The sequence below is a fragment of the Tamandua tetradactyla genome, chromosome 4, assembly GCF_023851605.1.
Source record: "Tamandua tetradactyla isolate mTamTet1 chromosome 4, mTamTet1.pri, whole genome shotgun sequence".
Lineage (NCBI taxonomy): Eukaryota > Metazoa > Chordata > Mammalia > Pilosa > Myrmecophagidae > Tamandua > Tamandua tetradactyla.
The window spans coordinates 146,168,912-146,313,090 of NC_135330.1; the positions used below are offsets into that span (position 1 = coordinate 146,168,912).

The 144,179-nt window shown below is 36.3% G+C and overlaps 1 long non-coding RNA gene across 9 annotated transcripts; it reads right to left on the bottom strand.

Moving 5' to 3' along the window:
- Positions 1–2,408: 2,408 nt before the first annotated feature.
- Positions 2,409–96,866, bottom strand: LOC143679412 (uncharacterized). 9 transcript variants are annotated; one of them, XR_013173724.1, is made up of 7 exons: positions 96,591–96,866; positions 83,643–83,729; positions 79,675–79,777; positions 77,767–77,842; positions 64,199–64,393; positions 59,637–59,739; positions 2,409–3,146 (listed from the first exon to the last, which is right to left on the bottom strand). It is a non-coding gene; the product is annotated as an uncharacterized LOC143679412 (long non-coding RNA). The 9 variants fall into 9 exon arrangements; XR_013173725.1 differs by lacking the exon at positions 59,637–59,739; XR_013173727.1 differs by lacking the exon at positions 2,409–3,146 and having other exon boundaries at positions 59,417–59,739; positions 64,223–64,393.
- Between the last annotated feature and the right edge of the window lie 47,313 nt (positions 96,867–144,179).

A 144,179-nucleotide genomic window follows, 5' to 3' on the forward strand; every position in this document is an offset into this window, starting at 1 on the left:
TTTAACCATTTATTTATATTTATAGAAATTGAAACTGCTCGGGTTCCCCTGTTTCATCTACTGACAGGATTAAATTACACAAGTCATTAAGCCAAAGGTTTAAAATATGCTCAATTAATATTTTTTAAACCTTACTTTTTTTTTTTTCACATTATTTTTTTCCCACACAAGAAGACACGGAAACTATCAATTTGAAATATCTAATTTTTGACTTTTGGAGTTCCAAGGATTTTTGTCCTCTTAAGCTGACATTTCATTTATTTTATAATTTCCTTTTCATGACATTCACAAAATAAAGTGAACTGCGTCTCTTATTAGCACGTCTAACAATTTCCTTTTAATGACCTGATTTGCATCTATCTCCTCTACGTTTTGCACCATCGCATATAATAACCACCAAGATAAAGTTTTTTTTTAACCGTAAAGTTGAACCCGTCTAATTTGTCAAATCTGTTATTTGACCAAGTTGAATCGCCAGCTTTTATCTCAATTTCTCGACTGCTGCTTAAGAGGATTAGAGGCCCTGGACGGCGTCAGCGGACGGCTGACATCATCAGGCTCACTGCGGCTCCCATTCGGAAATCAATGGAGCGCGGCTCCGGGAGGCTTATGGACTGACTGGTCCTCAGTTGCTCTGTGGAAAAAGCCTAATGCTGGCCTTCTCTAGTTATGCAAAACGAGTCAGACAGAGCCCAGCAGCTACCTTTTCCTTTGAAATCCAAATATTAGGGAAGGAAAAGGTAGAGAGAAGATTAACAAAAGAGAAGAGAATGAATTAAAAAGAATGTGAAAGGGATGTCTTTTGTGCCCAAAGAAGTACCGTGATTATTTCATTTTACTTACTGTTCAAGATTTCTGATGACACTCTTCGTTTTAAAAAGCAATCGAATATCCAAATTATCACTGAATTCTTTTCTTGTTTTGCTAAGTAAATTTACAAATACAAACTGCCAGATGCAGTTTTTCATTTAAAATGTTTTCTTTCTTTCTAGGGAAGTCATAAAGGAATAATGAGTTTATGGCCTTTCTCATTTTACATTCTATTAAAAATACAGTGAAATGGAGTCCCTTATTCTGATACAGCAGAGAGAAACGTACTAATGATGGGTATTCTCTTATATGTTAGAGGTAAGAGAAAACAATAATATAGCTTCATTTTGAAGATATCCATTCAGGAAAGAGACAATCACCTATTTCATTTAAAGGGGAAAGATTTTTTTTCTTTTTGTTATTAGTAACAAAAAATAGGACTGAGTAACTGGATTTGATGAGGAAATAATTTTACCAAAAGTTATGCAACTTTAGGTACTATATGACTTAAGGAGCTAAGCAATTCCTTTAGAAACAGCAAGTGAATTCTTTTAACTCTCAAAAAAATGGGCAACATTTCCTGGGAAGAAGAGGGTCCAAGAGAATAACATTTTACATGGAAGAATCAGAGATTTTCAAAACCATATTTTGCAGTGCATTAAATTACATAGATCAGAAAGCAGAAAACCAAAATGTTAAGGGACTGGACCCGGGTCACAAGCCTATTGAAATTCTTAAAATTGAGTGCAGAGGTTGACATGTAAAATTTTAAGCAGGTTTAAAAGAGTAGAAAGTCAGAGACATTTTCATGTGATTTGGAATCACATTAGGCTGATCTTGTCAGCAATTCTAATTTAGAGGATTAATTCATTTTAATTGACAGCTTTTTGTAAAAAAGCACATTTTTGTAAAAAAAAAAAAAACCTAGATGGAGTTTCAAGAGCAACTGAGACAGGAAAATGAATTTAATAAACAGGATGTAATTTCTAGCCATGGTAATTTGTTTTGTCCTTCTATCTAGAACCCACTTTTTTTTTTTTTTTTGCATGCTATATGACGGGGTCACACTTCATTCTTTTCCCCATGTGAGTATCCCATTTTTGCAGCAATATTTGTTGACTCTTTTGTTTGTTTTTGTTGGTTTCTTTGTTTGTTTAGGAAGTCGAACCCAGGTCTCAGGCATGGCAGGCGAGAAGTCCACTGCTGAACGACCCTCGCACCCCCTAGAGCCCACTTTTGAATGTGTGGTATCTTTTCCTGCCATGTGTGAATAGATGACCTTCAAGCTATCTTCTCACCAAATGGCAAGGCTAAAACTGAAGTTGTTTTGGATGGGATGAGCCTTACATTAAAATGATAAATAATATTATTCCAAATAACTTTTGTGAAAATGCAATTTGCTGAAATTTTAATTATTTGTCTTTTGTCACTGTGAAGGCATTTTGCAGTAGAATAACTTAGTAACAAGTGAAATTTAGAATAAGTGAGCATTCTCATTAAAAAACAGCCATCTGATATTACTGAGAACCATAAAACAGCTATTGAAACCTGAAGCTTTAGAGAAGGAAATCTTTATTGTAATAAAGGAATCAGCAGCATTGTTTATAAGCATCATTTCCATGGCTAAAGATTAGTTCATTCAATAAGAATCTTGTAATATGGTGCCAGCACAGGTGCAATAAACTTTATGGAATGGCTCATAAGATTAGACTAATTAAAGGTAATCTAATTTGGACAATTTTTTCTTCTGGAAAAGAAATGTGATGTCATCCTCTGGGAAGAGAAAATGTTTCGTCTCTGGGGACGTGCTAAAAAAAAGGGAAAAAGGTTCACAAGATATGTGTAATAATAAGAATTAGGGTTGATCCAAAGGCAGGCTTAGATCTACCCATTGCCTCTCAAAAGATCCACCACATCGACTGTTAAGCCTCATAATTATCCTCCCTATTTGTGACAAGTGTGGGCTAATCAGTCTCTGAGGGAGTTTTCCAGCAGATACAGAGGAGGGAATGTGCACTTCACAGTGCTCATCAAGCTATTTTGTACTCAGAATCGCAAAGAGCTGACCAAAGTTCATTATCCTCATCTAGACCAGAATTAATTCAAATTAAGAAAAATAGACATTTCTAAAATGTCGAGCGCTTATGATTTAGAACAAAGAGCATTCACTATTTTTATAACAGCAACATAGGTTCTAGCTGCCTATAATCCCATATTAAAAGATTAGAAAAAACATCTGAAGAAATCAGAGCGTCTAATTGAGGTTCGTGCCTTTAATCCTGCGAGCCGACTCCCTCTTGAATAGCAAGATCTGTCAGTGCCGAGTCAGGGGAATTCTGTAAGAAAAGAGCAACCATGAGGAATGTAACATATTCTCTCTGACTTAAGAAAATAAAAAGGGATATAGTTGGGGATATCTAAACATAAGGCCAAACGAAACTGCAGAAACCCCCAAAATGGATTTGTAAATGCAAGCTAGTAAAAAGCGAAGACATATAAGTTTGACTTTGCCCTTTGATTATAATGTTTAAAACCATTGTGCAAGATAGAGAACAAAATAAACAGGAAAAAAAACATATTCTCATGAAAGCATACCAACAAAAATAGAATCTAACTCTCATTAGCACACAATTAATAAATTCCTTACTTGATGAATGAATGTTTCTTGTGAATTGATTCTTAGAGCATTATCTGATTATCACTACATGATTTCATTCATTCATCTTGCCACAGAATTATGTGCTAGTGAGTACTTTTATATCAATACCAAGAAATGTTACTATAAAACAAAGGTTTCTGTATACCAATATAATCATACGCCTAACAATTTAGACTTTTCACTTTTTGGTAATTAATGTTTGATGCCTATTTACTAAAGGACAGAAAAATTATGTTCCAGTTCATAAACAGTAAATTAAATCAGCATAAGAAAGACTGAAGGAGTTCATTTTGTTTTAAGAAATACAAAATCTTTTATTGCATAATATAGAAAAAAAGAAATTAGTAATCAAGAGGAAAAGAGGGAAAGAAAACACTATACTAAAATCAAGATTTGTTTTGAGATAGTATCATGTTTTAATCACAAAGTAAGATCTTTGCTTTCCTCACTAATTGCCTAGAAGTTGATATAAAATATAAATTTTACAAAAATTATATCTAATACAAATGTATTTATAAGCATATGGGCGTGGTAAACATATTTCTCTTCAGTGTATTATTCATTAATACTTTAGAAGGGTTAATTTGCTGCATATTAGGAAAGTTTTCTTTTATTTTCATCATAAACAAATTCGCTCACTTTAAAGTCTTTTAGCAGGCAATTTAATATTTTAGCAATCTTTTAGTAAAAGATGCCTCTTGTGTAGTAACTGGAACTTGAGGGACAGCAAAAGTCATCAGAAATCACTCTATAATGCAGAAAAACTTAGAAATGAGCATGAATATCATAAAGTTAAGACAATTAAAATTTTTCTTTTCAATTACAAATGGAAAACAGTTTATAGACCAATATCTTTTGATTTATACATACTATCTCACAAGAGATATCACACTTCCTCAGAAAACTACACACCACAATGCGCTTACGTTATTGACATTTAAGCAGTGCCTGCGTAGGTTCGCATAAATGGGCCAAAGTCTACATATCAAAACACGAAATTTTTGGTAAAAAGATATTTTGAAAAATGTCTTAGTTATCCAATAATCATTTTGATATAGATATGAAATAGTGCTTAAAATCCCAAGTTTGTGCTGATTGTTTTAAATATGATTTATTCAAGTACAAAAGACTGTAAAATTAGAATAAATTAAGTACAGTACTATACTGACTAATGTACTATATGTACTGTATGACTCATATTTAGTCAATGTGAAGGGGAGGATTAAGAGATCACAGGTAGTGACTAAATTCAATATGAGTAATTTATGTTAAAAAAGGGCTGAGATCAAAGTAAGTGGAGTTGAGTTATTGGAGCCCAAACTTAAATTTCTTAACAAAATGTGAAGGTGTCATCCTATGACTTTATGGAATTGGCCAGTTCAGGAAATATATCTGAACCCCCTTAATCACCAAATGTCAAATGGGAAGTGAAATACACCCAGTTGTCTGATTCATAATTAAAATAACATGCTCTTTCAGGAATGTAATTTTAGTCTGATTTTTTAAGATTTGCTCGAACACTGAAAAATATAGGTTATTTACATTTTTACAAGACATCAGATCATTCTTTATGCTTTTGTGGTGAAAAATGGGAACTAAATATTTAACTTTATTATTGTAATTTAATCTTTAACTAGTTTAATGATTGTAATAACTTAAGTTCTGTTCTATGAGTCATAAGAAAAAATGCAGACAATCAGAAATAGCTTGAAATTCGCACGGAGTGTGAACAAAAATACGACCACATACCATCTTAGGACCGCCCAAGTGGTGTTCAGGGGTGATGGTATAGGCAAAGGCTCAGGCTAGTTTGGGTTCTTTCCCATTTAGGCTTGCATAGAGCACCAAAGGATTCTATTCAGAGCATCTCAGCCTTACTTACATATTAGATCAAACATGGGGATTTAAAAAATCTTGACACCTAAGCAGAAGCAAACAAAAGAATCCAAACATCAGAGTGTTGTTTTACCACTTTCCAAATGATTCCCATGTTCGGTCAATGCTGAGCTCTGTTCTTCCCAAGCCTTCATGGCAACCCAGAAGATAGTCATAAATGCTTTCTTGGAACTGAAGCTCCATAATGAACTAGAAGCTGTGCGATCACTTAAACAGTTCTCCAACTTTTTTGCTCTTAGTTCTCCTTTTCACGCTGACGCATTATTGAGGACCCTAAAGAGCTTTTCTTTATGTGGATTATATTTACTAATACTTACTCTATTGTCAGTTAAAATGAGAAATTTAAAAATTATTTCTTAGTTCATCATTTAAAAAGAAAAACAATGAACCTATTATGTGTTAATGTACTTTTTATGAAAAATAATTGCAGTTTCCAAAGCAAAAAATATCAGTGAGAATCTTTAGCAAATCTTTTTAATGACTGATTAGATCAATTAAATACAATTGGGTTTTCATATCTGCTTCTGCATTCAATCTCTTGCAATAACACATGTCATGCAGCCTCTGGAAAACTTCACAATGCACGTAGGAGACAGCGGGAGAGAAAAGACAAATAAAATCTCAGTATTATTATGAAAATAGTTTTGATTTCATGTACCCCAGAAAAGGCCTTGATGAGCCCAGGGGACCCAGGGACACACTTTGAGAAGAACTTTTGGCATAGTCAATGTGAATTCAAGATGCAGGTGGAAAGCAAATACAGCAAACTTCTACTTTATAGCTCCCAAAATGCTAAGACAAAGGAACCACTGAGTTAATAAAAGAGATAGCCAGTTACCATTTGCTTGATGTTTGGTATGTTATGGCAGTACAGGTATTATTTTAAAGTAAACTAATAAAAAATATAAATTAAAAATTTTATTATTTTAAACTTCAGTAAACCAATAAATGCCTGAAAAAATATGATTCTTACTTTGGACTACTTTTTAAAGCCTGAAAGATCCAATCCTTGTACCCCATAATTGTGCAATCTAATTGATGAGACAAAACATACATGAATAAAAATTTACAGAGGAATGTTTTGAAAGGTCAAAATTTACATATGTTAGCCCAGTTGTGTAAAAAATATATATACATGTAAGTTTTAAAAATTTATGCAAATACTGTCATTTTATTAAATTTGCCATTTAAGTTATCATATTACATAGACAATTTACCTATTGAAATACTAAGACAAAGAGAAAGGACACCATTACCTTTCTGGTAAGTAGATATGATGATTTAACATTATGGCTACAGAATAGATGCCATACAGACAGCTCACACTTGTTCTTAAGAACCTTTAGTTGTTATTGCTGCTGTTGTAGTTGTAATTTTGCCTTTTCTTTTTTAAGGCAGATGACTTTCAAACTGAAAAAGTAGTCTATCAGATTTATTTCCTCTGACCTTGTGCAATAATGTTTTCTTATTGGTTTGCATATCCTTTACACTTTGTTATTTTATCTGTACATTCCATATCCTATATACATATGTAAGAAAAATGCATCTGCATTCAGTCTCACTCTTTCCATTTTAACCACTGTTCACACTTATCATTTTTAATTCTAATTCTATTTTCCAGGATATCAGCTCTTTCTTCCACCTGATGTCATCATCAGACTTAACAAGCATACTTGATGTTCCATCATCCTAGTCATTGGAAAAATGTTAAATAGCCCTGAACTGAGAACTGACCCCTGAAGAACACCTCGTGTTATATTTTCCCCTTAATTCATTCCCCCGAATGATCTTATAATCTGCATCTTTAGATGTGTGCGAGGCAAGATTGGTCAGTAGTCATTAGGTATATATTTCTAATAATTGAGAAATACTCTAATTGGAAATCTATATAGATAGCAAAACTCTTCATAGAATTGAGTGTTACTTATAAAGGAGAAAGCTATGGATATGCATAAGTGGGCTCAAATTGGCCCTTATAAGTATAATACAAAGTCATGAAACCAGGAAAAACACATACTGTATTGAAATGTCCATTACTTGCTTCAACCTTGGCTAAAATATCTATATGACCCATGGGAAATTAGAAAGAAAAATAGCATTTTATAAATCATTAAACTAAACTTCTCACTGTAGCTATGCTATTGGTAAATTATGTCTAAATAACTATCTTGACTTCTCTTTCTAATTGGATCGTACTTAATGAAGCCTGGTTTGTCTCTCTCCTCCAACCCACTTCTAACCTCACCCTGATCAAATGGACATGGTGTATAGGTTCACATACATACACACACACACATATCTTTTTTTATGATACTGGAATATTGTTGATTGTATGCATATATTACATAAAATACATTTTTTCAATTATTTCCTTATCTAATAAAAAATTACTGTGAATAATGTTCACATTTTAATCCTATTTACCAGAAAAAAACAAGGTCAGAGGATGGTGAAATAAAATGGAAAAGTTTTCAAAAGTTTTCTAGGAGACAAAAACTTAAGGATTATCTTGGACTAAGATAATCAACAAATAAAGCTTTATTTAATGTTGATACACTCAACACAAATCTAAATTATTCTGAAAATATCATAAAATAGCTAAGTTCAAATAGCTCTTTAGAGGTTCATAGGTTAGTTATGAAGATAAGACTAAAAGGGATGAAGCTGACAAAATAACACAAGGCATTTTAGCTGCTAAAATGTACCATGTAGAATATATATTGTAGAATTCTAAAGATGAATTAACAGTATTGGTTTGGTAATAACCATAAGTTATTATGTAAGATTGAGGAGCTGAAGGTTGAGTAGTATTTGGATAGATGGGGAGGAAGGATAAGAACATTTTAGGTGGGAGAAAAGCTTGACTAAAGGCAGAAGTGGTAATGAGATGTAAATAAAACAACAGACCATCGCTCTGTAGGGGAAGGTGGTAGTTTTTACAGACAAGTCTTTGAAACATCAACCATAACCAAGAAGATGTATCAGTTCTCCATTCTATATAACAAGTTATCCACAAATTTAGTAGCTTAAAGCAACTAACATTTATTATCGCACAGTTTCACTGGTGTCTTGGAGCAGACTGTGGTGAAGATATTTGCTGGGGCTGCAGTCATTTCAAGGCTTGACTTGAAGAACATCTGCTTGCAAGGTCACTCAATGGCTGTTGGCAGGCCTATGAAGTTGCTTTTCTAAGCTCACCCAAAGGAACTTTCCATAGTCAGCTGACTTCCCCTAAAGTGATTAAGAGAGAGCGAGAGCCCCAAGGATAGGAATCAGAGTCTTGTATAACCTAATCTTGGAAGTGGCATCCCATCAGTTCTCACATACACTGGTTATATGAAGTGAGTCAAAAGATCCATCTAACACTCAAGGAGAGGGTATTGTACCAGGGATCAAATTCCAGGAGGTAGAGTCAATTCAGGCCATTTTTTTAAAAAATATATTTTTATTGAGAAATCTATAAACACAGAGTCCATACATGGTATACAATCAATGGCTCACAATATCATGACATAGTTGTGTTTTCTCCACCATAATCTTTTTTTATGAAACATAACCACATACAAACACAAGCATTCCTATGATATGATCACTCCATTCCTGTTATACAATCAATAACTCACAAAATCATCACATAGCTGTATATTCATCATCATGATCATCTCTCAGAACATTTGCATCAATTCAGAAAAAGAAACAAAGAGAAAACAGAAAAAAAAACCATACATACCATACCCCTTACCCCTCACCCTCATTGATCCATTTCAATCCACCAAATCCGTTTCAACATTTGTTTCCCCCACCATTCACTTATTTGTAATCCATATGTTCCACCCGTCTGTCGATAAGGTAGACAAAAGGAGCATGAGACACAAGGTTTCCACAACCACACAGTCACATTGTGAAAGCTCCATCATTACACAATTATCTCCAAGAAAGATGGCCACTGGAGCACAGCTCCACACCTTCAAGCAGCTCCCCCCAGCCTCTCCATAACACCTCAACCAAACAGGTGAGTTTTAGAGTTTAGAGGTTGTTTGCCTAAGGCAAGTTGGATCTTAGATGGGTCAAAGAAAAAAATTTACACTCTCTCTCATGGACTTCATGCTCTTGGATCTAGAAGGCAAATAGTCTTGAGGTCTTTGAGAATTCTTCTTATATTTAAATATGACCTATATTACAGTGGGGAAGCTGGGAATTAAGAAAGAATAAAAATAAAGAATAAAAATAGCTTGCAAAATATAGCTTATCCTTATTCCTTCATGTTATTTTATTTTTCTTTTGTTACTGTTTAGTTCAAAGATGTGAAATAGATATCGTTTCTTCCTTTATTTTTCCTGAGGCAATGGCAGACCTTGATAATCCATCACTGGGCTCTTTCACTGAGCCCACATATGACTAAGAATCTTTCCTGGTGTGGTGTCGCAGAGTCTTATAATCAATTCATCAGAGATAATATGTAATTTTCTTTGCTTTAAAAAAAAAAACATGGTAAATATTTCAGCTGTCATGCTTAAACAGACACTTAATTTATGAAAAACTTTTCTCTATAGAGCACTAAGGAAAAGATGACCTTTTAAAGAAATGGTGGGTCAACTAGATAGCCATATAGTAATATAAAAAAAAAGGCAAAAACAAATAAAAATAACTCCTTTCTCACACTATTGTCAAAAAAACTTTCCAGATAGATAATAGATCCAACTATGAAAGACAGAAACATAAAAGGAAAATATTTATGAAATTGGTTGCATTAAATTTATAAACTTTTATTCATCATGTAAAGGTAAGCCTTTACATGATAAAGGGATTAAAATATATGCAACACATACAAATGATGAAGGTTTATGTAAAAAAAAAGTATATATAAAAATATTTACAGGCCAATAGGACAAAGAGAGAGAACCCAAATAGAAACCAAGAAACCTAAACAGAAGTCTCAGAAAAGACGATCTCTTAGTACACCTGGCCAGTAAACCTATAAAAGATGTTTACACACCCATTAAAATAGATGAAATTTGAAAATCTGACAATTTCTAATGTTGGTGAAGATGTAGATAATGTGAATTTGCCATATAATGGAAAATACCACTTTGGAAAATTGGCACGTCTAATGAAGTATCCACATACCCTATGGCCCAGCAATTTCGTCACTAGGCTCGTACAGCAGATTAGAGAAATGGTGGCAATTTATGAAATACTATATGAAAGTGAAAATGGAAGAAAAAAACCTACAGTTAAATGTGATGTCTTGGATTAATCTCCCAAATATGAAATTGAGCCAAAGGAGCAAAAGGGTAAGGAGCAAAATGGAATATATAAAATTCCATTTATAGAAAATTAAAATATGCAAAAACCATGCATGGTTTTAGAAGTCAGTGTAGCAACTAACTTTGGGGAATAGATGTTGGAACGAGAGAATAGGGGACCAAGGGGGGATTTCAGCACACTGGGAATCGTCTGTTTCTTGACCTGGGTGGTGTCATTTTGTGCTCATTTTGTGACAATTCATTGATTTGACTTCTGCATTTCTTTTTGTATAAGTTACACTTCAATAGAAAAAGTTAAGCTTTCTTTCAGTCAAAACAGAGGATATTAAAGAAAAGATTATATGCTAGTTAGTAAATATACTCTAGCAAATCCACACAACCATGATTTGCAGAGTACCAAGGAAATTAAAGAAAATGAGAAATCCTAGAACTTTCTAGAAACAAATACATAAAGATGTGTTCTGTGCCCCAGCCCTCTCCTGATAGCTTGTTGTTTGATTCAGTTCAGGAATATTTTGGCAATTTATTGCAATTGGAATGTTGATAAAATTTCAAGTTAGATTGAAGTTATATTTTACGCATGTTTACTCTTTGCCTTTGCAGACTTCCTTCCCTCTTGATGGTCAAGTTTGGCCACTCTGCAGAGGCTGGTGTGGGTTTGAGACCGGGCAAGAATGACAATCCAAACTGGATTAAGGTTACATTACTAATAATTTATATCAAATTAGCAAACAAGCATTGCCAAGGATGCTCTAAGGATCAAGGATTTGTGCAGGAGAGAAGAGACGAGCTCCCCAGGGCAGCTTTTGTTCTTTGTGTCTGAAGTGAGTGGTCACAGCACCATACAGGAAGAATAATCACCAGAACAGGGAAGTCCAGATCTCTGTATGGGCACACTACCTTGTTATGTCACATTAAGCTGAGGACAAAAGGAGAAGGGCATATATCAGCTGTTAGGGATCCACTCTTTTACTGTAAGCAAGATATCTTGCTATACCTTAGTTACATAATCTAGTTCCCTGGGTACTTGATGTTTTAATGTTTCATTTAGCCTGTTCAAAATCTCACTGCAGTAGCCTGGCAGTTGCCTACCACAATAGGTTAACTTCATTTCTTCATTCAAATGTTCCTTTGTTCTTGACATATATTTGCAAAACCAGGTATGAATCAAGAGCTATAATAATCCCAGGAGTGCAAAATTGATTGACACTTAGTCCCGGTCATCCTGCAACCTCTAAAACATATTGTCATATTACAAAATATTTACCAAAATAATCCTAAAGTTTAAAGTGCTTGTCCTATCTTTTGGAGAGTTTCACACTGTTTTGGTTTTTTTTTTTTTTTCTTTGAATGTATAAGAAAAGAACCTTTGGGGAAAAATACAGATGTTGTAAACAAGATAAACTGCTCTGATAAATTTTTGGAAATGATATAATTTCTATTTTGTAACTTACTTCTTGGGTTCAAAGACCGATTTCCAGAAACTTTTACAGTGTGGGACTTTAAGATATTACTGTTTTATTTCCTGAAGAACCTAACATGTGAAAAATCTCTTTAAGTTTCTCTTTCCATCTCAATTAATTCTAAGTCTAGTAAGAAGACTTAACTGGATGAATGAAGAAAGCAGCATTTGAACCTTCAGATTATGATGTGGAAATAGGGTACTAAGAGATAGTTCTCCCTTATGACCCCAGAGACATTTGACCCCAAATGAACAGCTGGTCTCAAACAACAGAGACTCAGGCCTTGACATTTATATCCATGCCCAAACAGCACACAGCTCTATAAAATCAATTTTAAATTACAATTTCATTGTTACTATCAAGTTTTCCCCAATATGTGTAATGATTTTTTTCATAGCTAGATGTAGATTTTTAAATCCCAGTAAGCATGGTGCCTAGGTACCCATGGCAGGCAAAGCTAGTAATGGAATGGACATCTCCTTTGTTATTTCACTGGGCCAGTGAGTAAGTGTCCTGTCCATGAGAATCAGGCTTCTGAATCCTGAGGTCTGCATATACAAATACCAATAGAGATTTTCATCTTCAGTTTGGCATCTGGCTAGTTCTCAATTTTATTCAACCAACGTTTTATTGAGTACTTACCATGTGGCAGGCCCTGTGCTAGATTCTGGCAATTCAAAGGAGAATATAATTTCTAACTCCAAGAGAAACCAGTCAGGAAATGCAATAGCCGGATGAGAAATGATGGAACCTGACACAAGGCAGAGAATGTGGGGGACCAGCTTTGAAAGACAATGAGAGAGTGGGGAGAGTTTTAAGAACTCTATCAGAAGTAAAAGTGACAGAATTCGGTAAATTTGTCTATTTAAAAAGAAAATAAGGTAAAAAGTATCTTGTCCTTTGAACAAAGCCATTTCTCTAGCTCCTTCCAAATTTACTTTGGGAACAAACCTTGTTCTCGTCTGCAGTGCACAAGAAGATAACACATTATTCTTTTACTATTTAGGGAGTAGACACATTGATAAAAATCCTTTAAAGGCTAAAACAACTCATGTGATATTGATTTCTTTAAAAAGTAGATACAACCGTAGACAGGTAGTCAGAAAAACTAAGCTCTAGTTAACGTTTTAAGCAGATGGGCTGCAGTCCATGTTTGACTGCATTGAGTCAGAGCAGGTTTTTCTGTCTGGTGGCTCCTCTGGTGTTCATTCAGGTACTTACTTCCCTGGCCACTGAAGGCATTTATATTTCAGTCCTTTCCACAAGATTTTAAGTTCTGCCATCAACTACTTGCATGCCTCAGGCCAGCAAAAAGTTATTGCCTCTCAATTTCTTCATCTGAAAATGGAGTTGGGGACCTTGCTAGTACTTTCTATTTCTAGCATAGGGGTTGAGAGTCTGCACATAATAGCAGCTCCTTACTTCTATACTGCATGAAGATCAGATTTCAGAATCAGCTTAAGGACATGGATATAACTTTATTATTGAAGTCACAGTTGGACATCCATCACATACTCTTTCTCATCAACAGTGCCTTTGAACTTGAAATCTAAAGGCCTGGATTGTTTTCTCTGCATTGATTATTTAATTTTGTCCAGCTTGCCATCTAACCATGCTATACTACTATTTCAATCCACAAAACGCAGGAAAAAGTCTGTGTCTACCAAAACTTTTTAGAAATGAGAGGAATATTAAGAAATTATACCCACTAATAAGACCTGGGAGCCAAAGTATGGGTGATTAAAATAGCTAGATAAGATGCAAAGGGAAAATATTTGTTCTAAACCAGTACATTTATTTTTCATTTTTCTGATATCATTTCTAGCCCATTAGAATTCTCTTCAATGTGTTGTGGCTGTGTACCTCATGTCAGCTATGATAATCAAGCCAGTATACTAAAAATGTTCGCCATCTGCCTTGCCACGCTGGAAAAGTGCCAGTTGGTACTACAAACCATAACAGCTTACAAAATGCACTCTGTTCTGTGCATAGGACAAATCTGATAAAAGAATATATACTTTGGTTGGCTTGAAATGTGATGATCTTCTAGTATATCTTGTACCGATGACAAAAATGATTTATCCAGGGTGTTAGCATCATTTTACAAAGACGACAGTAATGAGTTATTTGCCATGTGACTATAAAATACCTTAGCAATGCTGGTGTGGATTACTGTCAGTTAATATTGTTTACCACCTAATTATTAAGAAGCACCTCCATCTATCACTGACAACTTGGTAAGTGACTCCAGACACCATAGTATTTGTAACTAGAATAACAAGGTCACCGCAAGTTTAATTAGCCACTATCCATTACAAAACAGCAAATAGGCTATGATGAGAAGTAAGATTCCAATTTCTGAATAGGCCTCATAAAATTGTCGAGGGGTTGCCCACATCTCAGTGATTCTAATAACAAATCTGTGTAACATCATTTAGGAAACTTTCTTCATTATGATCTGTGATGAGTGATCAGAAGACTTACAAACAGATTACTCATATATCAGTGTAAGCTGGTTCCTTTTTTTTAATAAAACAAACAATACGCTTAGAACCACCAACAATGGCTATCTTAGCCTAACCATAGGCATATGTAAATAAAGTATCCGTATAATCATTGTAAAACCTGTGTTTGCACAGTAAGTTTCATAAACCAATTTAAAATTAAGGCAACAGGGAAAAATCTACTTATTCAGACAGCAGAATTCTTAAAGTCTAAGTATTAAATACTAACTTAGATACCATTTGATCAGCTGTCAAAACTGTGAATGTTCTCAAAATATCAAGCAGAAAGTTCTGTAAGCTGGTTCTTAATTTTAAAATGAACAAGTCGTCTCCCAGCATTTAGTACAAATAGAGATAGAGATGTCTTGGATGTGATACACAAAAATAAGCTTGAAAATTCTCTTGGATCTTGTATGTGGATAAATAAAGCAAACTGTGGACTGTCTTTGTTATTTATTGATTGTCTACCAAGACTTTCAAATAGTCTGGAAATTGCTCAAAATTTAGACAAACGTACAATCTCCTGAGCCTCCAGGAATGTTTCCAGTGTGTGCCAAGTGTTTTTTCCTATACATTTTCTTGCATGGGTTTTTAATGTTCGTATCCCACCCAGTATATAATGGAAGGCACTGAAAATCCAGATGAGTAATGGTTTGCATGGAGGAAAAAGTATAAGAACTTTGTCAAGGTCAAGAATGTGCTGATTAGCTTGAATTGATCAGAATCATCAATTTGAGAGGCCATGTGTTTAGGACTTAAATAATAGCTTTCCCAGTGGATGAATTATTTCTAACTATTTTCCCTTTCCATTCTTTGAGACTTCAATTGATTTATTTCAATTCTACAACCCTGGAGGTTGGAAAGAATATTAATTTATAAAACATATTAATTTTAATATTTTATTTTATTTCAAATATTATTTAAAACATTTTAATTCTTGATCATTTTGATCATGTAAATATGGCCTAGCTATAACTTATAAAATCTTCATATTCTAAAGAATAGAACAGCCAATGACTCTCTAATATTATGCCACATAATAAGATGTAAAACATAGCAATAATACAGTCCCTGCTTAAGTGAGAAATATAGCTGAGCTTTTATTGAATATATAGGGAAATATACATTTCAGATAAATTATAGAACAGTCAATGTGTTATTGGCTTCTTCATTAAGTCTTTTTTTTCCTACTGGGAAAAAAAATCAGGTACAATTTTTGTCTCATACCTGAGATAGGGACAGATGTAGAAATACTATAAAACAGGTTTTAAAAGAAAGCAGCCATTTACTCTCAAAACATTAATTCACCCAAACATTACTAAACTATGAACTTCTCTTTGCTTATATAGAGGCAGTTCCCCATTTCCACCCAGCCGTCTCTGTTAACACCCAATAGTGCAAAGCAGCAAGTGTGCTTAATGGTTCTGGTGATGGTTACTTGCATTGGGGAACTCTCCAAGAGGCTGAGTAGATATTCTGCCACATTCCTCATCATTGTCCAAGAGAACTCCTATATGTAATAATTTATCCACATTTGCTTTGTGCAAGAGAGAAATGAAAAAGTTTTCATCAATATTATTGTAGTGTACACAATATTATATTTTGGTACTGGTATAACTTGCAATTATTTCCCATCCACTGTTTAAAGAAAACATCAAATAGTTAATGCAGAACATGTTAAGTATTTTCACAACCCTTATAAGGGGTAGCTAAGAGGAGTAAGGTAAACCTGTCATATGACAGGAAGCAAACCTGTCAGCTATGTAAATTCCTAGACTCCCTCCCTAGGTATCTAATTCTCTTCTGAGTTAGGGCCCAGAAATAGGCTTCATAAAGAAGTAACTCAGACTGAAACAAGAGAAACCTTTATCTAGGTATCTAAAGAGATAAGACACGAAATTCAGTTTCTATGAGAATCGTATTAGAAAAATAAAGCCTCAAATCTTCTTTGTAAATTTATAATAATTTTCAAAAACAATAGCAATGCCATTTATTTTCTCTAATGCCCCAATTGGGATATGTTATTATATTTGGAGTTTCCTGCTTTCGACATATCTCAGAATTATACTACTGTTGTATAATTATAATCTTCACAAAATATTCAAGTCTGTATGGAATCCAAAAGATATTTTAATATGCTCATGGTTTGATCACGGATATTTGTATGTAATATAATGTTTCCCTCATAATATGGCTTCGGTTCTAATAAAAAGCCTGGTACATCAATGTAATACTGTTTTGTGGCACCAAAATATTTTATAGGTTCTCATTTCTTGCTTTATTTCAGACTATAAATATATGCTCTTAAATTTTTCTGGGGAGAAAAGAGAACTAATGTCATATAGTCAGGCAGAAACAGTATTTACTCTTTCTTCATGGTTTGCATCAAGAAGAGAAACGAGGTAGCAGTTCAAAAGAGAAAAATCTTATTTTGCCTCATGCTCCTTGTCCAATCAAAACACTTTTCTCATAGCAAATGTCAAAACGTCTCTAACAAAAGTCATTATGCATCCATTGAAATCATTGTCCTTTTTTTTTTACTATGCCAATGTCCTTAAGCTCGTCATCAATTCCAGCCTTGAAATAGAATTGTTATTTTTACACCTCTCTATGCACAAATTTGGATCGATTTATCTAAAATCTGGACAGTTTGCACCCAACTACATGCCCAACTCAATTAATTTACTTAATAATTGTAATAGCAATGTTTTTCTTCTAGGCTATGTTGCTAATACAATTGTTAACATCATTACACTTGCCTCCAAAACATACCCATTCATTCATTTGTTCATCTAAAAATTGTACATTGACACTCTATCATGCAGCAGGTACCGTGCTAGGGTGGAGGCCCTGTTCTAGGCAGCATGCTTCCCTCCATGTGTCTCTTAAATCCTGTGGCTGGTTGATGTTTTTAATCTTAATCTTTCTCAGTTAAAGCCTCCTCGCTGATTTCTCATCCACATGAACACCTTGAATTCAACGCAATAGTTTACTCTTTGGTCCCGAGGCTCCCACTACTTGTCTGCATCTGAACTTTGGATTTCCCAATTCTTCTTCCTTTACAATGCTCTCCTTTCCACCTGTCTAAATCCTACTTGTCCTTCAAATCAAAGGAAAATGTCTACCTTTTTACTATTCATCTCATCTGGAAAGACATCTTCCTCTGAACTGAAACAGTACAAAATTATCTGCAGTGTTTAAGCGAAAAATCTTATCTGGTAGCAATTATTCTGCTGTTGTCTTGAATGCTTCCCTAAAGTTATCTTTTGTTCATATCATATTTTGCAATTTGTTTTGTAATATATAGTCTCCCTGACTAGTTTGTAAATCCGTTAAGGAAAAGCTCTGTCTCTAATCTTACTATCCCCACATCCATCTAGAACAGTACCTTGCTTATAGCGGCATCTCAATACATGATTATTAATGTAATAAAATAATAAAATATAAGATAGTGCCTGAATATATATTAATTCATAAATTATACATGTGTACTTCTATAAATCGGTAGATGAAATATTGATGAAGCTCTATTTCTTGATTGTTTTAAGATAAAAAAGTAAATTAAAAGTATGTTTATGATTCCTTCATATGTCCCAGTGGACTATTTTGTGGGGCCACCTTCCTGCCCCCTCAGGAGGTGGGAGGAGGTCAGCACCTCCACTTTAGACAACAGTGTCCTAGGAAGCACTACTCAGAGTAGCAGATCCATGAGCTGTTTGTTAGTAGCTCAGGAAAAGATAATTCTCTTGGTGTGAAATTAAAATAAACTGTAGCACTAAGCACATGGTTTAGCTCAGCTGATTTAGTTTCATAGTAAGATTTTCTGGGTGAAGGAAGCAACATGCTGATATACTGAAGAAACTCCTTATTTCTTGGTGGACTGGTAACTAGCAGTGCTAACATAGTTTGATTCAATATTCATTTAATAAGCACTTACTTTTCTGTAAGATAATGTGCTGGGTACTGTTAAAATTATCAAAAGAATCAGAAATAGATTTTTCTTTGGGTAAGTTTATAATCTAATAAATTAGCATATGAATCATTTGCATTATTTTCTGAATCAGTGTCCTTAATACAAAAGTGCAGGGACTCTCCTCTATTCTCATAAATAACTTGAGAAGTACAGAGGTTTGTTCTGTGCTTGTTTTGTGAAATGCTTGGCAAGAGAGAACCCCATAAAGCTGAAATTCCTACTTGCTTTTACATATGCAATGGTCGTAAAATCTATTCTACGGCTTCACTTCCCTTTTTACTTCTCAGCAACCTGTTTCTTTCGTCATCACGCTCCCAAAGTGGTTCATGCCAAGTTTGGCAGATACCTCGACGCTGACTAACGTGATGGATGTTTTTTCAATTCATATCCCACTGGTCTTTTCTGCTGTGCCCATCACATCATGATATTCTTTACCTCTCAGATTTTCAAGGCTCCTTGCTCTCTAAGTGCTCCTTATCTGTCTCCATTTTGAAATGTACCCTTTTTTCTGTTCCTTCATTATTCATGTTCCGAAGGCTCTATTCTGTGCCCACCACCCTCTCCCTATAGGTCTCCCTGTGGTAATCTGGTTCGCACCTCTCTCATGAGCTCCAAACTTGCCATATAACAAACCCTTGTAGTGTGTGTTTATGCTGACCTCAAACTCCTGCTTTCATTGTAAGCTCATGATCTCCTATGCATCAACTGCTTCCCCTTGGATGTTCCTTTTCTCAGTTAATAATATGACCAACCACCCACTCAGCTAAAACAGAAAGAAATCTGGGAATTGCCCCATTCTGTCATTTCTCCCTAGCCTTCCAACACCCAATTACAGATTATTACTGATGCTACTTACAAATACTTCTTAAATTAGTTTCCCTTTTCTATTTCTTTTTCCATGAGCATTTTGATATGCTCATCATCATCTGAACTATTAAAGTTCTCTTCTGTTTTTACCCCTACTTTCAGCTTACCCATTTCTTCCCTTTTAAACTAAAAAACATTGTGAAAAATACAGGTTGGACCGTGTTTACTTCTTTGTTAAAGTCTTTCAATTTCTACCCATGAACTACAGCATAAATATCCTTCCATCAGCTGCCTTACAACAGCCACAAATTGGTCTAAATCAATGACCTAATCCCTATCACTCTTTTCATTCTTATCCCTAACCTCTTCTCATCTCACACTAGAAACTTCAGTTGTACTAACAATAATTATTATTGTCATAATATGAAGAAAGAGAAGAAATAGAAGACCCATGAATATAGCAAGTACTTGGTGCTCATTGCTATGCTAAGCACTTTACATTGATTACTTTGATCAATCCTCACAATCCTCAAAGTAGATAATATATTTTTCCTACTTATAGATGTGGATATTGAAGCTTAAAGATGAGAACTCTTTTGACCATGATCACTTAGTAAATGACTGAGCTGGAATTGAAACTTAGATTTCTGTCTCTGCCCAAACTCATGCTATTATACAAAAATCACAATATGTCTCAGGTCTTGTTTTTCTTTTCTCTTCTTTGCCTTTCTGTATGTTTTTATTTTTTCGTGATATTACCATCTTGTTTTAACCGACTTTTCAATAATCGGCATAGATTTGGTTAAAGGTTCTTCCTCAAAGGGGCCATATCATGATATTGGTACTTAAAATGTTCTGAAATAATCCATCTCTGTCTATACTTCCCATTAGAATGTACTTTTTTTTGAGTGCTAGAACCATGTTTTATTTATATTTCTGTCCCCAGTGTTTAGTTCAGTTCTTAAAGACTATCCTGAGAATATAATTTCCAGAAAATCAGAGTTTTCCCCTCCATCTATCCCTACTCCTCAGACATTGCTAGAAACTTCCCCAAACATACTTGTGGAATGAATTGAACCTTTCTGTCTTTGTTGTTTCCTTTCCCCAAAGATAAAGTGAAATGGGACTTTCAGAGGATTTAATGAATTGTTAAGGTCAAGAAATAGGAAAAAGATAAAGAGACATGATTATACTATGCAATTTACAGTTATAATCTCCCTTATTTTATTCTTTCCAACACAGCTACTTTCAACCTAGAATTCTCTCCATCAGCTATCTTACAATAGCCACAAATTGGTCTAAGTTTGCAGAAACAGTGCCTCGATCCCTGTTTGATTACATGCAAAGGATCCCATCTCTCACACAATCACAGTGCAATCTTTTCTAAGACTTCTTGTCATTACCATGAACAATGCTAAGCAAACCACATTCCCATTTTAAACACTCACATTTAAAGTGTTTCTAGGAAGTTATGGTTCTGGTAAGATGGAGAAAGCATGCTCCACCTCATGAATCCAACTGAATGCAACTATAAAACCTAGACAGAATGCATGGAGCATCTATGTAGAACCCTGGAAACTAAATAGTAGCCAGTGATTTGGGGAAGAAGACCATAATTAAAATACACTGAATCAGCATGAGATTCCCATTTTCTATTCTTAGTCCTCTGCCAACCCGGAAGTAGTCACTGAAGTACAGACAGAAAGTTTCAAAAGATGCCCTCAGTTCTGGCTTGAGGAGCTGGAAAGGAAATTCATCATACACAAAGAGATTTATTTTTCCCTTTTGTTTCTTCAGTCTCCCATGTCCCAGCCCCAAGCAGGCTTGTGGGGCAGAGGCAGGAGCAACAACGGGAGTTTGTAGGAGCCGAAACTCGAAAGAGGAACCTTTCTCTGTAATCAGAGGAACTATTGGTTACAGAGGGTTGATATGCTGGTTTGAATCTGTGTGGACCCTAGAAAAGCCAAGCTCATTAATCCTCATTCAGTATCGCTGGGTGAGATCTTTTTATTGTTTCCATGGAGATGTGATCCACCCAGTTGTGGGTGGTAACTTTTGATGAAATGGTTTCCGTGGAGATTTGTCTCCACCCATTCCTTTAAGAGGGAAACCATTTTGGAAAAAAGCTCAGAGCCAACAGAGCCCACAGTGCTGACAGAGCCCATGCAGTTAAATATCTTTGGTGATGCAGAAGGAAAGCATCCCTGGGGAAGCCCTATGAATGAGATGAGAAAGCTAACAGGTGCCGCCATGTGCCTTTCCAGCCGACAGAGGCATTCTGGACCCATTTGCCTGTCTTGGATCAAGTTATCTTTCCCTAGATGTCTTAGTTTGGACATTTTCACAGCCTTAAAACTGTAAACTTGCATCTTAATAAATTCCCCTTCTAAAAAAGCCATTCCATTTTTTAGTATATTGCACTGTGGCAGCTTTGCAAACTAAAGCAGTTGGACTGAGTCCTTTATTTTTTTTTCTCATTATCTTCCTATCATTTGACCACAGACACAGACAGTTGCAGAAATAAAGAGCAGAATTAGCCTCAGCCTAGAAAACAAGAAAAGTACAGGAGAGATCATGGGGAAGGAGGAATTTCAGGAAATATAATCAGATCTAGTCAGAATAAAATCTGATTCCATAAAGCATGTCAAAGACATGGAGGTCTGAACAAACACCCACCCCAATCCCTACATCCCAGACTGAGGTTGCATATGCAGACCACATGATAACACCCCAAAACCTCAAAGACTGAACTGAGTCTCACAGCCTGAAACCCATCAGGAAAATTGCCAGCTAAAACAAAAATGTCAACACTGTCCATGGGATTTAATTAAGTCTCCAAGTCTCATAGCATAATATTCAAAGCATCCAGGGTCCAGTCCCAAATTATGTAACATGTGAACAGCCAGAAAATCTCAACTTTTATGAGAGAAAAAAAAAAAAAACAAAGAAAAAACAGACACCAGTGCTGAGATGATGCAGATGTTAGAATGATCTGATGAGGATTTTAAAGCAGCTATTACAAAAATGCTACAGCAAACAATCATGAGCCTTCTTGATACCAACAGAAAAATAGAAATTCTTCACAAAGGAACAGAAGGAAGAACCAAATCGAAATTTAGAACTGAAAAATACAATCACTGAAATTAAAGGGTTCTATATCAGATATACAGAGATAAGAGCTCATACTAACAGGCCCATCTTAATAAACATATCTCTATTAACATATACACATGATAAGCAATACATAGATGCAATAAGATATGTAAGAACATTTTTTATGAATAGTATCATGGGTAAAAAGTCTATATATTGAAGTTGCTCCTATGATTCACACCTACTTGTCTGTTTGTGGCGCACTTTTGCTTTCAAAATAGTTGAAAACCTCAGCAATTAATAGTTTGTGGAAATTGAGTGTTCTGCACTTACAAAGGTGAAGGATTACTGTTAGAAAGCACCACATTTACCTGTATAACCAGCAATTCTATTTACAAAGAACTGCCCTAATGTTTCTATTTGCATATCATTTGCATTTTGTCACTGTACTGTCAATCAGTCCCAGCAATAAGCAAAACAGGTAGCCACATGGGAACCTGGGCTAGCCCGCATGGCTGAGGGGGTAGAGGGGAAGGGATGGAAGATGATCTTAGATGATGAAACCTTCATATGTTTATTTTTAAAGGCTATGTTTTTGAGAAAGCGTATTGTGTTCACTCTAAAAAATGAGTAATATGGGAGTCTAATAATACAGCTTCTCATCTTTTATTAACTTTTATTTTTCATACATTTTGGGACACTGCTTAATTTTTGTCTTACTTTATGTTTTCGACAAATTGCCAGGCTAGGCTAAAGGACTTCTAACTATCAAATGATACCCTGGTTAAATTTGTTTAAAGAAGCTCTCGGTAAGTATTATTTCTGCAGTAATCTTTCATATATGGAAGCCATAAAATGAAGGTTGCTTAGAAAAATCTGTTAATTCTGGCTTACGAAAAGATGCTTAGGAACATCAAGATTATAGGTATGCAGACCAGTATCACATCTACGGATCTGGCCACAAGTAAAAGGAAAACTGATATTTCTAGAACAAAACCTCCGGGATGTTGAGTGACACTCTCCCTTTCGGGCAGGATTTCTGCGGTTTTCTCCTGGTGCTTATATTTCAGCTTGGAAGATAAACCCTCTGTGAACGATGACACAAGAAGAATCCTGCTTGCTTAATAATGAAGCTTCCAGAACTGATGTTTCTTCAGGGGGTAATATTCAGTTATTGTGTCTGCAGAATCCTGGGATGGGGAAGTTGCTTAGTAATCGTTACCGTGATGATCTCTCAGTGTGGCTGCTGAGAGAGAGGGGATTGCCCTGGTCTCCTAGACAGCACAGCAGTCCAAGCTGGCAAAGAAGTATTTTCCTATTGGTAAAATTTTTCATTTAATTTTACACATGGCATTACGAAGCCAGCTTCTGTGCATGGGTACACTACAAAATTAATATCGCTACCCTACTCATGAAAAAAATGGGAAGCTGGCACCAAACTCACTCTTTCTGAGTTAATTATGAAGTTGGAACCTTGGAATCCTCGTCCCTGCCAGGCACGTTTCCTTTGCACTCATTCAATCGGGAAGGGCACGAGCATTCATTAAAGGGGGAGAAGTAAGCCAATCAACAAGTTTGCTTAAACAGACGCCCTTTCTTTGTTAAAACTTGTGCACAAAAGAGATGTTGTCTAGAAGTAAGGACTAAGCAAAAAAACATTGTAGCAATTTGCTGAACATGGAGACTTATTGAGGATGCAGTCCTGAATAATACACACTAGCTTTGCTCTTCCTCTTTAGTCTGTGTAGAGAAGCTATGAATCATTCATGGTCTCCCAGCTGAGAAGGGCTTCAAAGGGGCTGGTTCTGATTGGATGTCCTGTGTGAATTGCCGCGCTGCAGAACCCACTACACCCCTAGCACTGGAGGGTGGAGGAAGCACTTTCATCTGGGCCTCCAAAGTGTTTAGGGTCACAGTTCACCAGGAGATAACGATGTAGATGTACATTCAGAATTAGCTGCAGAGATACCTGTGTAGTGCGGTGTGGGAAAGTGAGCCAGTTAGGTCCCCAGTGGACGCTGTGAATCAATTACTGTGTTCTGAATACAAGGTTGGCTGCAGGGGATAAACAGATGTCAGAGAATTTTTCCCTAATAAGACCCTGGTAATAGAAGAGCACTGTCAGCTTCATTTTGCATTAAAAATCTCATTTCCTCTTTATATGACCAATTTTATTAGGTCTCTAAACAAAGATATTTTGCGTCACTGTTAGCGGCATAATGTGAATGGTGTCACGAAATTTCTTATTTCCAGGTTTTGCCACAAAAATCAAGGGGTGAAATAGGAGCCTATCTAAACTCACAACTTGAGGAGGTCTAATGAAAAAAGCTTTCTCTGCATCTGTTCATATGCTGGTTGGTGGTAATGGTTGATTTTCATTTCAAATCTGAAATGTCAAAATTCTTAAAGAAATAATCCTCGGAGTGTATATTAAAGATAAATTTTAAAATGTTCTCCGTGCTCTTTTTTTTTTTTTTCCTGTCTTCCTGTCATGAGTGACACCAGCACAAATCTGCCCTACCTAGAGCTCAAGCACCATTTTTCTGGATAATTTCATTTTTAAAACTTTATACATTGGGAGACACCTCTGACCCACTGTATTTCCCAAACCCCAAATATAAATCGTTCGCAAAAAGAAAGTGACGCTCACGTTCTCTCCTCTTGACCCTTTGGAGGCCCAAATTGAAGTAGAAATATCATTTTGAGGTATCTGCTAATGTCCAATTAACCTCTCCCTTCATCTGCAACTCTTCTGAAAGAGAGACAATCTCCTTCGGGCTGTAAAGGAGTATATTTTCTGCATACGGCTCCAAGTGGAGAAAGCAGAAACAGAAGAGGTGATGTGAGTTCACTTTACAATGTCTTCTATTGATTTGTTGAGAAAAATCTCTATCATTTTAAGATTCACTAGATTCCTACCCTCCAAATGTAAAAACCTTTGTTCCAAACATCTGACAGTGAAGACAGCTCTAGGAAGAGCTGCTTCTTCATGATGAGAAGAAGAAGAAAGAATAACGAAAAGCACATAGTGAGGTTATTCAAATGATGGAGAAAGATAAATTCGGGTAAACTGAGAAATTAGAATGCAGATATAAAATGTCAAGGAGGAAACAGCATTAAACGCATGCATTTCTCAATATTATTGTATCATAATATTAGTCATATTGCTATTTATTTATGACCATTACGCATTACCGGAGCTATATTAAATTTTTTAGAGGGAGGTGTCTATGTTGCAGCTAAAATAGAAAAGAAAGGTGCTTTTGTAATACACAATTGGTCTACAGATTACCAAAGAAATCTCACGCGGTAGAGAAAGGACTCTAACAAATGCAGCAGGTGGCGCTCTTCCGCTGGCACGGGTGCTAACTGGACCAAATCCCCCATTTTGGGAACCCATGTTGGATGTGCTAAATTGGAATGAAATGTTCAAGCAAAATGAAATTTTGATGATTAAAGATACCTCAATGTGTTTAAAACAGTAGTGGTGCCTCATCAATATTCCAGTTTGGATCATTGTGTTCTGCTTTCCAATATTCTTTTTCCCTTTCACTTTAATTTGATATTCTTCATTGCTTGATCTTAATTTTGGGGAACAAGTTGCTGGTGCTCCTAAATACCTTTTGGGTTCCTGTGCAGAAGCGGATAAATTTCTAGCATTACCTCAAAATCACTTTTTCATAAAAATATTCTATAATGTCCCATTCAAAAAGGTGAATGGCATTATGTATTGGCAACAGGCTCATATTGATTAATAATAGAGAAAATAAGAAAGGTGGAAAGTAAATCTTCAAGACTACTGACAGATTGAGTATTGAGTAAAGTATTCATGAAGAATGAGAATTGAAGTGGCATTAGTCCATACATGACAGTTAAAATCTCTATACTGCTTTAGAGTTTATCATTCCTGTTCACTCATCATGACCAAAAAAAGCTACTTAATGTGAGTGAAATAAAAATTAAACCCATGTTGGGCGGTGCAACAGTGGCTCAGTGGCAACAGTTCTCGCGTGCACGGGTTTGATTCCCAAAGCCTGTACGTTCAAAAAAAAAAAAAATTAAACCCATGTCCTCTTACAACAAAGTCCATTATTTTGTTATTATAACACACTATTTGTTGTTAGCAGATGCATGCATGTATTTGTCATATCTTATGCATAAGATTTTTTATGGATAATTAATATAGCACTTCTATAAAAATAATTTAATGTTAAGAATTTCTTAAATTATGTAGCTACTTTGAGTCTGTTTGGAGATTTGTCAGCTATACTTTGTCTAAAATATAAGTCACCTTATCTTCTTAATGAAACATGTAGAAAAATATAAAAACTAATTATTTTCTTCAGTTCTCCAAGCAATAATAGGAAAAACAGTCATTAAGGGAGTAAAATGAGCATAGACACAAATATTGGAGTAGGAACTCACAAGGCAAACAGCATTTTGCTGTGCTGAGAGTTTACACCTATGGAAAGGGCATGTCCACCTGCAGGAGACTGATTGATCCTGTTTATTTTCCTGATGTCCCATAAATGATTCTCATATAAGTGGACTTTCTAAATAGTCCATGAGTGGTATTAAAGAAAAGTTAATGTTTCCTTATATGCTGGTTATAAAGCGCTGAAATCTCCGTTGGACCTTGGATTAAGAAAACTTCTGATTTCATTAATTGTCCTAGGTAGGAAGCTCTTAATTTTCCCTACAATTTCTTCCAAAGAAGAAAGTATTTCCTAAGGTAGCATTTTCTGAGTAGGAAATTTGAAAATATTTGCCTCAATAGTTAAATTCAAAGTGCTGAAATTGTAGTAGGTTCCCCTAAGTGATTTGGGAAATACAAGATGATACAAAGTGAACATACAAGATGTCAAAATATGCGTCCAAACCAAAGTCGCAAAAAAAATCTTTCAATTATTTATTTTGATGTGCACACCAGATGGAACCCCTGTTGGATGCGCTAAGTTGGGATGAAATGGTCAAATGAAATGAAATTTTGATGACTAAAGATACCTTGATGCACAGTACTTAGAAAGGACCATGCACTTTTTAAAATGCTCCAGTACAGGGCTCATGCTTCATTCATTCAGTACCCAGCGATGTGCCCAGTACACAGGTGCTTCATAAAAGCATATTTTCATGAAATAATACATAAATGAACAGGGAATTGAGTTAAACCAGTTGTATGAGGAATTCCTTTAGATGAGGAATCATATAAAGAATGATTCTTTAATTCTGATTAGGGAGTACCACATGGTAAATGTTTGAAAGATGATCCTTCATCACTCATCATCCACCTAAAATTTTTTACAGAATATCCACTTTGTAGTAAGCAAGAGAGTTGGCTTTTGAAAATGCAAGAGGAAATGACTGCAAGTAGGGGAAAAGTAATTCAACAAGCAATTAAATGTCATGTGGTGAGTGCAGTGATGAGAACAAGCTCAGAGTGTTTAAACATTCCTAATCTGGTCTGTGATGTGGGAGTCAAGGATGACCCCTCAGGGGCAATGACATCTAAACAGCTTTCGTCAGAGAACATGTGGAAGCCAATCAGTGAAGGGTGAGGCCTCATGGGGCAGGACAGGGAGGGGTGATCCAGAAAGAAGGAAGAAAACATACGTAAGACCATGTGTATACTATGACCAGAGAGTCATTGAATAAAGCCAGTATATAAAATAAGATGCCACTTAGTGTATTTCCATAGCTTCAAAGCCAATTATGAAGCCATTGATGAGAACAGAAACAATACATGAAATTAAAATAATGATTGGATAAATAGGTACAGAAGCGCTCCATCACTTTATAGGAAATTCTAAATCTTGCAATGAGTTTCTCAGTGACATGATAATAGCCAAAAAAAGAAGAAAATTTTACTTGAATCAAATTATGACACTTAAAAACACGCAGCAAAGGAAGATTTTATAGCATTAAAAATCAACAAGCAACAAATAATCCCCTTCTAAAATGTGGTATCACAAAACATCAAAATTGAGATCAAATCATGTCTATAGTATAAAGGTATTGTTATGTATTAAATCATGTTCCCCACAAAGACATGTTCAAGCCCAAAACCACAGTTCTATAAAGGAACTCATTTGCAAACAGAATCTTCGAAGCTCCTACTAGTTAAGGTGAGTCCAAACTGAATCATGGTGGGCCTTGATCCTGTATGACTGGAGTCCTTCTAAGGAAAGGAAATTTGGGCACAGGCAGCAGGAGCGGAGTAGAAAAGAGAAGGTCACATGACAGAGATAGAGATTCAGTTCTGGATTGCTGGTAGACCATGACGGAAGGCTACACACTTCAGGAAAAGCAAGATCCTGCTGGCGTCTTGATTTTGGACATCCAGCCAACAAAATTGTTCAATGATAAATTCCTATTGTTTACACCAACAAGTCTGTGTTACTTTGTTACAGAAGTCCCAGCAAACTAAGACAGTATTTTCTAGTTTCCTTTATGGTCTTAACTTGGTTATGAATACCTAAGGAAATTTAAGGTGTCTGTTAATGAGGGGAAGAGAAAAACTCCTTTTGTGTCTCTAGTTGTCCCATATTCCCAGAGACAAAAAGATATTCAACCCATATAATATATACAACTTTTCTTTTAGCCTGTCAATTTGTGGATAGAAAATAATCACGCAGATAATCCTCCTATTTTGAGGTCAGTTGGCTGGTGATGAGGTTTCCCTTAATCCTTAGGAGGGGCCTGTTATAATCATGTCTATCATTTCAAAAGTACCTCTCAGCTGCCTACTGACATTGACATTTAGCTGCTCTTCAATGAACTGTTGTCATGGGAAAGCCACAACTGATGCGTCCCAAGAACGTGGTCGACTAAAAAAATTTAATAAAATCATTTGAAGAGTAATATGACATCATAAACACTATTTAATTGCATTTCAGCTAATTTTTGTTTTAGAAAAACAGATGCCAGTACATGGCTTCTTGCCAGGAGTGGCTACATAGTTTGTGGAGCTTGGCGCAAATTGGAAATATTTAAACATTACTAAGAATTTCAAGCAACTGCACAAACCACTCATCCATGAAACCAGCCCTGGTTTCTGGTATGATGTAGTGGACCAACTGGGCTTTATTAACATTAATGAGATAGTGGCATAAGTATCCCCTGTGGGAAGGAAGCCCCTGAGAGATCTCCTTGTGAAAGAACAATGTGTTGCTGTCGGGACCTTCCCAGCAGACAGGAAGAAATGGGTTTCTCTGTGCCTACAGGTAAGCAGATGAAGGCAAAGGTAATTAGAGCGCACCAGGAGAGGCATCAGAGTGCTGGATCTGGCTCCCACGCCTGCCATTCTCTAACAGCAAACTTGGGTAAGTCCCACCTCATCTTTCAATTTTGGTTTCTAGACCTGTAAAATGGAGCTGATACTCCTGGTGTTGGCTATTTTGAAGTGAGGTTGTGAAGACACTATGAAATACTTTCCACGAAGTTTTAAACATCACAAAGCATTATACAAATGTAATGTATAGTCGTTGTTGAGTAAATAATGGTGGCACAAATAATAATTTGTTTTATATTCAAGCGCAGTGCACCTTTGGAAAAAATTCTTTAAGTATATAAGCTTAAAGAGTCCTTGCTGGATGAGCCCCAGAATTTTGTATGGAACATGTATATATTTTTTGCCTCAGGTGGTAGATGTTTAGGTACTATGAATTTTATGCCTTAGAGAAAAGTTTATGGGTAAATGAATTCATTTTAAAAATGTAATTTAAATGTTTTAATATGTAATTTCAACATCAATTAAAAAATACAGGACAAAATAGCCAATTTCAGTGACTATTTGCTGAAGGAAACTTAGAAATTTACACTAAATTTGCTAAAGACATTAAGATAGGTTTTGTTTCTTGTCATTAAAAAATATCTAATATCTTATATAAATATTAACAAAATTTTTACTTTCAATAAAATAAGTTAAATACACATGATTTTCAATATTCCACACTTTCACATGCGCACTTCCAAGTGTCAGAGCAGGAATTATCAGCCACTACCATAAAATACGTAAATAAAGTAATTCCCACTTGTCTGATTGCAAAGAAGGATTTATTTGATAAGAAGAATTATTCCTTCACTTTTATAAGCAAGCTGGTTTCTATATGTGCTGCTTTATCATTGAGTTGTTTTCACAATTCAGCACTAATTATTAATTTGTATCTTCAGGAAGTTATGCATATAATCCTCATGATTCCCACGGGATTTTTGTAAATAACACTTCAGAGCAAAGGCTGAAAATGCGTCTAGCCCTCACTTCTGATTGCACGTGGCATTATAACCCTGTTAAGAAGTCATAAGTATTAAGTGGCATTATACCTCCACACTCAAGGTACACATATTTCAGTGAGAATAAAGGAATTTTCTGTTAGAAGAGCACAAAATGAGAAGTTGGTCCCTAGACACCTTTTCATTTTAGTGGCATGCCATTAGCATCTCGAATATTTCATTGTGAGCACAAGAAAGTTTATAAGGGGATAAAATAACAGCAGTAATGTCAGATTTATATAGGGTCTTATCTTGGAAATTTCTAAACTGCTTCCAAAGCAGGATCGGAGTAGATAGTTAGCTAAGCAACTTTTCATTTTCTTTTATATTTTTTTAAAAAAGAGAAACACAAAATAATAATTTATACTCAAATAGTTTTTCACTGAAAGGATTCATTGCATCATTTAAATATAATGGTTTTTCTAAAGGAGATCAAAATGTAGCTTTTTTCCTTCCTCTTTGATCATTAGTACTAAAGCAGAAGGGTTTTTTGTTGTTGTTGTTTTTTATTTGTTTCTTTTGTTATTCAAGTTAATAATATTCTTTAAAAATGACCAATATGATGAAAATGATAGTATTTTGAAATTGACTGTCTTTGTTTCCTCGGGCTTCCATAATAAAATACCACAAACTGGGTGACTGAAAATGATGAAAATTTATTGTCTCGCAGTTCTGGAGACTAGAAGTCTGAAATCAAGGTGTCACCAGGGCCATGCTATCTCTGAGCTCTGTAGGGAAGAAACAGTCTCTTCCATACCTCTTTCCTGCCTTCCGGCTTTTGTTGCTGGCAATGTATGGTGTTCTCTGCCTCTATTGTCACATGGCATTCTCTCCTCCACCTGCGAGCAAAAATTCTCTTCTTTTAAGGACACTGGTCCTGTCAGATTGCCTATTCCAGTACGATCTCATATTAATTTGCCTAATTCTATTCCATTCTTAATAACTGGGAATTAAGACTTCAAAATATCTTTTTTAGAGGACACTTAACACCAGTGGACTGGAGTTAGTGACCTTGGGAAAGTGGAAGCTCAATGCAATGAGAGAACAAGGCAGGGATATGGTACTGCCACTGGGAACAGCTGGGATGGCTTCCTGGAAAAGGTGACAGACACTTGAGACTTAAAGGATGCATAAGAATCCAAAAATTCAACATTTCAGGTTGAGAAGTGAGTCTAGGAAAGAGGATGGAGGAAAAACAGTACAGGTGTGGTGGGGAATGAGAAGCTTGTTTCACTGGCTTTTGGGATATGTTAGAAGAGTAGAGGAACAAAAGCGTCAACTGTCATTCTAAGCACCTAGGATTTATCCTACGCATAATGTGGAATGCTTGTGACTTGGAGAGTGATAGCATATGAGCAGCACTTGAGGGAGTTACACGGTCAGCATTGCACAAGATGGACCAGAAATGGGGAGAGACCACGTTTGGGCTATGAAAGAACCTTCCCCAGGTTTCATGAATAACTGTTTTTTTCATGAATGTCTGCAGTTTTCAGTCTCTCTAGAGAGCAGATACCATTCATGATGCTGGTGGTAGTAATGAGAAACTGACAATTAAAATCATGCTCTAAAGAACTGGAGGGAGAAGCTTTTGTCAAATAGACATATTTCATGGAAACATAAGAATGATAGAGTTCAGCTGTTTATTAATGGTGATTTTTAAAAATCTACTTTTTCAGTTAAAGAATATCTCTGTTCACATTACTAATTGCATGCAGTGATTATTTGCAGTCTAAAATCTGTGTCAATAAGTCAATAATTATAAATTAATCGACTCTAATAATTTATATATCTGCCGAATATTGGGATATATTTGTGAGTGATGAGGGACTTCAGTTAATGCTGTTTTGATCTGTAGTGATGAGATTATTTCACCAATGAAATAACTTTTTTTCCAAATGTGTGAACAAATGATATCCCTCATAAGTCAGAAATCAGTTTATCAATAAAATTATTCGTTTATACCACCGAAACAAATAATTTAAAAGCAACCCTTTTCTATGGATTCCAAAGTTCTTCAGTACAGCTGAATTTTGTAAGCTACCTGCTTACCAATTTCAAGTTTGAATTTCTGTTCCTGACCTGTTGTTTCATTTTGTTCTTCAAATGTTATTCCTTGAGGCTTGCCCCACCCTCTGTTGTTTTATACCTTTTCTCCCGAGTATATACAGAGCTTATTTGTGTGGTTACTTAGACTGAGGCTTCAGACCAAGGAATTGGAAGTTGCTGCCTCTTGACAACCAATGCTTTATTCTTCTATCATAAAAAGGATCCTAAGTAAAGAGTACCAGCGGTGACTTGTGTAGCTTCTGGGCATTTTTTTGTTCTTATGATGTAAAGTCCATTTATTGTGTTTTCTGTTATTTGGAGGTCATCAAACTTTGATCAGTAGGCGGGAGTGTGGAGTTTTTTGCCTTGATCTTAGAGATTACACTACAGGCTGATTTTTTTTTTTAAACACATATGAAAGGTTTATTTTAAAAGAAATTTAAAGCCACGATTCATCTGTATCAATGTAAAATGCTTGAGCATAGTGATACTCAAAACAGCGTGAATTAGGATTAATTTATAAATGAAAATAGGAAGAAGGCCAGGGATTCCCAGGAAACCAAATTTCCCAAATTTATGTGGGGATGTTGTAAAATATGATGTTGCTCTCTCTTGTGCATCCACTTGATCAGATGTGCACCTGCCTACCGACGGGTCATCACATATGAACACAGAACAGAGGTGGTAAGAAATTTAATCCGCCCTACCACGTCCCCATTGTATCCACGATTTATTCCATGGTACAGGAAAATTGGAAATATTAATCTTCTTCCTGTCTTTTAGTGATAATATAATCATTTTACTCTCTAGTAATTGGAAACAATGAATCCTTTGTTCATTAGATCATAGGATTTTAGCATCGGAAAATATTTTAGAGATCACAGAGTTCAACTGAGACTTCAGGAGCCCAGGCCTCTTCATCGCTTTCATGCTCGCCCAATGTCGCTGCACCAGTCGGGAGGAAAGAGATGCTTCCAGAACATACAACTGCTGACATCAGTTAAGTGCTTCCTTCTCCACCAATCTGTATTATCATATGTTTTTGCAAATTCACTGTCCAAGTAATCTTTTAGCAGAGAAGGATCTTGTTCTATTATTTAAATTGCAAGTTTTAATTATATAGATAGAATTAACAAATGCCTCCCAATTTCGTCTCAATTCTATTATCTTGATAGATTTCCTACTTTGGGGGCAGCATTTCATGAGAGTAAAGAAGAATTAAGCCATTTGAAACCCAGTGTAAATTTGAGGGTATATGAAAAGATAGATTTTCTTTCTTTTCAGGCAGAAATGTGTGGTCTAACTTTTCCTCAGCACCCCACAATCCCTCTTCGCTTATTTTCCATTTTCCATTATTTAACAAACAGAAAGCAAGCAAATAAACAATCAAAGCAAAGTATTGAAGAGTAATCAGATACCCTCTGAGTAGAAAGCAAGCCTAAATAATTCATGCTAAGAAACTTATCTGGACTCTCAGATTTGCCTGTCATCCCTGGAAAATGGTTTTACTTCTTTGCTGTTGAGAGTATCTACAGCACTTATTCATTCGAATTCTGATCTAATTATTCGTGAATAAGTTAAATAATGGCTGTATTCATAAAAGTGCTATGATCTTGATATTGTGTAAATGCAGGTAGAGCTCAAATGGATAAGGAAAATATAAAACATAAGATATTTGGAAAAATATGATCACTGGTCTAAAAGAATAAACCTTATTTTAAATAATAATAATAAGAAAAAAATTAAAATTAACTATGTCATAAATATCATAATCACTAAAGAAAATAAGGAGGTTGGGTCTTGAAAGATGGTTAGAATTTGGTAAATGAAGAAAGGAGTTCATTGGGTGAGGGGCAGCCACTGACAAAGAATTGGAGTCAACAGCACATCAGCTGGGCTTGAGGAACAGTGAGTTGGACAATTTGGCCCAATGGAGAATCTGTAAAGAAGTAGTTGAAGTTAATTGTAAGGCAAAAATGCCTGACCTTGAATGACACACATGCACAAATATGGATATGATTTCTACAGATCAGCATCTTTCAAAATTTTCCTCCTAACACCAATCTTGGGAATAAAGATCTGTGATTAAATAATTGAGAGAAATCTGTTGAGCATTAACCGTCCCCTCCCCCCTCCTTGCAGATCCCTCCCTCTCAAATTTACAAGACATATTAGTATATTAAGGACTATGAGAAGATCTGCTCTTAAAAACCCATCTAACCATGTTTAATTTACCTTTTTCTCACCATTTTTGCTCTTAAAACCTTTAGTTTTGCTTAACACTTTTAGCATCATATGTTTTGACATGGAGTGTTTCTCAGAATGCAACTTTGGGCATTTTTGCAGTAGATGGTAATAAAGTATTTAAATAAGAAAGTGGTAAGGATGTTTTTGGAAACTTCTTTTTCAGAGAAGATTTATAAATTCAGATAACTTCTGTCTTACTAAGTAGAGGCCAGGATGCATAGTCAGTTCAATTTGTGCTTAATGGTTGTATTCCATGCTGTTTATAATTTCAACAACTAGATTATAAGATTATTATTTTCAGACACCATAAAATATGATACATCAAATAAATGTTCAACAAGTCTGACAATATTCTCCCAGCAGTAAAGTGATGCCATTTCAAATTTTAACATGGTTAATGAATTTAAATCACCACCTATAACAAAAACAAAACTTATTTACAAAAGCAACAGAAAATAAGCAAAGCATAAATGTGATAATCAGTTTCTGATCAATGAAGGTAAAAATAGAGCAAGTAAAAGGCTTTGGGCTCTATGCAATGATGAACTAAAATCAATTGAACCATATTTTGCTGTTTGTTATTGTGGTTGTTTTGAATAAATAATAAGAAAATTAATCGTATCTGGTAATGGTGCCTAAATTGGATTGTTTAAAAAAGCATCTGTGAGTTCTAAACCAGTGCTGTAGAAGAATGAAAACCTTCTAGAAAAAGGATTCTCTGAGCCTGGTTCTCCTTAATACTTATCTCCCTTTGGGGTTTTGAAGTCAGATTGAGAGATATTAAGAATTCTTCTGAAAGTTTCTAAGATCACAAACATCACTTACATAGTCATTTAACAATGACAACATAAAGGTAGGGTAATAACTCTGCCATAAAAATCAGGTTCTCTGAAATCTATCAAGCAAATAGTGAGCATAAATAGATGTTAAAAATGAAAGCTTCTCCATAGCAACAACAGGAGGAGACTGTAAGAATTAAAAGAAAGGAATAGCAGGAACTTATTTTTCAAATGTTACACCATGTTACCTATAATTCTTTCTTCTTTTGTAAAAATTTGCAGATAGGAACTATCAAAGCTATCATTACTATCTTCTATTCAACAAGAGATACAAAGAAGTAATATATATTTACATATATGTAGACACACACACATGCTGTAAAGCAAGGATATTTGGGACAAGCTTCTAAGTGTTAAGTGGAAGATTAATTACAGGGCTTCTTCCATAGAATGGGGTGCAGAGAAGTGGAAGGCAACACTTTTATTTGAAAGTGGAATGCCCCTGAAAGATTAGTGCATTGATACTGTCCTAGTTTGCTAGCTGCCGGAATGCAACACACCAGAGACGGATTGGCTTTTAATAAAAGGGGATTTATTTTGTTGGTTCTTCAGAGGAAAGGCAGCTAACTTTCCACTGAGGTTCTTTCTTACGTGGAAGGCACAAGATGGTCTCTGCTGGTCTTTTCTCCAGGCCCCTGGGTTCCAATAACTTTCCCCAAGGTGACTTCTTTCTGCATCTCCAAAGGCCTGGGCTGAGCTGCGAGTGCTGAGATGAGTAATGCCCAGCTGCTTAGGCTGTGCTACATTGCTATTTCTCATTTAAGCACCAGCCAATTAAGTCAAACGTCACTCATTGCAGCAGACACGCCTCCTAGCTGACTGCAGATGTAATTAGCAACAGATGAGATTCATGTACCATTGGCTTGTGTCCGCAGCAACAGAACTAGGTATGCTCACCTGGCCAAGTTGACAACTGAATCTAACTAACACGGATACCAAGATGAATAAACTTCTAAAACAAGAAAATTTAAATCAATAGACAATGCAGCCTTCTTCCAAGTGCTCAGGGCTGAATTATGCTGCTGTCTTTTCTACTTGGTCTATGCATTGTTTTGAGTTAATAATAAATGTATAGGTCACATTTAAAGATATGAGTGCTCCCACAACATGCAGTCCATCATGACTGAACACTCACAATGTTCCAGGTACTTTATTAGATACTGCGGTTCTCCTAGTGAGTAAGACAGACATAGTGACTCACCTTAGGGACCTGAGAGCACAATGGGATATAGAAACAGTTTTTACAAATTCTTCATTTAGTGTTTTTCCAGTTACTAATTGTGATGGTTAGGTTCTGGTGTCAACTTGTCCAAGTGATGATGCTAAGTGGTCTGGTCAGGTACTGGCCTGACCACTGCTGCAAGGATATTTCACAGCTGGTTGATAAACTGAAAGTCTGGTGTATTAAATTATCAGTCATGTGATTGCATCTGTGGCTGATTACACTTGTGATTAACCAAGCCCTGCCCCCACAAGATAATCTAATCAGTTAAATGCTTTTAAGGAAGAAAAGACACTTCTTCATTGCTTCTTCAGCCAGTGAGCCTCTCCTGTTGAGTTTGTCCAGACCCTTCATCAGAGCTGCCAGTTTCAAAGCCTGCCCTATGGATTTTGGGCTCTTCCACTCCAATGGTTGCATGAGATACATTTATAAATCTCATTATTATAGATCTCTCCTGTTGGTCTGTTTCTCTAGAGAACCCGGACTAAAATACTAATCATAAGCTATCAGGGAAAAAATGCTATTCTGCTCTCTATGATCAAGTTTTATTACATATTAAGCCCATTCATTCATTCAAAGAATCCATGTTGAATGTTAGTGAATGATTACTTCTTTCAAGAAACAAGTATTGAGGCTTCTACTTTGCACCAAACAACGTGTATTATCCATGGGGGCTAGCTAGAAGGTTGGAAGGGCCGTCCAGAGATGGGCTCAGTGAGTAAAGAACAGCTCACTCTACTTAAGGAAGCTGGGAAGAACAGGTACAGAAAGTAAGGGCCGAGTCTGCCTTTGGAGCATTCTTTGCCAAATGGAGTGTGCTGGACCAGATCGTATACCTCACAATAGTGACATGGAAAAGGAAAATTCTAGAAGAAAAATATATATTTTTTTTAGCTTGAAAAAATTTCTTGTTTCCTTCTCTATCAAGGAAATAAATGGATGGGCAAATATTGATCTAAGGTGAATAAAACTTAAAACTGATGGAGAGATTCCACTCATTTCTTCATCTCCTAGATCTAAAAGATGATTTAACAGTTGGTCTTCAATTCTTGGGTCATCCTGCTGGGTCATTGTGCAGGTAAAGCTATATGTCTACATAGAGGGTTTTGAAGTGAATCTGAGATGAAAGGAAGAAGAAAACATTTAGAAAAATTTAGCCTCCCATTGGGCTCAGAAAAACATGAGCTCTAACGAGGCAGCCCATCTGCTTTTTACGGGATAGAGTAGGATGCAGGCTGCTCCAGTTCTTTCATTTCCAGTATGTTGTGTGAAACTCACTATTTCCTTATTTTAATCAGATTTCTTGATTTTTTTAAATAGGAAATTTATCATTCTTTCCCTCATTTTGAAAAATGTGATATAAACTTTTTAAACTTTAAATTTTATTCAAAGCAAACTTTTTTACTTCATGCATTTTGTTGATTGTATTTTTACATTTGTAGTTAAATTTATAGTTCTGTTCTCTATAATTTATCTTACTGGTGTCATTTTATGTGATTTTTCAATATACTGTTGGCAAGTGTGTTTAGTGTCAGTATGCCACTTTATTTGTGTAAATATAATTTGTTGTCAGTGGATTTGTAAGAAATGTGTATCTGCAGTTCTCTTTGTGCAGCCATTCTCTAATAACAATTTCTTAGTTATTATTTCTGGTATAGTATTAAACTAGAGTAGAGTTCTTTCTTTTAATTAAAAATGTGTCAATAGTAAAAAGAAAATACTGCAGTTCTGGGAAAAAGAATTTTGGTGTGTGTGTGTGTGTGTGTGTGTGTGTGTGTGTGTGTGTGTGTGTGCTGCTCTTATGGGGTTTACTTTCTCACTCCTTTGTCTGTTGTTCAGAGTAATGTACTCTGTGTTAGTAGCCTTCTCAAGCTCCTACAATTCACAGACTGCCAAAATTACAAGATTATGTATGACGGGTTTATATTGTGGACATCTGTCCACCAGGGACTTAACAAGTTGAAATTGTCAACTTGGACTTAAACCAATGGCCTAAAGCTAAAAGGTACGTGAAAATTTCAGCTGTGCTGCAGAACACTTGTAAGTGTATTTTCATTAAATCAATGATGTTCTCCAAAAAAAGAGTTATTTCCAGTCAAAAAATATGATTTGGCTCCACTATCAGATGGCATAGAAAAGTTCAGTAAGCAAAAAAGAGTCTCAGCCAGAAGCCAAAAGGCAGATTGGACCTTGCCACTTCCTCCATTTAGAGATGAGCTTCATAAGAAGTGGCACGTCACACGACATCATTCAGAGTGTTAACTGAGGGATTATCCTTTAATCCCTAAATGATAATTAGTTAGATGGAAACTTCAACAAGACAGTATCTAACAGTTTAGCATCACCCCTTTTATTCTCTAGAGCTCTTTTGATCTGGTTGGACCTAGAAAGAAAACATTTCTTTCTCCACTGAATGTGGTGCTTAAAGTACTGCAAAGACATGTAAGGAAAGTGTGTGCATATCCTCAGTGTGAATTTATTTGATATTTTGCTTAAAATTATATCCAGTAACTTTCTAAGAAGTAGAAAACGCATCGCATGTTCTGGCCTATTAGGCAAACAACAATATGTTCACAGCCATTCTATAATTTACCATGTACTGAGGCACAAACTAAATATAGATTGGGGGCAATTTCAGAACAAATTAGTTTCCTTTTATTTCAAAATCCCCTAGTAAGCTTTCTAGGACTATAACTGTGTTCACTTTTTAAACACACAGACAGACAAGAGAATTGGTTTTGAATATTTAGACTCATTTGAAAATTAGAGCAAGCAGATCTTGACATGAAGAAAATTCTGAGATATGGAAATAAGATATCGTCCAGTTGATCCAATCTGCTAGGGGTGTCTTCTAAGATGAGGATTTCAGAGACTTCATAAAACTATTGAGTATAAAGCAATCTGCAATATATGTTGTATCCATTGTTTATTCTTTGGGGAATCCAGTTTCATAGCTGAGATGAGCAGTGGGACTTTACTTGGCATTTATTCACTGAACTGATATTTACTTGTTTGTTTAGGAAAAAAGGAAAGAAGAATGGAAGGAAGGAAGGAAGGTAGAAGGGAGAAAAGAAAGAAAGAGAGAGAGAGAGAGAGAGAGAGAGAGAGAGAGAGAGAGAGAGAGAGAGAGAGAGAGAAAGAAAGAGAAAGAAAGAAAGAAAGAAAGAAAGAAAGAAAGAAAGAAAGAAAGAAAGAAAGAGAGAGAGAGAGAGATAGAAAGAAAGAAAGAGAGAAAGAAAGAAAGAAAGAAAGAAAGAAAGAAAGAAAGAAAGAAAGAAAGAAAGAAAGAAAGAAAGAAAGAAAGAAAGAAAGAAAGAAAGAAAGAAAGAAAGAAAGAAAGAAAGAAAGAAAGAAAGAAAGAAAGAAAGAAAGAAAGAAAGAGAGAGAAAAAAAGAGAGAGAAGGAAGGGAAGGAGGAATTAAATAAATAAATAATTTGACAGGTTGTGGATTAAATTTAAAAAAAAAAAAGAAGGATTTCTACCTTCCAAGAAGTTATGGTTTGCAGGGAAAGCTTCTGGTAAACAAACATTTCCATAAGGTGATAAAATACAATTATAATAGTGGTGGATGCTAGGGGATTAGAGAGGGCAGACAAGAGAGGCTTCATGTAAGAGATGGCCTGAAGCTGAGTGAGCCTTCAATCACGCCTCAGAGGTTTTTGAAATATGCAGGTGGTACACGCACAAGGCAACAAATAATAATAATAATTAATTAAAGTAAAATGGTACAGAAGTTGTCAATCAATAATAAAAGCTTCTTTTCATTTTCCCCCATCCTGGTCCCACGTTGCAGAAGTAACTGTTGAACTCTTTCTGTCTTGGGTGAATACTTCTTCTTTCTATTATATCTACACATTCCTATTTGCTTATTAATCCCATCCCTCCCAATACGTAAGATGAGGGAAATTACCACTCCACCCTTCCTTCCTCCTATCCCCCTACAAACTCACCTCTTTAGTTTTTTCAGCTATACATTTACTTTTATGTTTCAAGATGGATAACATTTAAATTCCATTCTGCAACCCATAATTAAGTTTCCTGTGCTTGGTCTCTGGCTGATTTTAAAAATTGAAAGCTAATTAAAGACATCTACACTAACGGGCTCATATTCACTAGTGCATCCTTCAAAGGCAAGTGCTGGGCTAGAACTCTCCACAGCTTCTCCACCAGCATTCTGGAGCGCCATCACTAAGATTAAGTGCGTTTCCTCATGCACCACAAGTTGTTCAATACTGCGTCACATTTTAGTCTCCTTCTAATAGGGTCTATAATATTTTCTTTGGAGTTTTTCTCTTCTTGCAGTTTCCAATTGCCTCTCAGATTTGCTTTTTTGTTTTTGTTTTCGACACGGGCAGGCTCTGGGAATCGAACCTGGGTCTCCGGCAGGGCAGGCGAGAATTCTGCCACAGAGTCACTGTGGCACCGCTCCAGATTTGCTTTTGGAGGAATGTAATTTCTTCACCTTATTATTGTAATCCCTCACTTGCTATTTATTCTCTTTTGTCAGAAATGCATTCTATCTCTCTTGATGTTTCCTTGGAAAGCACTGTCAATATTTTCATGTGAACTGATGAAGGCTTTCCAAGCTTGATGCAAAATTGTCATCCTGGGATTTTATTTTTTTACAACTGCTGCATTAATATGATGGTTTATCAAATCTAGTTATTTGTCTTATTTTTATTTTTTATCTGAAGTACCTGTGGAGTGAAGATTTCAGAAAGGGTAAATGGAGATAAATATTCTGAGTCTGCACATGTTTGAAAATGCTTTAATTGCCATTCACATGAATTGACAATTTGGATATAAAACATGTATTCGTTTTCTATTATGACTGTAACAAATTACCATGGATTTAGTGGCTTAAAACAACACAAGTTTATTATCTTTCTGCTCTGTAGGCAGATGTCCAATATGGGTCTCAATGGACTACTGGCAGGGCTATGTTCCTTTCTGGAGGCTCTAGGTTTCCTGCTTTCAGGACCATTCCCAGCTTCCAGAAGCTACTACAATCCTTGGTCCATGGCCCTAGAATCCTCACGTCACATCTGTCATCTCATCTCTCTCTCTGACCCAGTGTGGGGAAACTCCTCTAAAAGTGGAGCCCACCTGGGCAATCCAGGCTATGGTCCCCATTTCGAAGGCTGTGACATTCATCCAAACTGTAAAGTTCTTTTAGCTGTACAAGATAATATATTCACAGGTTCTGGGCAGTAGGCCATTGGTATCTTTAAGGACCTTTTTTTTTCTAGCTATGTTCAAAATCATTCTCCCTAAGAAATGTAAAGGAGCTGTTCTTTTTTTTTTCCCTCTGCCTGCCAGAGTTGTTGGTAAGGAGTTTGAAGCCTTTTTTTTTTTAAGCTTATTTTTATTGCTCTAACTTCTTATCTCTCCAGAAGATATAGGAGGTTATCTTCATCCTTGTATTTCTGATATTTTACATGTGGTTGGCTCCTTTTTCAAGTCTTCCTGTTTGGCAGGCAGAGGTCCTAGCTTCTGGTCAGGAAAAATGTCTTCCATTATTTCTTCAAATGGGCGGTTCTCATTCTACTCTTCATCTCCTTCATGCCTAAAGCACTTAAGAGAGGTTTGTGTGAACGAGAGCTGTTTAGGCTGGGCATCCGTATTTGGTTGTCAACGGCATAAGGAAACTGAGGACATTATACAATAAGAAGAGAAGAAGACAAAGGAAGGAACACGGAAGTACCCTGGCATTTAATGTTCTGCAGAGGTAGAGATAAGACCTATTTTCTTGCAAGCTAGAACATCAAGAAGGAAATTGCTTCTGGAGGAATTCCATCCCCTAAAATCTCCAGATCTTTCCATGAATTATAGAATTCTAATTAATTTTCAAGACTCAAAAAAGTTTTCCTGGTCTGTTGAAAATCAGTTTTCTAACACTGCATGATTTGAAACTGCTTTGCCTACCATAAACTGCCTCACAGATTTAGACTGGCAATAAGACTGCCATCATCTTAGGATGCTTTCATTCTTTCGATAGATACTTACCAATGTGTCTGACGAGGTTGAAATTAAGCATCATTGAGTCCAGGTCTCCCCTACTTCCTCCTGTCTTTGTATTTCTGTTCAATCATAGCTTAAACAAACACAGTGTGCTTTATCAATCAGATTTGTACTCAGGTCCTAGAAAGGGGATATTAAACTGAGATTCCAAATCAAAAGGAAAATGCTTTATTGGATTAGTTGTCGCTTATTTGAAAACCTTGAAGGACAAAAGATTCTAGTGAAAAATACCTTTCTTTTAAGAAGTCATCTATGCATTGATAATCATAGAAGCTCTGTGTGGCTGAGACTTAATGAGCTTCTCAATACTTTTCCTACAGAGCAATGCTAGAAAGTTCTTATCATTTCAACACAAGAATATATTCGCAGCTCTGGGCCCAAATAAATACCTTTTTCCAGAGTCAGTCTTCTCATTCTGGTGATTACAATAGCAAGGTAGAGAAAACAAATAGGGTCTGCTGTACAAACTAATATTATAATGAAGATCTAAATTTGCTCGTTATCCCTTGAAACAGCAATTAGGAGGTACAGAGGGGACGGGATATTGCAGTTCTCTTGCGCACTCTGCAAGGAGAAGGAAACCATTGGAATAAAATATCTGACAAATAAACTGCTGGGAATTTGTCAGAAGTGTGCTCGTGGTCTCTGCAGGAAGTCTGAGAGGAGCGTGGAAGGCCTGTGCGATGAGGCAGCCCACCCCAGCCTGTGGCACATTCAGCAACAGGGGGTCAGTCCCAGCAGCTATGTCTTCCTGTGCCAGGGTCTGTCCCATGGGAACCATCCCTTGTTCTTTCTCAAAACCAAAAGCTTTCTCTGAAGGGGTTATTTAAGTGTGGGTGAATTTTCCTACATATTCATATTTATTTTGCATCCAAATTTGGTGACCTGTGTAATTTATTCCTGAACCAATTATTTATTTTCAAATATATTTACAGTTTTCTACTCGCCACAAAGAATTGAAAAATAGGTACATTCCCTTAGTAGCCAGCTTTAAAGACAACCATAGAAAATGGGATAATATTTTAAATAAGAAATATCCTTTCCTCAAATAAGTCACTCCGTAAATGAAAATCTAGTGAAATATGCCTTAGGAGATTATTTTATTGTGATTTTTTTCAATTAAATTTAAAATTCAAAGATTTGGTTGAAAACGACTTTTGAAGAATCATCTAACATTGATTTGATTTAAAATTACTTTATTGTCTTAGAATCACGGGTTAAATGTCTACCCTGTCAAATGTCTATAAGAAATTATATCTGAGTAAAAAGAGGGTTGGGTGTAGGTACAACATGCTTCACAATAAAACAAAGGTAGCTTCTATCAATATGAGGAGGGAAGCAAATTATGAATTTAAGAGTTCCTCCTTGAAGAGAAGTCATTCTGTTTCCCTGAGACCTGAAAGCAAGGATTTTCTGTAAAAGAACTTCCATAATTTCTAAACACTACAAACCATACTGGAAAGGATAGAGGAAAATGCCTTGGGTTTAGAAAAGTACATCAATGAGGCCCTTTAGTTACAGACTTTGTTATTTGTTTTGTTTTGTTTTTGTTTGCTGGTTGGTTTGGTTGATTGGCCTGATTTTTTTGCAATCCAACTGGAAATTCTTTCTGGTTATAAACCATGCACCTGTGAGAGCTTCAGACTTCTGTTCTCACTCCTTTGTAGGAAGAAAGGTCTAGTCTGAAGACTTATGGGGACAACAGTCCTAGGGGCATGGTATCTTTTCATGCTCTCTGTGATTCATTTGCTGTCTTTTGAGAGAAGACTGACTGTCTTTCTAATGAGTAATTCTTGAAGCAAAGTTTATGACCTACTCTTCCTACTATCCCTCTTCTCTCTGAATTTCTCCAACTCTACTAGAACATCATGACTTCCTACAGTTTACGTGTTTATGTGTAGCTTTCTGACCATGGCACGCAGAGACCTGTTGGCCTCTTCCCTGCTCTCTTCTCCAAATCTTAGCCTTTTCACAACTTTTGAATTTTCCAGGGCTTGAGAACATTTGCCATTACAATAGCAAAATAACTTATTTTTTTCCCATCATCCTTTTACTCCTGCAGCAATAGAACTGAACCATGACTGTTAACCTCTGATGTTCCCCTACCTCTGTCAAGCAGCTCCAGCTGGACATGGAAAACTTTATGTTTAAGTTTTTCCCATACCTAGTCTACCCCCTCCAAGGTTGTTTGCTAGATTAGGTATCTACTGCTCTTTTTCATTATTTCTGTTTTGATTATAAGATCAAAACCTGTTTTTCTGTTTTGTTTTGTTTTTTAAGCTGATACTCTTTCTCCCAAAGATTCATGTTGGTTTCTTTCAGAACTTAAGCAAGTACTACATTTGACTGGGTATTCTCACTAACTCCAGGAAAAACAGCCTAAATTAATAGGTAAAATACAAAACCACATCCTCTTTAATATGTTGATAAACCTGCAAGAAAGTAGGGACCATCCATGCCAAAAACTCAATGAAAGCAAGAACTTAGAACAAACACTGAAACAGGAATATTTCCAGAGAATATTCCCAGGTGAATTGAGTTACATGGGTCTTGTCCTTGGTCCGTCCATGCTTGGGAACACGAAAGCACACACCCACTCTGTAAGGGTGAGCTAGAGATTCATTCAGATTCACTCTTCCACCATGAGGACCAAAGAGAGAGTTGTTTGTCTTGATCCGTGGTACTAACTAAAAGTGATATAAAAATTTTCCATAAATATTTCTAACAAAATCTGACCCTCACATGAGTTTGCAATATGAATTCTTATTATAAGTGTGGTCTAAAAAATGTCAAACTGAGAAGTTGTTGAAGGCAGTCTTAGATAAGTAGTGATCCCAGTTGCTTCTCTAAAACAAGTACATTCAGGCCTCTCTCTCTAAGCCAACTTGGCAAGTGAACTCACTGCCTTCCCCCTTACATGGGACATGCCCCCCCCCCAGGGGGGTAAATCTCCCTGGAAACATGGGACAGAACTCCCACAATGAGCCTGGACCCAGTATCAAGGGATTGAGAAAGGCTTCTTGACCAAAAGAAGGAAGAGAAAAATGAGACAAAATAAAGTTTCAGTGGCCAAGAGATTTAGAACAGAGTCAAGAGGCTATCCTGGAGATTATTCTTATGAATTATATATCCCTTTTTAGTTTATGGTGTATTGGAGTGGCTGGAGGGAAGTACCTTGAACTGTTGCGCTGTGTTCCAGTAGCCTTGCTTCTTGAAGAGTTTGTATAAAGATATAACTTTTACAATGTGACTATGTGATTGTGAAAACTTTGTGTCCTATGCTCTTTTTATCCAGGGTATGGACAGATGAGTAAAAAAAAAATGGATAAAAAATAAATAAAAGGGGGGATAAGGAGTAAAATAAATTGGGTAGATGGAAATATTAGTGGTCAATGAGAGGGAGGTGACAGGGATGCGGTATGTATGAGTTTCTTTTTTCTTTTTTCTGGAGTGATATAAATGTTCTAATACTGATCATGGTGATGAATATACAATTATGTGATGATATTCTGAGCCATTGATTGTATACCATGCAGGGAAGGTTTGTGTGTGAAGATTTGTCAGTAAAAGTATTTTAAAAAACAAGTAGATTGAAAATTTTAGAAGACAGAGAAAGAGATGGATAGATAGAATGATGTGTCAAAATGTTAAAAGCTGGTGGATCTGGGTATCTGAGTGGGGGAATATGTTGGAGTTTGATGTATGAGTTCTGTACTATTTTTGCCTATTTTACAAGTTTGAAATTATTTCAAAATAAAAAATTTACTTTAAAAAGTAAGAATAGTCCTTGCACAGGTTATTTTTATCTTGTCTTATAAATCCCTAAATGTAAATCTCCAAGAAATATGAACCTACAGCCAAGAAACAAAATTTGCAAAGAAACAAGTTAACATGAATGAGAGTAAGAGGGAAAAAATAGGTTAAAAAAATCACATGCACTGGGAATTTGGATATTGTAATTATCATACATCAAATATAGAATGATGACATTTTAACATGGCTAAAGAAATACGAGCTGGACTATATAACTAACGAGCAGGAGAATATTTTTTGGCATGTCAAAGCAAATTTAAAGTGAGTTGAATGAAATGTCCAGGAAAAAGGGTATTGTTTTTAAAAGTAAAAAAATTGCCTTAACAATATTTTAAAAACTTAAGAGAAAACTAGTGAACTGAAATTGATCTGAAAAAAAAAATCAGAATGAAATACCAAGTGACAAAGAATCTGAAGTGAGAAGGAAGTTAAAACACACTGAAGATAGAATGAAAATATTCTACTTCTAATTGTGTCTATAGAATATCAGAGAGATAGTGGAGCAGGAATAATACTTGAAAATAATCACTAAGAATTCTTCAAGCTGATGAGAGATTCCATGCCTCATATTTAGAAGCTCACTGAAACCCAGATAGAAAAAAATAATAATAAAATAGAAAGAAATACACTCCTTGAAACATCACAGTAAAACTTCAGAATGTCTAAGACCAAAAGAAAATTGCAAAAGTTGCCAGAGAAAACCAGAGATTATATTCATAGGAGCAAGAATTAAACTGACAGTTGAATTCTCAAAAGGAAAGATGGAAGTCAGATGTCAGTGGATCACTCTCTACCAATTATTGAACAACATAACTATCAAATTAAACTTTAATTCCCAAGGAAATATTTTAAGAATAAGGGTAAATAAATGTATTTTTCAGTAAGAAAAAAAATTAGAGAACTCTATACCAAGAGAACACAACAAAGGAAATACTAAATGATGTGTTACAGGCAGAAATAAAGTTATTCAGGTCCCAAGACAGAATGAGAAACAACAGTGGTGGAAATGTGGGCAAATACAAATTAACCATAATGACTACATGCGGTAAATGATGTCAAACAATGCACATTATTTTCAGGTCACAAATGGAACTTCTATTAAAGATTACCACATTAGAGATGGTAAAGCAAGTTTCAATAAATTTGAAAAACTTGATTTAATCTTGAATACATTTTCTGAACACAATGTAGCTAAATTTGAAGTCAATAACTTAAATGTGAAAAATAATATTCTATTTTTCCAATTTTAAAACATAATATTTAGATGTCCAGAGCTGATTAAGATGGAGTAAACCCACTCCAGCCTATTACTTCTGTGAATGATTATTAAAAACTCAGGACAAGAGACAAACAAAGCAACTACTTGAAGACCCAAAAAGTTTACAAAGTCGACATATTGGAGTGGGAGTCAAAGTTGGAGAAGTGAACCATATGGAGATAAGATTTCTAAGTTTTTTCCCTCTTTTTCTCTTTAACCAGAAGGTGGGTCCCAGTCTCATAGCCATGTAGTGGCTCAGGAAATAAAATCTCACAGAAAACAGTGTCTTTCTGGCCAGAGGGCTTAGAAAAGCCCCTTCAAACCAGATAGTGTGTAGGAAAATGCCAGAGAATGTGTATGGAAAAAGGGATTCTCCAATTCTGTGCATGGATTTTCACAAATCTTGGGCACACTTGGGGCTGTGTATCATGGGACAGAACCACATGAGGAGAGTGAAATCATCGAAAGCTGAGCCATAATATAAGCCATTACCAAATCCCAGACAAATATCTAAGTGTTGTGTGCATGGGATATCCCAAAGAAAAGCAACGCCATTAAAAATTGAACTCATATTAGAGCTCCATTCACAAAAACCAAGACACCTTACTGTCTGAATATAAGCAAGTCAATTGACTGCTGAAACAAACAACAACAAAGAAGATATTCTATAAGAGCATTTTAAATATGACTCAAAAATTCACCACACAATATTCAAAGTGCCCAGAATACAGTCCAAAATTACTTGTTTGAAAAAGAGCCAAGATATGATACCAAATCTCAAGAGAAAAAAAGTAATCTACACATGCCAACTTCGAGATGTTCGAATGATCAGATGAAGATTTAAAAGATTTTATAACTATGCTCCTTGAAGAAAAGGTAAATTATCTGACATGAATTGAAACATAGATAATCTCAGCAGAGAAATAGAAACAATGAAAAGGAACCAAATGGAAAATTTACAAATAAAAAGTACAATATCTGAAACAAAAATGTTCACTGGATGAGCACAATGGACATTACATAGTAAAGAGTCACTGAGATTGAAGATCAATTAATAAAAACTGTGCATTCTGGGCATGGCACAGTGCCTCAGCAGGCAGAGTTCTCACCTGCCACACCAGAGAGCCAGGTTCGATTCCCGGTGCCTGCTCATTCAAACAAAAAAACAAACAAACAAAAAACCCCACAAAACTATAAATTCTGTACAGTAGAGAGTGCAGGGACTTTTAAACAATGAACAAAGTAAAACTTATCCCGCAAAACTGAAAGAGTAGGCCTTATAACAAAATATGCACAAATCCACTTGAGAGAAATTATAAAACTAATGAAAGAAATCAAAGATGATCTAAATAAATGAAATGATATTCCATGTTCATGAATAGGAAGAATTAATATTGTTAATATGCTAGTTCTTACCAAATTTATCTATAGACTCAACGCAATCCCAACTAAACTCTCATTAAATCATTTCGTAGAAATGAAGAGCCACCTCTCAAGACAAAAGACGTAGAATAGTCAACCCAATATTGAAGAAGAAATGCAAAGTTGAGAAATGACACTACTTGACTTCAAGACTTACTATAAAGCTAGAGTCATCAAGGCAGTGTGGTTTTGATGAAAGGATAGGCAAATCAATTTATGGAACAGAATAAAGAGCTAAAAAACAGACTCCTACAAATATAGTCAACTTATTTTTGACAAAGGCTCAAAGGCAATTCAATGGAAAAAGAATAGTTTTTTTAACAAATAGCACTGGAACAACGGGACATCCACATGAAAATAATAAATATAGACATTTACTTTATACCTTTCACAAAAAAATTCGCTCAAAATAGGTCATATACTTAAACATAAAATGCAAAACTATAAAACTCCTAGAAGTAGAAGATATCATAGGCGCAAATCTTGACCTTGGATTCGGCAGTGATGTTTACATACAGCACCAAAAGCCTCAGATCCATAAAAAGAAAAAAAATAATAAGTTGAACTTCATTAAAATTAAAATCTTCTGCTCTGTGAAAGGTACTGTTAAGAGATGAAAAAGTAAACTACAGGCTAGCAGAAATATTTGTAAAATGCATAACTGATAAAGGTCTTATATCCAAAATATACAAAGAACTATCAAAACTTAACAATAATGACACAATTTAAAGACCAGTAAAAGAAACAAACAACTCACCAAAAAGATATGCAGATGATAAATAAGCATATGAAAGAATGCACAACATCATATGTCATTAGGATATTGCAAAATAAAACTACAAATCAGATACCACTAACTACCTATTTGAATGGCTAAAATCCAAAACATTGACCACAAATACCGGCAAGGATGTGATACAACAGAAACTTTCATTCATTGCTAGTGGGCAGTTTCTTACAAAGCTAAACATGGGCTTGCTGTACAATCCAGTAATTATGTTGCTAGGCATTCACCCAAATGTGTTGAAAGTATATGTCCATGCAAAAACCTGCACACTAATGTTTCTAGCAACTCTATTGATAATTGCCAAAAATTGAAAGTAACCAAGATGTCTTTTCATAGGTGAATGAAGTAAAAATGTATGGTGCATCCATACAATGAAGTTTCTTCTGTAATAAAAAGAAATGAACTACCAAACCACGAAAACACATGGAGGACACTTAAATGAATATTGCTGAGTGAAAGAAGCCAGTGTGAAAATTCTGTATAATTTCAACTATATGATTTCTAGAAAAAGGCAAACCTACAGGAAAAGTAAAAAGGATCAGTGGTTGCCAGGGATGTAGATGGCAGATGGGGATGGGGTGGGGAGGAGGGGTGGATAGGTGGAGCATAAAGTGTTTTTAGGGCAGTAAAGCTATTATGAATAAGGCTGTAATGGTGGATACATTTGTCAAAACCCATAGAACCGTACAATATAAAGAGTGAGACTCAATGTATGTGATGAACTTCAGTTACCAATAATGAATCATATTGGTTAATCAATTGTAACTAATGTACCACACCACTGCAAGATGTTAATAATAGGGGAAATTGTATCGGGGGAGAACTGTATAACTCTTTGTACCTTCTGTTAGATTTTTCTATAAACCTGAAACTATTCTTAAAGTAAAATCTATGCATTTAAAAAAATAAGCAGGGCTTCACAGACCACATGTGCAGTATCAAAAGTCTTAACATTTGTTTCGTAGAGTCCTGTAAGTGGAGGAGAAATAGTTGATGGAGAAGAAAAATTGAAGAACTTAAAAATAATGTATAATGGGAGCTTCCAAAATTTGGTGAAAGACCGAATTTAAAGATTCAAGACATTCAGTAAAATGCAAATAGTAGAAACACAAAGAAAGGCATACTCAGATATATAATAATTGAACTGAAGAAAGCCTAAGAAAAAGAAAAATACTTTGAAAACAACCAGCCCAAACCAGAACATTATATATAGGAGAAGAACAATTTAAGTGACTACAGTTTTCTCATTGGGAACCATGGAGTCTAGAAGACAGAAAAAAGGAGCCATCAACAAGAATTCTACAGCCAGTGAAAATATCCTTTAGGGGAAAAAAAGTGAAATAAAGGCCTGATTATATGGAGAAAAACGATGAGAATTTGTTGTCAGCAGAATTGCTCTAAAATAAATTCTAAAGGAAGTTTCTTAGTATGAAAGGAATATATTCCCTGGTGAAAAATGGAACTTAAAGAATGGAGAAAGATCAACAGCAATGGTAAATACATGGTAAAATGAAAAAGACAATTTCTCTCCTCTTCTTTAAAATATTTATGACATTTGAAAGTGAACATTGTTCCATTGTCTGGTGGAGTTACTACAAACTAAAACATAAAGGACACATATGAAGGCGCATACCTGGGTGTAAATCTTCTATATTGTGTTTTAAGTGGCAAAATATTACTCCAAGTGTTCTGTGAAAGATAGAATAGGTATTTTAAAAATATTTTTATTGACAAATCTTCACACACATACAGTCCATACATGGTGTACAATCAGTGTCTTATGATATCATCATATAGTTGTGTATTCATCACCATGATAATTTTTAGAACATTTGCATCACTCCAGAAAAAGAAAAAACTCATAAACCTATACCTCTTATCACCCCCTCTCATTGACCACCAGTATTTGAATCAACCCAATTTTTTACCTTTATTCCTCCTGTTATTTACTTATTTATCTTTATTTCTTTTACTCATTTGTCCATACCCTGCTTCAAAGAACCATCAGACACAAGGTTTTCACAATCACAGAGTTACACTGTAAAAGATATATCTTTATACAGTCATCTTCAAGAATCTAGGCTACTAGAACACAGCTCAACAGTTTCAGGTACTTTCCTCCAGCCACTCCAATACATCATAAACTATAAAGGAATATCTGTATACTGAGTAAAAATAACTACCAGGGTAACTTCTCGACTCTGTTGAAATCTCTTAGCCACTGAAATTTTATTTTGTCTCATTTTTCTCTTCCCCCTTTTGGTCAAGAAGGCTTTCTCGATTCCATGATGCCAGGTCCCAGCTCATCTCCAGGAGTCAGGTCCCATGCTGTCAGGGAGAGTTACATCCCCGGGAGTCATGTCCCATGTAAGAGGGAGAACACGTATTTTAAACCCCAGAGAAACAACAAAAAAATAGTAGACATACAGCAAAAAATTAAGATTGAATAATTTTCTTAAATTCAAACAATTTAAAATAGGCATTAAAGAGGAAACAAGGAACTAAAACAAAGGGAAGAAAAAGAAAACAAATAAAACCATATCAATAATGACATTAAATCATTAAATTTATATAGTCTAAACACAGTACCATTATACAATGCAGTACTATTTGTAATAGCAACAAAAATTATAAATTGCTTAGGGAATAATTTTACAAAGGATTTCAATACCTTTATGAAAGACATCAAAGAAAATCCAATTTAATTTTTTAAAAGCTATACCATGTTCACAATGATAAATATGTCAGTTTTCTGCAAGCTGATCTAAAGCTTCAAAGCAGTTCCAACAAAATCCTAACAGGCTTTTGCAGTGGTAGAGTTTTATTTCTCATGGAACTTGGCAAGCTGAATCTAAAATTTAAGTGGAAGAGCAAAGGCCCAAGAATAGCAGAGACCCTCCTCGAGAAAAAAAAATATTCGGGGCAGGGAGGTGGATAGCTTTACCAGTTACCAAAAAAATATTATAAAATTATTGTATTTACTTAAGGGAGTATGGAACTGATAGAGGCATAAGCAAATTGATCAATGGTACAAAATAGAAAGTCCAGAAATGAACCCTGATAAATGATACTCTGATTTACTAAAGAGCTGACATTGCAATCTAGTGGGGGAATGCTGAACTTTTCAAAATCATACTGGGATTTGGTTATTCAAATATAATAAAATTAAATTGAGCTTCAGCCTCATGATCATTCCCTTCCCCCCTCCAAAAAAAAAATTCAGTCCCAATTTGGTTAAAAACCTAAATGTGAAAAGCAAAATTACAAAACTTTCAGAAGATAAAAGGGAGATGTCTCTATGACCTTGAAGTAGGAAAGAATTACTTAAACAAGATTCAAAAAGAAAAAGCCATAAAGGGTAAAACGTTTATTTACATTAAAATTAAGAAAGTTGGTTAATTAAAAATTACCTTAGAAGGAAGAGTCAAATAAAAACTGGTAGAAGATGTAGAACATTGAAACATATATAACTAAGAAAATATTTTGTAACCAGAATACATAAAGAACTCCTACGTATCAATTTTAAAAAGATTAACCTAAAATAATAAAATGACCAAAAGGCTTGACTCAACCTCTCACAGAAGGTAAACCTCACGTTTCCATTAAACATATGACAGGATATTCTAACTTAAAAAGCCAGCCCATGGGAGTCGGCCTTACTTAACTAGCTTCAGATGAAGACAGAACTAGAGAATACCAAGAGACAGAATAAAGAAAGAGGCCATCATCAAGCACTGTGGCCTAAGAAATGTCCTTCCTCAGGAAATGTGATAGGGATGAGAGAACCAAGAGAAGGGGGTATTTGGCTGCGCTCTAGCGGTTGGAATGTACCACGAACAATTCTAATTCGCTCTCTCCCTGGACAGCGAAACAGCTTTTTCAACAAATGATGACTGAACCTCTGACTGAACCACTATTAATTTCACTTGATCTAGATTTGATGATGGGTATTGCCCTTGGAATGAGGCATTTCAGTAAAGGCACTAATTTCCCCAAGAATTAAATCAAGAGGAATAAAGAATATTCCCACAGGCTTTTTACTCCATTGAACATGTAAAGTGGAGTGGAGAAGGATGATCCTTTTATAGCAATTAAAAATCACCTCTTTGCACTTTTTCTACACTTTTAGAACATTCTCTTTTCTGAAGAGCTTCTCACTCATTACTATGGTATTCCTGCCACACAAATACTATATCTAAGCAACACAAAATAGAGCAACATAAACAGTGCAGAATTCATAGCTCTTGAATTTAAATGTGCATCTCTTGAATAGACCTTTATTTAAAAGGTCCCAGAGTTTCAGTACTAAGAATCCAATGTCTTTAATCCACTCGCCTTCTCCTCTCTTAGTCTTAAACTACAATATAATCCACACACAAGTCAAGAAGTGAGCGTCCTCTCTACTTATATTGCCTGGAAAATTAGTTTTTTTGCACAGTAATACCTGAAACAAAACAATTCACACCAGGTGAACTGACACTTAGCTACTTGCAGAAGTGTGCCAAAACTATTAATTAAAACATGCCTTATTTTACTGATATACACAACCATACTGTGCTATAAAAAAATATATGTACACTTAAGAATAAAATAACTAATCATGTGGCCCTATCTTCTTGCTGATTTGATTATGAAATAATGTGTCTTGAAGTCTGATTTTTTAAAAGTTTGGTTTAAGCACATATCTGGGATCTCTATTCACTGTCCCATGTTAACTGCACAGCGAAAGTTATTAGGCACTGACTAGTGGTCTGCCCAAGAGTATTTGGAGCCACAAAGTAAATCCTTTCCTTCTCTTTTTATGATGGGGCAATGATGCCATTGTGTCACACATGTTTCCAATTAATCTCCTGCTAGGCTATCTGATTGAATTACACAATCACTAAATGTATTAAAGGCTTAACTAATTTGAAATGTAGCCATTGGTTAAACACTGCTGAACCATCAAACACAAAATAAACGCTTAACATAAACAAATCATTTCAAAAATCAAAAATTTGATTACCAACGTGGCTAATCAGATTCCATTGTAGGGAAAGGTAGATGCCTTTGTCTTCTTTTGGCCTTATACCCCAGCATTATAGTACCTATTTTTTAATACTAAAAATAAGAGATGAGGAGAATTTTCCACTTATTACAGTATAGACAAACAATCTGAATAATTCAGGCTGTGTTTACAGAGCACAAAGTGAGGTTCAGATTTCATAAATATTCATGATTAGTGTGGGTAAGCAGTCTAGATAATTCAGAAACCGTCCTATCCCTGAACAGTTCAATTTGCAAGTTTAGAAAGAACCAATTTACCAGATAATTATGACATCTCCACTTTAGTCCTAAATGGTGAACCAAAGAAGGGAAAATACCTCCCTCCTTTTTTACCTTAATTCAGAGTGTTGCTTCAATTTGACAGCATGGAAGTATGTGGATTCAGTCATAGATGATTACTCACAGTCTCCCCAAATTCCACACCCTTATTTTAGACACGGTGTTTCTCTTTCCTTCCATGTTCTTATTCTCCCTTTCTGCCATTGGTTTGGCTGACTAGCATTTGGGTATTGGCTTCCTGTGATTTCATCCAATTAGGTTACCCCAGCACCTTATGAAATTGTTACTCAAAAGGCAATGACACTCCTTACCCTGGGAAATGATGGTTACTTTTACATGGACACTCCAGAAGAATAGGTCAGCTATTAATTATAAGCCTGGCCTAAAAGAAACTAACAGAATAACTTCTAAGATATAGGTAAAATTTTTAAAGCCTCTGTCCTTCCAGTTGCTTATGGTATTTCTTCTTTTTAATAGAGCACTTTGGTGGCTAGAAAAGATTATGCAAGAGAAAGAACCAATGAGAAACTGTTTGCAGAAAATAGTCAACAAGAAGGAAATTTTTACCATGGTAACCAAAAGTAAAAGCCACGAATGTAGTTCTCAAATTCACAAATCTTGTCTTATGGTTTGAACTTATCAACGAATAGTGAGCTGAGATGGAAATCCTCAATTTACAGTGCTTTTCTTCCAGATCTTCCCGTGTTTCACAAGCGTTCCCCTGCTTCATCCAGTATTTATTGAGAAGTTGTTGCCACAATAATGCTAATTAAGATAACCTGATATTTTATGGTGGATCAAAGATATTTTCCCAATCCAAGGAGGTCGTGTGCCAGTTTGAAAGGATGTATGTACCCTAGAAAAGTCATGTTTTAATCCTAATCAACCTTGTGGGAGCAATGGTTTCTCCTAATCCTTATTCAGTACTGTATGTTTGCAACTTTAATTAGGTTATCTCTATGGAGATGTGACTCTCAGTGTGGGTATTAAACTTGATAGGTGGAGACATGTCTCCACCCATTCCACGTGGGTCTTGATTGGTTTTACTGGAATCCTTTAAAAGATGAAGCACTTTGGAAAAAAGCTAGAGAACAACAAGAGAGAAAGCCAAGGGATTCTGAGAGAGCAGAATGACAGAGCCACGAGAAAGCCACGGAAGCCGCAGCAGAGCTGAGCAGAACCATGAGGCTGAGAGCCCATGCTGCCAGAGACATCAGGGATGAAGAAAGAAAATGGCCCTGGGAAGCTCCATGAAATGAGAAGCTCGGAGAGAAAGCTGAAAGACTTCACCACATGCCTTCAAGCTGAGAGAGAAACCCTGACCGTCATCAGCCTTCTTGAACCAAGGTATCTTTCCCTGGATGCCTCAGATTGACATTTCTATAGATTTGTTGTAATTGGGACATTTTCTCAGTCTTTGAACTGTAAACTAGCAACTCATTAAATTCCCCTTTTTAAAAGCCATTCTGTTTCTGGTATATTGCATTTCAGCAGCTAGCAAACTAGAACAGGCAGCAAAACTGACAAGAACGCTGGGACAGCATCAGACTTCCCTTGTCTGTTTCTGCAGTGGGGTGACAAGAATTCTGCCATGTTCTTCCAGCCCAAGTCTGGCTGAGTTGTAAACACCCATTTCCTTGAATAAGAAATTCTGCTTGTTTCTCTGAGCTTCATATCTTGAGCAGTGGCTAGACAGGGCTCCTAGAAGATTTCTAAAATGGGTATCTATTTCATTTCTACAAAATTAATGTTTGCTTGAGGTTGGTAGTGATAGAGGAGTGAGTATGAGGCAGGGGGCTGGGTGGCAAAGGGAAGAACAGGGAGGACAAGAAGGAAACTGGGAGCATAAATGGTATATCTCATACCTGGAAGATTTGCAATTATTTGCTTGTATGTCTGTTCATCTCTACTAACGGATACCTCATTAAGGGTAGGGACTGTGTCTTATTTGTATTTACGAACATAGCATCTAGTATAGGGATGTGAAATATTTCCACCCCTCTGTCCACCTTTCCTCACGTCTCCTCTCTCATTCCTCTCCAAGAGTGGAGGAGTTACTCGTGTATTTAGTCTGAGTTAGTGACTTGGGGCCATATTTATCTGTGGATGAGGTCGCTAATCACTGGCAAGTGCAAACTGTAGAACAGGCTGCAAGCTGGAAACTCCAGTAAAGGTGATATCAAAGTCCTTACTCAACTTCCCCAGGGGAACCTGGCTGACTAGCAATTCAGGCAAAGAACCAATGGTGAAATTGAGTCTGAATCCTCTTAAAAACTCTAAAATCCTGAGTTCTGGCTTTAAGACTTCCACCTGATTGGATGAGAAGACTGTCCCCATTGCTGAGGGCAACCTTCTTTGTTGATACAAGAGACAATCAACTGATTAGAGGCCCTAAATCCCATCTTGAAATACTGTCATATTAGCAAGCAGGCCAGTGCTGGCCCAAACAATTGGACAAAGCCAAGTGACTGATGAAATTTACCATGACACTTAGGAATAGGTCAGGGGGCAGGCAAGCCAACTCAGAGGTGTGACAGCCAAGAAGTCAACAGAAGAGAATCTGACCCACAGAAAATCCAAAATTGCAAATACTTGGTCTTAGAGTCTTTACATATCAAAACAGGGGAATCGAACATGGATCCATATTTTTTTTCTTTTTATTTATTTTTTTTATTTTTTAACTTTTTTATTAATTAAAAAAATAACAAACAAAACATTAAGATATCATTCCATTCTACATATACAATCAGTAATTCTTAATATTATCACATAGTTGTACATTCATCATTTCTTAGAACATTTGCATCAATTTAGAAAAAGAAATAAAAAGACAACAGAAAAAGAAATAAAATGATAACAGAGAAAAAAAAAAGATTATACATACCATATCCCTTACCCATAGGCGGAACAAATGTTAAAATAAATTTAGTTTGAAATACATGGATCCATATTAAGAAGAGTTGGTCTTTGAAGCAGTTCTCTAATCCCACTTTAATTTTGCTTTTAATTATTTGTAAATTGTATTATATAAATTTTCAAACATCATGAATGTAGAGAGGCAGTAGTATAATTATCCTCTTTCTACCTATCAATCAGCTTCAACAGTTATTTTGTAAATCTTGTTTTATTTCATCCCTACAATTTTTGTTGAACTATCTTAATGACAAATCCCAAAATATTTCACTCATAAACACATGAGTTTGTAAGGCCAAATGAAAAAGAGTCCTTTTTAACATAGCCTCGATACCACTGTCACATCTAATAAAATTAATAATCAGGGCAGGCAATGCTGGAGCAGTGATAGTGGTCTCCCCTGCCATGCCGGAGACCCGGTTTGATGCCTGCCCATGCCAAAAAAAAAATTAACAATCACTCCTTAATATTGAATTCTCAATCGATGTTCAAATTTCCCTGATTATCTTTAAGATGTTTTTGTAAAGTTATTTTGTCCAAATTAAGATCCAAACAAGGTTTTCCATTTGTTTGGTATTGTTATTAAGGTCTTTTTAAACCCATCACATTTCTTCTTCTCTCCCTTAATTCATACTTTTTGAAGTTTATGGGTCATTTTCCTTGTAGAATTTCCCACATTCAGGATTTGGCTGAAAACATCCTAACAGAGCCATGTACAATGTGTCTCTACCCACAGCATTCTGTGTTAACTGCTTTTAGATCTAGTAGATTGTTTAGATTCAGGTTTAGTTTTTGGACTATTTGTAGTGCTGTTAAGATTAGATTGTCACCAGCATGATCTATTCATTTCAAAAGTCCCCATTGGCCTTTCAAATAAAAGTTTTAGTAACCATTACTTACTATTATTATTATTTGGCTTTTAAAAAGGGAATTTATTAAGCTGTAAGTTTACAGTTCTAAGGCCATGAAAATGTCCGAATTGAAGCACCAACAAGAAGTTACCGTCACATAGGAAAGGCTGTTGCCATCCAGAACACGTCTGTCAGCTGGGAAGTCATGTGGCTGGCATCTGCTTGGGCCTTTGGGTTTTGGACACCTCTCTCAGCTGGAAAGGTACACAGATGTCTGTTAGCTTTATCTCCTCAATTCATAAGGCTTCCCCCCCCGGGCACCTTCCTTCTGCATCTCCAAAGTTCTCTGGTTGTGTAGGCCGTGTTAGTTCTGTTGGCTCTAAGGCTTTTTTCAAAATGGTCCCCTCTTATTTTAAGCAACCCCACCTTGAATGGGTGCAGACACACGTCTGTGGAAACCATCTATCAAAAGTTACCATCCACAATTGGGTGGCTTACATATCCATGGAAACAATAAAAAAGATCACACCCATCAATACTGAATGAGGATTAAAGGACATGATTTTTTTTCTAGTACATAATAGCTTCAAACCCACACAATTCTATCCATTGTTGTTTGGTTTGCTCCCATCCTCTTATATTTGGGGTTCAGTACAATTGCTTACAACTATAGTTCTACTAAAATATTCTATAGTTTTAACTTTCAGATTTTGTTTTGTTGCTGTTAAGCTAGACAGGATTCCCCAATTTTTATTCCAAGATGATAAAGTTTATTTCAATATTGATTATTATCCTAATTTCTTACCTGAAAAGATTGAGGCTCATACAGATTAAATATTATACCATTGTTTATTATTGACTTAATACATTAATTCATTAAGAGTTGCAAAATGGTGATTTTCTAATTCTATTATTCCTTCTGCTTTTATTAGCTATAACTGTTCAATATAGAAACATTTTTTTGCATCAGCTCTTTTTTTATCCTAAAATATGGTTCATACAGGAAAGGATGGTATAATTGCTCAGTTTCTCCTCCCCCACCATTTTCTGTAACACTTTTTTAAAAATACAAGATTGGTGCCCTAGCAGCCTCTAGTGGTGATCAGTGAGGATTTTTTTTAGTATAATTATAAATTCATGAATTTTAAAAATATTTGATATGTTTTAATCCATTGGAGACCCCTGCTGAGAAGTTAAAATTATAATGCCTTTATCACTGTGTAGTTCCAATTTTCAATGAGAGGTAGGTTAATAAATAATTATAATTCAGAAAATAAAAGATACACACAAGCAATGGGACGCACAACAATTGAAGAATGTACTCGCCCCACTCCTACCATCTTTGTGTGTCAGAGCCAACCTTCCAGGAGCCATATTCATACAATACAGCCACAACTCATCTCATCCTGGCTGGCTGAGCCAAAGGTAGACACTTATTCTAAACTGAACTAGTTAGAATCTGTAATGGGGGTTTTCTGGAGAAACAGAACCAACAGATATACATTATAATTATTATAAGGAAAAAGAAAATAATAGGCATGGAGTGGATGTAGAGAAATAGGAACACTTGGTCATTTTTGGTGGGAATGTAAAACGGTGGCGCTGTGGTCCCTCAGGACAGTATGAATCACCATACGACCTGGCAATCTCACTTCTAGGTATGTACCCAAAAGAACTAAAAGCAGGGACTCAAACAGATATTTGCATGATATTCATAGCTGCATTATTTACAACTGCCCAAAGTGGAAGCCGCCCAAGTGTCCATTAGCAGATGAGTGAATAAGAAAATTGTGGTATGTATATAAAATGGAATATTATTCAGCTATAAAAAATGACATTCTGATAAATGCTACAACATGGATGAACCTTGAAGACGTCGTGTTGAGTGAAATAAGCCAGGCACAACAGGAAAAATGGTATGATCTCACTGATATCAAATAATTAGATAAGCAAATTTCATAGGTTCAGAACTAGAATACAGGTTACCAGGGACTGTGGTAGAGGTAGGGAATGAGGAGTTGATTCTTAATTGGTACAGAGCTTCTGTTTGGGGAGATGGAGAAGTTCTGGTAATGGATGCTGGTGATATTCATACAACATTGTGAATATAATTAACATCAGTGAATTGTATTTTGAATGTGGTTAAAGGGGGAAATTTTAGGTTGTTAGGATAAAAATTAAAAAAACAAACCTGAGGACTGTACAATGCAAACAGCAAATGCTAATGTAAACTATGGACTTCAGCTAATAGTGTAATTATAGTGATATTGTTTCAATTGTAACAAAGAAACCACATTAGTGCTTAGTGTTAATAACAGAAAACTATGTGTATGAGGCAGGGTACGTGAGAACTCCACATATTCTGCCTGGCTTTTCTGTAAACCTACTTCTTTAATAAAATTAATAAATAACATTTTTTAAGTTAAAAATGTGAGGTGGGGGTGCCTAAAATTGGCCAACATAGTTTGACATTTCTTTGTACTTTAGAATTCTATTCTTTTTTTTTTTTTTTTTTTTTTTTTTAGAGAGAGGGAGGAAGGGAAGGAAAGACAGAGAGAAGGAAGGAAGGATGGAAGGAAGGAAGGGAGGAAGAAAGGGAAACATCTTTAAACATTTTCTTGTTTTATTATATTTTGTTTGTTTGTTTGTTTTTTACATGGGCTGGGGCCGGGAATCGAACCGAGGTCCTCCGGCATGGCAGGCAAGCACTCTTGCCCGCTGAGCCACCGCGGCCCGCCCTAGAATTCTATTCTTAACACAACAGTGCCTGCAGATTCAAGTAAACACTGAAAATAATCCCCAACTCAAGTATTGGAACATCCCTTGGGCATTATGTATTTTGGAGTGTCAGTGGACCTCTTTCTGTCATCAGCTCTTTCTCTAGATCAAAGTGTGGCAGGCATATTTGACAAATAGTATGCACATCTGGAGGTTGGCAAGGTGGTAGGGGGCAGAGGAGGGACAGGGAGAACATTCCAACAGGAAGAACATCATTTCTTACCTTGACCCATTTCTGGTTCTCAATTAACAGTGCTTCCTGGCAATGAACCTGGCACCCCCTTGGGTAGGGCATAGGTAGAGCTCTATGGATTTGAATTTGGCATGGGGGAGTGGGGGGGGCGGGGAGGAGGTGGTAGTAGTAATACAAATGGAATAATACATACTTTCCACATCACTTTAGTGAATGATATGATATTTTTGCAAGCAATGGCCTGAAGATATGTTGCAATTTAGTAAGAACTAACAAGAAATCAAAATCATGGAAATTAGTTTCCTCATCTGTAAAATGAATTGGAGAAGGTGATTGCCAAGGTCCCTTCTTGCCTTATTAAGATGGTGTGATTCTAAGATTCTATTCTGTATATAAACAAGATCATTAATTTGAACTCACAGTATTTATTTTAAAATGTGTAATTTTAACAAATGCATATTTAAGATTTTTCAAGTTGCTGCAGTTTATATTATGCTATTTTACCCAGATCTATTATTGTTATGGCTGAGAACTAAAATAATTTTAGTTTACCAAATGCTCTGGACTTTCTCATGATTAAATATGGTGTATAAACATAAGATGGAGTATTATTACCTGTGATTACTTTGAGTGAATGGACAACTCAGCACACATATTCTTAATCAGAATATAGCCTGCACTAAATGGTTTTGACATCTTACTTCACCCTAAAGCTGTAGACATTCTGAATTAATAACTGCAATAAACATGGTCAACCTATTATATGGGTCAGTTGCAAATGTAATGAATATATTGTAAAGCACATTTTAATGTTAAGACCTCAGTTCTCATCTGATTGCTATTCTCTTTCTCCTATTTCCTGAAGTGAAGGAGATTTTAAATGTACTACCGAATACATGTAGTTAGAAAATATAGATATGAATTTAAATATGCTGCCCAGCATCTAATTTTATGTGTCCCAAGTTGTTTTATTTCTTTCATCCTATTATTCTGAAATAATAAATAAAATGCATTCTGTGGCTAATAAATGTGACAGCAAAATATCAGTTTCTGATAACTATGTAGAAGAAAATTAAAAATTGCTGGCAAGACAGTTAATGCCTTTCACAATCTACCCTCAGGCTGTGTTTTAAGTCTCATTTCATGCCACTCCTCTATATTCCTCCATCCATTTAACCACAATGGATGCCCCATGTGTGTTATTTGGGATCACACCTCCATGGCATTTAATTTCTGCCTGTCTGAATTAACTCTTTTTGTTCCCATAGTACTTTATTTACCCTTTATATTTGCTACTGATCCACACATTAGAATTAGCTGTGAAACCTGTTCAATCCAACCACATGGACAGTCTCAGTCAGTGTTGCTCAGACTTTGACTACTTGTGTGGTCTCTCCATCATCCCCTTCAAGACTTCCACTTATTTGGGGAAGATACTAAGAGATGTGCCACATGTGGTTATGGACACAGGCCTTCCAGGTTTTGCACAACCGGATGCACTACTTTTTAATTTGTCATTCAATGACAATTTTAGTAATTGCTGCTAAAGTGATTCTGTTTAAAATGAAGAATCATTTAATAACTTCCATATTTAAAATTCTCCAATATTTTTGATCACCCAGTGAGGACAGCCACACTCTTTAGCATAACATTCAACTCTCCATGATCTGGCCACTATCTGATTTTCCTGTTTTATTTCTGATCTTGCCCCACTTTGAAATATACACACTAGAAATACCTACCTGCTTCTATTTTCTCTCACATACCATGCTGCTTCCTCCACTGCGTCATTATTCATATTTTCCAGTGCTTGAAATGTTCTCTTCAACCTTCCTCAGCTGGATAAATTCCTCCTAATTCTTTAAATTTAGTGCACAGATAACCTTTTCTAGGAAGCCTTATCCAGGACTCTCAAATGAGCTCAGGGCTTCTCTCCTCTGTGCCAAAATAAAACAGTAATTATAGTAACCATAACAATAACAATTGTTTGCATTTGTTCTAAATGCTATACCCAGATTATTTCATTTAACCTTGTTAACAACCTAATGAGGTTGTTACTACTACTATTCCATTTTACAGATGAGAAGACATAGAGACACCAGCTAACTTTTCTCAGTCACAGCTAGTACATGAAAATAACTTTAATAGCCATATCTATCTATCCCAAAATCACACTAATCATGTTCTGTTTAAATGATCAGTTCATGTGTCTGCCCTCCATATCACTCTCTTCTTCAATCCCTGAATGACATACAGATTAGAAATATGATATTGGCTTCAGGAAAAACCTTGCTGAAAAACATAAATTAAAGAATTGAGTATTGTAGTTGGTGATGATAGCTGAAGATTTGTTGAAATTTCCCAAATCCCAGCTTTTGGACGGCATCTTGGAAGTTGGCAAATTTAAGGAGTATTCAGAGAAGCAGAAAACAATCAATGAAAAGAAGAATGAGTTCACACAGAGATAGGAGTGAGGAAAAACATCCCAAGCTCCAGTGAGGAGAGTTAAAATACGAGAGTGGTCAACACAGAAAAAGGCTGTGGAAATATCAGTGATTTGAGGATTAATGGAAGAAAGAAACTGCAATGAATGTGAACAAATTGGAACTTCTTCCCCTGCCCCACCCCACCCACCCCCAAATTGAGGTACAAATGCAGCATACGTTTTCATTAATTTTGTTAGTGAAAGAAATTCCAGAAGAGAAGAAAGAAGAGAAGAAAGAAGAGGCAGGGCTAAAGGAAGAGATATCTAGTTAAGTATGATTGTCAGTAGACAGCAAAGAGATGGTGAAGAAGCAAAGATTGGAGATGCAAGAGAGTGAGGGGATAATGTTGGAGCAGAGATCCAATGAGAATTCCTTCTTTCCTCCCTCCCTCCCTTCCTTCTTTTTTTCTTTCCTTTTTCACTTCCTTTTTCACTTCCTTCCTCTCTTCCTCTCTTCTTCCCGTCCTCCCTTCAGGAATAATTCAGCCAAATCTCCTTTAAGGACTCACCTGCCCCTTTCTGGATCTTGTGAAATATGAGAAGCCTTTTCTAAACCCCTCTATTGTGCCAAGTTATCACTTTCGTGGAGGTGGCCCTATCACCTGTAAAAGACTCATAATCCTTCTTAGTCTGTCCTTTGACAGGTCTTGGAATCCAACAGCTGCCTCCTAAGGGCAGATCGCAGCAAGCCCAAGGGCCTCCTTAGCTCAGACCTTGGTGGAGCAGTGTATGAGGGACAGGGAGGTTGGTGCTGGTGGACCTGTTTTCTGAGGTCTAACAACTCAATGAGAGGAGAACTTACCCTTGTTCTTGATTCCCAGCTCACTCAAGAACAATAGGGCACCCAAACGAAGGAAACTGGAAAATGTGTCCTGGTTAGGGTTGACTTTGGCTACAATTTGTAGAAAGGGTGGTAAATACTCGGCCATTTTCCTAGTTGTGAGGTTGGAATACAGGAATGCTAGAGCCTGGAACACACTTGAGACAGGAGGAGGCTCCACGGTACAGTAGGATTTTCCTGGCACTTGCCCCAATCTTGGCACTTGGAATCTTTAGTACAATGTTATCCTATATGGACAGCTACGTGCCAGTAGATTCACTGCAGTTCAGACAGTCATTCTACAAACTGTATTGAAGAACTGGAACCATCATTCATCCTGTGTCAAAGCAAATCCAACAGAACCCTCAAAGGGCTGACCCTTTTTCAATGAAGAGCTTCTAGAACCTGTATATTGCTTTCCCTTTTTTTGAGTACTCTTATGGATCAGTCCCTGGATGTAGATTTGGAAGGAGTGCCCTCATTGAAATCAGACAAAAACACTTGGTTATATAATCAGCATCTTTTCTGTGTACTTTGGCTAATGTTCAATCACAGGACAAAAACACTTATTGGAATTTTCAAACATCTGACATTGAAGCTTAAATTTATGTCACTTTTCCTCACAATTCTTAAAGAATATTAGATGATGCTTTGATGCTGTTATTTGTCCAGTTCTGGAAAATATCTGCACTTTCTTTCTGTCATAATCAAACAAATTCATTATGAAAAATCTTAGACTTCAATATCTATAAAGTTGCTTTAGCAAATAAATCACATCTTGTTTTTAAAAATTCAATGTAAGGAGCAAATTGAAAGGCCATATTTCATAGTTTTTTAGTTTTCAGGCTTTGTGAAGTACAGATGTGCCCCTTTACTTATGTAAAAAGTCAAGATGCAATGCACAATGAATCTGTACAGTGGTTATGTGATATAATTGCAGTGTGAAATGGCTTACTATCATATCACCATTCCATGTGTTTAAAGAGCAGGTGCATTTTTTTTTCTAGAAGTATTTTATAATTACAATTGAAACTTTAATATTCAAATTAAGGCAGCATAGTTGTGTTTTCATTATTTCTTACTGCCTTATTTTTGTTTCTGGATGTATGTGTGTTTTCAAATGCTATTTCTATTAGGGCAAGAAAATAACTTTAAAAACTTAGACCTGAGTGAGAAAGGAAGCCAGATAGAGGTCAGGGCCAATGCAAGGAAAGTGACTGAGTGGGACGGCATCCTAAAAGGATGCAGGAACCAGGAGAAAAGGAAGGCAGCCAAGCAGGGCAGGAGCCCATTGGGGGTTAAAGCCTTCAAGAGAAAGATGACTCAGTGGTGCTAAATCTTGATATAAATAAATAAATGTATTGAGAGCAATGGAAGCCAGCTTTCTCATTCTTAGAGAAGGGAATTACAAATGTGACAAAAGAGAAAATTGAATGAACATATGGTGTTAGATTGGAGATATTCATACAGGCCAATGATTTTTAATACATAGAGATAGGTGTATAAATAAATATAGATGTAATTGTCATGTGTATATATAAACATACATATATTTTCTGGCTGAGTCTACTGAATAACGTGGGAACACTGAAATCCCAGTGACAATGAGCACACCTAATATCCATACCTTGGTTTCTAAATACCATTCTTCCATAAAAGGAATGAGGAATCCCTGGGGAAATGCCTGATTCTAGGACTTGGGAAGGGCAGACACAAGATTAACCTAACACCATTTTTTTTTTTGATAGAAAGTAATGAAGTAATAAAAGATTGATAACAATATGACAAAAAAAAATAGAGGCTTCCACTGTGTGGATATGGGGCAATTTGAGCCTGAAAATTAATAATGATAGCAATATATTTTATTTCATTAAGTAAAATTAAAAATCCATGATTCTACATTAATCTTAATAGACAAATGAAAGAATAAATGAATTAGGAGGAAAAATCCCTCTTTCTTTAGTAGAATACCTCCAAGAAATAGAGAAGGATTGATGGAATGAGAAAATTACCATTGGGCTATAATTAAGGGGTGAGATTTGGATGAAGAATGGATCATCCACATAGGCTTAAATTTTCTCCTTACAAAGTACTTATTACAAAAGGGGGAAGAATAGTAACTTTTTCAGGGAAGAAACAGGCAGAGCCCACCTTACTCAAGTGACCAAAGTTAACTTTACAAGTGATGAAACAAACTGTATCCTGATGGAATGCAGAGAGAAGTGTACTGTATCACATTTGTGATTTTCCTCCAAAAAATGCATAGTTGGATCTATTGATAAGGAAATGAAAGATAAGCCAAATTGAGAAAGACGCCTTTTCATTTTAACACGTCTATGTGGATTTTAAAATTTTTGTTTATCATTCTGGGAATTCACTAGAATTTTTTAATCTAAGACTCTATGTCTCATTAAATTAGAAGACACTCAGCATTATTATTATACCTCTACTCCATTAATTTTTTTAAGGTTGTTTCACTTTTCCTTTTACGTCTTTACTGAGATATAATTAGATATAATTTCTTTTTTTTTATGCTGTATGGCAGGGTCACATTTCATTATTTTTCCATGTGAGTATCCTGTTACTGCAGCACCATTTGTTGAAGTTATTATTATTTTTTTGTTCATTTGTTTTGCTTGTTTGTTTGCTTTTTGAGAAGTGCATGGCCTGGGAATCGAACCCAGGTTTCCTGCATGGCAGGTGAAAATTCTACCACTGAACTACCCTTGCACAGCCCTGAGATATAATTTCTGTTACATGGAGTTCACCCACTTAAAGTGCTTCACTCAATGGTCTCTAGTACATTTACAGACTTCTGAAACCATAACTATAATCTAATTGTAGAACTTTTTCATTATATCCAAAAGAAATTCTGTACCCATTAGCAGTCATTCCCCATTGTCCCTCTCTCCATACTCTCCTCTGGTCCTAAATAAAAACTAATCCAATTTCTGTCTCTATGGGTTTGCCTATTCTAGACATTTTATATAAATGGAATCATACAGAATGTAACCTTTTGTTTCTGATATATGTTTTCAAGATTCATTTATGTCATAGTTCTGTTCCATTATTTATCGTTCTTCTCCTTAAGGAACCCTGATAAAACAGATGGAAGACCTCACACTAGTCCTCCTTGTCTTTTACCTCTTTTTCTTATTTTCCACTTCTTTATCTCTCTTTGAAGCCTTTGGGGTTATTTTTCAGGTGTATCACCCAGTCATCTACTTCTCTCTTTAATGGTGTCTAATTTGAAGTCATCTGTTAAAATTCTAATTAGAGTTATTACATTTTTCATTTCCATAAGTTCTTTTCATTTATTTTGAAATATGCTGAATGTTTTTGATAATCTCTTCTTCATATTTTCATTCCACTTCTCAATATTTACCTTTCCTTCTTTCAATTCTGCCTTCTGGAATTCTGAAGTTTAGATAGACTGCTTGGCTCTTAACTTTTACATGCCTCTTAATTTTTCATATTTCACCTATATTTATTTTTGTTCTGTTATTTCAATTCATTAATTTTCATATTTATCTATATATTTTTTCTCTTATTTTAATTCATTTCATTTTAATCTTATAACTCAAATATTTCCTTTTTGCCCATGTCCATATGTCTTTGTTTGCTAAACTGCTCAAAGCAGATACAACGAAATGCATTGGTTTTAACTATGGGGATCTATTAACTTACAAGCTGTCAGTTTTGAAGCCGTAAGAAGGTCCAAATCTAGGCATCATCAAGATGAGAGTTTCTTCCTGAAGACTGACTGCCAGCAATCCTGGACTCGTATGTCATATGGCAAGGCACCATAGAGTGGTATCTGCCTGTCTTTCCTTCCTTTTCCAGGTTTCGTTGCTTTCAGCTTCTTGCTCCCATGGCTGGCTCTCTCTCTCTCTTCTCTCTCTCTCTCTCTCCTCTCTCTCTCTCTCTCTCTCTCTCTCTTTCTCTCTTTCTCCTGCTATAAAAGACTCCCCAGTAAGAGGATTAATATCCACCCTTGGTTGTTCTTATACAAGCTTCAGTTAGACATTGCTACCTATCATAACTTCCCAAACCCCAACCAGGACCATTCCAGCCAATCCTAAAGAACACCTAGGGCCATATATAAGATTCCACAAGGGTTCCATGCACTGGTGTAACTTTCCAGAAACCTACAACCTCCAGATGGGTCCCTGGACCAGGTAAGTCCTGAAACCTAGAGGGCCCAGTTCCATGTGATGGAACACACATAGTTCCAGCTCCCTTCCCCATATTAGTGGCAGACCCTTCCAACATGAAAAAGTTAGAATGGCCATAGCCCAAACACCCCTAAAGAGAGGGATGGAAAGATCAAAGGTGGTGGTGGAGTTATACAGAGAAGATAGGATCTGACAAATGAATATGACTGCTGAATCATTAAACTGATATCTCTTTTAGTCTCCAGTATTTTAGAGCAGCTATAAATAAAAACCTAAAATTGTGGAATCATAACCCATGTCAAACTCTGAAATGTGTTCTACAACTAGTTGTGGTGCTATGCTTTGAAATTTATTGCTTTTTTTGTATATATGTTATTTTTCATTAAAAAAAAAGAAAGGAAAGAAGTTAATTGTGGTGATAAAAAAATTTTAAGCCTTCTAGCCTCCTATATTCTGGAGCAGCTAGAAGGAAAAATCTGAGAGGATCATGTAGTTGCCCATTACAAACTCTGGGATCTGTCCTCTAACTTATTGTTGAGGAGTGCTTTGAAAACTATTGCTTTTTTATTTCTTTGCTTTGTTTATATGTTATACTATACAATAAAAAAGTTAAAAAAAAAAATCCACCCTGGGCCACAACTTGACTGAAGTAATCTAAAACCAAAAGTCCTGTTTACAATAAGTTTACACCCACAGGAATAGATTCTCTTTAAGAACCTGATTTTCTAAACAGTTCTAAACAATTCCAAACCACCAAATCATGTATCTATTAAGTTCTTTATTTCATTTCTTATTTCTGGTTAAGGATGTGATTTATTTCTTTATCTCTCTGATTTTATGAAACATATTTAAAGTTCTTTCTAATTGTTTTCTTAACACCATACACTCTATATTAGTGCTTCCATTTTTTATTTTTATTTTTTTATTTTTTTTTTTTTAGAATTTATCACTTTTCAGTGTTGGCCTTCCTGAGAGGTTACGTGGTTCTTCACGATGCACTCAACTTTTCTGATGAAAGTCTCTTTCTAGTTTCTCTTTGACTGTATCTGTTTGGGAATACCTTTCCTTGTGGTGGCAGCATTGGTGCACTGCTAGCTAGCTTTTCCCATCTGATCTCTTCTTTTATGGATACATCACTACCTCCCACTTCTTTTTAGCAAAAGTTTCCCTTCATGTTTTCAAGTATGGTTGTATATTTATTAATTCAACTTTAAACATGATTTTTTCACTTGAGGCACAATAGACCAAATTTTTATTGGATACTCAACCTTCCATCCAAAACCATAATTTTAAGAGGTTTTAAAGTTTAGTAGAATATGACTTTTAGGTGGAAATTGTGAGAATTTCTTTTTAAGGGTCTCAAATACTAACTGTTCTTAAGGGGAATCCCTTTTCCTCACTCTTTTTTTCCCCCATGAGAATGAATTTTCCCTTAACCTTTTTTGGTCTGCCTTACCTCTTCACTTATTCTGAATCTAGAGAAGCATAGTGACTTATTGGCTGATAAATTTTGCATTTGTTCAGCTCCTGTTTTCCCCTCTACTTGGGAGTGAGCCTATATCCATACAGAATGACTTCCTTCTCTTCTGCTCCTTCAGATTTTAAATAGTATTTGTTTTATGGAGTGAGAATTTCCCAAGACCTGCCTAGGAAGGAGTGTTATTTAGAGGAACCATTCTGAAGCTTCCCAAATATCATAGACAATAGGAGTTCTTTCTTAGACGTCACTGAGAACACCAAGATAGCAACCAATTTGGTGTCTTAGACCTAAATATATTAAGTGAACACTTGAGAAAACATGCATTTCCAGGATTTAGTGACATTCTCAAGTATAACATTAGCTTTCCTATTGTCATATTGGATAACTTACTGTATAATTCACAACAAGATAAGATAAACGTTTGTTCCATGGATGAAGGGATAGATAGATGGGTAGAAACTAGTGGCATAAAAGCATTAAACACCTGCTTTCTAAGCTTGACTCATTTTTGCTTTATGAGAATCATGTACATTAGTACCCTTGAAAATTAGGATAAAAATCTATGTTTCTGGTCCAGTGTTGGTTGGATCTAACGAGTGAAAGATACTCTAAGAAGTTTGAAAACATGCAATTGGATATGATGATGGTGTAGGTTTCACTGAAACTATGTTTCAATTTTGAAAAATAAATCACAACAAATGGGAAAAGTCAGAATCACTGCTATTTTACTGACAACTACAGTTTAAGAAGGAACAATAGAATCTAGAAGAACTGTTTGTGTGTTTAGACACCATCTTATTGTCTTTATTTATTGTTAATTTTCCTCATGGGACCTGTTCTCCACAAACACTGCTGAATTAAATGCCAAATAAGCCATCTCTCTCTCTTCCACATGGTTTTATTTAAATCGCAGAACAATACACAGAGAGGTGCCTTTTAGGCCTAAATATCAAAAGAGGTTGCTTTCCTAGTATTCATACTAGTTCACAGCAGCTCTATTTTTGGTATGAATACTCTACACAAGCCCCATCCTAGATACCTGTCATTCACATCACATTTAGTGTTTGCAACAAACCTTATGCTGTTGTTTCTTAGTGTAGACATGAGGAACTGATGTTCAGAGAGCACAAAGAACTTTCACAAGGCCACACAGAGATCTTATAAGACAGATCTGTGGCTGACAATCACATTTTAAATTAGCCAAATACCCACAAGCTAGCTCAAGAGAAGAATGAAGACGAACTTTGTGAACTCTCCTCTTGCAAGGAAAGGCCACACTGTGCCATTTGCATCCCTGACAACAAAATGTTGCTTCTCCCACTTTCTTGGAAAAAGACCTTCCAGGTCTTGCCGGCACAGATGGGCACCAGAAGAGAACTAGGAGTACCTTCCTTGAGTCCCATTACCCCAAAGCAATGAGCACTTCTGTGATCTTTTCTACCACAAGTCCAGTTTTACCTGAACTCCAAAGAAAGCTCTCCCTGGGCTGACCTGGAGAGCCTCTAGGACATTTTCTTTTTTAAAACACACACAAATACTCACACAGAAACCCATAAGATCTGCAGAAGGAAATACCCTCCAGAGTTCAGAAGTCTGTTAGATCTCCAGTTTCTTTTCAGAGTGAGCAACTAATGAATCTCTGCCTAATTTCGATTAGCCCCACCCACCCTTGTGGATGATTGGACAGAAAAAAATAATGTCTGCGGTCTGATGCCAGGAGCTGCAGGCTGCTCAAATAACGTTTCCTTCTTACGGTCTCTGTACTAAAAATGTACAAGGGAGCTATAATTTTAGTTACCTCTTTCAAAGGCATTTAAATTATTCTACTATTTCATGAGAAATAAATAATTCTGCTATCAAACCGGTCAACTTTTTTGAGAGCCATCTGTGATATGAAAAGAGCTGGGTCATCGTGACTCCAAAGAAATACTTTTAGGCTTAAAGGGAAAGAAAACATTGGATCCTCCTTCCGTTGCCCCTTCCCACCTCCTTCTCTATCCTCTACCCCCCAAGAAAGAAGGCGAGGTAACTGCAGCGTGCAGACCCTCTCAGCTCCTCTAAAGGAGCGGGCACCGCAGTGAGCTGGAAACCTCATATTCACAAGGCAAACAAAGCATCATTTTTTAATGACTCTTCTGAATACATTTTTGCAGCAGCTTCCCTAGACCTGCTTGTCATAATGGTTTCTTCAAACGCTTTTTAAAGCCTGTGATGTTCAAGGCCCTAGCCTTCCCCCTCTCTTGCTTGTTTTTTATGTGTCACAGTTGTCAACTAAAATAGAGCACCTAGCCTTTGTTTCAAGATGGTACCTGATCGATATCATCAATCCGCCTCGCTCTCTCTCCCTCTCTCTCTCTCCTCTCTCTCACGCACTCTCTCTCTCTCTCTACAGCTGTATCCATTTCCTCCTGGCAAAAAGGGACTTTATGAATAAATGATACTGAAATGCTGAGGGTTCAGATACTAAATAATGAATTTCACCACCAAAAACACAACAACTTCTCCAATCATAAAATACCGCTCCTTCCATATTGATTGTGCTTTGGCAACTAGATGCAGTGCTAGGCTTCACTCTGCAAGGTGTTTAAAAAGAAAAACAGGTTTACCCAGGATTTATCATGTATGGAAAAATGTAATCTCTAAGTAGGCTCTCTGCTAATGTCTGGCATAATGTTTCTTCATAATGGTTAACCCTTTTTCAGGGAGTGGAATAATGCAAACAGTGCCTCTCTCTAGATGGGAACTTTGCTTCATGGGACATTACAGTAAGTGTGTCATCTGTTCTGTGCTGTTGTACGGGTACTAGCTTATAATGATAATGCAAATCTCCTTTTATTATTTTTTTTAAAGGCCAGCTGTGTGCAGGGAATAGAACATCCTGCACAGGACAGGGGCTAGGTCAGAGTACCTGCAGTGCCTGTTCTTTCTCACGTTGCTGGGTGCTGGGTGCGCGGCTCACTCATTGTTGCATGTAGTGGGTCAAGGTTTGGGAGCATTTGTTGTCTGCTCAAATGTGACTTGCTTTCCTTTTCCCTCATGAATGGTCTCTGCTGGCGTATTTCTGATGTGCAAAGAATGCCAGTATCCGCTATCTGAGAGATGGCTGGGGTCAGGGAGGGTAGATTCTTGGCATGTGATTGGCAAAACCTGCCTTCTCTCAAGTTGTAGGCTAACTTTTTTGACTGAAATGTCCTGTGTCTGCCTATAAATTTGCTTTACTGCCTATTAATGTCAGAGAAGCTTCATTTTTAATTAGGTAGAATCGAGTAGACTTTGTTTTATGGGGAGTGCTCTGCATTCCAGCTACATGATATTTTGATATATACTTTGTGCAGTGCAGGTTATCAGATGATGTCAGTCATAAGAAAGAGGCAAAGTAAGTTTTGAACATTGTCTGTGCTGTGCTTTATTTCATGGAATTTGAGTTAAGCTGGATCGCTATAATGATTTAAATGTGGAAAAGTGCAAATGTTAGTATTTTTCTTTCTTTCTTTTTGGGAGTTGTTCATCTGCATGTAAAAAAAATCTTTGTTTCTCTTTTATAATTGTCAGGGAACAATAACAAATGTGTATTCGTTTACCTGTATGCTAAATGTATGTTAAAAGAAAGCACACATTTCCATTATATATTTTTTAAAAAACTTAATTTAAGGAAAAATGCAGGCATTAATTTAGAGCTACTGATGCAATGAAATAGAGGAATATATTTGAGCTATTAGCCGTTTCAATCTCCTGCCCACAAATAATTGATGAGTTTCTATTAAAGATTGACAAGCTAGCAGAGTGCAACGCATTTTTACTAGAAAATGCAGCCTGGGCAGTGAATATGCATTATTCCTTTTATTCTGTTGCCCCACATTAATAGTTCTGGAATTAAGCTTTATGTTTCTATAGGCCTATTGATTAGCATTTAGGTGGGGATGTACATTTGCTCACTTATGGTCCCCTCCCTCTCTGTAATATTAAAGTCCTTCGGCCATTATTCATAGTCTGTTTTCATGTTGGTACTTCAAATACATGAGGTTTCCATTTGCCTCCATAGGACTGGTAAGGATTTAATGCTGTGTCAAAAAATCGGAACTTGCCTTCCTGACGATTAGGGCACCAGGTAATGTCACCCAGAGACATATCGGAACTTATGATGGGAATATTTCCTCCTCAGGGTCCCAGTAGGAAACTCAGCTGCATTTGCCAGTATCAGTGGAGGGTGTGTCTCTGCTATATCGACGTTTGGTCTTTGAAAAACATATTTTGAGCATAGAAGCACTTTGAAAGAATACACAGAGATGAGATGTGTATTTTATGTACTTTATTTTCAGTCCGCAAAATGAAAATACCTACCGGAAGGAAAAATATTTAAGACTTAAGGAATTTAATCTACCTTTCAGGGTGTGTTTGATAAGCTCTATAGGACTATCAAGTCATTCACTGTGACTTGCAGAACAGTTTAAGATTTGACTTTTTTTTTTTTGGTGTTATTATCATTATTTTTTCACTGTCTTCAACCTTGCTTCTTGATCCTGCTACTTCTCTTGGGTTAACAGCAATTTTATCAGCAGCACCCCTCTGAGAACTGATTTTTTTTTAAGCCTGTTTAATGGGATGGGAAGTGTTTGAATATTTTAAATAATAGCTTTTTCCTAACTAAACATGCAGTAAATCTATTCTTCAACATTCCTTATCACTGATGCCTACTGAAACTGCCTATAAAATACTGCAGGAGTTTCACATTAACAAAAATCACTGGAAAGAAATTTGGTACACATTTAATTTGCATATCATTTCGTCTGGGTTGCCCATAATGGCTGAGTGGTAAAATGGGGTAAGTGGGATGTTTTTTCCACTCAATGTTTTTTTTTTAATAAAATTCTGGTGGACACTTCATTTTACCTAGGGCAGCTGTTTGTTGTGTTTGTCCTCTCAGGAAATCGTGTACAACAGACATTGCTTATGTTGGCTGACGCACCATCTGTAAGGACAGCTTCAATAACATGTATATTTCTTTTTGAACTAACTGACTACATAAATATAAGAAGCACTTAACTCAAATCAAAAGTTTCTAGACCTGAAAACTCAAACATCAAATTAGCAACTTTGCTGTAGTTTTGTTAAGGGACCAAAACCATGGTTTTCTGATTCATAACTTTCTTACTCGAACCCCAGTATGCTTTTTCTGTTTTGTGTCCATTCTGGAAAACCAAAATCAATCAGAATCACCGACAATGAAAATGAACAATATATCAACCCCTCAAAAAATCCTAGAAATACCAAAAGCAGCAAATTTTTTTTTTTTAATTTTTATTATATGGTTACATCCCATATGGGGCAAGAGGTATTAAGGCCAGGTACACTATTTTGTGATTTTCTTTGGTATTTCTGAATATTTTTTTCTGTAGAAGAATAAATAGGTGAAAATAGTTCACCACTATATGATTTGTTTTATCCTAAGGCATTGCCTGAGGTTACTGGAACATCCCTGGTTTTCAGTATCGAAAAGTGAAATGCACAACAATGAAAATTTTATTAAAATGTATGTTAACCCATTACTGTGTGTTCATTTTCAATTCTTTATAAGAAAGCATGATGTATCATTTCGTATGTGTCATTCCTTAAAAAAAAGAGATGAGTCAAGTAAAGGAGCAAATTTAATGGGGGGATTTTATGGGAAACATTATACAAATGGCAGTGTGTGTGATTCCCATTATTAAAATAATTTGTCATTGTGTGAAAAAAAAGTATAAATTTCAGAAAGAGGTTTCTCTAGTTATCTGTCCTTTTTTAATGACAGTGGCTTTTGGGCAGTAAAGACAGACACGTTCTCAGGCAAAGCCCATTTCAGGTCAGAATTTCTGAAAGCCCTATTAATGTTTCATGCTAATCAAGGAGAGTGGGAAATAGAGCTGACAGGTGCTTTCTACCCTGCTTATTTCTGTCTTTCTGCATTAGACATTACTAGCTTAAAAAGGGCCAATGCGGTTCTTCTCCAATGCATATAGTAAGAAGGGCAGAAATAAAATGATTCTTGGCTTAAGTTCCCTGCTCTTTCCCATCTTGGATGAGCTGATAACATCCCTGGTCATATGAGGACATTGAATATTAATAAATCTGTTTTACTCTAAACTGTAACCTCAAAAGGAATCTGCCACTTAGTCCTACCATTCCAGCACAGTGAGCCTTGCTCTTCGTGTATCTAAAAAAGTTCCAGCTGGACTTTCCATGTTAAAATATTAAACATACAGGTAACTTGAATGCTTTTCCTATATCTGCATGGGAACTTTCATAGGTAGAGAGAATAAATTTAGTTGCCACCACATTATCTAGGAGCATAATTTAGACTGGAATAAACGTACCTTCTCCTTTCTTCACTTGAACCCTTAAGCATGACTGTGCCTGTCAAAGTTCAATAGCAGAATGGATAGATCACATCTGGATGGAGGAAAGATAACATATTATAATATATTTTGCTTTTTAAGAATTTTCAGCTAATTGGATCTATTAACCGTGTTGAAGTTGCTTTGTTTTGTTTTTCTTTTGGATCTATTGATTTTTATATAAGATCTCTTAAGAAATAAAACCAAAGCAACTTATTCTAATGAGAAAAGTTTCATTTATCCCAGTGATTGCGTGCTTAAAAATATCTCAACATGACTGACTTTTCCACATCTTTTATTCATAGAAAAACTTTTTTTTCTTAAAGTGAATTTAGACACGCCAAGGACTATTACCTTTAACTTTAGGTACAGAGACCCTGCTATTTTCTGACACCCGGTGTCTATCTTAGGAAGGTGGAAAGTGACATATGGTGCCTTCAGGATAGAATAAAGTACTACTGTGCAAAGTTTTCAAGTAACAAGGATGAGGTCACAAAAAATGCCCTGATAGAATAACAAACATCAGTTATCTGTAAGTGAGAGATATGGAAATATTTAAGTTATTTTGAAGATGGAACTCTTTCCTGGTCAGTTGTCCCCACCCCTCCCCCCAACTACAATTGTGATTTGATTTAGAAAGTGACATTAACGTCTAGGACAAGTACATAAATAAAAAAAATTATTTGTGTTATGGAGTCTAACAAGCATGCCAAATATATATATATATATATTAACTTTCTTCATTTATCCCTCAGTGAGAATGCTTTCAAAGTCTGATGAAGCCTACCAGCCCTTTTTTCAGAAAATTTATATACACAGAATTTTGCATAAAGAATAAAGGGGTCCAGGATGACCTGAAGCCCATCCATGTGGGTCCAGGGACTATAGGTTAAGAAACCCTTCCATTAGCACCTACTGAATTTAGTACTGAGAATATAATTTGACCCAAACTCACCCTATATAGCTATCCAGACTCTTTTTGCTTGGACTAAAGAAAATAAAGAGACCTAAGCAGCATGCTGCTTCATACCTTTCTCTTGGATTATACCTAGCCACATGGCCATGGATTATTCTTAAAGATGGAGGTTAAGGGTGCTGTTTCTTCCATAAATTTAGCTCTATGAGGAAGCAGCAATGTAAGAAAGGACCAAATATTTAAAAATATGTATTTAACCTCTTGACTACCAACACCAAGAGTTGCATCCCCTAGAACCCTAGTTGTGTTCTTGAACCATGTAGAACTTTGCCTCCCTAAGGTTACCTAAGACCATTTATCCTTGACTAGTTCCTGAGTAGCAGAAGGGACCATTGCACAAAATTACTTTGCCTGATATGCCTGCCAACATCTAAAATAACGTTTATGGGATTCTTGTAGATCATCAGCATAATAAAAGGAAAAATATAAAGAGATTTTGCACCTGGTAATTCTACAAAACTAATATTTTGATTTGCTTCTGTCATAGAAACTGTTTAGAATGCTGTAGCAATGCCATTTCTCTTGACATTGTTGGTTTCATTTTCAATTTGGCCTCCTTGTTCTTGCCCAGTCACCTAGTAAACCCCCAACAACAAAGGGTGAATGAGTGATCAATGAATGAATGAATGAAAACTGATTCTATGACTCAAGAGGCCAGCTCAGTAGATAATGGAAATGTATCCAGTGATGTAAAGAGATAAATGTATCTACATTAACCATTACCATAAAGATTACCATAGATTAACACTGATTTGCTTTCAGGCAATTTGCAAAACATTTAAATGCCCTGCTTTTATTCAGATTCTCCTTCCCTCCCTCGATATATTTCTTTAGTTGCCCAAATGTTCAATTCCTGCTGCATCAGAGGTTGACAGATTTAAGAGATACAAACAAATAAAAATGATTCTTACCTCCAGCAAAACTTTGCTAGCAATGATGGCACCCAAATGATTTTGGAATTTTGTTCCCAACCAACACTTGGCAAAGGCAGACATGACTTTTTCCTAACAGTTTCTAAAATTGTGCAGTAAAATTAACATTTTTTGTTTTATCACATGCAACTATATAATTTTTACTAACTAATATTGTATATGCATATCCTACATTGTAACATCTTATAATTCTAAGCTTTATTATCTCTTGACCTAAATATGTAAACTGGACTCAGGCCTTATAAATTGAGACCGGGATTAATAAAGAGCATTGATCAGCAATACCCAGCCTGATTTTCCTCCTCTATTCTGGGCTATTTTTTCTTCAATCTCTATTACTTTTCTCTCCAAGGAACCTATCCAACAACATACTGAAGTGTTCATTTGAATTTGACATATAATTATTATTATTATTATTCCTTGGAACTGCATAAAACCTTGAACTTATATTAAGTTAAATTTTATTTTAAAAAAAGGCAAGCAAAAATAAATAAAATTTTACAATCACATGGCTTTTATTGAGAGTTAGATATTTAGCAACTAAATGCAAAATGCTTCATTGTGCCAACTATAGTCAAGTTTCTATCAAATAAGGTTTATCAGTATTCCTAAGGTTATTACGGTAAGAATTAGATTCTCTGCCTTTCCTTAGTAGATGTAAAATAAGTGCATTCCCTCTAACAGTCTATATTTTAAAGCTCTGTATTTACAAAGAGGGAGGAAAGAGAGTTAATTTTAGCAATTTCACTCCCACCACATAGCCATCTTTTTAAAAAAGAAATAATTTCCTGAGCATTACTGTCATTTCTAAACCATTTAAACAGTCTTCTAGCACTCACAATGTCCCCTGATAAGGACAAATGGATACATAAAGACAAGCATGAAGATTCTAATGTCACACCCCATGAGCTATTTCCATGTAGTTTCCCAAAATGGGAGGAAAATACCCTTAGTCTTGTTGCCAGGTATATACCAGAAGAAATCACTGCATTCTGAGAGACTCCAGTCAAATCCAGAAGCAATGGCAAGCATACTTAGATAAAGAAAAAGTTTCCAGCAAGCACAAGCTTAATCACTGTTGGATCTCACTGTATGGACATCTCCAAATGGACTATGCTGTGACAACAGTAGAAGGCTGGCAGTGCCGAGAAAAGCCTCACCTGGCCTCAGACCACACGGCCGGGAGAAGTGTTCTGCAGGCCAAAATTGGCTACTGAGAAAGAAGTTCTCCCAACTGCACAAACCTAAGAGTACATTCTTCTCAGGGAAATGGAGTCAATATTGGGGCAGTTTAGGTGTTGGAACTGGGGGCATTGATTCTAAGATGGGTTCCACTTGAGTTTGATTTCCCCCAGTGCCTTCTCCTACTCACAGGTTAAAAAACCCTCCATTCATGAGGGGAAGAAAGGAGATGGGCTGGTACCAGAAGATCTGGCTCATGTTCAACTTTAGGGGTCGAATTCATATGAGTCATGGATTAGCAGGTAATTAAGATATTTGTTGATCATGGTTGAAAGGAGATCAGAGTACTACAATAGAAAACGCTTTAACCAGTACAGAGGAAAAGTTGACCTGGAAAGTAATCTCAAGACGTCTGTTTAAAGGTACTCAAACCCGAGAAACTGTTTGAGTAATTGTAATAAATCTTTAATGAATGAACAGTAAAATACTGTTTAATCATTAATTAACCATGTATTAACAGTAGAATATATTAGTAATTCATCCTTAAAGCTCCTAGTGGTAACTACACTCATGTAATTATTTTACTATATAACTTATTTTCTAATTAAGTTTTAATATGGTTGTAATTAAGTTGTTAGACTTCTGCTTCCGTTAAATAGCAGGAAGGTTTACATGACGGTTTTCAAACTAACCTTTGTTGTCTTTATGTTTTGTTTATTATTAAACTGCTATTACATACAAATGCACATTTTTAAATGGTAAATTATTCTCCAAGACTGAATCCAATATGGTTTTAATATAACCCATTTACTTTTATTCATACATAAAAACCTTTTATTTTTCATTTGCAAGTTGACAAAAAAATTCTTTAATCTGGAATTAACTTTGATTTGATTGAAGATGATGATAGAATTTCTAGATGATCAATTTTTCTAAAATAATTGTCATATGAACGTTATTCTCATGGGAATATAAAAGATACCTGTATGGATTTTTGCATGTTTTAACTAAAACTTTCAATTAATGCTATGGTTCACTTGCCTTTGAAAAGGGTCTAGCTTAACCACGTTTTATAATAATGGAACAACAAATAAAAATGAAGATATAATTTTTTTTTTTCATTTGACATCAGACATACTGATAAAGAATTTGATCCTGGGGAAATTAAATCCTAGCTACCACTGTGATGAAAATTTCTTCAAGGGATATAATTTGTGTTCACGAGAGAACAAATGGTTAAGAGTAAATAATATATTATTGCATGACTAAGGAAGATAATAAATTGCCAGCCTAATATTAGTTTTATCCTCTAGTTAATACTATAACAATGATTCTTAATAATTACATTTGTAAAAAGCACACACTTTAAATTGGTTAGATATCAGAAATATGAGGCAATTGACAGTTGACTATGGAGTCAAAGGCCCAAATGTATATATTAGTAAAATATAATATTAGCATCCTTAATCAGAAGTTTACAGAAAATAAATATTTTAGTTGATCATCAAAACATTGAACATGTTTTCAGTAAATGCTCTTGTCTTCTAGGGCCTCAAGTTAGTCGTAACAGTGGAGTAAACAGGGAGGGGAGTAAATCTGAGCTACTTTAGGCTAATTGTTACTTGCTGAAAGGTGAAGGAATATACTTACAGAGCCATCAGTTCCCATCACGAAGAGATAGCCCTGTGACCTTTGCCACACTTGTCAATCACCCCCCACCATTAGTCAATCAAATGGTAAGCTGGGGAGCCTAGACCAGAGGGCAAGACACTGAGCAAATGGCTTTGAGTATCCTAACTAGGCTCATTAATGGCCACCGAGTCTCTAACTCCACTTTTTTATCACTGCGAAAACATTCTGGAGCTGTCATAAAGATAATGCCATTGGTGGGATGCCAAAAATTCCTTTTACCTGTATTTGAAATTGTTTCATATATGAACAGGTATAAATTAATTTACTTTAATAAAAGTAATTCTGAGGAAAATGGGAATAGAAAGAAACTGCTTGTAATAGTTGAAATATTCTGTTGTAGGGACAAGGAGAGCATCTAGCCATGGAAGAAAGCTATTTCTTGGTAAGCCAAATTACCATCAATGATTGCAGAAAATAATTAATGTGGCCCAGTGATGTCATGAAATAATATGAGTGGGGGGCTCTTGTTTTCACAGAGCTAGAGATTTCCACATGATGTGTGCTCCACTACCTTTTCCAAGGAAGTTCTGCTTTTTCACATATTGTTTGTGCCAGGTCAGTAGTGGTGGAAGGACTAATGAAGCCAGAGTCCCAGATCCAATCTCTGTATAAGGCAATTAGACTCTTACAAGGAAAAACTTTGTTCCGAGACAATTGAGGGCATCCCTGGACCTGAAAGGCAGAGCTGGGATAGTCAAATGCAACTAAAGCAATGGCTTAGAGCAACCGCTGTTGGGAAACCAGCTGTGTAGGCGTGTCTAGGCCGTTTGGCCAGGAGCTCTGCCTCTCCATGAAACTGAGGTCCTGAGTAGTGACTGAAGTCTTCCAGAGTAAAAGATTAGCCTAACAGGCCAATTGAATTTGTAACCCAGTAATGCAAACTCAGGGCTGCTAGGGTGAGTTCACAAAGAGGGAGCATTTTCTACAACACTGGAAGTATTAAATGACTCTTACAGACTAGAAATACTCGCGCAACAGAAAGAGCTATAAAGATGGTATTTGCACTGTATATCAAGCCACAGGAAAAGAATACAGTTGGAATTTTTGCTCTGATTTTCAATGTCAGCACTCACCTGAGCTCCCTGAAGTCCAGGTCACTGTTTTCTTCATCTTAGAATTCCCAGAGATTTCCATAGCACTTACTACCCTGCAGATCAACACTGTCCAATAGAAAATAATGAGTCACATATATAACTTCGTATTTTCTAGTAGTATAAATGGAATTAATTATAAAAATATGTTTTCTTTAGCACAATAGATCCAAAATTTATCATTTCAATTTATAAACAATTTTTAAGTTTATTTATTGAAAAATTTGGCATGCATCTTACAGTTATAGCACATCTTAATTTGCAGTACTCACATTTTCTTTTTTTTGCATGGGCAGGCACCAGTAATCAAACCCGAGTCTCTGGCATGGCAGGCGAGAATTCTGCTACTGAGCCACCATCACACTGCCCACTACTCACGTTTTAAGTTCTCAAGACACACAGGACAGCACAGCTATAGATGCTCAATTTAAGCATATGATAAAAATATATGAAAGACCAATGAACAGACAGATGAATATTAAACTAGATATAAGAAGTATAAGTTTAAAGTTCATTATACAGATGAAGATTGTAAGTCACCAAAGTTAAAACAAAATGTATGTTTGTGGGATGGAAGGGGAACTGGCAACTAGTGTGCTACGTTCTCAGGCACCTGAATTTTACAATATATTTTATTTGGATTCACAGATTTTTGTTCCAAAATTCCAAAATATCTATTTACATTAATTTTAAAATATGTTGCTATAGGTACAATTTTTATAGGTCTTTAGGAAAAATTGGACTTGCCTAGGCTTATTATTTATTATAATCTCAAAATAATCTAAAAACATTTTCCATGACAAATGGAAAGTACATTTCAGAGCAATTCATTCTAGAACAATTATGTAGCTTATTGCTCTGGTCAAAATGTAACTTCAGTAAGCATAGTGAATTACTATGCTCCCATCCAAATAGGAAGACTCTCCATATAGGAGTGTTTAACACCTGTGGCCAGGCAATATTGTCTATGACTTAAGAAATTTAAAGACATCTTTAATAATATGTTATCTTCTAAAACCTGTTCTACATAAATGCAAAACTGTATAGCAGGTGGAATTCTATGAACCATTTTAATAGGCATTATATAAAAACATTCTTAATAATAATAATAAAAATATTATTCAGAAAACTTTTTTTTTTAACTCAGAGACTATTCCTCTCTGAAGAGTTGATTTTAATCCTTTTGCAGTAGGTTAAGTGCTAAAGAGTTCTTTTGTATTATATCAGTCTGAAGGTCCCTAGCCAGTAAAGGTCAGTCATTCCATTTGTAATCCAAATGTATATGAATGACCCACATAGCCCTGTTGTCTTTTCAACTTCTACTTTAGACACTAAGTATGATCGTAAATATTGAGGTATAAACCAAGGATCTAGAAAATCAGCAGCTACACTTTGGATATGACTTCCACAGCAATTTTTTCATCTACTCTACTCCCCAGTAACTGTCAGAACTCTAAATGGATGAATTTTAACATTGTTTTTACTGTTTAAGAACTTAGTACATTTTATGTTCTAATGAATAGATTTAAGGCCTTTCTGCCTAAATCTAACAGTACTGCAGCCAGTCAGATTTTGTCAAGATAGGTACACAGCCACTGGTTTGGTTCTTAAATAGTCAAAATATTCCTCAGAAACACCTATTTTACTTATATTTAGTGCCTCTTGGCTTAAGGTAGAGTCAAGGCTGGCTGCATTTCCCAAAAGTAAAGATAGTAGTTTTTATATTCTCAGAGTTGGAGGAATTTTTGTGTTTCTTTTCACTTCCAAATACACAAGTCATCTCATGCAGTAAAGCATGCTTGTCAATGCACGTCAACCAACTTAAAAAAGAATAGTCTGAGAAAAAACTAAAAAGTAAATTATTTAAGTGGAGTTATAGAGGAAGCTTGAAAGAATTCTTTTTGGAAGGTTTCTTTGCTTCATTCTGCCAATGGAAGGGAGACTCGGGATCTCTCACTAGTGAGCTTCTGTCATAACTAAGGCTGACAGTTCACATTGAAAATTCTGTTTTCTTCCTTCCCAGGAAAGCAAGTCAAAGTGAAGCCAACAAACTGTTGTTGGCAAGTGCCTTACTTTTGGTTCCTCTTCTTTAAATTAGCCATTAGGTTTTGTACAGTATTTGTGAATGGGTTTCCAGGATTTTGGACCACAGATTTGAGTGGGTACTAGATACTTAAAAAAAAAAAAAAAGTAAATAGTGGAGATGCTTTGCAGTGAGTAGTGTGGCTACGTGAGTGCAGCATTTGAGATGAGAGAAAACTGAAGTAGTGCTGTGTGGAGGAAACACGCAAGAAAATACCCAACTAAAACAACTGTTCAGATACTGTTAAAAAATTTTTGAAGTACAACTGAATCTGGCGGTGAGCTGTCTTAGGGTGGCATATCCCATTAGAGTTGTCTGTCAAATTTATTACGTTTAACTGAATTCCATCAACTTTGCCATAACAATAATTACAGGTAATGCAAGAAAGTGTAGAAAGCATAGTGTATAGAATTATGCTCCTGTGAGAAGCTCAGAAAAGACCTGCTAGCAAAAGGACTTGGGTTTTTTATTTTATCTTGCTTTTCAAAGCGATTCCATTAATGTGCAGCTTGGGACAACTGCAATGAGTTTTCCCAAAGTATTTACAAAGGGTGAATTTAAGCTTTGCACCAAGGAGTACTGCAAACATAAGTTAGTTTATGAAAACCCAACTTATAAAACTCCAAACTTAACAAAATAAGAAACATATATGGAAGAGGAGTGATATTCTTCACAGTAATGGAAAAAATGATTATTTTACAGAAGACTTCACTTTATATTTAAGAAAGTTCTCTGTATGTTAAATACAAAAATTTTATTTCCTAACAGTCAGTTGTCCTCTAAATTTGGAAGAATGTTTTATTTATGCTTCTAATATGTCTGACAATTTTATAAAATATTAAATCACTACAGATTACGTTAAAATCGGGGACAGTGGTGATTGGTATACTTTTGTGTCTGAGGATAAGAACAGGCACATGAGATGGGTAAACATTTAAAACACCTACATCAAGATTTTGTGTTTGTTTATTATCCATATTTATATATATTTACCACATGTACATGGAAAGGGTTCTTCCACTAACTGACTTATCTGTAGATAATACAGTATTTGCAAGACCAGTTCATTAAGGTTAATTTGTTCAAAAATATTAGAATCATTAATTTCTGGCTTGTATCTAATGGCTGTTCTCAGCCAGTGTCTTGCTTCATCATTAGTGTCACTGAGATTATAACTCACACCCAACTGTTTTTATACTATCTAATAGAATCAATTGATGCAATGGTTGACAAGACGCTGTTTTGCATTTTGTCATCACACTAATGTACATGGCTTGAAGGCATTGGCATCCGTAATGTGGGGCAGTTTTGTAGGAGACTGGAATAGGCTGAAGCTGCAAGGGCCATTTTCATAAAATATTAATGAAATTGAAAAATACACTAGGGTTGAAGGCTTGTCTGCTAAATGTAAGGTAAAATCTATTCTGTTCTGCTTTCTGATGACTGTAATTAGCAGCCCTAATTAAAAATTCAAACCTTGTGTATATTTGAAAGCATGAATCTTAGCTCATATCGTGTTTATTTCCTTTACAAAGTATTTTATTTTACAACACTAATTGAACAGGATCCTTCCTAGTCCGACAGCCGCAGCTGGCTGGAGCCAGTTTATGTATCCAGTCTCTCAAGACTACTTCCTTTTGTAAGCAATAAAACATCTTTAAAAAACATGTATATGCTCTCTATGAGCCATTAACTCTGTGCCATCCAGCACCAGGCTGGTCTTTTCCCCACACATTGTTTTTTTCTGCTCTTAAATGTGACCTCTTTGAAGAGGCTGCTTTTTTCTGATCTTCAATATTTAATGTGGATTTACTTACATTAAATGACCACCTCACGAAAGGAACGAGGGCCCACTTCTGACATTATTTATGAATGGCAGACGTTGTGCAAAAATATGGAAAGGATTGCCCAGGAATATCTATTAGTTCCAGTAGAAAAGTCTACTTTTCCTCATCGTTTTCTAAAGTTGTTTTGAAATTTGCGGTTAGAATATTGACTTCTCACTGGGGAATGTGTGACAAGTCCAAGTGGATTAGAATCATGTTACTTGGAGAGAAGAAAGGCTGGGTAGAGGGCAGGGCCAGGCTGGAAATAAAGCAAACCCAAGATCCAAATAGTCAGAGATTGTTCTAGTTTGCTAGCTGCTGGAATGCGATGTACCAGAAATGGAATGGCTTTTAAAAGGGAGAATTTAATGAGTTGCTGGATTACAGTTCTAAGTCCGAGAAAATGTCCCAGTTAAAACAAGTCTACAGAAATGTCCAATCTAAGGTATCCAGGGAAAGATACCTTTGTTCAAGAAGGCCGATGAAGTTCAGGGTTTCTCTCTCATCTGGAAAGGCACATGGCGAATATGGCATCATCTGCCAGTGTCTTCTCCTGGCTTCCTGTTTTGTGAAGCTCCCTGGGAGGCATTTTCCTTCTTCATCTCCAAAGGTCGCTGGCTGGTGGACTCTGCTTCTCATGGCTATGTCATTCTGCTCTCTCTGAACCTCTCATTCTCCAAAATATTTCCTTTTATAGGACTTCACAAACTAATCAAGACCCACCCAAATGGGTGGAGACATGTCATCCCTTAATCCAGTTTAACAACCACTCTTGACTAAATCACATCATCCAGGCAGATGATCTCATTACAGTTTCAAACATACAGTATTGAACAGGGATTATTCTACCTTTATGAAATGGGATTTATATTAAAACATGGCTTTTCTTAGGGGACATACTTCCTTTCAAACCAGCACAGAGATGTTACAAATTCTTCTTTTCAAAGGTGACAATAACAAGTCTTGTTTAAAATGGTACCTGTTACATAAATGCACTCACCCCACAAACACCCACACAGAGAAAATAAGAATAAAAGACATCTAAATTATGCTAAAAATAATTTTGGAAAGGTAGTATCTGTCTTTTGTTGGGTCTAATTATTCCTTCATCTTGGGACCTCAATTTCTTTAGCTATAAAATGGGAAGGATTATAATGGCTTCCTTACTTGTTCCATCAACTTAAGAGGGTTTTTCTCAGGACTGAAAAGATAAGCTCTATGAAAGCACTCTGAAAACTCAAAACTGTCATGAAAATATTGGGTTCATTACAAACGCATTCATTTTTTCAAATGGCTCAAATCATAGACAAAAAAATAATGCACACTGGTAATCAATACTCTTCGAATTGTACTCAAAATTGGTGCAACCTGACATATAATTAATTCATTAAATTTGGTTCTGGGATTCAAAGGGAAGGTGTGTTAGTTAGATTCAGTTGTCAACTTGGCCAGGTGAGCATACCTAGTCTTGTTGCTGCGGACATAAGCCAACGGTACGTGAACCTCATCTGTTGCCAATTACATCTGCAGTCAGCTAGGAGGCGTGTCTGCTGCAATGAGTGATGTTTGACTTAATTGGCTGGTGCTTAAATGAGAGATTGAAACGTAGCACTGCTAAGCAGCTCAGCATTCCTCATCTCAGCACTAGCAGCTCAGCCCAGGCCTTTGGAGATGCAGAAAGAAGTCACCCCGGGGAAAGCTGTTGGAACCCAGGGGCCTGGAGAGAAGACCAGCAGAGACCATCTTGTGCCTTCCACGTAAGAAAGAACCTCAGTGGAAAGTTAGCTGCCTTTCCTCTGAAGAACCAACAAAATAAATCCCCTTTTATTAAAAGCCAACCCATCTCTGGTGTGTTGCATTCCGGCAGCTAGCAAACTAGAACAGAAGGTGTAAACAACCAAAAAAAAAAAAAATTTATATTTTAGTGAGGTTTGTAGGGTTTTTCAGAAAAGTTTGCAGAATAAATCATTCATAAAATACAGGGTCACCATACCACCCTATTATTAACACTGCACTGGTGTGGTACAATTGCTACTATTGACGAAGGCAAATTTTTCAATCATGTTATATAATTGGCTATAACTATAGTTATAGTCCATGGTTTAACTTAGTGTTCCATGTTTGTTTTGTGCAATTTCATGGGTATTTTTTAAAAAATTTTCTATAACATATATACAACCTACAATTTCCCCCTTTTAACCACATTCAAATATATTGTCCATCTTGCCTGCCATGCTGGAGACCTGGATTCAATTCCCAGAGCCTGCCCATGGCAAAAAAAATCTTATATTTATAATATATTTATATATTATATTTTAATATTATTTTAAAATATTTTATTATATATATAATTCAATAATGCTAATTACATTCACAATGTTGTGCTACTATCACCACTATCCCTTACCAAAAATTTTCTCATCTCAAACAGGAACTCTTTACATTTTAATCCTTAAATCCGTATTCCTTATGCCCATCTCAAAATCCTGGTAACCTACATTCTAGATTCTGACTCTATACTTATTCTAACTATTTCATATCAATGTTCTTTTGTGTCTGGCTTTTTCACTCAACATGATGTCTTCAGGTTTCATCCATGTTGTCACATGTATCAGAATGTCATTCCTTTTTACCACAGAATAATACTCCATTGTGTGAATATATCACAGTTCATTTATATATACATTGGTTGATGGACACTTGGGTTGCTTCCATCTTTTGGCAATTGTGAATAATGCCATTATCACATCAGTGTGCAAGTATCTGTTCAAGTCCCTGCTTTCGATTCTTTCAGGAATATAACTAGAAGTCAGATTGCTGGATCCTATGAAAATTCCATACTTAACTTTCCACGGAACTGCTAAACTGTCTTCCATAATGGCCACACCATTTTGCATTCCCAGCAACAATGTATTAGTGTTGCTATTTCTCAAAGTCCTTTCCAACAATTGTAATTTTTTTGTTTTTCCAAAGGTAGCCATTCTAGTGGTGTGAAATAGTATCTCAGTATGACTTTGATTTGCATTTTCTTAATGGATGATGATACTGAGCATCTTTTCATGTACTCAACCATTTGTATCACTACTTTGGAGGAATGCCTGCTTTTTGCCCATTTTTAAAAATTGAACTGTTTGTCTTTTTGTTGTTTAGTTGAAGAATTTCTTTATATATTCCAGATATTAAAACCAGATATGTGGTTTCCAAATATTTTCTACCATTCTATATGTTTTCTTTTACTTTTATGATAAACTCCTTTGATGCATAGAGTTTTAAATTTTTGATGGGTTCCATTTATCTCTTTTTCTTTTGTTTCTTGTGTTTGGGTATAAAGTTAAAGAAACCATTGCCAAATACAAGGTCATGAAAATGCTTGCCTAAATTCTCTTCTAGTAGTTTGATCATTATGGTTCTTATATTTAGGCCTTCAATCTATTTTGAGCTTAATTTTGTATATGATGTGACTTAGGGGTCCACCTTCACTATTTTATGAGTGGCTATCCAGTTTTCCCAATACCATTTGTTAAAGAGGCTAATACATGAGTGGTGTTTGCCTCTTTGTCAAAAATCAGTTGGCTGTAAATGTGAGAGTTCAATCCTGAATTCTCAATTCAACTCCATTGATCTCTATGTCTGTCCTTGTACCAATACCATGAAACTTTGGTTACTTGGGCTTTGTAATAATTTTTAAGATCCAGGAGTGTGGGTCCTACAACTTCACTCTCCTTTCTCAAGGTGGTTTTGACTTTTCAGGACCCTTTAATCTTCTATATAAATTTCTATTTCTATAAAGCAGATTGTTGGAATTTTTATTGGGATAGCATTGAATCTGTAAATCACTTTGAGTAGAAGTGACATCATATCAATATTTAGTTTTTCAATCCATGAACGTGAATGACCTTCCATTTATTTAGGACTGCTTTGATTCATTTTAGCAATGCTTTGTAGTTTTCTGTGTTCAAGTCCTTTATTTGCTTGGTTAGATTTAGTCCTAGATAGTTGATTCTTCTGTAAATGGAATCTTTTCTTAATTTCTTCTTCCAACTATTCAGTACTAGTGCATAGAAGCACTCCTGATTTTTGGATGTTGGTCTTGTACCCTACCACTTTGCTGAACTCATTTATTAGCTCTAGCTGCTTGGTTGTGGATTTTTCAGGATTTTCTGTATATAGGATCATGCCATCTACAAATAGGGAAAGATTTACTTCTTCCTTTCCAATTTTGATGGCTTTTATTTCTTTCTCTTGCCTGATTGCTTTGGCTAGAACTTCCAGTACAATGTTGACTAACAGTGGTGACAGTGGGAATCCTTATCTTGTGCTTAATCTAAGAGGGAAAGTGTTCAGTCTTTCATACAATTAAACATGCTGTCAGTTTTTCCATATATGCCTTTTATCATGCTGAAGAATTTCCTTCTATTTCTTGTTTTCTATGTGTTTTTTATCAAGAAGTCATGCTGGATTTTGTCAAATGCCTATTCTGCCTTTCCTTTATTCTGTTAATGTGCTGTATTTTATTAACTGATTTTCTTATGTTGAACACACCTCTTTTAGTTTGCTAAGCTGCCAAAATGCAGTTACCATGAAATGGGTTGGCTTTTGCAATGGGGATTTATTAGTTTACAAGTTTACAGTTCTGATGACATGAAATTGTCCACATCAAGGCATCATCACAGTGATGTCTTCTTCCTGAAGACCAGCTGCTGGTGATCCTGGACTCCTTTGTCATATGGCCAGGTACGTGGCAGGCCTATTGGTCTCTCCCTTCTCTTCTGGGTTTCATTGCTTTCTACTTCTTGCTTCTGTGACATACACACACTCTCTCTGTCCTTTTCTGTCTGAATTTAACTTTGTATAAAGGACTCCAGTAAAAGGATTAAGAGGTGGGTCACATCTTAAGATCTTACTCACCAAAGGATCCTACTTACAATGGGTCCACACCCACAGAAATGGATTAACTTTAAGAGCATATAGTTCCGAGATTTATACAACTTCAAACCATTTCACCACCTTTGCATACCTTGGATAAAGTCCACTTGATCATTGTGTATAATTCTTTGAATGCGCTGTTAGATTCAGTTTGCCAGAATTTTGTTGAGGATTTTTGCATCTATATTCATAAGCAATATTGATATGTAATTTTATTTTCTTGTGTTACCTTTATGTGTCTTTCATATGCGGATGATTTTTGGCTTTGTGGAATGAATTACAGAGAATTGTTTTTTGAAGAGTTTGAGCAGGATTGGTGTTAAATTTTCTTGGAATGTTTGGTAAAATACCCCTGTGAAGTCATAATATGCAGGGCTTTTCTTTCTTGAGAGGTTTTTGATTACTGATACAGTCTCTTTACTAGTATTTTTTGGACCACAATGGAAAGAAGGTAGAAATCAAAAGCAGAGGGAGAAATATAAAATTCACAAATGTGGAAATTAAACAATGTAAATTTAAACAAACAATAGGTTAAAAAGGAAATCACAAGGAAACCTAGGAAATTGGGTTTGTTGAGATCTTCTATCTCTTCTGAGTCCATATAGGTGGTTTTGTGTTTCATCCAAGTTATCTAATTTGTTGCCAAACAATTGTTCATAGCATCTTCTTATATTCCTTTTCATTTCTGTGAGGTCAGGAGTAATGTCTCCCTTTACATTTCTGATTTTAGTTATTTGTGTCTTCTCTTTTTTTTACTTCACCAGCTTAGCTAATGTTCCGTCAATTTTATTCATCTTTTCAAAGTGCCAACTTTTGGTTTTCTGGATTCACTATATTGTTTTTTTTAATATTCTTTTTCATTTATCTCCACTCTAATCTTTGTTATTACCTCCCTTCTGCTTTCCTTGGATTTAGTTTGCCCTGCTTTTTCTAGTTCCTCTAGTTTTGAGGTTAGGTCTCTGATTTGAAATATGTCTTTTTTTCCCAATAGGTGTTAAAAGCTGTAAAATTTTCCCCTCAACAATGCTTTTGCTGCATCCCATGAGTTTTGTTATGTTGGTATTTTGATTTTCACTCACTTCAAGACAATTTCCTAATTTCCCTTGTGATTTCCTCTTTAACCCATTGGTTATTTAAAAGTCAGTAGTTTAATTTCCACATATTTGTGAATTTTCCATTTCTCCTTCTTATTTTTGATTTCTACCTTCTTTCCATTGAGTTCCAAAAAGATAAGTTGTATGTTTTAAATATTTCTGAATTTATGGAGACTTGTTTTGTGACCTCAGATTTGGTCTATCTTGGAGGATGATTCGTGGGCACTTGAAAAGAATGGATATTATGTCATTATGGGTGAATGGGTGTTCTATATGTGTCTGTGTTCTAGTTTGCTAGCTGCTGGAATGCGATACACCAGACACGGAATGGCTTTTAAAAAGGGCAGTTTAATCAGATGCTACTTTACAGTTCCAAGGCTGAGAAAATGTACCAATTAAAACAAGTCTACAGAAATGTCCAATCTAAGGCATCCAGGGAAAGATACCTTGGTTCAAGAAGGCTGATGAAGTTCAGGGTTTCTCTCTCAAGTGGAAGGGCACATGGCAAACACAGTTAGAGTTTCTCTCTCATCTGGAAAGAAACATGGTGAACATGGCATCATCTGCTAGCTTCTTCTCTCCTGGCTTCCAGTTTCATGAAGCTCCCCAGGAGGCATTTTCCTTCTTCATCTCCAAAGGTTGCTGGCTCGTGGACTCTCTGCTTCAATGGTGCTGCGGCATTCTCTGCTCTCTCCAAATCTCCCATTCTTCAAAGTGTTTCCTCTTTTATAGGACTCCAGTAATTTATCAAGACCCTCCCAAATGGGTAGAGATACATTGTCACCTAATCCAGTTTAACAACCACTCTTTATTAAATCACATCTCCAGGGAGATGATCTGATTGCAGTTTCAAACATACAGTATTGAACAGGGATTATTCTGCCTTTACGAAATAGGATTTAGATTAAAACATGGCTTTTCTAGGGGACATACATCCTTTCAAACCAGCACAGTCTGTGGATCTAGTTGGTTTAGAATATCACTCAAGTCTTACATTTCCGTATTGATCCTCTGCTAGATGTTCTATACATTATTAAAACTGGTGTGTTAAAGTCTCCTACCTTTAATGTAGGATTGTCTATTTTTCCTTCAAATATATCAATATTTGTTTCATATATTTTGCAACTTTGCTGTTAGGTGCATATATATGTTTACAATTGCTGTGTCTTTTTCTTGATTTGACTGTTTTAACAGTATATAATGGCCATCTTTATCCCTCTTAACTATTTTAAACTTAAAGTCTATTTTATCTGATATTAGTATAGCTACCCCTGCACTCTGTTGGTTATTATTTGCATGGAATATAGTTTTTCATCCTTTCACTTTCAACCTTATTAGATATTTGAATTTAAGGTGAATCTCTTGCAGACAACATACAGTTGGGCCATGCCTTTTATCCATTTGGGTAATCTCTCCCTTTTGACTAGAGAGTTTAGTCCATTTACATTTAAGGTCATTATTAATAATGCAGGACTTTCTTACGCCATTTTGCTATCTAGTCTTTGTAAATCTTATACCTTTATCGCCCTTCAATTCTTCTGTTAATGCTTACTTTCATATTTATTTGATTTTTTTGTGTTGTACCATAATGACTTCCTTCTCATTCCTGTCTGAATATATTTTTCACTTATTTTTCTTATGATTTGGGTTAAAATTTAACATCCTACTGGGTTAAAATTTAACATCCTAAATATGTAACTATCATATTTGATTTGACGCAGACTTCACTTCAATAACATATACACACACTGTTTCTGTACCCCTCCATCCCCTGGCCTTTTTTTGTGTGTACTTGTTAGAAAAATATATTTTTGTACATTGTAAATTGCTAGCAATAAATTAATCATTACTTTTTATGCATTTGCATTTTAGTATCTATAGGGATTAAGAAGTGGAATTACATACAAAAAATACAACACAATAATACTGATATTTATAATAGCCAAAATGGTTGCCTTTAACAGAGGTCTTTATTTCTTCATGACACCTTGAACCACTGTCTAGTATTCTTTCTTTGCAGTGAAAAATTCCCTTTATCATTGCTTGTAGGATAGATCTAGTGGTCATGAACTCCCTCAGCTTTTGTTTATCCGGGAATTTCTTAACCTCCCCCTCATTTTTTGAAAGAAAGTCTTACTGATATAAAATTCTTGGTTGGCTAGTGTTTTCTTTCAGGACATTAAGTATTTCCGCCCACTTTCTTCTTACTTCCATGGTTTCTGATGAGAATTTTGCACTCAGTGTAATTGGGACTCCCTTGTATTTAACACATTGCTTTCCTCTTTTAGCTTTCAGAAGTCTATCCTTGTCCTTAGCAGTTTGATTATATGTGATGGGACATATTTTCCTTCAAGTTTACCCTGTTTTATGTTCTCTATGCTTCTTGGATGTACATATTCACGGATTTTGCTAAATTTGGGAAGTTTTCTATCACTGTTTCTTTGATTATTCCTTCTGCCTCTTTCTTTCTTCTCCAGAAGGACTCTCATGATATGTTTATTGGTACACTTGATGTTGTCCCAGAGGTGACTTAGCCTATTCTCACTTTTTATAATTCTTTTTACTTAATACTCCTTAGTTTGACTCATTTCAATTGTCTTGTCTTCCAGCACACTGATTCTTTCTTCTACCAGCTCCAATCTGCTGTTGAAACTCTCCTGGGAATTTTTCATTTCAGTCATTGTGGCCTTCAATTGCAATAGTTCTGTTTAGTTACTTTTTAAAATTTCTATCTCTTTTTTTTAAATTATTTTGTTTGTTTATTCATTTATTTCATTATTATTCATTCATACTATACAATTTTGTTAATGGTCTACCACATGAAAGAATTATGTTCTCAGTGAAAACCTTGATGAGTTATTGCCTCCTTTCCAATACGCATCTTTTCTCTGGCCCAAGATAAATCAAATTCCAGGGAAATTAGGGGAAATCTGGGCAGGAAAATAAAACACCTCATGGCCCACTGACCATCAGTCAGAGACAATTTTCCTTCCATTCTTACCTAAGGTTTCAGAGAAAGGTCTCTTCCTTGCAGACTGCTGCATCATCTTGTCTGGGTGAATGTGAACTTAAAAGAAGAGTTTCTGAAAGGTTTTATCACACCTCCCAGTTGGAGGTGCTGTTCCAACCTCTCCTGAGTTGGGGCCTTGGATTTAGTCCTAATTATCTGCCAGTCTATAGTCAAAGTCGCTCTCCCACAGGAAGATCTCAGATCACCAACCTCCCAGAAGAGCAGTTGGGATATGAGTGAGCACCAAGACTTCCAGTAACCCTTGTGTGACATCATCACTGACATAGCTGAGTTCCGTGGGCCAGTTTGAATCTAAACACAGAAACAAGAAAAACAGCAGCAGCTGGCAGTTGGCAAGGGATTGTGGGTCAGAGTATATAATAAAAATGAATTTAAACTCTTCTCTGCCCTCAAAGAAGTTATAATCTCCAAAGAGATGGATATGCAGTGCTTAATAACTAAATGTGATGGGATATCTATTTCCCCAAACTTCTGGTCTGACTTTGATTGAATCCTCAAAATGTGATGGGATATCTATTTCCCCAAACTTCTGGTCTGACTTTGATTGAATCCTCACTCTTCAAACTTAATAACACAATATCCTGTCTGAACCCCCTCAGGTATCTTTGTACCAGAGTCTTAACACAGGCTGTTACCTCTGACTACAAGTCTTCCATGTATCTCCAAGTCAGGGTGAACAAAGGGAGAGGAGAAGTGGAAATTTCTATCTCTTTATTGAGATTCTTTTTTTATTATTTTTTTAAATTTTTTAAAATATATAGCAACAAACAAATGCAAACATTCTTAACTTATGATCATTCCATTCTATATATATAATCAGTAATTCACAATATTATCACATAGTTGCGTATTCATCATCATGGTCATTTCTTGGAACATTTGCATTTATTCAGAAAAAGAAATTAAAAAAAAAACAGAAAAAAAATTATGCATCCCATACCCCTTACCCCTGCCTTTCATTGATCACTAGCATTTCAAACTAAATTTATTTTAACATTTGTTCCCCTTATTATTTATTTTTATTCCATATGTTCTATTCATCAGTTGACAAGGTAGATAAAAGGAGCATCAGACCCAAGGTTTTCACAATCACACAGTCACATTGTGAAAGCTATATCATTATACAATCATCTTCAAGAAACATGGCTACTGGAACACAGCTCTACATTTTCAGGCAGTTCCCTCCAGCCTCTCCATTACCTCTTGACTAACAAGGTGATATCTATTTAATGCATAAGAATAACCTTCAGGATAACCTCTCGACTCTGTTTGGAATCTCTCAGCCATTAACACTTTATTTTGTCTCATTTCACTCTTCCCCCTTTTGGTCAAGAAGGTTTTCTCAATCCCTGGATGCTGAGTCTCAGCTCATTCTAGGATTTCTGTCCTACGTTGCCAGGAAGGTCCACACCCCTGGGAATCATGTCCCATGTAGGCAAGGGTAGGGTGGTGAGTTTGCTTGTTGTGTTCGCTGGAGAAAGAGGCTACATCTGAGCAATAAAAGAGGTTCTCTTGGGAGTGACTCTTAGGTCTAATTTTAAGTAGGCTTGACCTATCCTTTGTGGGGTTAAGTTTCATATGAACGAACCCCAAGACTGGTGACTTAGACTATAGCTTTGATTGTCCACACTGCTTGTGAGAATATCAAGAATTCAATTGGGGAAGTTGAATTTTCCCCCGTCCTCACCATTCCCCAAAGGGAACTTTGCAATTACTTTTTTATTCATTGTTCAAGTCACTCTGGGATTTATCGGGGCATCACTCTGGACAAACCCACAAAATCTCATGTCCTACTCAAGGTTCCATGTACTTATGGTGTTTGATTAAGCTGTCTACACAAGTTATATTAGGAAATGCACTAGTCAAAATATAAATTTTGAACCAAATAAACATTTTTTTCTTTAGTCTCACACATAAGTTGAAATTTGAAAATATTAATTACCATCTATTTTCAGCACCCTGCAGTAATGACATTCCTTTGTTCTTCCTCATGCAAAAACATTTTTAAAATTTGTACATTTAGTCACTATCATTGTACACTCTAGGCATTCCTAGATTATACCATCTCAATCTTTATCGTCTATCTTTCTTTCTGATTTCATTTGTGCCCCCAGCCCTCCTCCCTCTATCATTCTCACATTCAGCTTCATTCAGTGTTTTAAAATAATTGTATTACAGCTAGGTAGTATTGTGCTGTCCATTTCTGAGTTTTTACATTCAGTCCTGTTGCACAATCTGTATCCCAGCAGCTCCAATTACCCAATATCTTACCCTATTTCTATCTCCTGATGGTCTCTGTTACCAATGAAAATTTCCAAGTTTATTCACTAATGTCAGTTCATATCAGTGAGACCATACAGTATTTGTTCTTTTGTTTCTGGCTAATCTCACTCAACATAATGTCCTTAAGGTACATCCATGTTGTTACATACTTCATAACTTTATTTTGTCTTACAGCTACATAATATTTTAGGCCTAATTTTAAGTAGGTTTGACCTATCCTTCATGGGTTAAGTTTTATATGAACAAACCCCAAGACTGGGGGCTCAACCTTCAGCTTTGGTTGTCCCCACTGCTTGTGAGAATATCTAGAATTCAACTTGGGGAAGTTGAATTTTCCCCCATCCCCACCGTTCCCCAAAGGGAGTTTTGCAATTACTTTTTTATTCACTGTTCAAATCACTCTGGGATTTATTGGGGCATCACTCTGGAAAAATCAACAAAATCTCATGCCCTACTCAAGTTTCCATGTACTTATGGTGCTCAATTAAGCTGTTCTTTATTGAGATTCTTATATTGTTCATCCATTGTTTTTTTTTTTAATCCTTTCTTTCTTTCTCTGTATTTTCTTTCATTGCTTTGATCATTCTGCAGATAATTTTTTTGTGTGTTATTTAGGTTTTTTGTGGGGGAGGGGTGCATGGTCCAGAAATTGAACCCAGATCTCCTGCATGGAATGTGAGCATTCTACCACCAAACCACCCATGGACCCCTGAAGAGCATTGTTTTAAGAGTCTTTGTCCAACGTGGCCACAGTCTGATCCTCTCTGTTGATGTTCTCTAAGTTGCTGTCCTCTTCCTTAGGATGGTACATGACTTCCTCATTCTTTGTCTTGTAAAATTTGTTGCATACTATACATTTCAATATTTTAAAATGTTAACTCTGTGATTTATTCCCTGAGATGTTTGTTTCTTGAGTCTACAACCAGCTGATGATAAGACAGAGATTTTCTTGAGTGCAAGGAACTAGCAAAACTGCAAAATCTTCTTGATTGTCTTTGCAAATTGGCTTTTTATTTGACTGATGCTCTCCATCAGACTTCAGCCCTCCTAGGAGGAAGGTCAGCCCAAGATGAATGCAAAGTGCAGAACCCTCCATCTCTTTTCTAAGCCTGTGTCTTGTCCTTGGCTTTTGCTTACTTGTGGTCTTAGGAGTTCCCCTGTTTACAGGAGTTTGTATGCCTTCTCTATTTCCCCAAAACAGACCTTCTTCCTCTCCTGGGCATTCCCCTGAAAGACTTAAAGCAGGTAAGCCTTTGTCCCAGGCCATTCACCTCAATTGTATCTTGTATTGTTTTCCGGGTCTCAGGCTGCTTTTGCCCAGAGGGCAAATTCTGGAAGGGATGGCAAGCTAGAGAGGAGTTTCCTAAATCAGTTGTTCTTGGCCAGAATAAGTCCAGGGAACTCCACCACAAAGGGAGTGTTAGCAGGCTCCAAACTGCCCTGGGAAGGAGCTGAGGGAAGGACCAGAAGGGAGCCAGAGGCTTCTTCCATGGCTCCCCAAAGTTACACTTCCTGACTTGGCACCTTCTGAGCCAATGCAACCCCTCAACTATTCTCCACAGATCTGAGAACATACACAGTCTTTAAGTATGCTCTACTGACTTTATCCAGGGTGAGTTGGAACAATGGCCACCCTCATAGACAGGACCCTAGCAAGTCAAAGTAGCTAAGAAAAAACAATGGTTGTGATTGGCCCTCATTCTCCACCCCATGGGTCTTGGGAAAGTGGATTCTTATGTCCCTTTCTGGTATCAGCAAGCTACTCCACAAGCTGGACCCCATTGCTGCCTACAATGAGAGTTGGGCATGAATATAAGTAACTGTTGCAATTTACTGGTCTTTATTATAATTAACTGTAATTTGACTGGTATTTACTGCAATTTACCCGTCTCTTCCTTCAGCTCTTTCTTGATGCTGGACAGTGTTCTATTGGTCTCTAGAGTTTTAAAATAGATGATTCAGACAGTTCCTGGTGCTTAGCAGTTGTTCTGGTAGAAAGACTGATTCCTGGAGCTTCCTATCCCTCCATCTTCCCACAATTCCCCTTAATGACATTTTGGTCTGATTTTCCTGGAGACTCCACTCCTAACATGTTACTAGATATTTGCATGAGTGAAAAAGTTTAACATTGCATTTTACTGAAATATTATAATTTTTGCACACTAATACACTGCTTTAAGTGATTAAGTGAATAAATAAGCTACCATGTTTGATAGGTTAACAGCATTATTAAAAAACAGTATTTTTCAATATTGGGAATTAAATAGTTTATTTTGTACAACTAAAAACTATTCAGATTATAGAATCTTGTAGTCCTTGCCTGGGGCATGGGATCTATATTCTTTACACATGGAGATTTCTCACCAAAGGAAATTTGAGTTTTTCTGGAGTAAGGAGTATTGAACATGAGGCTATTAAGAAGATATGAGACCTACTAATATTTGGATTATTGATTTCTCTAACTGAAAAATGTTACACTTCTCCTCCCCTCAAATGCATATTTACTTAATTTATTGAATGGTGTGCTGCCTTCTTTCTATCTAAAAAGGGAAGGTAGAATTAATACTTTTGTACCATGAGAGAGAAACAGTTCCAATAGGGTTTGTGATGATGACTGGGTTTTAGAAAATTGGGAGGTGGTATTGGAGGAGTGGTTAGATTCGTAGGCCTAGCAAAGTCTCTCACAATATACACTAGGACCCAAAGAGATGGACTGGGAGAATGCTGCTGTCAAGAAGGACATGCAAAGAGCATATATCAAATGCATACTGTCACACATCTATGTGCTACCTCTCCTTAGGGAACTCAAAAGGGTTAGCAGCATCCTCACTGCTGTATAGAGTTGACCAATGACAGTCAAGCTTCAGTAGGCAACAGGTCCTGAAAAGATGCCCTTCTTCTTTCAGTATCCAGGAGACGAGCAATGTCTCCTTTCCAAGCACACAAGGAAACAAGATTCAATTCCTCTCATTCTTCTCTCTGGCCCAAACCATTCCAAAGACCCAGGCATAAAAACATATCCCCATTTAGAAATCATACCATTCTATATATGCAATCAGTAATTCTTAACATCATCACATAGATGCATGATCATCTTTTCTTAGTACATTTGCATCGGTTTAGAAGAACTAGCAACACAACAGAAAAAGATACAGAATGTTGATATAGAGAAAAAAAATAAAAGTAATAATAATAGTAAAAAAAAAAAAAAAAAAAACATATCCCCAGGTCTGCCCTCTAGAAGATCTGCACTATGCTCCATCAATAAGGTTTCACACCAGCTGGCTATCTTCTAAGAAACATCCCTACCCACTCCCATTGGTATTAAAACACCTCCTACAAAATTTCTCTGCTGTTGCCTCTGAATTCACCTTGAGTCTTCCTCCCTTGAGCAGCCTCCCTGGATACCAGACAGCTAGAATAAAGGGACAGGTGATTTGGCTCTCTGAGGGTAGAAAGCTCATGTTCCAGGAGTTCAGAAGATAGATCACCCTTCTGTCCTCCCTGACTTCCAGGATCCATTCTTTTTCTGCAGAGCAAGATACTAGAGGGGTGGTGCTAAGGTGTGTGGCAAGAATTGAATAAAAATGTAGGGAAAGTCCACTGTAGAGGAAGTGGGGCAGCATTTATTCATAGGAAGAGCTGGATGTTCTTTTACTGAAGTTGTGTGATATCTAGGATGCTGTGAATAGTCAACACTGATCTTAAACACAATTTCAAACTCTGCCAATGTCACTAGTGAAGACATCATACTTCTCTCTCCAGCACTTACAGTAACTTCTCCTCTGTTTTGTGAAAGACTACCACACCCTAACTTTTTTAGAAATAGGCTAGGATATAATCATATATAGAGAGAATCAGGACAGTTAGGCCTTCTTTTCATTTTCCCAAAAGGGCACTGTATCAGTCAGGAATCTCTAGAGAAACAGACTCAATAGGAAAAATGTGTGTATACATACAAAGAAATTTATTTTACACAATTGTCTCATGCAATTGTGGGGGCTAGCTCACTAAAATTTGTAGGTCGGGCTGGTTGGCTAGAAATTCAGACAAGAGTTGATGTTGTAATATGGAGGCAGGATTTCTTCTCTGAGGACCCTTAGATTTTTGTTTTTAAGGCCTTCAGTTTTTGAATGAGGCCCAACCAAGGGCAATCTCTTTTTCTTAAAGCCAATTGACTGTAGATGCCAATCGCTTCTGTAAAATACGATCACAGCAACATCTAGGCCAGTGTTTGGCCAAACAACTGGACAACATAGCTTAGTCAAGTCAATTCATGAATTAACTGTCACCTCCTTCTCTTTCTCTTTATCAAAATGTCCACTTCTTCAGTAAGGGTAAGTTCATATAGAGTTAAGAAGGAAGCAAGCTGACTGACCCATATATCTCTTCCAAGAATATGAATAAACTTCCCTGACAATTTGCAGCCTAGTAGAAGCATCTCCATGAAAGGAGTGATTGTAAGTGACTCTGGATTTGCACAGCTTCACCACCACATGAACTGACTTAACCACAGTCTTCACCTATGAAGACTGTGGGTAAAATCAGAAAACAGGGCCATTAGTGCAGTAGAAGCTTCCAAAGCCCCTAAAGTACTTGGTTCATATCTGGTAAATCTCCATGGGTGGTTCATCCTCTTGAGTGGGTGCTCATGCAACAAGGTTTCCTGTTCACAGGTGAAGAAAGTTGAAGGGAGCAGTGTTGATGATTGTGTGACGAGAGGAGAGAATCTCATTTCAGTTGGTTTTGTATGGGTCTTTGTTGACTGAAAATATCTTTTTTGTCTCTGAATCTGTATTTGGAGATTATGTATTAATATTACTTTTAAAAACATCGGGAAGGGTGGACAATGATGGTGCATGTGGCGGAGTTCTTGCCTGCCATGCCAGAGACCCAGGTTCAATTCCTAGTGCCTGTCCATGCAAAAAACAAAATAAAACAAACAAACAAACAAAAAAAAAACTGGAAAAAAACAAAGTGCTTACATTCTATTCTTTAAATGTATTCAAGAAGGTCTCTAGTAGATACTGAAAAGCAAACTGGGAGTGGTGAGGCAGAGCCCACAAATTAAAAATAGAGTTTACAGTGCCTCACACAATTCCTGTGAACGTTTTAGAAAGGTTTGAACAACAAAAATGTTAAGAATCTACTTTCTGGATTATTTTGCTTTTTTGTTTTCTTCTCATCTTCAAATCAGCTCATATGAGTTCTTCTTCTCTTAGCCATTGAACTTTGTGAGTTAGGAATAATGTGTGTGTTTTACTTCAGTAATTCATCCTACCCACTTATAGATGAAGAAGGGTAGGGTCCATGCAGGACTTGAGATGAGGGAAGCATGCTAACTACAGTTCAACAGCTTGTTATTGCTATATCATTTGTTCTTTTTCTTTTAGCATAGGTAGGCTCTGGAATTGAACCTGGGTCTCCAGCATGGCAGGTGAGAACTCTGCCACTGAGCCATCATCACACCACCCTATGTCATTTATTCTTTATATGAAATATTTTCTCTGAGATGCCCAAAGCACTTTTCTACACACTAAATAAATAACTTATCCTCAGAACCCTGTTATGAAGTAAGCAGACTTACAAAGATTGTGGGAGAAGAGGAAAGCTAAACTTACATGTGTGAAATAATAATTCATCATACAAGGTGAATATAACAATTTCTGTCTCTGAAGGTGTAGAGAACAGGGAATGCCAACCAGTCACTTGACTATCTTCATTTATGCCCTCTTCCATGCTCCATACTTCTTCCCACACATCCATTTTATCCAAAACATTTTCATTCAGAAATCAAGTTTCCTGCCATTGCTCAAATAAGAGAGTACATGCTCTTATAAACATAAATGCATTTCCTAAACCACAATATTTTAGAGGGGTTTCCTTAAATTAATTGGCACCGCCATAGGTTGAAATGATATGGCACTGAAATCTAGATTTTCCCAGAGCTTGAGCTCTTCCTTGCCATCCAAATTGAATTCTTCTCACCTCTGAAAGAAAGTAACATCCACTTAGTGTCTATTTCATCAAAGAAATGCTTTCTCTGAGCAAGTTCAGAGAAAGCAAGGATTAGAAGACCAGCTTCTGTGAAAGCAGTGAAACAGAGAGCTGTAGAGTCACAAGTAGTCCACAACCAGTCATCTCTTATTTAGGATCAAGCCATCATCAGCTCATAAATGAATTTCTAAAACTACCTCCTTATGAATAGAGTTTTGATCACCCAACTGTTCTAATCAATAAAAATGCCCTGGGACTGAAGTGTCACATGGCATTTGCATTAAAGTAAATTTTACTTTTTCTTTACAACTTTTCTTGACTAACCACATCCATTTCCTAACCCTTACATCACACGTTACCCCCACTTTCTGCATCTAAAATTGACCACTGATTTAGCCTAGAGCCTATGGAATCTAGGTCTTATGGACTCGAGAATAAAATCTAAATCTCTGGACCCTACTTAGCTCTCCAACCTCGATTTAAGTCACACTTCCCCTCCCTCAGTGTGCTACAGCTATTTCCTCAAGGTTTTTGCACCATGTCTTCTGCCTGGAATGTTCCTTCCTCCATTTTTTCCTATAGACAAATCAGGCATCTATCAATTTAAATGGCATTTCTTCAAAGAGGCCTCTTCTGACCAGGTCATCTAAATTGCCCTTCTTATTATTCATTCTCATAGTAACCTGAGTTTTTTTGCATAAAACTTTTAGCAATTTATATTACCATGTTTTTGTGTTTGTTTAATTCAATTCTCCCAACAGACTGCAGTTTCCAAACGGGCAGAGACTTCATCTTTTTTTTCAGCATTTAGCACAGTGCCTGGGAAATATTATACAGTTGCTAAATACTGCTTTAATGAACAAATAAATGAATTAACAGAAACAATCAATTTGAAATGAACAAAAACCTAACTTGGATTCCTGAATTTACTGCTTCTCAGCTATGTTACTGTTAAAAAGTAATTGAATTGGGCAGATGGAAATAGTAGAGGTCAATGGGAGGGAGTAAGGCGAATGGTATGCATGAGTTTTTTCTTTTTATTTCTTTTTCTGGAGTGATGCAAATGTTCTAAAAAATGATCATAGTGATGATATACTACTATGTGATAACATTGTGAGCAACTGATTGTATACCATGTATGGAATGTTTCATATGTCAAGAATATTTGTGTTTGCATGTTGTTTTGTCAATAAAAATGTAAGACAAACAAACCAAAAAAAACTCATACATCACTACTTCCTTGAACATGCAACAAATATAAAGTAGGCCCTGAAGTACACTCAGTTAGCTGTAGTGCTATTAAAATGTCTTAATCTGGATGTGGACATAAAAAATAAATGTTTTGTTTCTTTGTCAGCTTGGGGTTTTGATTTAGTGTTTCTAGAGAAATCATAATAGCTATTGCTATAACTATATTGTTATATCTGGGGTTTTTAAAAACCCTTTGTCAGCCTCAGAAGGGTACAGATAACTGTGCTGGCTGGACTTTGGTCATTTAACATAAGCCTGTGGAATGTCAAATGAAATGATTTATTAAATGCATTTTAACTCTAAAAAAAAAGATAATTGAATCTCTGAGCTTGTTTCCTTATCTAGAAAGTAGAGCTAATAATATGTCTCACAATATGTTTGTGATGATTTAGTTAGGCAATATAAGACAGGTGGTAAGCGCTTAAAATTTTCTAGGTTAGAATTTGATTTCCAGAATGCTTGGAATAAAAAAAAAATGTTATTTCACCAATCAAAGCTTCTCAAATAATTATATAGACGTCACAGATATTTCAAAAGCAATTTTAAGTTATATCTTGGAGTTATATCTGATTCATTTCTGGGTTCAGCAGAATACTTGCCTTACATAGACAATGGGCTCAATGAATGGGTATGAGTGAATTAACCAATTTCACAGATAAGGAAACTGAGTCCAGAGAGAATCGAGGACTTGCCTAACACCATACAAAGTAGTTAATGATGGGCCAGAAATGGGCTTTAGCTGATTCCCAATCTAATGATCTTATTACTAAACCAAGCTGCCTACTTTTAATCACTGACCAACTATCACATTTAATATCATTAAGGGTAATTCATTTGGTCACTCATTCAAATGTCACTTACGATTGCAAAACTTTGTCTTTGTACATTGTGTTAAGAGCATGGGCTTTAGAGAAAAAACATCGCCTAACTTCAAACCTCAACTTGGCATTTTCAAATTAATTTTGGAAAAATTACTTGATCCCTCTAAGCCTCAGCTTCCTCTTATATAAATTATGGATTATACATTTTACTTATGTAATTTTTCTAATAAATGCATGAGATAACGTCTATGAAGCCCATAATAGTTTCTAGTATGGAGTAAATATTCCATAGTTAAGGAGACTTGGGATGGAGTATTGTTTGTGTAATAACAACAACTTATTTACACTGGCTTGTTTTGTCTTGAGCTTTCTGTCTTCATCTACCAGCAACGCTATTTAAAAACAAATCTGTCATTTGCATTTTGCTCCTTTCTCTCATCTTTCAAGATTGGGGTATCTTGGAGCTTTTGTTTTCATTGTCATCTTCTTGACCTTTTCTATTTTGCTCCTAAAATTATAACAATTTCAATACTTCCAAGATTCTTATTTTTTTTAAGGAATCTGCAAATATAAATGCATTGCATCTAATTATGTGCAGAATGAAATTTACCTCAGTAGAGTTGCCATCATAGATAGATTTGGTCCAGTTTTCTCAGGACTTCCCCATTTACTCCAGTGCCCTGAAGTAATTATAATAAAGCCACTTGCCCCCTCCAAATGACACAGCTTGAACTAATGATAGACCTTCTTAAACATTCCACTCCTCAGTAGAAATTTGAGGTTTGCTAACTTTAAGAAGATGTTACTATAGTTTTAGTAACTACGGTTTTCTAACCATTTATTCTGTTCTCTTGTATTTGTTCAGTTATCTCGCACTTAATCACTTGATGCAAAGAAAGGCATTTGCAAAATAACAACTGTCTCTTCCTTTGGGAAAACCCAGTGAATTATTCAAGTATTCAAGGTAGGAAACCTCAAAAATTAAGGAACTATATAAAGAACCTTTCAAACTCAAGTGAATTTGCTGATGAAGAGGGATTTAGTTTACAAGATATTAATTATACACAACTTCTTAGACACAAATCTATTGAGCAAATCAGGGCATGTGCACCAATAGTGTCCTGGAAAAGTGTGCCATCTGGCTCTGGGTTTGAATCCTTGCAGCACCCCTTATTAGTTATCAGGATTCAGGCATATTTTCTAACCGATTTGCGTTTCAATTGCTATTTTTTTTAATTTCTCTACAGGGGTAAACTGAAGAAGAAAGTAAAGTTAACTAATTAACACAAGATGACCAATCTGCATATTTTCAACTCCCCCAAATCCTATCCTTTTTTCTATAATATGCCATTCCTGCTCAATTACATAATTAATTTAATCTCAATAGATATGAATTAATTTAAAATCTATTATATATACCCACATCTACATACACACACTATTTAAAAACAAATCTGTCATATGTATCATCAGAGCTTTAAAAAGTTTCTATCAAAAGATACCAAATGTCCTTAGTTAACTAGCGAGTTCTTATTTTCTAAATATTTTAAAATACATTTAGATAGCAGACAATATCATTCCTATAATGGAAAAACTAATATAAAATAATAAAGGGAGATAAGAATTCATATAAAGAAAGAAGATGGGGCATGGGTTGAACCTGGTTTGGGGGGGTACAGTGACATTTATGACACTCCAGCCATCTTCTGTCCTTTCGCCTGGCACAGATCAGGTAATTTATGTGCTTCATTCTTAGCACAGAGTAGTTAAGTATTTGATGTCTAGGTATACTAATTAATGCTTTGCATGAAAATCTAATTCCATGACTTATTTAATTTTCAAAAAATATTGAAATTTATTTTCAAAATACTTATTATAATATAAATATTCTAATAAATTCAACTTTTTATCATTTAGTTTAAAAAATGAAATTTTCTCTAAAACTATGTTATAAAGATATTTGCAATATTAGAACAAGATATTACTTTTATAAAAAAGTGTAAATGTCTTGTACCAGTTATTATAGAATTATATATTTGTATGTCAAGATTCAAAATGTTTCTAAATTGAAACTTATTCCCATTTGCTTCACTTACCAGATTTAAGTAAAATGAGAGCATTTCAGGGAAAAATTTAATTTTTGAATCCAATTAACTTTCTCTCTGATTTTATTTTGGAGAATTTAAAATGCCTTTATCTGTTGAGATTTTAAGAAATGATTGAAATATCCTACAATAGCATCTTTTAAGAAATTATATAGAGCAGATCCTTTAGATACAGAAGCTTTTAGCTCAGTTCACTTAAAAAGGAGAGAAAGAGCTTCCTAGAATACAATGCAAAGCAAAGGATATTAGTGAATCTGGAAAGACTCTAACCATGTATTAGCGACATAACGTGTTTATATTATTCTGAGGTTACATGTTTCATTTGATTCACTCTGTTTTTCATTTTTTCCCTTTGGATTTCCTAACAATGAGCTTTTTAGCAATGTTCCTGGTAAAATGCCATTATAGTACTCATTGGGTTTTACATTTAGTAGTTAATAAATAAGTCACATCTCTTCTCTAGTACTTCTCTAGAGTGCATTCCCTTACAGTGAACACAAAGTGTCACTGTGACTACATGCTAATTGTCTAAAACTCAAAAAAACTTTGCCCAAATTTGGGAGTTATTTATTTGACGAATCGATATTTTATCTGAAACTTCTATAATTAATTATCTTCAAATTTGTTTGGACAAGATTTGAATTTAAGTTACTTTTATTTTTAATTTTCTCAGTCTTTCAAATACTTTCAGGTGGCATAATTTTTTCCTTGACATAAGACAAAAAAAAGCAGGACGCAAAAAAAATAGAGATCCTGAACACTTCGGTTTTCATGCCTGATGACATGTGAATTAACATGCCTTGAAGAAATAAATTGGCTCGTGGAAGTCGATAATGACCTAACAGCACAAATTTCTGGTCTACAATGCACTGTTTGCTTCATCATTGTGCAAAAAAAAAAAAAAGAAGCTCTGCTCAGAACAGAAAAATAATGCAAATGCCTACACATGCACAAAAAGCAAATACCTATATCAAACAGTAACTGAATATTTGAAAACCCATCAGCTCTATCTTTAAAACCCTATTCTACGTGGAATGTCTTGCAGGCACCAGCAGCTACTTCTGAATGAATTTTCCAGCAGCAAGCAAAATGATTTTCTTTTGTTTTATTCTTTTTCTTTTTCTCCCTTTCTTAATATTTTCCCGTTTTCTTGATGTATAAATATCTTAAATTAATATCTGTAAATGGTTGAATCATTTCAGACCCACGAGCAAGTATTTTCTTCCAGGACTGCAGTTTATTGAACGCACTGATGGCTTTGACCTTGGTTCGGTACTTGTTCCCTCAAAAACCCAAAAGCTAATTTTAAGTTCCGTACTCATATAGAAAAATCTACAGAGATGAAGTTGTGGGCTTATGTTTTGAGATACATTATATGGTGCAACATGAGCAGGACTTGAAGCAACGTTTCTCCCTGTACTGTCTTACATTATTTCTTCCATTTATCTATCTAAGTGGTCTTCGTCTCTTCAGCCTGTTTTCCTTTAAACCAGTCCCTGTAGACAGTTCTCTCCAGCCTTGTCACTACCATATTCTATATTTATGATTTCCCATGATTGTTTTAATGTTGTGCTTTATGGATTCATATTGGGATAGTAGGGGCAGAATTATTATGTGTCAGGTACATCTACATCTGCTAATCACCTTGTGCTTTTGTAGAAGAGGTACTGATTAACAAATATCTTTTGGTAACTCCCCATGTCCACTTTTGTACTAATGGACAAAACTATTTAATCTCAGTTTATTTATTTAAAAATGCTCGCCTGTAAGGAAGAGGGTAAAAATGAGCTAAAACCCATGAATTAGGTTTTTTTAAATAAAAACCTGTTAGTCATTACCATCAGACTTTAAAATATCATTTGTAATAAAATTGAAAAAAAAAGCAGACAATATTGTCAGTATAAGTTGTCAGAGAGGCCCTTTGTAGTCCCTGTTCATAATTTAAGAATCTATACCAAGTGCTTCATTTGAATTTTTAGAAACCATGGGTTATTTTTAAAAATGGGATTAGATTATCAGAAGATTTGCAGAGGCCCAGTGCCTACTGTTTTAGTTATAAATTTCTGGTATCAGGAGATATGGTAAATAGAATGTCTTAAGAATTTAGATACCATATTTTGGGGTTTGGAATTTTGAGTGTTGAGAAGGATGATAGGTGAACTCAGTTTTTTATTCTGCAAACTTTCATTAGCTATTTCTTATGTGTAAGGCCCTGTGTTACAAAAAAGGCATAAATTTTAAACATCAAGATACTTGCTTTCTCCTAAGCTCATAGGTTTTTGCACACAGAAACACATTTGTAGGAAATGACTGAAGGTACTGTGGTAGAAGCTACGGCTGAGTGGTGGAGAGCATAAGGGTGTGCTTGCATCCAACACAGCTTATATATGTGCCACAGTCTCCCTGTTCCCTGACCTTGGCTAGGACCCCACCTCAGCTTGCACCAGGGCCACAGACTCCCTGTGGACCCACAGACTCTGATGCCTGAAGCAGTTTAGCTACAAGCCAGGAGTAGATGATGCCCCACAGCAGGTGGCTTCCAAAGGGGCCAAATGATGCAATCCCAAAATATGGAGTCATTGATTCCTCACTGTGCCAATAGATCAATGGGAGACAAGGCCCAGATGAAACAGTAGAAAAATTCTACATGATGATTGGCTCAGAGTCATGGCTTTTCCATTCAAGTAACATAACACCCTGCATTTGCTTCCCATCTTCCCCTGACGATAGCCTTGGGCTTGCATGTCCTTATAAAGCATTGGCAATTAAGCCTTGCCTGAGGCTGTGCTATTTAGGGAAGTTTGGGTAAAAGAGTGGTCAGTTGGATTTGCACACGTGGGAGTGACATGAGGTGGGAGGAGTGGAAAGTGTTGATCAACCAAGGTTGCCCTAAGGAAGCGAGGCCTACTTTACATATGCAATGAGGTTTTTTATACTAATCCAAGCTCTCAGATGTGTTTTTCGTTATAAATTACTACGTTGATCAGGAGAGACAGAAAATCCAATTCAGAAAACAGTATAAATCTATTCCTTAACACTTCAGTGACGCAACCACTCCACACTGACCTTAGTACATCTAAAATCCCTACCCGGAAGCATAGCCATGATCTCGAATCCCTTTGCCCAAATTATTTGCCACCTCTTGAGTACGGTCTATCTTTCATCAAATTCTGCAGCTCAATTTTTAATCCAGGTTTCACTCTAGCAATCCATTCAGAGAATATTAACACAGATGCAGAAAAGTTAAAACACAGGCTGGAAAGCTAGACATAAATTGGTGAAGATGTCCATAGTTCTTACCTTCCTGTCCCTTCTGTTACTTTGACTTTTCTCATCCCTAATACACCCAAATACTGCTGCTGATGAGCTTTCTAATCCTCTCCTTGACTTCTATGGTCTTCTTCAAACTTCTTCCTGAACTTTTTACTCTGTATATTAAATCCAAATCATAAACGTAAGGATTCAAATTTCTTTTTGCCCCCTGTCATGTATGTCATGTATCAAACCCGCATTATTGTTTCAGTTCCCTCATTCATCCTAGAGCAGGCCCTTTATGTTTTGCCATCAAGGATCTTCCTTCATCTCGCTCAATAGCCCATCCTTTCCTTAAGAAATAGGATGCAATAGACAGAAAAAAACAACTCTAACCCCTTTAGTAAACCTCCCTGCATCAAAACCAATGGAATAAAACCTCCACCTCCCCAGAGAGAATCTGGCAATTACCTCAACCCCAGCATTCTTTTGAGAATATACCCATTCCACATGAGAGAGGTGGGCTTGGTTCCAAACAAGTATTCAGAATTAGAAATTTGGTAAAATAGAAAGAGTTCACACTTCTGAAAAAAAAAAACAAGGACTGAGATCAAAGTAGCAAATTTCTTCTTTCTTCTTCCAATTGCAATTTTCATTTTAGTTTAGGGTAGCCATACAATTTATTCTGTGACCCAGTACAGAAAGAAAAGGGCTTGGGATAATAGGCAATTGCTTCAAACAAACTGAAGCTGGAGTCTCTAGTCACCTTATTTTTAGTTATCTATGAATAGTTTTACCAACCTTAATTTTGAATGTTAAAAGGTCAGGGAATCACTTCTTGAGATTTTTTTTATTGTTTTCAGATGCTCAGTTAAAAAAATAATAATAAATGAGGCATGCAGGTGAAACCTGGATATAGTGCTCAAGAGTGAAGATGATAACTTTGGTCATATCCTGGCTCTGCTAGCTGTCAGAACTTGGGCAAGTCATTTAGCTTCTCTGTGCCTCAGTTTTCTTACCTGTAATATGGGAACCATTTTAGTACCGACCTCAAACTGTTGTGAGGATCAAATGGGTTAGTGTACATCAAGCATTTAAAGCAGCCCTCCACACACAGCGCTGTGACAGAGTTAGCTGTTATATGATGACAGCAGTTGTTATCACCTGACCAAAGGAGGGGCACAGAGAAGGGACGCTTCCAGTGGTTCTGAACACCAAGTGGGTATTGGGCCAGACGCCAAATCTTCCATGACCTTCTGATTCCATCTATGGCAAGGAGAATAGCAGCAGTTAACTTCTGAATTCCGTATGATATTTTCAAATGATAATTAAAAGTGAGACAGAATTAGAGGACTGGAGAGAGATTTGCTTTTTTCCTTTCAGGGCCTATGTTTTCCCCTCCCTTCTAACTTTTTGTCCAGGAATAAGGCGGAAAATGTCCGTGTTTCTTGCATCTCTTTTAAAGGGGAGTTGCAGAAAATAGTTTGAATGGAGAGAGAGAAACTGTGAACCTGAGAGAAGAAAAACTGAAGCCCAGAGGAGAGAATGAGATGGAAAGAACGTGGACGACCTACCTCCTACAGTCACCCACATCATGCCAAAACCAAGCCGGCATTTCTTTGATGCTGCAAACGTGTTTTCTCTCCTGCTGGACAGTTAAGAGGGCTTGGATGGGAGGAATTTCTTCTGATCTTGGCCCTTTTATGGCCACAGTGAACTGTGAGTACTGTCCATGAAATCGCTGTCCTCAAATTTCAGAAGGCTAACCTGGCCTGTTGAGGGGAGAGAACTCGGGGGGAGGGCCTTGTCCAGCTGACAATGGAGAAACAACTACAAAAGACATTTTCAAAACCCACATATCTCTCAAGCCAGCAAGAACCCTAAAGCCTCTGCCTATGGGAGTCCAAGTTTATTTTCATTATTATATCTGACATCAATTCAGAAGAAACAGAAGGCAACTGTGTGGAGTGCAAAAGCAATTTATAGTCATGAATACTTCTGATGAAGAGTAACTGTCCTAGATGACTTCAGTAATCTAGGGAGAAAGTGGGCTTCAAACTGCTGTCCATGCTTTACAGGCCACCTTTCTTCATGCTGGGCTATTAATTTTCCCAACCAGAGCCATCATTCAGTTTTTATTCATCTATATCCTGTGGGTCCAGAAGTAGGGAAGGGAGGATTCTCCTTCTGCTCCCTAAAATGATTACCCATTCTCCAAAAAGGAGGTATGCCATTCCCTAGTTTAATGTTAGGCCAATACCAGTCAATGGTGGGACTATGGAATCCAGCATTCTCCTGTCAAGCATTTGTCAGGATAGAATGATGGCTTATTCATTGATTAGAGATCCATATATATTTATCCAGTGTTGAAGGAATTAGGGTAATATTGCAGCAAAATGATTTGGAATTACCATACCTTTAAAAAGAGCTCAGATTTGGTTTTTAAAATAATATTAAAAAGTATTTCAACTTAGTGAAGGAGCATGCTTTGCTTCTGATCAGTGGAAGCATGGATTATAGATCCTGGACAAGACCTCCAGGTCTTTAGTCTACCTCTGCATTTCCCATGGGAGGAGCAGAGGACCAGAAAGAACAGTTCTCACCTAGTGTCACATCTAGGAGAAGAAGGACAAAACAAAAGTCTCCTGATTTCCAGACCAGTACTCTTTATACAATATCAAGATGCTGCTTTGATAATAAACGATTATCTTAGATGTTAAAATGATGTGTAAAAAAATGAAATCACATTTGCTCCCATGCTTACCACACTAAAATCAATAAATGCACACCCAAGAGCATGGACTAAGTGGAAAAGGGGAGGAAATATGATTGGATGATAAATTATATGGTCATGCTATGCTTCCACCTCTTCATCCATGGCCCAACCCTGTAATTGCTCCATTCATGGCCCTCACTCTGAGACTGTACTGCCTGAGAAGTGACACATGTTCCAGAATTATTCCTCCTTCTCCCTTTCCCTGTTAGCCAAGCCCCCATCCCCTCAAGGGTCTGCACCCATATGGAGAAATGCATCCCAGCTGCCGTAAAAAGTTATCTCTAAAATGAATGTTCAAGTATTTCTTAAAAAATAGGTAAATTAATTATACTTTAAAATATTTTCATATTTAGAAAAATTGTTAATATTTTTCTTTTTAACATTTGATCTTTTGAGCATGTTAAATACGTATCTGGTCATTTGCACGCACCCCTGGTCCCCCACGTACATTGGTTCACTTTCATTCAGGTTCCTACCTGAGTAGTTTATTGTACCAACTCTGGCCACTCATTTGGTAACACAGAGCTTCCCATTGAAATAAGTAATAAACTTTGAAGTAAACAACCTGAGACATTAAGAAAGGAGAGAGACCTTGACTCCAAATAAATTTTCGCTCTATGTTGCTATGTAAATTGAACTTGGTATGAACTATGCAAATGTGCAGGATTTTGTATTACTAATAAGAATCTGATTTCTTAAATACGAGGAACTTAGTTTGGACACTTCCTAAACCAGAGAAAATGTTTCATGCTCTAAATGCATTGGATTTTATGGACGTGTGCAGTGGTAGGGTGGGAAAGTGAAGGAATCAGGGAAAGGGCTGCAGGGGTAGGACCCCAGGAAGAAAGGACACTATGGGGCCTTGCCACATGAAGGGCAAGATTCATCACCCAGACGCCTCGATTCATTAATCTATCTGCAAACTGATTTCTTTTCCAAAAGGTGAGAAGAGCCCTTTCTCTGATCTGAAAGGTCAAATAAACTGAAGCTGGAGTCTCTAGTCACCCTGTTTTTAGTTATCTATGACTAGCTTTACCAACCTTAATTTTAAATATTAAAAGGTCAGGGAATCACTTTTTTTTTTAGCAATAACTCAAAAATTAGTCATTACTGAGACATGCTAATCTTGAAATACCTTTCAAAAATACAGTTATTTCAAAATAACTATTCAGAGGCTGTCAGTATGTGTTTGTCTGCTAATGGCCACTGCATTTGTAATGTACAGCAAGTAGGAGGAATCGTCTCTAATATATAATAAAACATTCAGAACCAAAAAGTAAATACACTCCAAAATAAACTGCTGAAGTCTTGCTTGAGAGCTGTGTTTTTTTATAATGGATACCACAATGAAAAATTCCTTGTTAAATTTATTTTGGCTTTTAATAAACTGGTCCTACAAATATGAAAAGTCTGTGTTGATATAGTGGAATTTTAGGGCTGAGAAATAAAGGAGTGCATATTTAATTCTGAAAGATAATAAGACAGATGAGGCTATTTTTTATTTTTAAATGTGCTGGTTCCAACATTTATAAGAGTAACCAGATAAACCTGCCAACATCTGTTCCTTTTATACAAAGAACTGGCTCCAATAAAATTTCCGTCATGCAATTACAATATTTTAGCACAAAAGTGAAGAAATCTAAGGCAGAATAATGATAAACTTGCCATTTAAATCTTCCCCACTAATACAGCTTTGTCTGAAATCTTACAGAACATTTAACGTGCCTATAATCCTGAACATTTGACAGCTTTTATATAATATACCAGGCAAAGGTGACCTGATCCTCCTCCACTGTTGACAGTGCAGCCGAAATGGCCCTCCAATAAATGAGACAGGATTATCTAGCCAAGATGGCAAATAACAGCTTATAATATGCATCGGGAAATTTCCATAGCACGTTGGATCTTTGCTGTCAATGACACATGGATCATGTCTGGCTTAAAGCACGTGTCTCCCTAGACACTTGATAAGTTTTAAAGGACAAGAATACACAAAGCTGACTTCAGATTTAAAGATCAGTTGTGAAGTATAGAAAATTCTAACCAAAAGAATCTCCAAGAGTATTTTAGTGTTGTATTAGTGTGTGTCATCTCCCTTAGCTGTGTTCGAATGACTCGAATGGGAGTATCCAGTTTAAAATCATAGAATGACACAGGGAATACACTAAGTATGAGTAGCAAAAAAAAATAATAATAATAAAAGTAAGCAAGCACCAGGAAGTTGTATGTGCTATGAAAAATTAGGTTGGACTTGTGCAATATGTCCAAAATGTCTGCATAAATGGACCACCTATAGAATGCTACTTTTGTCATCTCCAATTTACAGGAGAATAATTGAACAAAATGTGGGTGCTTGTTGTCAATGTATAGCCTACAAATCATGTGTTGTAAATTTAGTTTATAATAGTGTAATTAGCTGCCACCTGGCCAAATTTTCTAAACGCTGTTCCTCCTGTTAGAAGCTTGACAATTTGAATGCCATCGAATATCAATACCAATCTTTTACAGCCCTTTGCCAGAGCAGCCTCAGGATATGTTGAGCTGGTGTGGTAACTGCATTAGAGAATTGAGTTTGTTCTTTTTCAGAAGACAAATATACTATCTATGAAACCACTTATATGGAGAAAAATAGACATTAAATTCTAGTGTATCACACCAAACTAAACCTGTTAATACAATGCCAAGAAATAACTGGCATGGTAGAAGATATGAGACCTTTAAACCCAGGGAGAAAATGGTACCTAAGAGAGGCCAGCCCAGCATTATTACAGGTGACATATTTAGAGAAATTAAATCAGGGGGAAAATGCAGCTTGTAACAGTCAAATCTCAGGTAGAACATTGTAATATATAATAAAACATCAATAAAATAAATGCAGATGTGTTTGCAGCTTCTTTGATGGCTAAGAATACGAGTGGAGTTTTCTGTAATATTGTAGAATGCAGCAAAATGCAGCTGAGCCCAGAAATAAAAGTTGCAAGTCTAGTTGCCAATGAAAGCGGAAAAAAAAATTAACTGCTTTGTTTAAAAAAAAACCACTCAAAAACCAATGCTAACGATGCAAATGTACTAAGAAGTGATGAGTATGCAGCTATGTGATGTTATTAAGAAGTACTGATTGTACATGTACATTGAAATGATTTCTAATTGTTTTGTTAATTCTTTTTTTAATTAATAAAAAAAAAAAAAAAGTAATAATAAAAAGAATATGTGAAAAAAAAAAAAAAAAAAAAAAAAAAAAAAAAAAACCAATGCTAAGCTTTCATTGAGAGATTTTTAGTTAATATGGAAAGCCTGGTTTTGTTCATTTTTTTTTTTTAATGAAACATTCTAACTTTTGATGCATACGTGCATACACTACAAGATTTTGCAACTGGCCATAATTGCAATAGTAGATACATTAAATTAAGAAGCGTTTTATAAATTGTGAGTAATTTTTAGGAAAACAGTGAAAACCACTTTAACTGAAAAACATGTACAGAAGCACACCATTTCCAAATGCACCCTACTTTACGTCAAATTGAATAGATTTATTGTAGTGAAAATCACATATAGATCTTAAGCTGTTACAGCTGTGAGTAGAATATTAAGAACTGTTGGTGCTTGGGAGCTATTTGAAAACAGTATATCTCCAATTTCTCTTTCTCACTTTTACACACTTCTTCCAATTTTCTCAGGCACTCATGAGCTGGCAGCTCTGTGGCTACATATAGGGCATGATTCACCAGAGACATAACTCCAGATGGCATTGCATACTCCTGCAGCAATTGTATCCACAGTTTGGCTGCCTCCTCTATCAGCTGTGTGATGGCTAAAGCTTGGTTTTTAACTCTGACAATGCTGTTCTAGAGATGACAACGAAATGGTCTTTTGGAAACATCTTTCTCTGTGGCTTCCCAAAAAGGAGAATTTTACTTAAAAATCCACTCATGGTCTAATCGCTAAAGAAAAATGTCAAGTAGATTGTTAATTATTTAAATACATTCACAGAAGAGCGATATGGAAATCTGAAAAGCAACTCCTACGCTATCTAGTGTGCACTATAATTCCACTAGTGGAATATTTTGTGTTTTGTCACCAAGAAATAAAGAAAAAATTTAAATAATAAAAATTATTTCTAAGATGCCCATATTTCTTGAGAACTGAACTGAGCATGTGACATGCATTTCATTTATTTTTCTAATGTTAGGAAATATGGGTCAAAGAAGTAAAGTTATTTGCCCATGGTCTCGGAGACTGTGAAATAGAGGGGCAGAGGGGGGGCAATAGCGGCGTGGTGGCAGAGTTCTCGCCTGCCATACTGGAGACCCGAGTTTATTTCCCAGTGCCTGCCCATGCCAAAAAAGAATAGAGGAGCAGAAAAGATCAAGACATAATATTTTTAATATCTCCTATCAAAAACCATGGACAAAATTATTTTTAAATCTAAAAATATAACAAATCAATAGATCAAGGTTTTCGTGTAACCAGAAAGCTTATGTGGCCACATGACTTAAACTATATATTTTTCTTTTTGATCATGTACACTCTAGGACATATGAAAAGATGAGGAAAAAGAAAATGTGTTGTGTTAGTTATAAAAATGAAATACTGATGTGAACCTCTCAGTACTGAGTAATTGTCATTGCCCTATTTAAAATTCTCTTTGCTCATTCATGCAATAATTGTGGAAAATAGAATCTGCATTGCAAGTCTTCTAAGAGGGAACACCTAGACCTGATTTACAGCCTTCGTTCTAAAACTCAGTTTAGAATTCCAGCCTAGCCCTTCCATTAAATGCACTTTTGTAACTGTTATGTGTACATTTTTCTACCAACTATATATAGAAAGAGATAGATTATATAAATATATACTCATTTATTCTTTTCTTGGCAAGATTATTTTTTATCAAAGTAATACAAGTACTGTTTGAAGATTCAAATAGTTCTTCAGGGTTTATAGAAAATAAAACAGCTCCGTGTTCCACTGCACAGAAGTAGCCATTTTCAATTCCTTTAGCTGTTTCTTCTGATAGTTAACCCTCCATTTCTACATATTTAGGGAGCCATTTCTTGATATTTAAATTTTAGACATTACCTATCTTGTTCTCTCTGTGGAAGATGATAATTTAGCTACCCTGCATTGATCCTTCCAATCAAACTGTATCTTGGGTTTTAATTAAATCATCGTGAGTATTCATATATTATAAAAGTATTAATATTGTTTAAAGCTGGGTACGTTATTAGTCTTGTACACTTTTTTACTGGAGGTCATAATAACTTAGTCTTTTCCTTTGTTTAGTTTTCTATATGTCTGTCACTGATCATCCATTAAATTCTCCTACAGAACTATGAATTTCTTCTTAATACAGTCAGACACATCTATCACTTCCATTGTTTCTTGCAGTTCTTCCTTCTCCTGTACTGCCGTGGACCAGCTACTTTGTAAGAAGCTAGCACAGCTGTCATCCTGGGACTTCCCTTTAACATCATTCTAAAAATCTCTGCTTCTCTTCTCCGTGGAGCTCTTTATTTCCAGATCCCATGTTTTCCTGTTTCATGATTTATGCACTCATTTTGGTGACACATACTTTCCTGTAGCTTCTAGAGAAAGGGCTCGTGGCATATTTTTAAGATCTTGAGAGTTTAAAATGCCATTATTCTATCTACAAAATTGACTTTTAGTTTGGCTGTTTATAAAATTCTCCATTAGGAATAATATCCTTTATAATCCTTAAAATATTGCATATTTTCTTCTAATTTCTAATGTTGCTATTGATAAAACTTATGCTTATTGCAGTTTCTGCAGCTTTGTATATGATATATTTTTCTCCACCTTGAAACTTGGAGAATTTATTCATTCATTTAAAAATTATTAAAGACCTTCTAAGTTTCAGGCACTGCTAAAGGCTCTCGGATTTCTATAGTGAAAAAAAATAGAAAAAAGCATTCTACCTTCAAGGAGTTTAAATTATAGTGGGAGAGATAAAATAATCAAGCTAAGTTAGTAAATATATATTATATTAAAGAATGATTAAGTACTAAGGAAAGAGGGAAAAGTAAGGGGATGTAAAATGTAATTCCAAATAGGGGGACCACATAGAACCTCAAAGAAAAGTTACTTCTCTGAGGAAATGAGGAGCAGAACTATGTGGATACTTGGTAAAAGTGTGCTTTAAGCAGAGACAACAGAAAGTACAAATGCCTGAATGGAGAACATGCCTAAGATGTTCCATGAACAGCAAGGTGGGTCATCGTCACTATAGAGAGAGAAGGAGGCATAGAGGGACATATGGGATAAATTCAATAAGCACCTGGATGAATTATGACTTTTACCCTGTGTGGTGGTTTGAAACTGTATGTACCCCAGAAAATTATATTCTTAAAGCTAATCCATTCCTATGGGTACAGACCTATTATAAGTAGGACCTTCCGATTAGGTTACTTCAATTAAGGCATGCTCGAACACGTCTTACTGGAGTCCTTTACAGGAGGGATGAATACTGAGAGAGAGAAAGCCACAGAAGCAAGGAGCTAGAAACAAGGAAACCCAGAAGAGAAAGGAGAGATTAGCAGACACCACCACATGCCTTGCCATGTCACAGAGGAGCCCAGGATCACCAGCAGCTGGTCTTAAAGAAGAAAGCATCACACTGATGATGTCTCTAGTTGATATTTTCACAGCCTCAAAACTGTCTTGTAAAAGTAGTAAATTCCCATTGTTAAAAGCCAACCCATTTCAGGTATTTTGCTTTTAGCAGCCCAGCAAACTAGAAGACCCTGAGAAAATGGGAAGCCAAGGGAAGGTTTTGGGCAGAATAAGGATATAATATGACCTAGGTTTTAGCAGGATGCCTGGTGATTGTATTTAGAAAAGAAAAGGGGAACTAGGGCATACTCAGGGGGACAAGTTAGGAGATGATTGAAATAATCTAGGTGAGAAATGATGGTGACTGGGAACCAGATGATGGCTGTAGGACACAGTGGAAAGTGATCAGATTTTGCATATCATTTTAAAAGCAGATCCAACAGGATTGGATAACTGATTGGGTATGAGGTATAAAATAAACACTTTTAGATCATAGATCCCTTGATGTTTTGTCTCACCAAGCTGTACCACCAATGGGTGTATCCAGTGATGATGGGTTGGTCAATGGTTAACAATGGCTTTTCAGAAAAAAAAAGGTGAAAGTCCTAACTGTCCTATTTCTATGGTGTAAATTACCATTTGTAATTTCAAGCTACTAACATGACATCACTGAACATGAAGTTGGAAAGAGACACAGTAACACGCCATTGTATATAGCATTTGAACTATACGGATAAAATAGATATAAATTACTTCAAGAGCATAGACAAGAGAAAACATGGCAAAACCAATTAGGAAGTAATGTGATTTAAACATTTTCTTTTTAAATTATCATTTATTTATATTGTTTGTATAATTTGATTTTCAATAAAGACTATGTTTAAAAATCAGCTCAAATTTAACTATGAGCTCCTACAGTGCTGAGTGCATTTGACCTATGCTTGGCCCATCAAGCTCACTCCCATGCCTCTGAGTCTTGGGTTACTGGCTCAGCCCTAACCGTTTTCCTCATCCCAGCAGCAGAGTTCTGATCAAGCTGGTACAACTCAGGTTATTCTTGTTTTCACCACTTTATTTCCCCTAGAGCTGTTTGGTTCTTGCCCTTGGCCAAGTCTACTTTTCATCTAGATCTGTGGCCTCCCAGGATATCCCAATAAATACCATAAGTCACCCAAAGTTGATTTCTCTTGCTTGAAATCAGAGAACACTAAATGTATACCTGGATATATAAATCTGGAGATGATCAGCCTAAATATGGTATTTAAAGCTAAGAAAGGTAATGAAACTGCCTAGGGAGAGTTCATAAGCATCCAAGAAAGGATCAATCCCTGGCACACTCAGGCAGAGGAGGGGAGGCCAGAAGGTAAGAAGTAGAGCAGCCAGTGTAATAAGAAGAAAACCAGGAAATGCTATGCTAAAGAAGGCAAGAGAAGAAGGTGTTTCTAGAAGGCAAGACAGTAAGATGAGGTCAGAGGAGTGTCATTTGGATTTGGTAGGTCACTGGTGGTCTTGATAAGAGCATTTCCAGTGGAGTTGTGGGGACTAAAGACCAGATAAAAAACATTAAGAGAGATGTAAGCATGAGGAAATTGAGATGGAAGTGTGGAGAGTCCCTTCAAGAAATTTCACCTAGAATGAGAACAAAGAGATGTGAGAACAAAGATGGTGTTTGTCTTTTTTTTTTTTTTTTTTTTAAGATAGATGCTAATAGAGTTAAGTTTTAAGTTTAGGGGAATGATTTAAGAGAGAGAGAGAGAGAAGTGGTGATTTAGGAAATGAAAGTACAGTAATGAGGTCTGGAGAAGCAGAAAGAGGTTGAAACTCAGAGCAAAACCTATAGCTATTTGATTTTAAAACACTTTTTCTACCTGCCACACGAACATTTCAGCAATATTGAACAGGGGATCTAGTAATTGCTATTTTTATAAGAGTAAAGGAAAAATTGAAACTACCTCAGAAAGTTCTATGAATGTTATTAGAAAGCAAGTAAATAAAAGTTCCTAGTCTTAAGTATTTAGAAATACAAAGATAACTAAGATGTAGTTCCAATCCCTGCCTCCCAAAAGTAGTTGATTACAATGAGCTCCCCTCAGTTTGGTTGAGTAGGCTAAAAGACGGTTGGCAAGTAGAGAGACTGAAGCATCATAATAGTATGCTACATTTTATAACACACTTTAGGGTATTTGGCATCCAGAGGGAAAAAGAAAAAGAAACTGACTTGCCCAGAAGTAACAGCATCATTTCAGTTCAGAGGCTGAGAATTCTGCACAGGGCCCCACCTAGATGCAAAGGAGAATGGGAAATGTAGTTTCTGGCTGGGCAGCCACTTCCCAGGAATAAGCGTATACTACAGAAGAGGAAACGTGAATTTTGGGTGGATGACTAGCCATATTTGCCACAGTATTTATGCACACTTATGCAACAGTTGTGATATTTAATATTAAACAGCAGATAGTAAATATTTAACTCCCAAGATGCAGAATCTGCCCAAAATCTATCCCTAATGATAACCCAGTCACTGAGGAGATTACCTCTTAAATTAGATGACCCACATAACAGACGTATTTTACAAAAGCAGGGCAGCCGTGGAAGAAGATAAAGCAGGTTCTCTCCTGGCTGTGTTGTTAACTCATTTTGTGATATCATCCAGACAATTTCACTCCCCTTAGGCTTTTGAAATACCACTCCAGATAAACTCTCTAGTGTTTTTCACTGGCAACGATGAATTAGTCTACAAATAAAATACAATAGTACTAACACATAGCAATTACCCTAGACATTCATATTTGATGAATAGTAGAAATTCTTTAGCTTTTTAAACTGTGCTAGATCTAAACAAGTCAGCTGTTTTCTCCCAACTTGACAGTAACCAAACAGTTATAAGGTGGTTCTCAGGTGCTAAATGGTTTCATACAGGTAATTCACATGTGAACTCTTTGAAAGTAGCGAACTTAGACTTATTCGACTCTTCATCTCCAGTTCCCAGTACATAGAAGGCTTTCACAGATGCTATTGAAGTGAGCTGAGTACATTTTTGTGGAAATCTTTGTTGAATTGTTGAGATGTAGTAAGCGATCCCATAGGAATCTATGCGAGGCCTTTCTAATTCAATATTTTTATTAATATGGTGGGGGGAATGCAGATCTCAAAACATATTCATAAAATTTTAAGATGATCCTGGCTTGGGAAGAGTACCAAACACCAGGGAGACCAGAAATATCATCCAAAGAAGTCAGATATTTCTCCATAAAAAGAAACTTGGCCTTCAAAAATGTAAATGACTAGATGTGGAAGAAATGGTATGAATTCTTCCCAGGCAGGGGAATAAAAGAAATCTGGAGTCGAAGGGTGATGATAAAAATTTGCAAATTAGATCTGTGGTTAATGTGATGTGGCTGTAAACAGAACCAGAACTCTTTTGAATTTTGGGAGCTTCGTGTAATAAATGGGCCAGCAAATTAGTTGTCCTTCTCAGCATGATTTTAAAGATTTTCTAAAGATAAGGTGTTCCAATTTTATTTACTATCATTAGAACTAAAAGCTAACTCATGAATATGGAAAAGAAGCACTATTATGAGCAAGAATAAGACCAATTACTAGTAATAGTAATAGTTTTATGGGTAGAATAGATTGAGTACCCTGTAGCTTTCTAAAGTACCTTATTGATGCAACATGCCTTAAGCTTGGTCTACTATACTGCATATAATCTGAATTCAATACTCAAAACCATGTTTCAAGGTGGCTATTTTACCAAGAAAGAGAAAAAACTCAAAGAGTTCAAGTCATTTGTTTGTCATTCTAGCCTACTGATCTCAACGTCACCCTGCTCCCAAATTCCATACTTCAATGAGAACAAAGAAAATAATATGTATCATTATATGTATAATTTAGATATGAATGCCACAGAATGTTTGCTTTAACCAACATAGGTTGCAGCACCAAACTGACGTTGGTTTTGTCCACGTTCTCCACGTGTTGGCTGTGATTATGCCCAGGTTGATCTCTCTTTTTCTGCTCATATTCATCATTGATAAAATGGGATTAATAGGACCTGCCTCTTAGAGTGTCTAGTAAGAGTGAAATGAGCTAATGCGTGGGATATAATAAGTGCTCAGTAAATGGGAATTATTATTGTTGTACTGTGAGTATTACACATAGTCCCAGAGGATAATACCAGTGGGAAACAGTTTGGGAGTTTCCTATGCCGCAGAGCAAAGATGTCAGGCATTCCTCCATGGCCAGCCACACCGCGTACTTCATCTTTGTCCCTTTGTCTCTCTTCCATTTTGTCCTTGCCTGTACCCCTCACACTTCTGAATTATTTATGTATGATCCACACACTACTCTAGCTCGTGAAAGTGAGGAATAATGCCTCATTCAATTCCATTTTTATTCCATAACATCAACGGAGTGGTCTGCTAGTAGAAAGAACAATTATCTTATAAATAGAATTATGAGGTTCCTTTAAGCGACCACCACCACCAAAAAAAAAAAAAAAACCATACATCTCAGTTATGCAAAAGGAAAATTAGTGATTACACAGTGCAAATTTTATTCATTTGTTTCATATTTAGGTTTCAAATTTAAGAGCCAGGGCACTGATTGATATATCAAATACCCTGACTACTTTTAATCCAGAATGAAATCTTCAATAATTTAATAAAGAATGCATACAAGGCAGAAAGTAAAGTTTAACAGCTACTGAATTTTATTAAGCCTTAGGCAAAAATCACATTTATATCAAAGGAGTTTTCTCTAAAGGAAGAAAAACATAAAAAGAGGGCTATCTGCAAAGCACTGATAAAGGCAGAAAAAGTCCAAAACAATCTTCTTTCTTTTAAGAAATGATCAAAATTTATAATGCAGTAAACATGAAATCAATACATCATTAAAATGGACAGAACACTTTGCATCTTCATTTTCTTCCCAAATGTTTTCATTGCAATGTTGATTTGATATCTTTTGCAATATGATGAGTGAAATGTCTTTATAGAATGTCAAGATCTAGGATTGAAAGAGGAAAGTTATGGTTTATGGTAAGACATCAGCTGTATGTACAGGTGTGGAAGCATGCACATACCCCACACAGTGGTCAGCACTTAGTTTTGGTCAAATTTTTCACTCTCTACTTTAATATGGTTGATTGAACTGACCTATCCACTATGGTAATGAAAACCACGGCATGACATACTAAAACACCAAAGTAAAAAAATATATATTTTGTGAAGTCTCTCTTAGTTTGCCAGGTTACTACAACAAATGCCACAGACTGACTGGCTTAAACAAGAGTTTATTGCATCACTCTTTGGAAGCTAGGATTCGAAAATCAAGGTGTCAGCAGACCATGACTTCTCCTAATTCTGTAGGGCTCTGGTAGAGGCTTCCTGCAATCCTTAACTCAGTTTCTGTCCCTGTCACAAGACCCTCTGTTTCCTTCTATATCCCTCTCACTTACTATCATATCCAAATTTTCTTTCCTTTTAAGAATTCCAGTCATACTAAATTAAGATCCATCCTGATTCAATTTGGTCTTATCTTAATAGCATCTTCAAAGTTCCTATTGATGAATGAGTTCAGCTCCACAGGACTGGGGGTTAGGACTTGGATGTGTCTTCATGGGGCACATGGTTCCATTCATAAAAATATATAAATATAGTTATCTTCAGAATGTTCTGGGTGAAGGCCAGAAAACAACACGGATCCAAGGTCCAGTCACTCTAAACAAGCACATACTGTTGATAAGGACTTGAAAGATTTAGGATCAAGAAGTACTTTGACTATGAGGAAAATATGTTAAATACATGTGCACAAGACTGTGGTTGCATTATTTTATGTTTTACTCTTTCATAGCAATCCTTCCCTGGATTGCTTCAGATATAAATCTTCAATGAGTAATTATAAAAAGGTTTTGTACTATAGGTTGAGATAAAGTGACATAATATTTAGGAAGCATTTCAGAAAACCAGGGAAAGGAAAGGGCCTCCATATTTTTTATTTAAGTGGGTTCCAGAATTTAATTTTGTCTTTTATTCAAGTTATTAATAGCTATATACATTTAGTTAAAAAAAATAAAAGAGAGAAATATAGGAAGAGAGAGAGAGAAAGAGTAAACATAAACCCAAATACTTATAAGAAAAGTTGACTCTATTTTATTTTTAACAATCCTACTCTCAGGCAGTGGATAATGACTCTTTCCAGTTATAATCTTTTTTTTACTTAGAATGATTGTAATAAAATAACAACAACATTGAAACATTTGGAACAAAAGAGATATGGTTTAGTAATAATATCAAGATGTTTCAGTAAAGTTTTAACAAATAAGCCTAATATTATGATGCGATATACAGAGATGATGGAATGTATTTCTAAAATCAATTTTTAATAGATGAAAATGGAGTACAAAATTGTAAGTGTGACATAAATAATAGCTTTACCACTATTATATGTGCTTTGATACATCCAGTAGCTCTACAGTCATTTTTGCTTATTGATATAAGGCAAATTTGCCAGTAAATTTCCAAGCTGAGGTAAGCATTTAGTAATCAGGGTATTTCTTGAGTACTGTAGAAGAGAGAGAATACAGAGCTGTAGCTTCTCTTCACTCATTCATTCATTTTTACATGAATTAATGGACTCAAAGAGTCAAGTAATCACATTAGACATTTTTGAAAATCTCTTATTTGTCCAACACTTCTCTGTGACGGGAAGAATCTAAGACAATTAATTAAGGCAAGTTATGCAAGAGCTCATCTTTCCTATAAATTCCTGACAGAAAGACATGAATAGGCAGGGTTGTGAGACTTTGAGACCCAGGAATCAATAAATTTATCCTAGATAGACATCAGGAAATATTATGAAGTGGAGAATGCCACAGGGACAACCAGATTTACCAAGTGCAATATCCCTGGAATAAATGGTGCTCCTTCTCTGTAGACTGCATGAGCATCTGCTTCAGGGGCACAAACCAAAGTCATATTGAAGTTGGCCCATAAAACACCTGCATGGGTCGCTGAACTTCTTATCCTGACCCTCCAAAAATGCTGCATCAACACTGATTCCTTTGGCTTCCAGTATCATGGCTCAACTTCCCTCATCCTCTCTCCTGGATCTAAACCCTTGGCACCATCTTTCAAACCATTACCATCACTTCTTTGACTTCAGTTCAAATTCTTATTTTGGCTACTCTGTCCTACCCTGCCCAGTAGGCCAGTGCACCAATGAATTCCATACCTCTATTAGTGAGACTCAAACAACAGTGAAATTATAAAGGGGGGGAAAGGATTGAATGTTAATCACCAAATAACCCTTGTTACATTATAATTGAAGAAATTCTATATAAAAAAATCAGAAATTGCACTTACATCTTTTCTTGATAAAGAAAGAAATTTTCTAGATTTGATTGAAGGGTTCATTTGTTCTCCAAATTTTTCAATTAAAGTGTTTAGCATTTATTCTGTAATATAAATGGGAATTTATATATATATAGATTACTATTACTTGAGTAGAGATTCCTAGAGATGACTTTTCCTGGGAGATGGCATTTTTACCAAAGGTCATAAAAATCACTGGAAATTTCTAGGTCATCTAAAGAAAGCTAGGAGTTATCATCATCATTCATATGCTCCAACTCTAAATGCCATTTTATTAATACTTTCTATAGATTAACATACACAGTATATAGCTCTCTCTGAGTACTCCATTCATCACAGATTTTGTTTTGGGGAGTGGGGTGGTACATGGTCCGGGAATAGAACCCAGGTCTCCCACATAGAAGGCATTTTACCACTGAACGGACCCATGCATCATCATAGATTTTTATTTTTCTCTTTCCTTAAGGAGCTCCAGGTTTTACAGGAAAGGGTCAATCAGATGAATAATGTAGTTCCTTGGCAGGATAATTTGCTGCCCTGAAATAATTCTGTTTTGTTTTGCTTTGTTTTAGGTAGGAGCAGAAGAATAGATGTGAGAGTAGGTAACCAGAAGTTTCTGCCCAGTTGATGTCTCTGTTATTTCTCTTTCATCTTTGTTTCCTTTCTAACATTTAACTCTTCAGCTAGTGCTATTTTATAATTTCACAGAACTCATTGTGGGTATAAGCCATGTAATCAAAATCCCTTAGATTCTCATGGACTGTAAGAAGCTAATTATGGTTCCCAGACCTAGGTAGAAGCTTGTCTTTATTCAATAAAAAATAAGCACGTGTCACTAATGAGCCACTTTTGAGGTCCTTTCTTCTGCATGGACACAGCCCTGCTCCAGGACAGTGTTCCATGAGTCATAGGGAGCTGGATTCCATGCCCCATTTCCCACAACTTGCATGGATTCCATGCCCCATTTCCCACAACTTGCAAGAAGCATAATCTACACAAATTCGAGAGTGGCCCTGGCAGGGGCTCACTCTCCCACCATGGATAAAAATAAAGCTATCAGCCATACTGCTTTGTGTGCATCTAATATTGTTGAATGCTATCTTTTTCTGGGCTCCACTGAGGGCATGGCTATAAATGTGAGCCTCTTGGTTGAGAACCATCTGGCTTTGCTCCCCTCTTCCCTTCACTTTACTCCTCTTTCTCCCTCATTCACCCCAGATTCAGTTGGTTGTAAAGTTTTTTTGTATTCTGTGTCCTTCACATCTCTCAAATGTGTTCAGTTCTCTAACCCTACTCTATCTGCTTTGAATCAGGCCAGGGGTGCTGCTAAACATCCTGCACAAGACAGCTCCCCACATCAAAGAAAAAGTGACAAGGTGCTGAGCAAATCCAGAGGAAGGAAACCCACTGGAGAGAGGGATTGGGATAGACAGAGGCTTTGGACAAGTAAATGTTAGATTGAGAAAGTGAGGGGACAAGGGAGGTATTTTCTGGGCCTGCGGGTGCAAATGTACAGCATTCTGGAGAAGCCAGAGTGAGAATAGAAAGGTGGAGGGGGTTCTGGCAGGAATGAATCTAGAGAAGCATATATAAAGTGTCCTGAATACCATGTTAGAGAGTTGATCCTAAGGCAGTGACAGAAAAGAACTACTCTAGGACTTGAAGCAGATGAATTCCTTATGAGATCAGTCTTGTGTTTAGAAAGATCCCTCTGACAATAGTATAGAATGGATTTGATAGGATGGGACAAGGCACAGAGACTAGGTGGAAATTGTCTGCAACAATGAAAGTGAAACCCTAAACCAGAGCGTCTCAACCTCAGAATTGTTAATATTGGGGGCCGCTACTGGCATCTAGTGGATGGAGGCCAGGGGTGCTGCTAAACATTCTGTACAAGACAGCTCCCCACATCAAAGAATTATCCGGCCCCCAATATTACATTCGCACCCGCAGGCCCAGAAAATACCTCCCTTGTCCCCTCACTTTCTCAATCTAATATTTACTTGTCCAAAGCCTCTGTCTATCCCAATGCCTCTCTCCAGTGGGTTTCCTTCCTCTGGATTTGCTCAGCACCTTGTCACTTTTTCTATAGCAGCATTCATTACAGAATTCATCTTTTATATTGCTGTATATTCAGTGTCTGATTTTCTGAATAGCCTGTAAGATATTTGAGAGTAAGAAGACTGTATTTTCTTCACATTTGTCTATGTTGTTTAACAGATTAATTTTTCTCTACTGGAGACAATAGATAATCAACTAATGTTTGTTGACTGAATGAATAATGGAGCCATCCTATCACAGGTCGTGATGAGACTGAGAATGTGTGGTAGATCAAAATGCCCCTCACCACCAAAATATGACCTTACTTCAGTGTCCCTCCCTAATCAGTGAACTGACCTTGCTGTATAAATTAAGACTCAGTAGTCATTCTCGATATCTCCTCTCTCTCATCACTGAGAATCAATCCACTACCCAAATGGGTATGAATGATGTAGATTTTACTTCATACACATCTCTCAAGCCTATCCACTGTTTTCTATCTCTACTACTACCACCACCCTGAGCCCAGTTACAATTCCTTCTCTCTTGGTATACCACAACAGCCCTACTCTGCAACCTACTGTGCAATACCAATATATTTTACCTGCTATAGCCAGGCCAATCACTTCAAAATGCAAGGAAGAGCAAGTCACCCGTTTCATAAGGCCCTTCACGGGCCTCCTATTGCTCTTGGGGTAGACAACTTTTTCCAAGATTTGTAAGGTCCTCTGTGGCCTGAGCAGCTCCCGACGTCACTGGTGGCCCCTCACCACACTCCTCTGTGCACTCTGCAGTCTCTAGCTATCCTTCAGTCCTTCAAACTCTCTCTGGCTTCTCACGCCATGGGAACTCTGCATGCTGTGCTCCATGCCTGGAATATTCTTCCTTCCCTACTTTATCTACCAACTGCAACTCATAGTTTAGATCTTAGCTCAAGCTACATTTTCCTAGAACAAGCTTCCCTGACCCCTACAACTAGGTGAAATCCCCTTAATATATGCTCCTGTAACCCCATGTACTTCTCCTTCAGAACACTTGCCATCCTGGAAATTTTATATTTGTTTGAGTGAGTGTTTCATTAATATACGCTATCTTCAAAGAACAATAAACCCCATGAGTGTGGAGATCAAGTTTGCTCATGCTCACAGCTGTGTCCTTTCACATTTGCTTATCACTGTATTCCCTGTACCTAGAAAAGAGCCTGGCCCAAGAAGAGCTCAATCAATATATGCTAAGTAAAAGAAGGAAAGAAGGACTGGATGAAATAAGCAAGATGTATTTAATTTATCTTTGTTTTGTTCTGCGTTACTTATTACAGTGCCTTGGACATAGAAAGTCCACAATGGCTTTTAAATGCAAGAACAATATTATAATGAACTGTACAAATTAGAGTTGAGAAATCAAATTTATTCTGCTTTCCCAGACATATCATGAGACATGCTGCGCTATCCATTTTGAATAGTTCTGATTTAGTGAACTAGTTTAGTGTTAGTAGGATAAGATCCTAAAGCCAGTACTGAAGTTCTTGCTTCTTGCCCTTTTGCTTCTGACATATCACTTACTACATAAATTAATCACTGAAAATTTATGTCAGTCTTTCAAAGAAAGGATTCATTGTCCCCAAATTTGTGGTTGGGAAGATGAAGAGGTAGTTTAATATCTCAGTAGGATTCAGAAATACTGCCATTAAATTATAAAAAAAAAAAAAAAGATGTCTGCTGTCCATACAAGTGAATAAAAAGAATTGAAAAAAATTTCTCTGTAGTGTCCAAGGCAGTGGGTGAAAATTCTAGTAGCTCTGTTCTTGACTCAGTGTACCTGTACATCTCTGACTGGCCTCCGATCGTTATCCAGATCTGAAGATTTCAGACTTCTCTGTAGGCTGCATGAAGAACTTAACAGAATACCTCAAACAGAGTAAGTTCATTAGAATGTTTTAATTCAAGGAAAGTAGAGACTGGGCTGCAGAGTAACTAAGATTTGTAGCAAACTTTATCATTGCTTTTGAACGGTTTCTTCTGATCCTCAAAGTAACAACGTAAGGAAAATAAGGAAGGTTTTAAAATTTAACAACGCTCCATTTTTAGTTATGTGGCTTGCCCAAGGTCACAGACTCGTAAGTCCCCTTGTCTTCTGCCTCCTTGTTGAGTTGCCCTTCCGCTGTGTTTCACACGGTAGCTTAATCAGTGCTCACTGCTTCCCACTCAATGTTGTTCTTGAAAAACATTCAACTTTCTGGATTCCTTCTACCTAGATCCTTGCATATAACTTCCTCATTTTCTAGTTTGGACTGAGCTCATGAACTCTACCTGGGCTTACTTAGTTTGGGAATATCTTCCAGCTTTCTGCTTGCTTCCTCAGTCTCCTCAGGTTTGACACGCATAGTCCTGAACATTTGACCTGATTGGTTCAGGGGAGCTTTGAAACGGGGCTTTTCTGCAGGCTGGAAGGTGCATCCTTTCACACACACAGGCCGTGGAAACCAGCTGACCTTCCCCTGATAGTGTGCAAAGACCTCAGAGGAGTTAGGCTGTTTTCTTAGTCAATATCATCCTGCTTTTAAAAATTTGGCAAAACCCAAGGCTTCAAGGAATAAGATTCCCTGTGAAGAACCAGGTGACTGGACTCACACAGAGGTCTTGCAGTGGGCATGGGGCTCACGTTCCTAAATAAAGAAATCGTATGCACACTTTCCTTCAGATGCACCTTCCCAAACATTAACTAACCTTTCTTTTTTTTTTTTTTATTTTATTACTAGCAAGTCATAGAATATGTAGAGAGCATTATTTCTCTAGAGAACCAGAAATCATACTTAGTCTGGGAATAAGTAAAAACACATGGGTTAACTGTAACAGCCCTGACGAGAACACTGTAAATTCTGACTGCGGGATCCAGAGAATTTACACCATGTCCTCTATGTTGTTGTTTGCTGGCTGAGGTGCCTTGGCTGGGCCCACAGACCCCAGGCATGAGGAGAAAGAACAAAGCCCTGCAGGGAATCTCCCAGCTATACCCCCCAGAAGACAGGGCAAACCCACCACAATTCCTCCCTCACCAGCATGGTTCATCCTCTCTTTGGAAGCCAGTTAGTTGAGAATAGAACCAGTAGGACCAACTCTACATCCTCAAAGAGCCAAGAACCTACTGGCCTAGGTAATACCCACCATCAGAATGACGGTGAGACTGTAAATAAGAAATTTAGTGAAGAAGACTTGAAAAGGCATTTCATACCACTTTGAAGGAATTGTAGGTGACTACATCTGAATTACAGTAAATGTTTTTGATTGGATTAATATACTTGTTTCTTCTAAACTCAAACTAGTGGAAGAAAAGTGTCCTGGGAATATTGTTAGAACCCATGAGGACAGAGTCCCAGGAACTCTGTTAGTTAGTAAATAAAACTAACAAAAAAGCAACAATGTCATAGATAGGAGCAGAGAAGTGTAAGTCAGAGAAGATAATCCTAGAAGTAACGTGGAAACAAACAGAAGAGGAGAGGACGTTAGTGGATTGGATATAGAGATAAAGAGATAAGAGAATAAGGTATGCTCTGAATTCCAAGATAAGTCCTGTATTCTTCCTGCCTTTATGATTTCACACAGACACCATCTATTTCAATGATAAAGGTTCAAAATATTTTTTCCATTTTTATTTCTTAATCAAATACTAAAAGATTCCACCTGCTACATAGAAAGTTACTTATGGCTGATGATTTCATTTAGAAAAAGATAATTTATGACTATAAAGATCTTAGTTTTTACCTATTACACCTGTGTTCATTTTGCAAAAGTATAAATTGAGGCAGGGATGAATGGGTGGGTGGGCAGACAATATATAGATTTATTTTTCCAGTATTATTATAAATATACACATTTTTGTTCTGAAAGATCACCTATAAAAAGTATCCCAGGTCCATCAAGTTACTTTTGCTTGGAGAAAGAAAGAAAGAAAAGTGTTGTCTCTCTATTTGAAGAAAAGAGAAATGGAAATGATAGCAAAAAGTCTGATGGGTGCAGGATGAAATGTAATTCTCCCTCATTAGATCTAAATTGTACACTACTATCAGTAGAGCCCAAGATTGCATTCAGTTTTTCAGTGAATTCTCATTGCAGGCTCATATCAAAATCTCTTCTCTATATTTTTCACGTGAACATTTCATGTCAAACCTCCCCCCAATCACTTGGTGTATAATTTTTTGAACAAAATAAAGAAGTTTGTTCTTGCAACCTATGTTCTATTGGTTTAGCCAGAGTTCAGCCTGTTGAGATCTTATATGTTAGTAGCTAATTCCTTTAAATATAGATTTTTATTACCTGCAATTGTTATAAACATCTTTTCCACATTTTAATTCTAGTTGTTTTCATTTTATTATTTATTGCTTACCTTGCTGTGTAAAAAAATTTGAGTATAATTATATGCAATACAAAAGATATTTAAAATAAGCCAGAATTTTGAAGGTAGTATAGTGTAATCAATCAAAGGTAAAGTTAATACATGAAAGTGTATTAACTTTCTGTATGTATTGTATGTATATGTGCAGGGTATTTCACAAAAGCTAAAGTTGAGATACAAATTTGACCCTAATCTCCAACATAAAAAGCAAAGTAAGAAGTCAAGAAGTAAAATAAATGTCTCAGGATTCAACATATTCTCAAAGTACAACTTTTAGGTCTAACTGAGACCTGAGAGTAGTTTTTCCCACGTAACTCACATATCCAAAGCCATGCCATTGGAAAACATTCAGTTTTATATCCACCTATTATTACAACTGACCTGACTCTATTAATATATGCCTTTCTTTGGGATAGAATTTTTGTGATCTCATTCATTCACAAGCATTTATTGAACCCTTGTTTTTTCCAAGAGCTATATCAGGTACTGAATATATTATTTTTTTTCACATGTGTCCCTGATGTTTATTGCTACATAGCAAATTATCTCAACATTTAGGGACTTAAAACAAAAAACGTTTATTATCTCATATTTCTATGCATCAAGAATTCAGTAGTGATTTAGTTGGATGTTTCTGGCTCCAGGTACAGTCAAGATATCGACTGAAATGTGGACATCTGAAGGCTAAACTGGAGCTGGAGAATCTGCTTCTAAGCAGCCCCCTCAATGCCTGACAAGTTCATGCTGGCCGTTGGCAGGCGGCCTCAGTTTCCTGCGTAGTAGGCCTCTCCACGGAACCTCAGTGCACAGCAGCTGGCTCCCCCATGGCAAACGATCCAAGAAAGAAGCTGCGGGTTATTATATGACCTTATCTCTGAAATTGATTCTGCCACTTCCACTTTATTGTCTGTTCTTTAGAAGCAAGTCATTAAGCCCAGCCTGCACGTTAAGGCTCTCCCTTTTGAAGGGAGTGTAAAGAATGCTGTAGACATATTTTAAACCACAAAAATATGTTTTGTTTTTCCTTTGTAGGAACATTCCAGAAATATTTTCAAGTAGGCAAATCCACCTTATGATTGACAGGCAAAAAATAGCTTGATCTCTAAAATTAATTTTATAGCCTTTCACATATTTGAAACTACTTTATTTTAAAACAATTAGTTTTAAGTTAAAGAGAATCATTTCCTAGTTAACAAAAATGAATTTTTAGGGTGAATAATCTCTTAGTGCATTCACTGAAATTAAAAAAGAAGAGAATTAACATGGAACTACTTTTTAACCTAATAGGTCTATTTTTAAATTAATTTAATCATACATTAAGCCTTAAGTGAAAGTATTCTATATACTTCGAGAAACTGCATTGTGATTTTAGTTGGATTTTTCATAAACAAGATGGGGCAATGGCCAAGGCAGGCGGTTGCTCAAGATTAGAAGCAAAATCAGACTAAATTGGACAGAGGTAGGAATGTGGTCTCGATGGTAGCTGAGGTCTTATCTATAATATGGCTTGGGAAGGCTGCCATTCATTACAGGTAGCTAGAGTTGGATGATGTGTATGTGAGACAAGAGACTAGTTCAGGGTCATGAAAGTCACACGCTGTTAAAGCAGACAAAGGCAGTAAGTTACTCATGGAGACAGGGCACCACGCGCAGGTTCAGGCATTCTTTAGGCTAGCCATGTGGGCCTGGCTCTCTCACATTCCTCCACATCCCAACGAGCGCCGAATCCTTCTCCCTTTCATTCACTCACCCAGCACATTTGTATTGAGTACTTAGTTTGTACCCGGCGTTATGCTAGGATTTGCAAGCACAGGGGTACACCAAACAGGCTCGGTCCACCAAGGAGCTTAAGGTCTTGTGGAAGGGACATTGTGCAGTGCTGCAAAAAGTGAGGTACAGGCGTTTACTTTGTCCTTACAGTGACCAAGAAGCCGTACTGAGAGGAATGTGTCAGACTTCCCAGAGAAATCCACCGATTTTACAGCTACTTAGCCCTCCTGTATGTTGAAGAATCAAGGGTATTTAGTCTGTAATCTCTGCTTCTTGTACGAAATTTTAGTTTTCTGATAGCTCAAGCTTTGTGGGAAACATCTGAGTTCCTGTGTGTCCTCCACGCTTCAACTCTGCAGTGTTCCTGCTAGATTCTCAGACCTCTTGGCCTTTCTCTCCATGCTGCCTCTCTTGATGATCTCACTCACTCTCAAGATTTTAAATGCCATTCAAATGCCACTGTCTCGTGAACTCACATCTAAACTCATATTTTTCCTGAACTCCAGACTTGCATATCCAGCTGCTTCTTGAGCATCCTGTTTTACCCAGAAGTCATCTCGAAATCTTAATGCGTCCCAAAGTGAGATCCTCATGTCCATGTCCCAACCTCCATTCCCACAAACCTACTCCTTCTTAACTCAGTAAATAGCAACTCTATCCTTCAGTTCCTCACACCAAAAATATTGGCGTCATCCTCGGCTCCTCTCTTTCACGCCTGGCCTATCAGGAAATATTGTCAACCCCAACTTCAAAATGTATCCAGAACCTAACCACTTCTCTCCAATCCCGCTGCTGCCATGCTGTTTCAGGCCACCATCAGTTCTCACCTGGATTCTGAAGTAGTGCCCTAACCAGCCTTCCTGGATCTAACCTCATCCTCTACAAGCTATCCCAACACAGCTGCCAACGATCTTGTTAAAATTCTTCAAAATGCCCAGTGCTTTCATATCTCACTCGGAGTAAAAGGTATAGTCCTTAACGTCAACTGTGATTTCTGACGTGATATTATAGCCTCTCTACCCCATTCCCTGTCTGATTTCTCCTAGAGTCACTCTAGTCACCATTCTTCTACTCAGCTCTGAATCCCTTCTTTTCCTGATTAAGTATTGACTTTACTTCTTCTCTCATTTACTTCATATTTGTTTCCTTGATAAGGTCTTCCCTGATCACCCCTATCTAAATTTCAACGGACACATCCTCACTTCCCCTTCCCTGCTTTATTTTACTCCACAGCACTTACCTAACAACATATACATGTATGATTCAATCATATATGCATTTAGAGAGATATGATTCTGATTTCTATGATGTCTTCATATCTATACTTAACCTTCTTTTCTCTCCTTCACTAAAATGTCAGTTTCTGCAGAGGAGGTATTTTTGTCTGTTAGGCTATATAGCCAATGGTGAGAACAGTGCCTGGCACATGATATTTGTTGATGAGCGGCCTGCTCCCCTCTCCCACTCTTGTCCCAGCAGTTCTCTTCACTCCAAGGCTGACCCCTTGTGGGCCGACCCACTATCTCCCTGCTTAGCTCGGGATCTTGTCTCCCAAAAATCTCTTTTTCACCTACATTCTTTCCTTACAGTAATCCCATGGCCCAGACTGTGCTAACATTTCCCCATCCAATGGAAACAAGCAAAGAATTAACAATCTCTCTCTCCTGGTTATCCTCTTAAGCAATCATTTTCTTTCCTTTCTTTTCAGTCATTGACAAACCATCCAACAGATTTTTTTTTTTCAAAGAAGAAAGAAATCTATATTCCATGCCCCTACTTCCTACTCATTCTCTTGTAATCTAGCTCTTGTTTTCATTTGCTACTAAAATTACTCTCTAAGGGTCACTCAACTGTTGTTGTGCTGAATCCAATAGGCTTTTCATAGTTCATAATCTTCTGTTTCTCTCTGGAGAACTGGATATTGCTTTCAGTGGTCTTCAGTGTGCTGCACGTCTAAAACACAGATTTCAAATAATTATTAATTATAGTCCACTTTCATTTTGGAAACAAAGACACATCACACAAACCCTTTAAGAGAGCATTCTTCTTTGGTGTCTGTGAAAGAACTCTCTGCTCCCTTCCTAACCCTCTGACTTTCCCTTCCTTATTTCCTTGAGGCCCTCATTGTTTTCTTTCTCCTAGATTAGGATGTTCCCTAAACAGCTGCTCTCAACCTTTGCCATTCCCTCAAACACACTTTTTGATAATCCATACATCTAAGGTCTCTGTCTTCAGATCTGGCCTCTTTCCCAAATCTCCAGCGCACCTTTCTCATTGCCTCTACTTCTCCCTCTGGATATTCCACTGACCCTCAAACTGAAATATCTTCAAACTGATTTCATTATCTTTCTACCAAATTTATTTTTAGTATGTTTCCTATTCCTGATTAATACTATTACCTTCCTCTTATCAATTAGACCAGATATCTCAACATTAGCTGCAATTTCTTTTTCTTGCTTTTCACATCCAGGAGCAACTTGGCAACTGCTCACAATTGTTACCTCCTCCCTACGCACAATGTCACCACTCTCTTTCTGATTTCTATTCAGAAATTTATTCTCATTTATTGAGCAAGACTGTGGAGTCATTCTAATCAGCCTTCTCATCTCAGTCTGTCCTCCACTCCCCCAACTCATTTTACACACTGTTAAAGGATCAATCTTCCTGAAACAAAGCTCTGGAAATGACCAGCTGTTTTAAAATATATTATTGACCGTCCCTTGCTGACACATTCAAATCTAACTACGGGCACTCACGATCTTCATAATTTGGGTTTTGCGTACTCACTGGGAAAGAAGTTGCTTTCATGGCACCTAATAGCAGACTAAAGACTTGTATCCTCAAAACAGCAGGCGATTCGTTGAGCTCACTCCCACTGTATAATTCTTGGGCTGGTAAAGGAACCTTACTTCTTTTAGGTCATATGGAGTTTGAGCTCCTAAGAATTTACAGCCTCAGTCAGATGCCAGGTTCTATTTCTCTGGTATGTTTGGAAGGTTTGTGAGGCAGCTTTAGTGGCCCTCTGGAACCTGGCAGGCTAATTGGAAAACTGTCAATTTCTCCATTATAAGTTTACCCTCAGAGTGTCCACTTTTATCTTGGTTGGGCACAAAGAAAGTAATCCTGTTTTTACATGTACTTTCCACCATCACCTTGTAAACTTGGTTTGAAAGATAAGCTCTTGTGGGGTGTAAAAGGCAGGCACTGGTAGTGATTTCTTAATCACACCTTAAAACAATTTATTAGTAGGATCTCAGATGATCTTCAATGGTTAATGTCTATAACTCTGTTATTCAAAAGCAACAGGCCATCAGCTCAGTGATTTCACTATGGTCTCCTTATGCTGCCATAGCCTTAAAGGTAATAATTTCAAAACAACTCTCCACTGATATTTCTACTATCAAAGTATATGGTTTTGACAGAGAAAACCCACGTTAATTTTTACTCACAGTTGTGCTTTTCAGAAAAAGTTGTGTGTGCATGTGTGTGGATGGTGGGGTATGAAGAGGAGAGAGGCTAGGCAGCAAAGGAGGAAAACAAGGGATAAATATTCACTATTTAAGGATTCCTGAAATACCCAATGTGTGGAAAACATTATCTGTCCTCTACTGAAACACAAAGACAGCCTCCAGGAAATATTGTTTCTAATAAGAAAAGGCAAACAAAAAGATAAAGTATAAATAGATACTTAAATACTTTTATAAATTTGCCATGAGTGGAATAAGCTGAGAGGCAGGCATGGGATTAGTATGTGCTAACACTGCAAAGGAGCTAGAGGAAACCTTTAAAGAAAACAGAAGGTGATACACAATAGTACAATAAGTGATTTCATTCACTTTTATAACCAAATCCAATGGCTGAGTCAGAAGAATTGACTAAACTAACAACTCTCTTGCAAGGGTGCCCAATATTCTGAAACAGAAAAGGAAAAGATTACCTGATTCATATATTTAAAGTTACCTGGCCTCTCTAGGTTTCCTGCCTCTCCAAGTGAGAATATGGATGATCCCGATGAAATTAACATAGACCCTTTCAGCAAATAAATACCTGTTAGTTATTCTTTTTGCAGCATTCCACAGTACTTTCAGTCATCTCTAAGGTATAATATCCTGAAAAATAAATTTCAAATGGAATTCTGATATAGTTCACTTTAATTTTGGAAACACACAAGTCCTTTAAGAGATTGTCACAAAACTGCATGAATGCTTTATGTTGGGGATCAAAGATTGTGTGATAAGAATACAAAACTTTCTTAAGTTGAACACATTTATCAAAACTTCAGAACAACTGAATGCCCTCCCCGAATTCAAAACAATATCTGAATATGCTGAGAAGAGATTTGTCATTACTGGATTTGAATTCATGAGTTGACAGAGCAAGAAGGAAAGGCTGGTATGTGGCATCAAGAAACAGACCAAGTTTGAGCCACATAACTTGCATGATGGACTCTACAGCAGAAGGAAAATGAATGGTCTCAATATAGGAGGCTCTGGAGTTCCTTTCACTTCTGATGCTAGAAAAGCTGCTGCCTCCACATTTTCCACCCCTTTCTTCAGCATAATGTGAGGTAGAGGGTCAAGGGACACACTTGTGGACTCTAATGGCTGGATAATGGACCACAATAAAAGTTATGTGTCCCCAGCTGGAGGTGAAGACATATAATGGCTGGCAAGATCCATTATCTGACTATTACAACCTAGAGCAAAGGGAGACAATTGTTAAATCAAAGAAAAAATCCGTTTTTCACTTATCTGAGAAAAAAAATGTCGCTTATATGTTAGGCGTTTTTCTACTAGCATCATCTTGATTTTCAAATGACAATACCAATCAAAGCAGCAGGCAAGGTTAATGTGCACTTACAATATGCCCATTGTTTTGGTAGAGAGCATGATCTGTGGCAACTGGCTCCCCACTATCTAACTCTGGCTTCTGCCCTTACCAGGTAGTTATTCGGAGGAAGGTAACTCTTCCATGTCTCACTTCCCTTGTAAAATGATGATAATATCAGTGCGTGCAGCATTTCATCACCAAGGAGAGCACACATTAAATACCCAACAGATGCTAGCTATTACTGCTCTTGTACATGTCATTACTGACATGAATGTATGCTGGGTATATTATTTAGATCTCTTTTGAATGCCTTCAATAAATTAAAAAAAATAGAGGATGAAGTAGATAATCTGGAAGGTTGTCAAAAGATTATAAAGGGTCTATTGGCCCTTTGAAAGAAACTGATACATGTTTTGTTTATGTGCATGTTGGTGGGTGAGAGGAACCGGGTTTTCATTAGATTCTTTTTAAAAGTGCCCTTGACCCTCAAAATTCTAAGAACCCCTAATAACCAAACTCTGTGTCTACCTGTTCAGTGATGCAAAGTGCAAGATACTTTAAAATTATTTCTTCTCCATCGAATTGTCCTTTTAACAATAATAGAAAGCAAATAATTAAAAGTAATGACAGATACATATTCTGCCTGCTAAATGACATTTAGGCACACACATGCCACAATAAAAGTATTTTCCTCTCTGTTTGAGATAAGCCTCTGTTCACAGACATTGTAAAGAGAAAAGACTGATTCAGTTACAAAGGTGGGAAGCTCTAGTTTTAGTGTCTTGCTAGTATTTCCTTAGCAATCAATAAATACATCTTTAGCCACTTTATTTGGCCTTTAGGGACTCTTGGAATTTGACTTGTGATTCCCATGTCCATAATGGTACCATGATATCAATACCCCTGTTTTTCATAATGCACTTGAAAAAGGATCTCCTCTGACCCCGTTTTTCCCCTTTGGATATAACTCTTGCCTGTACAGAGTCAGTCCTTCTTCACCTAATGCAGGACTTTTGGAGCTACTGAAACATCTAAAGTGTATTTGTGAATCCAGGGAAATTCTAAAATTATTGTCATTGTAGTGTAACAAATAATATCACTCATTGTACACAAAGGTTAAAGGCACATACTCTAAAGATGGATTGTAAGGGTTCAAATATCAATTCTGCCATTACCATCTGTTTGTGGTAGATTGAGTTATGGCCCTTAGCAAATACATGCTCTTAATTTTAATCCCCATTCCTGTGGATGTGAAAACTTTTTATGCAGGACCTTTTGAAGAGGTTATTTTTGGCTAAGGTATGATCCAGCTGAATCAGGATGGGCCTTAATCCGTATTACAGGAGTCCTTATAAAGAGAATCTGGAAGTCACAGAAGCCAGAAAGAAGAGGACCTTTCCACGTAACAAGAGGCAGAGATAGAGGCCAAGGAACCCGTAGCTTGCCAGCAGCCAGCACTAAATGCTACAGACTCTGGGAGAAAGCAAGCTTTGCTAATCTTTGATTTTGGACTTCTAGTCCCAAAACTATGAGTCAATATAAAAGTTGTTGTTTAAGCCACCACTGTGTAGTTTTTATCATAACATCCTGGAAAACTAAGACACTGTGCAACTGTGAACAAACTAATTTCTCTCTGTATTAGCTTTCTTATCGGTAAAATGGGGTATATATGGGATTTAGCTCATAGGGTTGCTGTATGAGATTCAAATGTCTTAATATAAATATAAAGCACTTTAACAGTGCCTGGAGTATATAAGAGCAATTTATTAGCTATTAATGTAGCATTATTTTGTAAACCATTTCTTGGGGAATAAGAAGATAACATATCTGTGCTCACGCTGTTTTTACCTGCCTGCTGAATTATTTTAAACTTTGACAAACGATTAACAATCTCAGCCCTGTTTTTTTACCTATAGAATAGGATGTCATTTTTGATCAAAATAACATTCAAACCCAACTACAAAATATTTGGTGTGCTTTGAGAGCGATTTGTGATCAATTATAAGTAATAGAAAAGCAAAAGTCTTAATATAGTCCCTAGAGGAATTTTAAAAACCTTGTTTGTGCCTGTGTTTTAGGGCATAAGGAAAAACTGTAACAAATAG